This window comes from Enoplosus armatus, chromosome 2, assembly GCF_043641665.1.
Source record: "Enoplosus armatus isolate fEnoArm2 chromosome 2, fEnoArm2.hap1, whole genome shotgun sequence".
NCBI lineage: Eukaryota > Metazoa > Chordata > Actinopteri > Centrarchiformes > Enoplosidae > Enoplosus > Enoplosus armatus.
In genome coordinates this window covers 1,025,426-1,169,604 of record NC_092181.1, presented here as the reverse complement: position 1 = coordinate 1,169,604, position 144,179 = coordinate 1,025,426, and the positions used below count along the sequence as shown (strand labels likewise).

The following is a 144,179-nucleotide window of genomic DNA, read 5'->3' as shown; positions in this document are numbered from 1 at the left end:
ACTAGCTTCCAGTCCCGCCCGGCTCCTCATGGCTGGGAGACGTCTGCCTGCCTCGTCCCCTTTCATCAGTGCCAGAGGTACTTCATGATAACAGGCTTTAACTCCGTCACTGATTGAATTCAGGTAGAAGGGCTCATTTCCTGGGCATTGATCGCTTCCTTAATGAACAGACACCGCGGAGCCTCACCTATCAAGACTCCTAGCTTTTGCGTTTATAGCAGTAAAGCTCAGACAAACAAAGGACAGAGATAACCTGGTTCAGAATATATCTGCCTCCACTTGTATTAAAGAAGGAATCGTAGCAAAATGCTCCATCAGTAGCAGCGGTAGATTAAATAGCCATTAGCGTGCGTCGGTGGCTTGACTTTCAGGAGGCAGGAAATTACCTTTTGATCTTTTATTTTACCTTTTTACCAGGCAAATTGATTTTTACAACATGAAAACAAACACAGGATGATGATTTGCTCGCTGCCTGAGCGGCCGGTTGAACGGAAAAACAAATTATCCCAAGCAACAATTTGTCAGTAATTCATGGGTCACAGCTGACCACTCTGTTGATGCTGCAGTCGCCATTGAGATGCTCTTAACTGATGCAGCTGACAATATGTGACTCAGAATGAGACACTTTTCTCATTCAGACCTTCACGTGATGTCATTATAAAGTGTGTGTCAGAGGGAGATGGGATGGGAAAAGGAAAAAGGAGGTAAACTAATGTAACAAGTGGACTTCTGCTTTGTGTTGATTAGTTAGGGAAGAAGACACCAGGATATCTTTATGGCTGACCACCACATTTGTTTTGGTTTGGAGGTACTCTAAGTCAAAGGTAAACTGTAACCTGATTTAGTGTAACTATAACAAGAAATAAGGCACATTGTTACACTAACACAACTGGATATTCCCTGAAAAAGGAAGCAACGTTCCCAGTAATAATAAAAGGAAAAACATGTCTTTGGATGCTCTCATATTAGTCATCATCATCGTTGGCATGTTCCAGGAGAATGTTTTTGATAAAGTGTTGGAAGTTTCTTTTTCTTGTCAACTTGAAATCTTATTCTACTTCTGTCAGTGATTTTTATACCTCACCCAAAATGAGAATCAAAAACTCTGAGAGAACATGCCTGGATTTGTTCGGACTGTGTAGGTAAAGAGGCAAGTAGTGAAGGCATCAAAACAGCAAGACTTTGCTTGAAAACTGAGAAAGGGAAACGTGTTATTTATCATAGTCAATAGAGGCTTCAGAAAGATTGTAAAAGTAACATTTCTGCCTTTTATCATCTTTCTGCTTTTAAAGTTGGATGTTTCTGCAAAATGGCGACTCTAAGCCGGATCCTTGTTTTGTAATCCTGCAGGGCCGACACCAAACATTCACCTCAAGCCAAGAATCTGGACAAAGAATTTAGAGGTGCATCAACAAGAGCAGCTTTTTTTAACAGTGTCATTGTGCATATAGATGGACTTTTACCTCCACATCTGACCTCTTTGTGCTGCTGGTCCCTTCTGCCTTCTTCAGTACCAAAGGCAGCCATCTGCCCGGCGTGCTTCTGTAGAAACGGAAATGACTGTGCAAGGGTATTCCCTGAAGATGTTTCTGTCTGATTCTCTGCTGCTTTAATGTGTTTCTCCTTTCCGTAGCCCGTGATGTGATCATCTCTTTCTCAATGACTCAGGTGTGAGATTGTCACCATGGCTGACTCATCCAGGGCGTTTTGATCACCATCTCAATAACTGTCACAAACTATTGGTCGAAAGAAAAGTTAGTTCTTTCTGACATTCACACTTTATATGTTTCTGCTCTTTCTCTCTCTCATCCTTTCGTCAGTGTACTGGTTAATCCAAAGAGGTAGCGGTGGACAAAGAAGATAAATTACCTATTGATAATTGTGAACAGGTCAATTGTGGTGGATCGATGGATTGGTCAATTGTTTCTTTAATGTTGATTGAGAACAACTGTGTCCTATGTATTCATTCTAACTGTCTTTTGAGTATTTAGAGCAGTCACCTGGAAAAATGAAAACTGCTACAATGCACTAATATCACTCATTTTTGAGTGTGTTGTTGATGGACACTATTATCAATGCAACACACAACAGACTTGAAGAGCTACTCAGAGCTGATAATGAAATTTGTGTTTTAAAGTTTGATATCTTGTTTCATATCTTGTTCCATACACTTACATCAACCAATTAGCCATTTAGAGAAAATGGATATAAAGAATCGGAGCACCAACAATGATTCTCCTTGGAAAACCATTTCCCCCCCTAATAAACACATACATGCACATTAAAAGTTAGTTAAACCAACCATAACAAAGACATTACACATAAGGAGGAGGTTGGGGTGGTGGAGGGAGCAGTGGCAGCAAACAGATGAACACGTTGTACACCTGCATGAATATGATTGGATGTTATTAGTCAGCTGGTAGCCAATCAGCTGATGAATAAGCCTGTGATTATGAAGCATGAATGAAGCAGTTGATGCCAACAAGCTAATGCAAGCTTGACTGCAGGATTCTGCCTGTATACCAACTTCCAAAATTCATTCATTTTTCGTATATTGTACACTTTGAATAGTACATATAGTCTTTAAACTACACACACACACACACACACACACACACACACACACACACACATAGCCTGTGCTCCTTCAGATTCAGCATCTCTGACCCACATGTCTGCCCTCTTCTGCCCCTGCAGGATTTTGGAGGATTAATGTCTTTTTCTCACTGATGACGGCACAGCAGCTTAATGTCAATCTGCCTCTGCACTCACAAACACACACATATCTCCGTACTCCCCGGTCCCCTTCTCACCTAGTTTAACAAATCAGTGAGTCATTACTGGGGGCTGCTTGCATGAGTACAGATGGCAATGGTACCAGTCAGTCCTTTTGAGGTTTGTTTATATCACAAAGCTTTAAAACACAAAAATGTACTTCCTGGTGGTGCAAAGTAACCGTCACATGTAAATATAATTATTATATTTGCTGTGACTGAAGGCACATTGGTCAATACATGTGACTCACACAAAAACAGATCTCTTGGTTTCAAAACTCACTTTCTAGAACATCCTGGAACAAAAAAAATCCCACTGACATTTCAAGACACTCCCAACACTCTGATGTTTTAATTGGACGTGGTGTGTCATTGAGATTAGCACGTACAAACCTCTCACCACAGTTTCATGATATTGGGCCAACACTTGCAGTATCTGTTGGTGCACATCAGCCCATATGTGGTTTAGTTAGGCACCTCTGCCCACATAGCCTGCTCCGTCACCTGTGATTCAGCCATTCGTGAGCATTACTGAAGTGTGCATCATATCAGACTACACCATGTTGCCTCTGGTTTTGGGGTTATATGCAGCAAAGTTCAATGTGTCATTCTGTGAAATCTAAACAAGAAATTAAGACACACATTAACATGGCCTTGTTAGCAGCCGTAAACGGACACATTTTCCTTACTGTCGACTTTAAAGTAACAAAGGTAGATCACATAAGGTTGCGTGGCCATTAACAGCATTTTTCAACATGCATATTGTGTACTGTACATCCATCATGTTACTACCTTTCCTCTTGAAGCTGGATTGATAGTTGTGCATGAAGGCGTCCTGCTATAGTTACAGAGCCTACGCAGCAGCCACTGTATTGAATGGCCAGAGGAACACAGATCAGAAAGTCTTCCGCCTTTTGTTTTGTCAGTGAAATCCGACTCACCGGATGTGGGCTGTTGGGATAAGTCTGCCATTGGTCGACTATTTCAGTCAGCATTCTCCTCCCCTTCCGCTATCTACGTGTTACTGTTTTGAAAGGGCACCGTCGCAGCATAATGGGTTTAGCGCCGCCCAAGACGATTGTGATTTAGTGATGTTAAACTCGCGAACGAATTGTTCTTTTTGAGCAACTTTTATGAGGAATGAGTTAACTCGAGTTACAAGTGGGAGTGAATCAATAATTAGAAAAGAAAATAAAGAAGCTAAGGAGTCATTAATGAGTCTGTTCGCTAGTGGCTTGTGAGTGACACGAACTGGGTTACTTCAAAGAACCGGTCTTCCCGTCATTACTGTGAACAAGCCAGAGTGTTTTTTTCCCTATCCCAGAATGATAATGGCTCGAGCCAGACCTTTCTCCGCAGTGTGGAGATATGTCTGGCTATGCGAGACTAGTGAAATCATAACAACATGTCGTGTTTCTCACCAAGTCCAGAACTGACAGTCTGGATGCTGGATACTGGATACTTTCTGTTCTGTTACGTGTCTTTCCTCCTCTGCCCCTCCCTACGCCACTCCAACCCCCCACTCCACCCACAGACCGCAGAGCCTTATCAAGAAGCAACGGCTCCTCGTAATCAAGGCAGTGGGTTATCCAGATAAAATTAGTCCCTCATTCAATCTGATAGCTCTGTGGGAAGGAAGGGAGCGGTGAGAGGGAGAAAGGGGGGAGGAATGCTTCAAGCAATAAGGGATGTGTAACCTTCGTGCCCTCTCAAATAACCAAACTCTTCCCTGAGTCAGTTGGTTGTGGTGGCAACCTGGGGAGTCACAGCCAATATGAGGAGGGGGGGGGGGCAAGAAATTGAGAGTCAAACCTCCCACATCCTTCCCTCCCTCTGTCACTGATTGGGGGAAGTTAGATGGAGACAGACAGCGTATGAGTCACCAGCCCAGCCCCTACCTCAGCTCCTCTGAGAGACGGTTAAAGAATTAGAAAGAGGAAACGTTAAAACCCAGCTGACTGCCTGCGTACCTGCTAAACCCTCCACTGCATCACATCAGCTTAAACACAACCATCACTATTACAGACTTACTAACACTACAACAGTGGCCTGCATGATAAATATACAGTATGTGTGTGTGCAGGGGCATGGTCCACCTTGACCATGAAAGTACACAGTGCCAAACTACTCACACTCATACTGTCATTGTGTATTATGTAATATGACGCCTGATCAGTGAAATGTGGTTTCTCAGTTCAGTGTGATTGTCCACTCTATTCACAAAAACAATGTGTGAATACTTTCTTAATGATATCATATGACTCAAACGCAGTAGGTTGTATGAGTTGTAATCAGCTCAGAGAGCCTTTTTAAGGCAGATGCCAATATTATGTGTCACAACAATGTTGACACAAAATATTGTGATTGACTGATTTTACCATTAACTTTTTAAAGCCCAGTAGGGGGTGTTTTCTTTAAGATTGTAATGTTGTCATGGTGTCACTTTGGTCACGTTTATTTACAGGCTGTCCTTAACCTTCTAGGAACATTCACCTTAAAGGAAAAACAGCTTGAGGTAATGTACCTTACCCTGTCTCCTAGATAGATAGAATACACTAATGATTAAGATACGTTTTGGTGGAAATGTAAAGCCTCCCTGATTCCATTTCTTATTAAAAGTGGACTCCATAAATTTAGCATTTCACTCTGTCTTTAACAATGTTGGATTCAAGATGGACAGCAAAAAAAAATGAGCAGAACCACAGATATGGTCTTTTTTATTCCACATATTCTTCTTCCTATTAAAAACCTGGCACCTACTTTACCCACATGCAAGTAGGCTAATGTAGCCCCCAACAACTAGCCTCAAGCAGAGATGAGGAGCGGGCTGCAGAGGTCTGGTAACATCACTGCTTTCTAACTTCTCACCAGCAGCATTTTCAAACTGGTAGTCTTCAGACACAACCTAGGAGACAAGGTTACATTTCACACTGATGATCAATAATCAAACGTGGAGAAATTCATTTTAGAAAGATCAATGAAGCCAGTTATCTGACTCAGCCTCAGCATGCGAATGTAATCACAACACATCGTACACAATCACAGACACTACCTAGCGTTTTTAAACAACTTGGCTAGCTTTTAGGATTCATATGACTACACCCTCACCACTGATTGGAACAATAAGCTTCCAACTAATATCTGGGTTGTCAAAAGACATCCTGGGAAATGTAGGAAAACACTGAAAACTGATAAAAGTAGATGGAGCAAGTTGATAAAAAAAAAAAGTGCACAAAACCAAAATGATTTGGTGACAAAATAAATCATATTAGTTGCTGAACATAAAAGGTGAAGGTTTCCTTTCGACAGTCGAGCCACAGCTGCCACCAACAGGGAAATGATGCTATCATCTCCGCATATCCAGAATCACTACAACCCCTGCTGCAAATGTTTTTTCTCTTTTTCTCCGACACACTGGCACCTGCCTCCAATGATAACATTTGTGTGTGTGTGTGTATTTATACTCTCTATACTGCGCGTATATACGTGTGTGTGACAGTAACGTCTATACCTACTTCCTATGACGTGGGCTCTCCCCAGTCGCCACCAGCTCCCAGCCCTCCTATCTATTACATCTTTCCATCCCTGCCTCAGTCTTTCCATCCGCTGAGTGGGAGAGCGTCTGTGCCAGTGTGTGGTCGTATGTGTTTATGCGCAGGTGTGTGTTGTGTGTGATTAAAGCGGAGCAGAGCAATCTGTAAAGTCCCAGTGAGTTTAATTCCAGCTGAGTGGATTTGGCTTTGTGCCTCCCACACAGGTGATGAGAGGGGTTGATGGAGAGGATGGGGAAGGGTGGGGGTGCTGGACAGCAGGGGATGAGAGAAGAGGGTGGAAGTAAAACAGAGAAAGAGGCAGAGGGCGAGTGGGAGACAGACAGACAGACAGACAGACAGACAGACAGACAAAAAACAAACCTTTATCTCAGTGCTTCTGCGTCGGGGAGGATTTCTGACATGGCTTCCCCTGAAGGTCACATACTGTTTTTTCCATGATGAGCCGCAGTTCTATTCCCAACTCTATTGTGTTTAGAACCCCAGCTGGTTTGCAGGAATGTCAGAGGAATAAAGTCCACATGCCTGCAGACACTTTTCTTATTTTTAAGATGTAGCATATTTATCTATTTGCTGTTTTGTGTTAAGTGTTGTATTTGTTGGATTATATTCTCTACATTCTTCTCTTCATTATATCTTATGCTTTACTACTACTCCCCTCGCTGATATTCATCTAAAACATCATTTAAAACAGTTTACTTCTACAGTTTACTGTCTAAAATACAAACACGTCAGTCTTGTTTACAGTAAACTGTCATGAGCTCGTGGCACTGATATGACATTTATTGTTCTGTACTTGCTGAGTCAAGTGAGTCAGTTTCATTCATTGTGAAAACCGCAACATGCTTTGTAACTGATCACGAGCCAAATGATTTAGCATCAAGAACTGACTGTGCAACTGAATGTATGATGTTGTTTCAGTCCTAGGCCTCACTGCTTGCACACTTTCACCTTTGAAACACACACACACACACACACACACAGCTGCAGACACAAATATTCAATTGTCTACAGGAATGTTTTTGAGCTTGCAAGACAGCGTACTTCCTTGAACAACAAAGGCCGGTTTGCTGCAGGCATCGGGAAATGCTCAGTTGAAGCTGAAGGCTGTTTTGCCTGTAAACCAGTTTGATTTTTCCTGGGGTTTTCTCAGGTGACAATTACTACAAAGATGTGGAAGAAGGAAGTAATGCAGCCAAATACTGACTTGTACTCTTTCTGAAAACTTTACAAAGCTTCTTGAAACTTGCTCTCCGACCTTGTGGCTTAGGGAAAGTCCGGGGAACTTTTGCAAATGTAACTCTTCCAGCTATACAATATTCGTATATTCAACAACTGTGTAGCTCATAGTTTTATGCACAAACAAAGGAACTGAGACAAGTTCACAGCCTCTGTGACTGAAATGAGTTCACACTGATCATGATATTAACAGCCTTTAGTCTCCGACAGGCTTTCTGCATTCTTACAACCTGGATTATTTTGTTGTTTATGCAGAAAGCTTGATGTACACACCCATGATGAGTTCATGTCAGGATTTATTCTGCAGGGCTCTGAAGTTGATGATCCATTGGCTGACTCACAGCCGAAGGCTTAAAGTGATATTTATTGCCTTCTCAAAGTAACATTAACACCCTCAGAGAGGCAAACAGCAGCTACATTTTCAGTGCGGCCCCTTCGTGTATACATATATATATATATCTCCTCTCGTCTTCTGTCTTCCTTCCTCGTTCTCTTCTGTGACCCACTGTACTCAGTGGAAGTGAAGACGGATAACATTATAGTGTCGTAAATGTATATTTATAGACGCTGAAGTGAGTTAGCGAGCATAACCGTAGAGGAAGGCACAGCTTTGCAGACACATAGTTATATATAATGCTGAGGATGCGCTAGCATAATGCAGAGCAGGCGGACAGAAGCACCCAAACACTATGAGCTTGTTCATACTCTCGACTTGATTAATTACTGAGGCCATGAGGCTGTTTTCAATTTGCATTTCTGCACAAATTTCACACGCCCTACAGAGACAGGAAGAGGCTATGTGAACCAATTTATCACATAAAAGACTACATCTGTAGCTTTCCCATAACATGTAATGTCCGATAACAGTGCTGGGCACCATAGTTTTTAGCAAATGTACCCAAATAGCATTTATTGGGGACTATTTTCAGCTGCAGAATAATACACATTCAGCGCTCTTGAGAATATTTATGGCACCAGGAGTAGGGCTGACTTAAAATGAACTACAGTGCCCATGTTCATGGTAATGAAGGAATGTGACCCAGTGCAGCAACGTCTCACTCATGTGTTTTTAATCGTTTTCAGACAACAGTGAAGGTTTATGGCACAGAGAAAAAGGTGATAGCAGGCTTTAGAAAAAGTATAGTTGTTTAATTTATTGTGGGTTTTGGTCCTTTCATTCGATTTGTTGACAATAAAAAAAAATTTGAATATCACCAGCATTATCCATTAACTCTCCTGGCTGCTTGTATTGTCTCGGAACAAAAACTACACATTGATTGGTATTTGAAGACACTTTCTGTAACCCTGCTCTCAATGGGAATAGAGCTCAGTGCTGCCAACAAAGTCTCAGTATTGCAACACATTCGAGGTGCGAAAAGCCAAATAGCCTCGTTGACAAGCCAAAACAGGAAATTACTACACCATTTTGTGTGGTCATGTATTACTTCTTCACCACTTTTCAGTTCAGATCACTGCTGTAAATAACTTATATAGGGCATCGCCTATCTAATGCAGTGATACACTGGGTTTATGAGCACTTCTGATTGGAAAGAGCACACTGTGCAGCTATGTGGATGTGTGTAAGTGTAGTCAGCTTTCCTGAACTGTCATCTCTCCTGGTAGCGTTCACAGATCTGCATGCGCACTTGTGTTATTTTAAGAGATGCGATAAACGTGGGCTCTTCTATAAAACTCCTCTTCGAGAACCAGGTCATGCTGTGATTCACACTACAATGCAGTACAGAATGTAAGGCAGGAGCTACAGCGTCTTGTCAGCTGGAAATGCTGTCTGTTTTGTGGAACATCTGGACACAAACTGACAACAGGGGTAAAAGAAATAATCAGGTGTGTTTGCTTTTCTTTGTAGTTTACACGTCACAGAGCAGCACGACAACACCTCGATCTGCACAGTGAATTCCCACAGCACTCTAACCTCTGCAGTATAAACAGGGCAAGCCAAATTCATCACCACCTGAGGTCTCAACTATTTTTACACGATGGAAATTTCCCCCTGAGACCCAGAGTGACTTTTCTTTGGAACAATAACTGGGGGCAGGGAATGGATGAATTACCTTAATCTGCCAAAAACACACACACTCTCTCTCTCTGTCCTTCACTGTCTTGCCTAAGAGTTTGAGTTTCCTCGAAGAGTCATGACATGACGGTGAGCAGTGGGTGGATATGGGGGGGGTGAGTCAAGCCTTTGAAGCGCGTGTGTGTGTGTGTGTGTGTGTGTATGCGTCTGGGGGTGTTCAGCATGTGTCATCTGGGCCATCATATCATGACTTGAACTCAGGAATGCCAAACATTCCTGTTTCATATTGAATTGGCTTGACTGGTACATTGGATGGGATGTGATTTGAGTGTGCGCTTACTCACAACGCTGACGTGAGTTGTTGCTGTCTCTCATCTTTCTCTGCACAGACAAGAACTAGCATGTGACTACAAGCCATCAGCATTCCCTGAAGCACTTAGTAATAGTATTATTGAGAAACTTTGCTAACAACTCTTTTGACACTATGACACAGTTATGACACTTAATATTTACTTAATTTGTATTTCATTTACTTAACTTTGTACTTCTTTTTCTCTACACTGTTATTCTGTGACTGCTACTTTTATCTGTCCTGTACCAGTGTTGCCAAATTGGGCAATTTTCTGGCCAGTTGAGCTACTGTTTGTACTTTGTACTTGGACAGTTTCCACCAACAAAATGTTCAGAGTAACATGATTGAGACTGACGACTATGTTACAACTAATTCTAAACTTTTCTTTCTAATTCCAATTATCATTCTGTCATAGCTCTGTGATAAAAGACTAAACGCTCTGATCTTAAAACAGCAACTTTTAACTTTAAATGTAACATCTGAAAAAATTGTATTTTATTTTACTCCCATTGATTATCAATATAATTAGTTTGGCTAATTGTACTGAAGACTGACGCGATGGGACTGGTTATTTTTCTTCTTACATGTATTCAGCTACACACTTTATATTCTTTAACATTCATTCAGTAACATTTCCACCGCTCCAACTTTCATTCTACGTCCCCAAATTATTTTGACTTAAAATTCCCAGTTTCCATTACAATGCACTGACTTAGCTTTGAATTGTAGATTTTATTTTGTTGAATTATTTACATTACAGCAAACGTTGAAGAAGCTAAGTGAGCTCATAATGTAAGACACACATTATGATAACATTCAACATACCAATAAAACATCATATAAATAAAACATTCAAGTACACAAAATACCATAAATATACAAGATAAGCTAAAAACAAAATGTACCTTTATAAATTGCAATGGAGCTGGGATTTTTTGGATCTCATTGCCTGCCAAAAACAGTGACTTAGATTATGCATTCACAACCAGAGAACATACACATTTAGTTGTCATAATGTCCAGTAATGGCCAGGATGTGATGGGATGCTGCTACTCATTAAAAGCCACCCTGTTAACACACTTAAACATGTTATACTTATTGTGATGGTTTTCTTTTTAACTCTGTGGGGGACTTTACCAGAAATGACTGCTGTTATTATGATAAATAGATTGCAAACTATTAATTGTAGTTCTACACTGAAACTCCCTCCTTGAGTCATTTTGGTACCCGAGTCGAATTCCAGCCTGCTGTACTCAGTGGTCAGCTGAGGTGAGATGAGTAATGTGGGCCTTATTGGGAAACAGCATCATCATCTGGATGCTCTGTCAGCAAACCAGGAAGCACCTGTGCGGCTGAGGGTGGGGGGGGGGGGTCCATGTCCCAGCAAAGGCGACCTATTGTGTTTTGGTGCTTTTTATAAGTCACATGGAAAAAGGGACATTCTGGACAGGAAGTGACTTGACGCACTCACATACCGTACTAATGCTGTCTGGCCAACAGTTATTGCCTGGTGTAAATAAAAAGTGTTGTGACAAGAGTTACATGCAGCTCAAAAACAGACACAAAAAGATGGCTGCAGTATAAACTATTCTGTTAATGAATAATGTAAACAAGAAACAAAAGAAATGTCTTTGCTTTTTTGAGTCAGCCTCTTCTTTTATACAATACATCAACAGTTTAACACCCTCAACAAGATGCATGGACACTACACAAATGTGTGTGTATGACTTGATATCAAAATAAAGTTAAGGTGAAGTTCGATAGCAGGAAATATTTATACTTTGTACATAACACACAATAGCAGTAAACCTAACGGTTGGATTTATCCCGCAGAATAAAAGACAGAGTGGTTCTTTATAGATCCACCATTTTCGATCAGTGTTCAACAATGAAACAGCAAGAAATCAATCTTAGATGAGGCAGAAAAACAGATTTTTCCACTGGCAGGAGCCTTAATTGTTCAACAGTCCTATTGAAATGCTGAGGAAGTTTTTATGACAGTCTCACATGTGCATGACAGAGGATGGAGGCTGACATTGGATTCAATCTTTCTGTGCAGCTGCACATTAAGGACCAACTGGCAGCTGACGCCTCTTGTCAGTCACACATTTCACAATATTTTCTCCCCTTTAGGGCTGCAGCTGACGATTACTTTCATTATGGATTAATCTACCGATTGTTTTCTTGATTAATCGTTAGGTCTATGGAATGGCAGCAAAAATGACTGTCATTCGCATAAGTTCCCAGAGTGCAGAGCAACGACTTAATATGTCTTGTTTTGTCTGACCAAGATTTTCAGTTTATTCATAGAGATCTAAGAAAAACAGAAAATATCCACATTTGAGAGGCTGGATTTTTTTGCCATTTCTTTCATATTGTTGTGGTTCTCTTATAACCTTATGTATTTTCCATCTTTTTTTGCGTGTTTATTCAGCTTTGGTTGACGATAATATAATATATATAACAATATGATACGACAGGCGCATGACACTGCGATTCCCATCTTCAATCCCTTCTTCATTGAACAAAATATCCCCAGAAATTGACCTGTGGCATTCGTGACCCGATGACATCACCACACAGATGACACACTTTGTGAAAATACTGCGTTAGACACGGTCACGGCCGACACAACAGAGTCCTAATAGCCGGCCAGCTGACTACAGGGCTCTGTGCGGGCAGGATTGTGGCTGGCTTAGAAATGGCCTGCCTGCTTCCTAAATATATTAGCTATACTGCGGAGCCACTGATATACTGAAGCAATCCTGTTAGAGAGACGTGTACGGGCTCAAACCATTGATGTGAGAGGGAGGGAAGGAAAGGAAGAGAGACAACGAGAGAAAGAAAAAGAGGAAAAGAGGACAGATATTATGGAGGAAACAGAAATAAAAGACTGGAGTGAAAAGCCAGTTGAACACACACATTGTTTATCTGGCTCGCCTGGGTCTACTGTTGTTACTTACAGCTGACACTAACAAACCCCTTAATGAAATGAGGGCTCGGAAGTGGATGGTGGGCCTCCCCGCTCATCAGCCATGATGTCACAAGCCCAGATTAGACTGGACCATATGGCACTCTGCCTGCTGTCCCTCTAATCCTCAGCCGCCATCCAGGCGTCTCTCCACCCAACCCCTACCCATCCCATTCATCTTACAGTCCATTCATTCATCAGGCTATCTTACAATACATCTATCTACCTATCTATCTATCTATCTGTCTGTCTATCTGTCTGTCTGTCTGTCTGTCTATTCTACCACCATCCATCCATTCAACTGCCTCTTTTTTTTCATCCAATCACAGACAGGCAGCTGCCAGGCACAACGCCACATGCAGAGTCCTTTCTCCACTATTGAATGAGACCGTCATGGCTGCAAGTGTTATCTATTGTTTTGTTGGATTTTTTGTTGTTGTTTTTTTTTTTTTCTTTTTGTCCAGTGCCTGTCACTGCGTCTGTCTTGCTGTCTGTCCATTTGTCACATTTCGGTTGTTCAGTGCACCTCTCTTTCTCTCTCCCACGTGTTCATACAGCAGACACAACATGATGTAACACATATTTGTTGGATTAATTTGACCAAAGAGGCTTTCAGTGCCTCTTGTTTACACTACGTATAGGCTGCAGCGTGGCTCGGCCCTTGAACCATAAAACTTTGGTCACAATTAGGAACTTTGTCATTGTCATTTAAATATATTAAAGCAATAATTCAACATTTTGGGAAATACGTGTAAAAATAGAAATTATGCGTTCATTTCAAGGTCAGGACCAGTATCTCTGCTGACTGTCTTGTCTTTTGTCTTTTATGTGCTTTTTGGTTGAGAACCTATGAAATGAAGAAGAACTGCTGTGTACACAACAGTAGATCATGACTGTGCTCTTGCTCCATTGGGTAGCATTCTTCTCCAAGTACGGCATACTGTGACGTCAAAATGGTTTCAGTTGGACAGTTGGATTAAGGGCTACAGTTACACATTTAAATCCAAATACACACACGTATGCAAATGAAACCCAAACACAGACCTGAGCTGCATGTTAGGATTGATTGCATGTCATGTGAGTGCATGCAGTGTGACGTTTAAACCTGTTAATTCATTTGGGGGATTAGGCTTACATGCTGAAGGATATAAGGCAGGTTCACTGGGCAATACATGGGACCAAGCGGAAGTCAGAGGTTGCTTTTGTCAGCGACTTGTCGTCCAGCTACTGAGCTCTCCTTTAAATTCCCCACATTACTGAGTACAACATGGAAGATTATTCATAAGTGGCCTTAACAAAAGAAAAACATTTGACCCTGCAGTCCTGCAGTGTGTCATGTCATGCTACTAAGTTCCTGTAATATCACTTTAATATTTTTCTGTGTGTATTTATAGCTGTTTGTGTATTGGTGTACAGTGTGTTTGTGTGTGTGGTACACAATATTGAGTTTATGTATACAGCATGTGACCATACCCACCTACATGTATTAGGGCCTAAACAATTAGTTGATTCACTGATTGGTTGACTGACAGAAAATGAATCAGCAACTACTCTAATAATAATTAATTCATTGTTTAGGTCTTTTATTAAAGCAAAAATACCAACCATGCCTGTTACCAGCTGCTTAATTGGGACTATTTGCAGCTTTTCTCTGTTTAATATCATTGAAAACTGGTTATTTTGGGGTTTTGGACTGTTGTTTGGACAAAACAAGACATTTGAAGATGTCACTGTGGGGTCTGAAAAATTGTGATTGGCATCTTTCACTATCCTCTGACATCTTTCAGAGCAAATGAATAATCAATTAGGCTACTTTAATTGAGAATCAGATCAATCAATAATAAAAAACATTGTTGTAGCCCTATTTCATAAATTGCATTTTCCTATAGAGATCTGTATGTTTGATAGCATCTTTACAAGACATTGCATCCTTGTTTTGAGATTTACAGTATTGTTGAATTTTTTTCAATTAGCTGTTGTCATTCTTCTTCTTCTTCTAAAAAAAAACAAACCCTCTTAGAGCTTTATGTCCACCGTTGCTCGCTGAACTCGAAGCGGAACCTGAAAATGAAAGGACAGGTGTGTGTGCCGGTAGAGGACACACGCTGAGTAACATCCAGCACACTGCAGCAGCAGCAGGGCTTTTATCCACCAGGGCCGGGGGCGGAGTCACAGGCCAGTCATAGATGTGGGCGTGGTTGTTGCCGCGATCACACCTCGCCGGTCTCCATATATGGTTCGTGACGTCACGCACCGGAGGTCCCATTCACATAAAACTGATCGGCCGGAATCCCCTTGGAGGACATGTAGGCACAGACGCGCACGGGACTCCTCTCTCGCCGTATCCAGCTGAATTCTTCAGGCAATAACAACAGCTCCTAGGCGTCACAATGAAGGTCACCAGCATAGACGGCCGGCGTCTGAGGAAAATCATCAGGAAGGAGAGCGGGAGCTGCCTTATTGTGGATTGCCGACCTTATTTCTCCTTCACGAACTCCAACATCAGAGGCTCTGTCAATGTCAATCTCAACTCAGTGGTGGTCCGGAGGTCTCGAGGAGGGCCGGTGCCTCTGCAGTTTGTCATCCCGGATGAGAGAGCCCTGTTTCGGCTTCGGGAGGGGAGCGTATCGGCAATCGTAGCTCTGGATGACCGGACGTCCCACTGGCAGAAACTGAAAAAGGACAGCGTAGCACAAATAGTAATAAACACTCTGTCACATCTAGCGAGCGGGGCAAACATCTGCTTCCTGAAAGGTGAGAGCTTTGGGAGTTTAAACTGAGTTTTAATCCACTTTGCCTTGTTGTAATGTCTGAAAGAGACTATGCACACTTTTAAAACGCGGCCATTTGAAGCCTCACTATTTAATAAGAGTGCCTTTTAATCAAACAGTCTGGTCCTGGGATTAAACTTCAATTAGCTGGTGTCTTGTCTGTATTTTCTGTCCCACACATTTTAATAGTACGCTGCTCTAGTAGAATATTAATACTGTATTCATGTAAATCTTCATGAAATGTGAGGTATAAAGAAATGATTGTTCACTTTTCTGTCCTCAGTCCCTATTTTTAATGACTGACCCATGGGCCTATGTTTTTCATACATCTTATTTTACTTCTCCCACCAACCCATAATCTTTATGTCATTATCCCCCTCGCCTGTGTTGAGAGCAGCCTACATTTCTCTCACTTCTCTTAGTGAGAGAAATGTCGTGCGTGCGTCAATGGAGCGGGTGAGTCAGTGCGGGAAACGCAGGCAAATTGGTGGTGCAATGAGTTTCATTGATTAAAAACCCCAAAAACAAAACAAAAAGAAAATTGATTCCGCTCCGAACCATTTCTTCTGGCTGAATAACTCCATCGGGGCTGTGATAATGTGTTGAAAGACATCAATTTCCGTCTGTCACCTCTGCGTCCTCAGGATGTTGCCCTAAAAGGATTACAGCTCCTTCAACTCCGGGCTCCTGTAATTAATTACGTGCTTATAATCAGGTTATAAAGGTTATAATCCGGTGCTGAGACTGTTTCATAAACGCTGCCATTTCACAAGACGTGTGTGTGTGTGTGTTGGGGGATAGAGGTAGAATTATTCTAAGCTTATTTATGTGTTGGTGTTTCTGCCCTCTCTCTCAGGAGGATACGAGAACTTCCACTCTCAATACCCTGAACTTTGCACTGAGGTGAAAACCATCGACCAGAGCGGAACCGAAACCGAGAAAAGAGTCAACAGCCACAGCGAGAAGCTTTCTCACCACAAACCAGATTACGATCAGGTATGGAAACACCCTTTACAGTAGTACTTCCCACTCTCCCACGCAGGACTGACATCCACTGTCAGTTTTTATTTTTAACCTTATCCAAAAACACACCCAAGCCCTGCTGTCATCAGAGAGACTTATATTTGGCATCAGCCCATCAAAACATTTTCTCAACGTACATATGATATTCTCTGACCTTCACTGCTCCCCAGCCATCTCATATTTGGCTCATAAAAAGCGAGAGACCAGGCAATGATGCCCAGCTGACATTGGGACACCTCATAGAGTCTTTCATCTCTGACCTTTCCTCTACCTCCTCCACTGCCCAGATAGAAAGCATGTGGCTGCTTCACATCTCAAAGGACACTCTATTGTGTCTGTGGTGGACATATTGTGGGTTATTTCGCTTAATGGTTTACAGAATAGGGGAAGTCCATACCTGCAGCTGCACACACTCGTGTGTGTTTTGTCTGCAGTTGAACGTAATGTTCTGCTCTGCAGCTTATTGGGCTGGGTGGGTTAAAGCAGATGCATCACGATCCGGGGTTCACTGTTATGTCTTTTTAGGTGGCTGTGAAGTCACGCTGTGTTGTATATGATAGTCCTTATCTACATGGACTCACGTCTCCTTTTCTCCCCCAACCCCTCTCCCTTTCAGGGTAAACCTGTAGAGATCCTGCCTTTCCTCTACCTCGGTAGTGCCTACCACGCCTCCAGACAGGACTATCTCAGCGACCTACACATCACGGCCTTGCTCAACGTGTCGCGCAGGGACCTGCAGCCGGCCAAGGGCCACTACGACTACAAGTGGATCCCAGTGGAGGACAGCCACATGGCCGACATCAGCTCCCACTTCCAGGAGGCCATAGAGTTTATTGGTGAGTTGAAGGGACTGAACGTCTGGCTCTCCTTTTATGGGGAGCAGCTCTTTAACTATTTTCTGATTCACAGGGGTCGCACTCAAAGGTTTGTGTCTGAATCTGAACATCAGAAGATAGCTGAGTCACCTCAACTTGTTAGGAAGGGAAATAGATACATCACTACCAAGATGGAGTCCTTTCCTAGAATAACATCAGCTTCTGTATATTTATAGGAGTTTCAAAACTACTCAAGCTGAGTTAGAGAGCCACCTATACATAGGTGTGTTTATTTTCGTGTGTCTTCAAATAAGCCCCCTCTCACCTACTACCATTCACAAATAGAGGGCTGTAAGAAACCCAGCTGTAATCAGTTTAACTTGATCGCCTGCCTTCAATCCCCCACCAGCATATCCAGCCAGCCAGCTTTCATTCAGGATTTGCTCACTGCCCCCGTCCCCTTCCGACCTCCCTCCCTCCATTCCTCCTCCCCCCCGTCTTAACTTGAAAAAGACGCTCCCATGCCGTCATCGCCTCCCAGGCCTAATCTCAGTGTGACAACTGGGTGAGCTGTCCGTGTTTAGTAATGGTCGGGTGGAGGAGGTTGAGGGCTGACTGACACACACACACACACAAACACAGTTGTTTATGATGGTTGGTTGGAGGATAAATGCTAGCTGACTGACACACAATGAGAAAGCACAGTTGTTGGTTGCGCGCAGGTGGGAATCATTGATGGACTCAAGGGCAGCAGGTAGGCTAATGTGCTACAGAGGAAGACAGAGTGTGTGTGGGAGAAGAGAGAGGTGCTGGATAATAGCAGCAGCAGCAGCAGCAAAAGATGTACACAATGTGCTGGTGGCTATTTATAGGCAGGTAGAACCAAGGACAAAGCTCACCCACAAGCAGCTTGGCTGACCGGTATTGGGTGGCTGCTATTGTTGGTATTGTGCATTGTTTGAGGATGCAGCCTACATTTAGGGTGTCTTTCTGTAAGCCCGTCTGTTATTACATAAGGCCTGAAAATTGTTCCAGGGGCAGGTTTAGCCTACATTCAGAGAGGGCCTCCAAAATTCATCAACCATGCCAAGTGATTAGAAATGTGGTGCACACAAATCCTAACAGAGCTGCAGCCGGTCCCCAAAACAAAAGTCAATCGCCAATCAGAAACGCTTCTGATCTGGTGATGGATGCACAGTCAGGGAGGAGATTATAGAAATGATTGACCTCCTGGATGAAATCAGCGGCTGAAGCGTGCCATGACTTCTCCCGCCAACGAGGGCACATCACTCGAGGACGCTCAGCACCCACTGCTGCTGTCGCTCACTTTTTTTCCACCCCTCTTCCCTCTCTTGTTGCATCCTCCACTCCAGATGGGAAGTTCATGGTTCATTCATGCGGTTTATTGAGGATCAGAGCTGTCAGAAATCACTGTTGTTCCCCCTGCAGTGGCTCTCAAGACAGAAGTGGCCCTCGATGTTTCTATTTCATAGAAAGGGAGAGACATACATATGTGTAGGTGTCTGTAGGTAGATCAAACTCCAATGAGACAGGCAGAAAAGGAGACATGTAGGTGTTTGCAGTAGTTCTAAGAATTAACTAAATCTTGAAATGTGTCATGAGCGACACTTATACAGATGACAGAAAGTAGATTTGTGTGTAGGCATCCGAACATACAGATAAGTGTGTAGGAATGCTGCAGCTCTAAATTAGACCACACATATCGGTACCACAGCGGACTCTGCAGCAGCATCCAGCGCCCCCACAGCAGTGTAGGAGAAAGAGAGTCTCATGTACAGCTGCACGCGCTCTGTGACTCACGCAAGCGTCTGCCTGTGCACAACTGAAACTGGTATACGATGTGTACATTCTTCTGTCCCTATAAATGAGGTGCACTGACAAGGTTGATGTTCATGTTTGTCCATATGTCCTGCTGTGTGTGTGAGATAGAGAAACTAGATGGATGAGCAGAAAAGTGTTCACATAGTGAGTGGGAGTAAGGAGTAGGCAATGATTACACAGTTCAATTTTATTTTGGTATTATTCACTGTTTAAACCTCTTTACCACACAACTTGACTTTAAAAATATCAATTACAGACACACACACACACACAAATGAAACAAAAAATAAAAGCCTACACAACACCATGGCCTATATTTTGAAATGGACAAATTATTTTTTTAATAATTAAATTGATGCCAGGTTTGATTCTGTGCAACAATTTTGCTGATGATCACAGAAAGAAATAAAAATTGCGCCCCCCATCTCACCACAGATCATTAACATCGACTTGTCCTTTTCTTCTTCTCCTTACAGATCACGTGAAGCAATCAGGGGGAAGGGTCCTGGTCCACTGCGAGGCAGGCATCTCACGCTCACCTACCATCTGCATGGCGTACATCATGAGGACGCAGCAGCTGCGGCTGGATGCGGCCTTTGACATCATCAAGCAGCGCCGGGCGGTCATCTCACCCAATTTCAGTTTCATGGGTCAGCTGCTGCAGTTTGAGTCAGAGGTCCTCTCCACGGCCCCGGCTCATGCCGCCACACCTGAACCGGCTACGCCCTGTGCCCCAGAGTCCGCCTCTTTTTTTGCCAATGACTTCACCACCACCTTCAACACCAAAAACTTTGAGCCATCTGTGTTCACCCTCCCTACCTCTTGCCTGCAGTCCCCAGTCCACCACCAGTTCAAACTGAGCCCAATAACTGCACTGCCTTAAAATGAACTGACTGCTTGTAGTCTTACTTGAAAAAAATAAAAATTAATGCTCTCTGTGTGCCTGTTGTTGAAACCAGCAGAGCAGATAGACTGGAAATCAGAAAAAGAGAAGAGTCAAGATAATAGTATCCTGTTCATGGGACTTGAGGTCTATGAAGGCCACAAGGCTACAGACACAGATGCTGTTTTCCTGTCTTCTGAACTGCAGTGATGAAACAACACAGCACAGTGATAAACTGCAATATACATGCCTTAGGTTGATATTGTGATTTATTTGCCTATTCACAAATACAGTCAGGCATTTAAACCTAATTTATTTGAAAATTACAGTCTGTCTGATTTTTTCAATAATGTGGATGTTAATGTGTTTAATAAATGTTTTCACCACAAAAATAAAGTTGTTGTCATGAAATCATTGTAGCATTGTGTTTGTAGTGGTAGTTGATGGGTCTAAAATTTAGAAGTCAAGTGGGCTTTTTCAAGTAAGTTAGTGCAGGTCTGTTCCCACAAACAGCAAGGCTGAGGAGAAATCAATACTTCTTTTCAGAGTATACATTCAGCACAGGCCCAAATACAGCAGGAGAGGCAACAGTGACACCTGCAGTGACTGAGTTGGCCTCTATGAGCAGATGTAGATAAGATGTTTGTAACTTTTATAGACAAACTACTTGTGTCTAGATTCTTGGTCATCAAGTTAGTGTAATGTAACCCAGTCCAACGTAAGCAAACTATCAATGAAAACGTGCACGTTGCATTAGATTTGGGAAAACCAGCCACAGGTAGAGACTTTCAGTCGAAATTCCCATTAGAAACGAGTGGCGTTGTGTTTCCTAAAGATAGAATAAAGTATATCGACTGGCAATTATTAATAAACAACAGTCTTTGTCGATAACAAATCGGGTTTCGACTTGACTTCGCTTTGAACTCCGTGCTACCGACTCTTTTCTGTCTTTGGCGCCTAGAAGACAGCCAGCTAGACTGTGCCAACTGCACAAGTAGGAGGGTAATTATATAGCAAACGCGTTAAACTTGTTGTTTTGTTTACATAGTAACCAAACATTGAACATATTGGACTTAAATAGAGTATATTTCCACCATGAATTATGTCTAATCTATTTCACTACCACACATTATTTAGTGTATGTTTATTGCTACAACCTTGTTTTCACATAGTGGTATGGTCCATTCAATCCCGCCCCCGCCGCCATTTTCCATGTTATTCTCTTTTGCCACACAGTGTTTCACCAATTTTGAATGCGTCAATTTTTAATACTTTGTTAAGTTCGGGTTATTAAATTCCCTTCCCTTCTCCAGTTTAGTGGAGTGGGGAGCTTATCTCCGAATTCAGCAAAGGAGACGTCCTGCTTAGACAGCCATGTACATCAAACAGGTAAGCTAACGACACAGGACTTGAACGTGTTGCCGCTATTACTAGCCTAATTAAGCTATCTTAACGTTATTCCGCTGAATGACTGTACTCGGAACACCGAGGTTTCCCACTCCGTCTTGCGTTGATTGGAGTGCAGAGCTAAGCAAAATCACACCAAAGGCATCCATACGTTGAACAGCCAGCGTGCTAATGCTAGCTATGGCTACCTGGATTAATCTTGAATTGAATTGCCCGTCCCCCTTCTCAGGATGCTAAGCTAACGCAACAAGGCTAACGCTAGGTTAGCGGATTTGTCGTTTTCTATCAATGCTGCACGATACGATATTGCAGTCGATTTCATCATATGTAAATATGAGCTTTGATAGCAGTTTGGTTGTCTAATATATGGGTTATCTTGTTAGCAAGCATGTAAACCCGTTACCGTCCTGAATGAAAACTTGCCCATAACATTACAGTGGCCGACAGCCGAGGCCCTGTTGGAAATCGTGCTTATGGTACACTTGACGCTGCGCCCAGCACACAAGTTATTCACTTGTATCTGAGGGATTCAGTAATAGTTCCTGGCTTGCAGCTGAAGTCCCCTCACATAACCTCGTCTAGCTACCGTATGTGGTTACTTTTATTTTAAATAGGAGGGTGTTGTGACTTTGTGCTCACGGTGTTCTCTGGGTTCTTGTGCAGGTCATCATCCAGGGGTTCCGAAGTTACCGGGACCAAACTGTGGTAGACCCGTTTAGCCCAAAGCACAATGTCATCGGTGAGTATGTGCTCACCTCATGCTTTTGCATTGTACTGTATTTTTGTGTGTGTATTTGGGTGTAAGGGGATGTACTTGGGAGATAATGGTGTCTATATAAGTTGCCAGATCAAAGTTGGTGTGCCATGGACTCTCTGGTGGGTGGCTGTAGACAAATGTCACCATGTCCTCATTTTGTGTGTTTTTTCCTGATTATAGTTGGCAGAAATGGATCAGGAAAAAGTAACTTTTTCTACGGTATGTCAGCCTCAATTACTTTTACCCCACAGTGGTCAAACATTTTTCCCTACTGTGTAGTTATTTCTTGTTGTCTAAAACTGTGGCTCCACTCTGTTTTCTTAGCCATCCAGTTTGTGCTCAGTGATGAGTTCAGTCACCTGCGACCTGAACAGCGCCTGGCCCTGCTGCATGTAAGTACTGGCAGATGTCAGACACGCTACAGATCCCAGCGACTGTTTTGAAAATGGCCACACACTGTGTGTGTAGCAATGTCTTGTTAGACATCCTTACACTGACAAAAACTTCCAAATAACTAATGTTGGATTGCAAAAGTCTATATATGATTAGATGCATTTCTATTAAAATACAATGTGTTGTTGGAGATTGAAACACAATGGCACACATTAGTAATAAATGTAAACATGGAATGATTGTTTTAAATATGTATTTTCTCCCCTGTCACTGTAGGAGGGAACTGGTCCTCGTGTCATTTCAGCTTTTGTGGAGATTATATTTGACAACTCTGACAACCGGCTCCCGGTATGAATGGCAAACATTTCATATTGATCCTTTTACTTTAATCACAGACACACTGATTGATCCTGTCCAACTTTCAAATGTATTTGTCATAAAAACGTGGTTGTTTTGATTGTTGTAGACATTATAAGCTAAAGCTAGAGATGTACTGGTATATTGGCATGTGGTCTGGATTTGCCAATATTGTTGTATGTCCAATGTAATTGTTTACTGCTGTTTGGCTGATAGTGGAATTGGCACTTGTGTGTACAACACTTGTGCCAAATTAACCATAGCATAATAAAGTATAGCACTTAACTTCCAAATTAGGCACAGGATTTAAATAAAGCTTTCAAGATGGGCAATGTAACCCATTTTACACCTGCATTTGTACAGAGACTCAAAACAATCAAATGTGGCAAAGCACCAGATATGGCATCGTCTTTAAAACAACTTTCCTCAACATCCTTAGTCCAGGCTACCAGTGGAAGTGGTACAATATCGTCGCTGTATTATGTTGTTCCGTTCATATTGAACTGTCTCCCTAAATTGCTGATGGCTGCTATGACCACTGATTGTAGTCACACTTCCTCCAGTACACACAGTGCTTATTATTCTGACAATGAAGGCCGGATGTTTACGCCACTCTAGAAATCCAAAGAAGGTTTTTAACTGGGTATGAAACTGTAATCATGCAGCTGGGTAATACTGTGACATAACCAGCCAATTCTGCTGCTGTGTGTGATTCTCTGCTTGACCAGTGATAAATGTCTCTCCCTCCAGATCGACAAAGAGGAAGTCTCCCTTCGCCGTGTCATTGGCGCAAAGAAGGACCAGTACTTCTTGGACAAGAAGATGGTGACGTAAGTATTGCTGCGGTGATGTAATCACAGGAAATAACTCATGTAATAATAATGAATGTAATCACTTGTTTGATGGTGTCTATGATTGTTGCAGTAAGAATGATGTCATGAACCTTCTGGAGAGTGCCGGCTTCTCCCGCAGTAACCCCTACTACATCGTCAAGCAGGGAAAGGTGCCGACCTCACACTTGTTTAACACATAATAGTTTATTTTCCAGCACCTTCTAATGCATTACAGTATTTAAGCAGGGCTGCAAAAAGAATGCTAACTGTCCTTAGCTAGATGTCTTGGCTTGCCATGTCAAAATCATAACGTGTACAATATCAGCTGATTCAAGGATTAATTTGTAAAATCAGAAATTATGACTGTACGTAAAATGTCAAAATTTTCAGGGAGGAATATCTTACACTACATTGAACAGCAAGGTACACCATCTCATGCATCATTTCAATGTTTCATATAGATCAACCAAATGGCCACAGCACCCGACTCCCAGCGTCTGAAGCTGCTGAGAGAGGTGGCAGGGACGCGGGTGTACGATGAGCGCAAAGAGGAGAGTATTTCTCTCATGAAGGAGACGGGTAAAAGCTTCTTCTTGTTTTATAGGCTGCCATGAATTATTATTATTATTATTATTAATATTATTGTTGTGCTTTTGTTCATGTTTAAGGGGTTGGGTCCCAAAATTATGTTTTGTCTACTTATGTCAGGATTAAACTAAAATATTTTTGAGGTTTCACAATGCTCTTCAATATCTACTTAGTATGTTTCATTATGACATTTGAAGTTTGATAGTTATGCAATATAACATACCAATATTCCTCTTCTTCCTATTATTGTTATTGTTATTATTATTATTGTTATTCCAGAAGCCATTTTGTATGACCATGACATGTACATGATGGTGAACAACATATAATTCCTACTACATAGCAGTTGCCATTAATTTATCACTTGTATAAAAAAATACTAGTCCCACTAATACAAAGTGTGGAGTTATTAGTGATTCACATTTAAAAAAAAAAACAACCTGATATGCGTGTTCCTCAGAGGGCAAGCGAGAGAAGATCAATGAGCTGTTGAAGTATATTGAGGAGCGTCTGCACACCCTGGAGGATGAGAAGGAAGAGCTGGCTCAGTACCAAAAGTGGGACAAAATGAGAAGAGCCCTGGAGTACACCATCTACAACCAGGAGCTGAATGAAACCCGTGCCAAATTGGATGAGGTAACAAACTCAAGAAGACGAAAATGATGTACTGTGTATATGCAGAGTAAAAGACTACATCATCCAGAAAATTACATATACTCAATATGATACAGATTATTGATCTTAATGTGGCTAATGTGTTAAACAGCATGTTTGATTGCAGGTTTATGCCCGTTGGTCCTGGTTAAAATACAACTCATTGCAAGAATCGACCAGTCACTGTGGCATGTGCATCAAAATGTTGTTTCCTCCTCTGTTGTGTACAGCTTCAGTACCAAGACTTTTGTGTTCTGTTTTTTTCCAGCTGTCCTCCAAGAGAGAGACCTGTGGAGACAAATCCAGACAGCTGCGTGATGCTCAGCAAGATGCCCGAGACAAAGTAGAGGTAAAGAATTCCACCTTGCAGAAGAAATACTGATATCTGGCATCAGGGATGGGTGAAAATAAATATCGTCGTCGTCACCACCACCACAACATTATTAAGGAGTTACAATATTTAGTGAATTATTCAAAATGACATGGTAAAATTTCAAGTGTTTATTGTTTGTGTTTATCAAATCGTTTAAATTATGTATTTATTTATTTTAAGTCCAGAATTGTCTAATTTTTAAAACAAGATTACTCTAACAATTTCGCACAGTAAGAGGTTTTTAAGATTAAACTTAACTCATTAAGCATGATTTATGAATCACAGTGTCGCTAAAGGAGTTTTGTCAGGATGTGGTTGTAAGGAGAGCTGATAAATTATGTTATTGAACTTTAATCCAAAAGCATTAGAAACAGCAGAAATAGAATACAGAAACTACTTTAGCTTTTCATCACATGTCATCAGTGGTTTATATGTCTTATTGTAAGCTGGCTGGCTGCTTCTGTCTGTCCACATACTTGAGAACGCATGAAAATAAATACATTCATAATTCATTGAACATTTTTAGAGTGCTCATGTATCCAACTCTCCTGACAGTATGTGGCCTTGGTAAATAAATGGACAGTCGATTAATCACTGAAGAGGAAGTAAGTTGTTGTATTAACACTCCTGTGAATTAAATCTCACAGCCTGCTTCTTTATGTTGGCTCCCTTTCTGTAGGAGACGGAGCGTGTTGTGCGAGAGCTGAAGTCCAAGATCTCTGCCATGAAGGAGGAGAAAGAGCAGCTATCGGCCGAGCGCCAGGAGCAGATCAAACAGAGGACCAAGCTCGAGCTGAAGGCCAAGGACCTGCAGGATGAGCTGGCAGGCAACAGTGAACAGAGGGTACGGAAGCCTCCCATCTGCGTCACTCTGCACATGTGATGCTGCACCAGCGACACTCCCCCCCTCTCCCTTCCCCTGCACCATCAATGTATACCGAGAAGGATGGTAGTTTTCTCTTTTGAGGCACTCTACTCACCCCTGCTACCAGTTGGAAATAGGGATACTTGTGCATAACTGCTTTTGTTATGCTATAGTAGTGACCTTTTTGTGACTCTCACAACTTTAATGTGTGGATAAAAAATAAAAAAAAGATCAATTATGTAGTTTATGAAATGTTTAAAAAAAATAATAATAATAAATGATTAATTTACACAATTGTCACTGATGAATTACCTGTCTTTTCATCAGTCCATCAACTAATCCAAAATCACTGATTTTAAATAGCACTGTGTTTTAGTTTTATCCCCCACTAAAACAAGAAGTGTGGCCTAATGTATAAAGTTGGCAGTTTTAGTTCTGAATCTTTCAGTCGAACGTTTGCTGGTCTAGTCGTGGGATGAATTGAGAACCAAAACAGAGGAAGCACCAGCCTGTGTATCAGACTCTTTGCCATCAGCTCCACTATACATCATTCCTGGCACGAGGTTGTGTGTACAGAGCTGGCACGGATCACTCTCCGTATGGCCTTGTGTTCAGTGTGTGTTTGTGTGCACGTGTGAGTATGAGGACGGTAATCATACACAAAGACTTTATTGGCTCAGTCTGTGAGTGAAACATGCTGGGTCCCAAGCAGCATGCTGTCTGTTGGTTGGATTAAGCCCACCTGGCTACGGCTGGCACAGCACCAGCCAAAAGTTATTGGAGCAAAATGAAAAGCAAGGGGAGCAGAACTGCGTCACTAGCTGCTGATGGTTCTGATTTGAGTTGGCCTTGACACGAGGGGGGAAAGTAGAGGTCTTCATACCTGTGGGGTGACAACCCACCTTCATCCACCCACACAGAAAAATCTGTCAAAATCAGTAGTCACTGGGCTGGTCTGTTGTCAGGGAGATCCAGGTGAAATTGCATATGGTGCATGTTCCCTGAATGCCCAAGTGTTGCCTGTGTCCAAATTAGGTTGTAGTTTCCCAGTTTTGTTTTTCTTTTTAAAATCATATTTCTTTCACAACCAGTTTCCCATATTCAACTTTCTCTTCTTTTCTTCCCCTCCTCGTCTCAAAGTTCTACATTTTGAAAATTCTTTTGTAAAATTTCCTGTTCTTGCTCCTCCAGAAACGCCTGCTGAAGGAGCGTCAGAAGCTGTTAGAGAAAATTGAAGAGAAGCAAAAAGAGCTGCAGGAGACTGAACCCAAATTCAACATGGTGAAGGAAAAAGAGGAGCGCGGCATATCCAGGTAGCGATGACTCATTCTCAGCCACAGTCCCTCGAGCCTCTGGTGACCAGGCATAACTCGATGAGTCAGTCATCACAATTTGAATACATTTTGATAGCGAGAAATCAAGAGGTGGCTGCACCTATGAGATATCTGTGGATTTAGTTTGATGCAGGTGTGCTACAAACATTTGGAATCGTAAATTGCAGGATGGTGACCTTGAGAAAACCACACCTGTTCTTTCTTTCAAAACTCTGCTGCTCATTTGTTAAAGACGTCGTATTACATGGCTGATGATCAAAGCTACAGACACGTGTACAGGGAGTAACAGAGAAATTAGGAATTGTGAATATATAACTGTGGCTGAGGTTATCTGTGCACATGTCTACAGTTTGTTGGGAAATGAATCGAATCAAGATGGTTCATTGACGTGGCTTCCTGTGTGAAAATGTTGTAACTCCTTCTGTGGCTGCGCTTCCTTCCAGGCTGGCCCAGGCTACACAGGAGAGGACAGACCTGTACGCCAAGCAGGGCCGAGGCAGTCAGTTCACCTCCAAAGAGGAGAGGGACAAGTGGATTAAGAAGGAACTGAAGTCTCTGGACCAGGCCATCAATGATAAAAAGAGGCAGATTGCAGCCATCCACAAAGACCTGGAGGATACAGAGACCAACAAGGAGAAGAACCTCGAGCAGTACAATGTAAGACAACTCAGAACTGTTATACTACTGCTCCAGTTCTCCAAGAAGATTTGTAGTTCAGTGGGGAGTCTGGGTTTAAGACCCATTTCCAAGATCAGTTTCAGAGGGAGTTACAGTTTAAGAACAGTATCTTTTTGCAGCTGAGGTGGAAAATCACTAGTTGAGGGGTACAATTGAAGCTGAATGAATGAAAATGCCTCTGTTACTATTATTACTACTATATTGTATAATACTTTATTATGATATAATTTTGTTTAAAGGTAATTCCAAAATACTAACCTATTCAGCTCCCTTTCAAAATGACATCAGGTTGCTGTTGTGGTTTATAATCTCGATAATTAACGAAAGTTAATTCACATTGTAGCCGGTGGAAGTGTTAATACTTGTTTTTTTAAAGGCTACTATATGTTTCTGTATCATTTCTGTAAAAGCTTTGTGCAGTTTTAATCTAACTTCTTGACAGGTGAGTGTATCTGACCCACTTTCAACTTGTCTCTTTAGAAACTTGATCAAGATCTAAATGAGGTCAAGACCCGTGTTGAGGAACTGGACAAAAAGTATTATGAAGTGAAGAACAGGAAAGATGAGCTGCAGAGCGAAAGAAAGTAAGAACCTTATCTTTCCCTCTGACCTTCTCTTTGACCTCACGTCTTCGACTTTATTTTAAAGTTCAGTCTTGGCTTGTGCTCTTTTTTTTTATTTATTTATGTTGTGTGTAGTTTCAGGCAGTAAAGCATCACTTTATTTTGACAAATCTTTACATGAGTCATGCCTGCATCTTGCATTAAGCTGAAAGGTCGAATTGTTCACGTGTCTTTTAAGCCAATATGCTGCTTCCGCTTGGCAACCTTTAGTTACATACCGGAGTATTGTCTGCTGTGAATGTCACCAGGCCTTCTCTGGCCACTTAAACAATGAGGTTTATTTATATAACACAGAGGATGATGCCTTGGGCCTCTGCTGCCAGACACCTTTTTGCTTTTAAAAGGTCCTCCTGGGTGGATGAATTGTGTTGTGGGTTAGTAGCGAACAAGACAGCTGCTTCCCTGCTGCTAGAAACACGACAAACGGAGAATTTCCATTCTGTCCAACTGTTTATTGAGATGACAGGCTCAAGGCAAAATGTGTTTTCTCATTAAAAATTGAATTCCATTAAATTCGGTAACAGGCCCTCATCACTAAATGCAACAGATTTCATGAATATGTTCGTGTTTGTCTGATATTGAATCTGTTATGCACCCTCCAGTTCACTGTGATCCATTGTTTAGGTGTAGTGGGTGAAAAGGCAGCATAATGACAGCTTTGATAGAAGGAACACAGCATCCAGAGCAGACCCCACAGCTGCAAGCTATTAGTAGTGTGTGATCCAAAAAATATGAAAAAATTACAAGAAATACCCTAATGGAAACAAGAGGAAGACTGTTTTGGCAGTGTTATTGTTGTAATTATTTCATTATTTAACAAGAATTAAGCAAATATATGTTTCACTTGAGGATGACAGCAAATAGTCTCAATCTGGGACAAAAAATAATAACATAAAATACATAAAATAATGTAAAAGTCTAGGGGATTAACCTTTTTTTAATAATCCACTTAATATTGCATGCGTGCATATAGTGAATCAGCAGTCATGGACAAGGAATCATGTTAAAGTTACTGTGTTTTTCCTTATTTTTGTGAAGAGGACAACCTCTGAAATACAAAATCGTCTTTTTCTTTCTAGTAAGATGTTTTTATTTATTCATAAATTATTTACATCAAAAAGATTCCTAAGAGACATAATAACCATTTTAGTGTGTTTAGTGTCCTAGTTTTGGGGTGTTTTTTTTTTTATTTTTTATCACTGACTTCTTTTTCTGTGAGTATCATGGCTTCAGCTTGGTTTTGGTCTTTCTGGTGACATAAGTGTAACATTGTGTGACTGCCTGTGTTCGTCCAGCTACCTGTGGCGTGAGGAGAACGCAGAGCAGCAGGCCCTGGCAGCCAAACGAGAGGACCTGGAGAAGAAACAGCAGCTCCTTCGAGCGGCCACCGGCAAGGTCTGTGTCACTGTGTATGACTGCGTAATTATTGACTTGCATAACGCAGCTACAGGATACCTAATTTTGTCTGGACAAGTGAAAGATGTGTCTGTGTTTCTGTGAGCAAAGAAAAAGTAAATTGAAAATGTAAGCTAGACAGTAAGCTGACATTTGTAAGCTAGAGGTAGACCTGCAATGCCACACATGTATTAAACCTTCACACATGCACTTGCTGAAGTACTGTGAGAGGGGAAATGGGCTAGTGAAGATAAATCAAACCCCAAGTGAAAAAGTGCCTTTTTCTCCAAATGAGCCCACCTGAATACTGCAAAGGACTCACTTTGTGACTCAGCCAGTTGTCAGGATAGCTATATCAAATGGAATCATTCATCTGCCTCGCTACTGGCACCTTATCATAGCCAGCTAAATTTACATATGACTCACTCCTCTCTGCCCCATCCAGTAACTGCCAGTCGTTTCTTCTGGAAAGATACATCAATCAAATATCACTCCTGAATAATGTCTGCTGAGATGAAAGGCGGCTGTTTGTGGCTTCATGGGCAAATGTCCTGCATTTATTTTTCTTTCATGAGTCCAGGCTGACTCATCCTGCTTCCAGCCTTTGATGGACTCTTATCTGTCCTCTCTCACATTTTATATTTATAGTGTACAGTTCATAATGTTGAACAGTATTGACAAAATACAAAATGTACTTTCTGTTTTTGGCTATACCTCACAACATGAGCTGCAGTATATTCGGAGGTGGCTCATAGAAACACATTTTTCTGCGGGATTTTCTCCAGCATACAACACAAACTCTTCACAGCACAGGATTTCATCTGTGAAGAAATCCTTCTGTGACAATGTTCTACGTTAGAGATAACGGCTACTTTAGTTATATTGACAACATTATAATAATGATTTGATATGTTTTAGGTCTGTTATGCTGTGTTAATTGTTGTATTAATATTATAATTATTTTATATATTAGTTTAAAGTTATTTTCCAATCTTATGTGCTAAAATGATTGATTTTAGGTCTTTTTTTTCTTTTGATTTTGTAATTTAAGTGAGAGTCATTCCTCTTCTTTCTCTTGTGGTCCTCCAGGCTATCCTGAACGGCATTGATAGCATCAACAAAGTCCTTGAGCATTTCCGTCGGAAGGGGATCAACCAGCATGTTATCAATGGTTACCACGGCATCGTCATGAACAACTTTGAGTGTGAGCCGGCTTTTTACACCTGTGTGGAGGTGACTGCTGGTACCAGGTGAGGGCTGCTTCATACATTTTCACTGCTAGCTCCTTGTGTTGTTTTCAATGAAAATGTCGCTACCAAACATTTGTGACGGGTATGAAAGCTTGGCGACAAAACTCGTGCAAAAAAACAGTTGCTCCACTTGCTGCATGCTGATACAAATGTGTCCTGTGGATATAAGGAGCAGGGTGTTGCTCTATGCTGCATGGGACGCCAACAGACTAGTTAAAATATTCAGAGTGCTTGAAATATTGTATAGTGTTAAGTTGTTTCTCTTTCTACACCATCGGTATACTATATGCCTGTATCTGTACCTTCATGTCCACTAATTATAGGAACAGATGTTGTATATATTTTGTATAATGTTTTCACAGATGTAAAGATATTTGTCAACTATTTGATTTGTATGACAATATTGCAAACCTGTCCACTCATATGTCTTTATTTTTCTCTTGTGCTCTCATGTTTGCCAGACTGTTCTACCACATTGTGGAGACTGACGAAGTCAGCACCAAAATACTAATGGAGTTCAACAAAATGAACCTGCCTGGAGAAGTCACATTCCTGCCCCTGACTAAGCTGGACGTCAGGGACACCGCCTACCCAGAGACCAATGTAAGGAACATGCATACATTGCCATCTGGGACTTTGTAGGTAGTAAATTTAGACCCTGACAGCAAATGAATGTAACTAAATCTGGGACAGTTAAGATTAAAGAAACTGTATTCATGTATGTTAAAACATATTTGATTTTGCTTATTTCGATTTTTACCTAGAAGTGTACAACCATGTACTTTTACTTATAATTTTCCCAGTTACCCCAAGCATATATTCCACTGTTAACCATTTTGCGACGATCAGTTTTTGTTTGATGACGAGGTGTGCAGTTTTTACCACTGTGTTCATACCAATGTGTGTTTGTCCCGTAAGGATGCTATTCCCATGATCAGCAAGCTGCGCTACAGCAACAACTTTGACAAGGCCTTCAAGCACGTGTTTGGAAAGACCCTGATTTGTCGCAGCATGGAAGTGTCCACCCAGCTGGCCAGAGCTTTCACCATGGACTGTATAACTCTGGAGGGTAAGCTGACATGTGATACACATGAAATCAGGCTCTTTGACTTCCGTTTGTAACACTGAACTGCATCCTTGTTTAGTTTTTATATAGCATAAATTAAATATTTAGGACTTTGTTATTGTAATTCCAGTAGAAACCTTTTATCTCTTATATGCAGTACATTGTGTTGTGACCTCCTAGGTGACCAGGTGAGCCACCGTGGAGCTCTGACAGGAGGCTACTACGATACCAGGAAGTCTCGTCTGGAGCTGCAGAAAGACATGAGGAAGGCTGAGGAGGAGCTGGGCGAGCTGGAGGCCAAGCTCAATGAGAACCTGCGCAGGAACATTGAACATATCCTTTCTATTAAAATATATAATGGAATATTTTGATCCATATGCCCCCTCTGGGGAAGTCAGAACACATAATTGAAATTATCTACTTAATGGGATTTGTATTACAGTTTTAAAAAGAGCCTGTATGGCTAGCGGTGCTGCAGACATCTTTGCCGTATTACTGACAATGAAAATCTGTGGACGTTTCAATGTAGATTAGAAGGGTCTTACTCTTTCTCTTTCTGTCGGATGATTGGCTGAATTAGGGCCTATTTTACTCAAAAGTGAGTCATGCAGTTTCTGTAAAAGCTTCACCAAATGATCACTTCATCAAAGGGACAGAACCCCCCCATTGAGATATATTGATGTGTGAAATGTGTTGAGTCACATATGAATACCAAACAGTTATTATGTCTTATACAGGAAGGACCGCTTGACATTAGATAAGATGTTTGAAAATGAGTTATTTACCTTTCAACTAAACAGACTTCACCCCCTTTAAAATATTGTTATGATATTTATAAACATTGGATATAGTTTGTCAGAAATTCGCTTCTCATCTTGTAACAAGTTGAGGAACTGACTTTCAGGATAGAATCGCCGATTTTTCTGAAATGTTGAGTTTCAGTTCGAACTAGTTTTTCCAAATTAGATTTCCTGTTAACATATTTTTCGGTTTTCATAAAATGGCATATTTAATGTCTATTTTAAGGACAGCAGGCAGCACAAGGCTGGAGTTACTGAAATAAAACGTGTGATAAACTGTAGGCATATGATATTGACATTCTGCACCTGGCCTTGGAGAAACGGAGGAGGAAACAGTCATGGCAATTATTATTCTGTTACCAAGTGTGTTGGAAATTGATCCGTCTAAATACGACGACCTTCGCACCGCCGTCTCCTGTTGAAATATTTTAATTAGTATGCCACCGTGCAGTGTATAGGAGACTTTCCTCTATCTTGGAACTCTATTGAAAGAAGTTATAACACCCTTAAGTGCAGCCCTCACTCAATTACAGTGTGATGTCACATGGCTGAGCCTGTATTTTAAATATGGATTAAATCCATCTGGGTTATGTAGCTGACTCAGATGCAATGAGAGGGTCTAATCAGGTCAAGGCGGATTAGTGTATGTTAGGTCATATCGGCCAGAGCCATGACTCACTGCTGGACAGCCCATGAAGGCAAAACAGGCGGATCAGAGAGGATTTGAGTTTGCGTGTACGGTATGTTTATGGATATGGTGACTTCCGTCCAGGTATGATTATCTGTGTGTTTGCACACCTGTGTGATTGTGTGTGGCTTCTCACTCGCAGTCAGTGTCTGCAGGTTAATGTGTGCACCTGGCGATTACGTATATGTGTGAGTAGGCAGGGGAAACGGATGACTGAGCCGATGACATGGCGCTCATCCTTCACTCCTGCAGAGGTGAGTCAGAGAACAGATCAATTATTTAAACACCCCTTGTTGTTCACTCTCCACCTCTGTCCTGTCGATAAGCATGAGATTAGTCTGATGCGCCTCACCCATCCTTTCTGTTTCAAGTTGCCACCTTTATTTTGCCACCAGCGCCACATTGCAGTGGAAGCATAGAGGTAATGCAATAAGTGCGTTGTGACTGCTCATAACTGCTACAACTCTTATCAACTTGAAAAGCACCCGACTTATATTTTATTCACAAGAGTGGAAGTGGTCATCACAGAGATTAATGCAGGTTTCTTTTTTTTCTTTTTTATAATTTTAGAAAATACCATTCAGGGCAGTTAGAATCAGAATCAGAATCAGAAGTTAGTGGCCTGATGTCAGCTGTTCCCATTTAAGAAAATGATCAGGTGGTCTTAAACCATCTATTTTCTCCATCTGCTCCGGGCTACAGGCAGGGCAGTCCTCTGACTTTCAGTAGCCCTTTTTAAATCAGCTGACTGGCTTCAGTGTTTATTGAGTCCTGTTGAACCTCAAAGGCCCAGAGGACTGTTGTAGTTCTGGAAGATCAATAAGCCTGTCTGTTAAATTAGCTTGATGATGAGTATGTGCAGCCCTCCTTAATCCTCCGCCTTGATATCAATAATGATGACACAGTCTTCCCTTTGAGGCCCAATCACATGATTGAAGCACTCTAAGTTGCACTAAAAGGCCTACAAGCTGTCCACTGACCTTTTTTATTTGCTAATGGGAACAGCCTCAACAAAGGATCTCTGTTGCTTCTGTCTTTTGTTCATTTGTGTATAATGCTTTTTTGTTCTTCTCTGTACTGAGGGGAAGGACAGTATGCAGTTTCAGCAGTGCAAGTCTTGCATAAGGTGAATGCAGTATGCACTCACACTACTAGGCAGACCAACAGAGGTAATGTGGACAGCTGTAGACACTGGGTCACATCAATTTGGGAAAACTATGAGAAGATCAAGTCTGACGAGCCATCTCAACTTAAAAATTCTTTAATAAATGAGTACTGAGAGAAAATCGAAAATCTGTAATAAAGATTGGCTTATTCTTCCTTAATCGCTGCCTCCACGTATCAACAATGAGATCGACCAACTGATGAACCAGATGCAGCAGATTGAGACACAACAGAGGAAGTTTAAGGCATCCAGAGACAGTATTTTGTCAGAGATGAAGATGCTGAAGGAGAAGAGGCAGCAGTCAGAGAAGACGTTCATGCCCAAGGTAATCATAAAGTAATGTCACAATGTCATAATTTAAACTTCTATATAAGCTCAGAGTTCAAGGTCGCCAAGACCTGACTGAATTGAAAATTCTTCATGGTTTTGCAGGATCAATGCCTGTGTTGTCCACTGACATCTGACTCTTTCTCCCTCTTCTTCCTCTCAAGCAACGCAGTCTCCAAAGTCTGGAGGCCAGCCTCCACGCCATGGAGTCCACCAGGGAGTCCCTGAAGGCCGAGCTGGGCACAGATCTGCTCTCTCAGCTGAGCCTGGAGGACCAGAGGCGTGTCGATGACCTCAACGATGAGATCCGTCAACTCCAACAGGTCAGCAGGAGGATTGGACAGAGATTTATGATCTGTGTCTGTTTTTCATACACAGAATCTGTGCCGCAGTTTTGTCACACCATGACATAACTGACAGTCACAGTGGTTTCTGTCCCTGGTATGGATTTCTGTTAAATTGAGAAAAATTAAATGTTTTGTAGCCAGGTGGCCTGACCAAGCTCAAAAAGGCTTCCTGTGAGTAGGACAGTCAGATCAGTGCTTTCACCTGCTGCTTTATAAATTTATACTATTTATTTGTTTATTTCTGAGAGAAAGTATCCACCGTGTTAAAACATTGTAGTATTTTCTAATAAATATTCACAGTACAAATTCAAAATGGACAAACACACACACATTTGTTTTTTGACAGACCTCAATTACTTTTTTTAAATCACTTTCAAAAAAAATGTTTCCAACTGTTTACGATTTTGGTAAAATGTAGTTATTCATCTAGATTTGTTTTATTTGATTTTGAAATCAGCCCATTGAAGGATGGATCTGTCTTTTCTGTTTGTTCCCCCACAGATTTGATAAAAGCACAAACCTTTTAGAATAGCCCTGTTACACTGAAATAGTGGTTGCATACACATCCCTCCACCTGCTTATATGTAGTTCAGAGAATACGCCTGTTGCCAACATTTTGTTGTTTCTCTGTTTCCCCTCCCTCTCTGCCTGCTGCTAGTGTATTCAAATGACCTGACTGAGGTGAGAGTAGCCGGCAGCAGCTGTGTGTGGGATGTTCCTGTGATGCAGCGTCCTCCTCTTTCTCTTTCACTGCCAGCTGCTCTCAGCTCTCACCTGAATGAACTCTCAGCCACTTCCTGATATCGTTGCGCAACACGGAGCCCCCGCAACACGGAGCCTTTCATTTATGGTTCTGCAGTGTTGTCAAATTTAATTGCTTGCGACATAACGCTTTGTTAGGAGGTATTGTTAATGTGGCATATATATATATATAACAGATGTAACAGATATTAATCAGAGACTGCTTATACATAGTGCAGAAGTGGATATTGTTGTCCCGGTAGAGCAATCTGGGTAAGATGCCAAACAAAGATATTCAAAATAGATTTTTAGATATATTATTGCTAACAATATTATTTCTAGCACTCGTGCTATAAGGCAGATTTCTATCATCTGATATACAGAGCAAGAGAAGCTTTATTTGTTAACTTTTAGATCTGGTGTTGCTGGGAACGTACTAATGTCTTGTTTGTCTGCACTTGGTAAAGACCTAACAGGAGTAACTGATTGTGTTTTGTGTGTTGAATCCTCTATCCACCCACAGGACAACAGACAGTTGTTGAATGAGAGGATCAAGCTGGAGGGCATCATGACCAGAGTGGAAACATATCTCAACGAGAACTTACGGAAACGTCTCGACCAAGTGGAGCAGGTACACTGTCCCTTTTTAACTCCATAGAAACATGTCATAAGTCTCATAGTATGGCTCTGCATAGAGAATATTTGACGTAATGTTTTAAGATTTTGTATAACAGCTGCTTTGTTCTTCTTTGTTATTCACAAAGTAAATTATACATCATTACTTGCATAACCAGCAAGGTTTTGTTTGCAGCTGTTAGATGATTCAATAAATGTAATGTGTTAAATTGTGTGCTGTTGGAGAGTCTTGGATTCAATACTTTCATTCTTACAAGTCAGAAAAGGGGTGTTTGAATTAGCTTGACCTTTTTTTGATGTGACCTAATTTGCATCAACACAGGAGCTAAATGAGCTGCGAGAGACTGAGGGAGGCACAGTGCTCACAGCCACAACATCTGAGCTGGATGGCATCAACAAACGTGTCAAAGACACACTGGCTCGATCAGAAGGTACGCATTGTACCAAAGACACAACACTGGGATGGTGGTGGTAGCCCAATGTTTACAAAAGCCAGCTTTTAACCACAAGGTGAACCATTAAAATCTACACAAGCTGGAAAGTGGTTAAATATACACACATCTTACCAGGACCCTCAAACAAGACATAGACCCCAGTTCTTCCAGCAGAGCCGATCAGAAACCAGCACTGGTTTATTGTTGGTGACGGTTCCCAGTCGAGATTGTATGCCTTGATTAAATGTGACTACTATCTTCGGGACATCTTTAGTTGAATTAGTGCACTAATCAACTAATAGCTAAAACAGAGGGTGTGTTGGCACGAAACATATTTGGAGTTGTTCATTTAAACTGTAACAAAATTTGCTGTCTGGAAACTAAATTGAGAAACTGTAGACTGCCCTCAATGGGCTAGTACCACCAGCGGATGGTGAGAATTGCTGGGACAATTTGGATAATATGTTGTTCCAGAGGCAGCTGTACAGACAACATTATTGGCACCCCTGGATTTGAAGTACATCATGTACAGTATCTCCTGAAATAAAAGTGTGTAGTGAACCAGCTTTGGTCTATAGACACAGAACAGAAAAGGATAAAACAAAGATTTCAAAAAAGAAATTGGAAGATGGCTCTCATTGTTGCCAAAGGGGTGCAACCAAATATTAGGGAAGGGTGCCTTTTTAATGCTGTCCAGATCATGTTTTATATTTCTTCTATTAAAATCACTACATGTAAGTTGAAAAGAAATGTTTTTGTTGAATATCTTTTGACATCATATTAAATTATAATATTCTTAAGTAGGCATTATATCTAATCCTTTGTTCTAAACTCTTTGCATGTCAATTTTCCATTTATAATTTAGTGAACAGTCTGATTTTCTTCTGTCCTTTTTCTTTTAACAAAGTGGAAGAAATAGCCTCCACATGAGTAGGTTGTTGATGAAGCCTGTCAAGCTAAATGGAGTAATTGTGGCTCCTGAATGAAGGTGAAACTCATACATAGTGCTGGCTTCTTTTTGCTGTCTGTTTTTGAAAAGTTAATTTCCGAAAAACCAGAGAACCCAGCCTGTGACTGAATATTTATCCTTTTCTGAGCTTCTATGTGAATGCACTAATGTCTCATCTGGAATGAAACCCATCACTTCTCCTGCACCACCCTTACCATGTCCTCCCATGTCTTTCCCAGATCTGGATTCTCTGGTTGACAAGACAGAGGGGGAGATCAAGGACCACATAAGGAGCATGGAGCGCTGGAAGAACATTGAAAAGGAGCAGAATGACGCCATCAATCACGACACCAAGGAGCTGGAGAAGATGACCAACAGGCAGGGCATGCTGCTGAAAAAGAAAGAGGAGTGTATGAAGAAGATCAGAGAGCTCGGCTCCCTTCCTCAGGAGGCTTTTGAGAAGTACCAGACCCTCACACTCAAACAGGTACACACACATACATACACAAAGTGCTTAATGATGATACATGATGGTTTGTGGCAAAAATACATTCCACAGTTTTCTGAAGTTAATGAGGCTTCAGCAGTCTAAGTTAGACAAGTCAAGTGGATATCTTCGTTACCTTTTAGTACATTTTCCCTCTTATGAAACTGATTGAACTGACCAACATTAACATCCGTTTGGAGTCGAGCGTCTGTCTGCTTGATGAATTTGGGTCCAATATTTGCTTTACTTTTTGCTCTGGTCTGCTCTCCACCAACTCCTGCAGGAAATATCTGGCTGTTTAACTACCAAATGCTGCATTATGTTCACCAGTTTCTGCAGCTGCAGCTGAAAATGAAGTTGAAGAGAGCAGTGAGACTTAACTAAAACAGTAAATTTGGGAGCCATAGAACCAGATCAATGAGCTGAAAGATGTTGAAATGCTCCCTAGAGCTGAGGGGAACTGCAGACCTCTTGTTACCACAGCAACATAACCTTTAGATAAACTGTTTGATTTCACATTGACACTGAAGACATAACAGCAGCACTAACAATAACTAAGTAGGTCTACTGAAGGTCTATTTTTCTGTGCATCCTATCTGACTACGTGAGTCAAACTTATGAGTGTGCGCATACACACACACACAGAGACCCAGGTCTCCTAAGGAATAAGACCTGAGGCCATCACATCCCACCTACTCACCAGTGACTCAGACACTAGTTAGTGCTCTGTGTCTGATTTTTTTTTTCTTCAGCCAGCTGCCTCTGGGAGCACAGACTGTTGAGTGGACTGGGCTGCATCTTTCATAAGTGTGTGTGTGTCTGTGTGTGTGTGATCTCCCCTCCTTGACGGTGCTGAAAATAGTCTCACACTTTCTCATAAACACTCCACATAGTTAATCTTTCTCCACGGGACGCTGCTCGGGGGCAAGATGGTGCCATTGATTGCAGAAGTGGATGAGGGGGCCAAGTAATAATGGCACTTGCTCATGTTCCCTCGGTCATTAGTGATTCAGACGGATGAATTTATAGTTGGAGAGTTTGGAGAGTGCGTGTCACTTTTGAGCCAGACTAAGCTGGTTCTTAATTAATCAGGTAATATCTTCAGCTATGAATAGAATCTGGCAAAGCACTTTTAGATAGTTTCTGAATTGCGTAATGGATCTGAATTTATGTCCCTTAAGTCCCTTTAAGTCAACAAGTGGTATCAATGCACACTCAATACTAACAGGATACAGCTCATGTTCTGTCAAGATGATGATACACGGGTTTGTTGGCAGCGTGCATATTTTGATGGAAAATGAATCTTAAAACATTATATAGTTTACGATGATGATCTTAGTTTTATATAATATATTTAAAAACCTTTCTACCAGAACAAAAAAAGGACAAATGATGTAGAGCAACCTTTTAAAACAAATACAAAACATGCTCACTAATATGGATAAGAATGGAATAAATACAACTTTAATCATCATTAATGTAATGCCGCATTATAGACGAGGCTCTGAAAACAAGCGTGTTGTGAGAAATATTTTTAAAGATACTGACTGACAGACTGCCCGCCTGACTTCACCCGGACCTAATGGGGATTTAACATTTGTCTCTCTCCAACAGTTGTTCCGAAAACTGGAGCAGTGCAACACAGAGCTGAAGAAGTACAGTCACGTCAACAAGAAAGCTCTGGACCAGTTTGTCAACTTCTCTGAGCAGAAGGAAAAGCTGATCAAGCGTCAGGATGAGTTGGACCGTGGCTACAAGTCCATCATGGAGCTCATGAATGTCCTGGAGCTGCGCAAGTATGAGGCCATCCAGCTCACCTTCAAACAGGTACGTGGCTTGTCGGACCCTGTTCAAAGAGTCCAGACATACAGGCATACATCCAGTGACGTCACTGGAATATATCGGTCTGCTAATTGGTTACTCATTGCTTAACAAGACAAGCCTGGTTTTGTCACAGCACTTTCTCAGACTTTCGGTGTATGTAGACATGTATGTATGTATGTAGGTTCCTGAAGGTGCCTTATTGAATATTTCTTACAAGTGAAAGTCTTTTAATCCCCTTGGCTGTTCCCTGTGGACTGCAGTGGTGCTCTGGCATAAGATATAAGAGTCAGTGTAATCCTGTATTTGTGTCATGCAAAATATTATGATACAGTCGATATTTAGGGTCCCTTCTATAGCTTGAAAACATGAAAATATGGCCCCTAGAGTTAAAATTGGGCAATATCATTCCAGTGTGAAAGAGAATTAGTGGCGGTCAGTTTTCAATAATCCAATTTTCACTTAATATTTATTCTCCTTGTTGTACCTTTTTATGAACCGGTAATATTTATCTTGTGACCAATATTCACTTTCTGCCTCTTCTTGTCACATTTTCTCCCCTTCAGGTGTCGAAGAACTTCAGTGAGGTTTTCCAGAAGCTGGTGCCGGGTGGCAAAGCTACGTTGGTGATGAAGAAGGGTGATGCTGAAGGCAGCCAGTCTCAGGATGAGGGTGAGGGCGGTGCAGACAGTGAGAGGGGCTCCGGTTCACAGAGCAGCGTTCCTTCGGTGGACCAGTTCACTGGAGTCGGCATCAGGGTAAGAGTCTTTTTCAATAGTTCACTTTTTTCATTTTGACTGAGACTGAAAATGCTTTCCCTTTTTCAATTGTTGAAGAATGTAATTTCTTAAGGGTGTGTTATTATATATTTTTTCAATCAGAGTCTAAGGTGTTGTAATGACAATCAGTCTTTAAACTTTCTTTTGTTTGTTTTTCATATCGTCCAATCATGGTTACCTGATCTGATCACCAGGGGGCATCGGGAGTAGGAGGGGGTGGGGGAAGTTGCGTCTCAGCAGGATATTACACAGCCCGTCTGCAAGCTATGTCAAAGATGTGTGCCAGTGAAGGACATGCAGACCACACAGATAAAAAAAGATATTATATATTATTTATTTAGCAATGTCTTCTCTATTCAAACACTGGCTCCCTTTTTAAAAGTCTGGGTGTCTGCGACAATATCGCAGCCCCATGTTCCATTTAACATTATTATCATATCTTTAATATCACAATCCAAATCATATCCATAACGTTAACTAGTCTTATGGTGCCCAGAGCAAATTTTTGGTGAGCAGGCATGTGGAGAACGGAGATGCAGTGTGTCGAATGCATGGAAAAGAGACGGCAAACTGGTTTGTAATTAAGGATTTCAAATTCAGTCGTCACTTGTGCTGATTAACGGGGCTCAGCGGCCAGTCTGCAAAAGCCTTCCATTTACCTACAAACCATTGTACCATCCTTGGATACCTGATCCTGCCTCACAAAGCAGAACCAAGGTGAAGGTGGTCATGTGACGAGTAATACCTGATTCTCTTCCCTCTAAATGTATCTGTATCATTATCAAAGCTGTCACAAAAGCACCGATGCATTCTGGTCATCTGTTGGATCGTCTGTTTTCTCACCTGAGAATCTAATAATAATCAACCATTAAGTGAAAATAATGTGTGTTTCTGCGTGGGGTGTAATAACAACCTCCTCTGTCCCGTGTAGGTGTCGTTCACAGGGAAGCAGGGTGAGATGAGAGAGATGCAGCAGCTGTCTGGAGGTCAGAAGTCTCTGGTGGCTCTGGCCCTGATATTTGCCATCCAAAAGTGCGACCCCGCACCTTTCTACCTGTTTGATGAGATCGACCAGGCCCTCGACGCGCAGCACAGGAAGGCTGTCTCAGGTAAAGTGCTACTATAAATACATGTAGAGAAGGAAGTCAGCGAATCTCATACATGAATTAATTTCAGTGGGTAGAAGAGAAATGGAAACTTCCGTACAGTTTTATACAGCCCATACCGCAGGCCGACAGTCTATCTAAAGGATCAGAGTTGTTGTCAGTGTGTCAGACAGAAGCAGATTTGAAACGTAAGGCTGCAGTTTGTGGTGGAGTTGTATTTTGTTTGAATAAATCACCAGTGATCGTAAGAGGAAATCGTGGTTTCCATTCTTTGTGAGAAAATTATGACTCATCCTTCAATCTTTGAGCCTTAGCAAATGTAAGAAAGTCATAATTCCCATCTTTGTGCTACGTGTCCATTTCAGACATGATCGTCGAGCTGGCAGGCCACGCCCAGTTCATCACCACCACCTTCAGGCCTGAGCTGCTCGAGTCCGCCGACAAGTTCTACGGCGTCAAATTCAGAAACAAGGTGAGTCTTCTGCCAAAGGGCAGGATTTGTCCGCAAGTGTCATTCAAGTTTAATCTCAACAAGCAAAATAAGTGTAATAGTGCATGTGCAGCAGAAAATATCCAACTGAGCATGAAAATCTCTCAAGGATTTGTAACTGCAAAATGTAAATATCACATTATCCTGTATAACGCTATGGACTTTTTGGGTCAGACGGGTAGTAGTAGGAGAGACTGCCCTTAAAGTTAAGAACCTGGATTCACACTTCCAACTTGCTGAAGTGTCCTTGAGCAAGACGATAAATAAATGTCCATTAGCTGTTCTCATGCAAACAGCGAAAGGTCATTTACTTACAGCATATTATTTGTAAGGTGTCAATTCAGTTTTTGTCATGATCCTTTGCTACCTCCTGGTTTAAAGGAAGAAGCTGCCGTTATTTGATTATTATTATTTTTTTTTATTATATCAACACTTTTCCTGAAGAGACCAAAACCAGCAATGAATTGAACCGTGTTAAAAACCATGTTGTTGCACTACATGACATAATCGAGATCGAACATGCGGCTGCACAGTTGCTTTCTGTTTTCTCCTACACAGTTTCCCCCCGTAGACCAGGTTCGTTTTCTGTTGAGCTGCCTGAGTGAAAAGAAAATATTTTATGCTCTTGATTTTATTGAGAATTCATAACAAATGATTACTGCTTAGTCAGAGCGGCTAAAATGGAGGCATTGATTGGTCATTAACTGCGTGTGTGTGTGTGTTTTTAGGTGAGTCACATCGATGTGATCACAGCGGAGCAGGCCAAAGACTTTGTGGAGGATGACACCACCCATGGTTAATAGTCTTCTGCTCTTCATCATCCTCCTCGCCCCCTCCTCCTCCACCTCTACAGTGCACTGCGTAGCTCGAAGTTCTCCACAACAGGGCTCAAAGACAGAAATATCTCACTCAATCCGCCAGCCTTTTTCTGTTAAAGATAAACAACGCAGCAAGTCGAGGCTTCTCAGACCATCTCTGAAGTTGGAAGTTTAATTGGCTATGTTGTTTTGACACACATTTACATTTACGTTTGACTTTCAGGCTGATAAAACTACAGAGTTTAGAATAATGTGGTTTTAAGCAGAGGAGCCTCTGTGTGTATCGACCGCACTGGATCTGACGGCTAAACGGAGTGTAGTTCTTTTACACTGAAAGAAAAATCCTCATTTTGTCTGAAGAGAGCACTTGTTACCTTTTGTGTTACTGTGTTGAATTTTTCCAACAAGCAACAGTTTTGAGCTGAGTGCTGGTAATCTGTCATTTGAAATGGGAAGTGCCAGAGACGCTCTTAAAGGTAACGCGCCTTCAGACCCCTTTGACAAAGCAAATCATCTTGTGTACATTTGAGACTGTTTTGGTATGACTTTGATGCGGATTGTTAAACTGAAACCTTTAAAGCTCAGTGGAGATGGGAGCGTCTTAAAATGATCTGGAGTTTTGTTTTTGTTGCCGCCCTTGAATAAAGAGTTTTTGTTCTCTCTGAGGTTTCAGTAATGTATACTCTTCGTACTCATGAAACAATACTAACTTGTATCTGTCATAACCCGCCACATGGCTTAAAATGTTTAAAGGTTGTGGTTCATTTTTATGGTTGTTACTGTACTGTGTCATTTCCTTTTTGTTTTTTTAAGGTAATTTAAATATATGAAAAGTTTAATTCCAAAACACCAGTTTCTGTTTTGGAAATCAACACGCCTCCTTGAATTTGATTACTTGATATTAACACAAGTGGTTCAGCGGTGGATAGCCATATCTATTTGGGTCCTGAAATGACTCATAACTTCATTAGTAAGCCAAGTTGCGCTTTCCTGGAATGACAAGTTGTATTGTTTATCTTTTGTTTATTTCCTTACTGGATGTGTTGTTTGGGATTAAGCTCCTCATATGTTGTTCCTAGTTTCAAGTCTGCTTTTTAAATGTTTTGGTTCCTTTTTATGTAATTAGAAAACTTACAAAAATAATAAAAGATTTGAAATTAAATGTGTGTTACGCTGTCAGTGTTTCGTCCCCCTTGATAAGACCACTAGGTGGTGCTGTGTCACTGATACCAGACATCCTCACACGGCTGTACTGAAGGGCAGTGTTGTGATTCATGATTGAGTTACTGTTACCGTAACATTTTCTCAAAAATACTGCCATTTGTGATAATATTTACAAATATAAACAAATTCACAGCATTATTTTGTTGATTGAAAGTTGATCTAAGATTGTCACTTTTTTTAAACATACATAGCGAATATGTTTTGAATTGATCATACTTGTATTCACTTAACATTTATGAAAAACATACTTTTGGAAAAATCTTTGTAATTCACATATTTACTAAATAATGTGGAATATCAACATGTCATATTCTATGATTGTATTTTATCATATTGTTTTTCTATGATTTCTTTTACATCATATGAATACCTGTATTTAATCCTTCAATGTCACCACCAAATGAACTCATTGGATGAATTAGAATTCATCTTGAAACATCCAGGGAAGGAGACTCCATCATCCAGCTTCAGATTTGGAGTCGAGTCACAGCAGACATGAGGTCAGCGGCCGTCTCGCATCAAGGTCACAATCTGGCGCTCGGTACACAGCCCTCACACCTGTATTATATTTTGTTTTTGGTATAGATGGTCCTGTTGAATTACAGTGTGCCAGGGGAGATCCCACATGTCACACATAGCCTGGCCGTCACTCTAGTGTAACATCACCTTGCACTGGCAGCGTATCTGAAAGGTCGTGACCTCCTGATATGGATTCGTAGACCCCTGTTGTAATACCGCAAACCTCCAGAGCATCTCGGTCTGGTGCGTTTGCCAGGACTCACATGATACCTTACGTAACCTTTGACAGAAGAGTACCCACAACTGGATTCACGATTTATTACACCGGATTCATTGTTCCCTAAAGCAGAAACACATTTCTGGCCTGCTGCTGGAGGGAGATAACTGGTGAGACTGAGGTCAGCTTCTTCAAGAGGAAGCAGAACAATCAGATATTTTGCTTATTAAAACCTGGGTCTTATGTTGGTAACCACTGCTTCGCTTCCCGCTCTCTCTGCTGTACTGCTCTCCTACACCTTCCTCCACAACTAATTCACACTTCTGAAGTGAAAAATTGAAATAACAACCCCCCATCTCACTCCTTAGCTGTTATCCCTCTGCCATGTTCTCTACCATACACATTATTCTGGTATATAACCTTTATTTATCACCCTGACCCTTTCATTGAGAGTGAAGGGAGAAAGGAAAGACGGAAAGAGAAGCAAGGAAAGTTTATTTGTACTGGACATTTCAACAAATAGAGTACATAATACATGAAACAGCAGTGAGGCAAGATGTAAAACAAACACAAGATGATGTAAAAAAGACATAAAAATAAGAGGTGACAGAGGTCCTCTGGGTAACAACACAAACCCAGGTCAATATATCGTTGTTACATGTTGTCACTGCCACCATATAAAGGTCTTCAGATATAAAACAGAGATATAAAAGTTATGCATTGATGTATTGTACAGAGTGATGTGAAGCTCACCACTATATACAAAATAACAAGATCATTTACATACAGCAGAGTGGTGGTTATACCAAACATATGTCAGAAACTAAGTAATGTAAAGCAGATTTAGTTGTTGTAGTTAGTGACCCTTTCTGTAACTTGTAAAAAAGAAACTATTGACACAAAAACAAGAATTCAAGAAGGGAGATAATGATATCCATTATGTACCATATGACTGAACATAAAGTTATCACCCACGTTATCTGCAGTTGATGTTTTTCTGATTCCTTTATAAGTGAACTGCGCTGACCTCAAAGTCTGTTGGTTTTTTAAAAAAACCCCACAGGTGCCAACACGGCAGTGAGCCTGCTGCGATCCTGACAGCACACCTCATCCCTCTGTGCCTGAGCCTGCCAGCAGAGAGCAGATCTGTTGCTCCGACTGCCAGATATTAACAACCCTGCACGCTGTCCGTCGCCAAGTCAGCTGACAAATGATGAGGATCAGGAAGACCCACGCCTCATCTGTTCCCCGTATTCCCAAAACTCATCTCCTGCAGATTTCAGTTTCCTTCCACACATCTATATCAGACTGTCTCCTCTCGTCTGCTAACCTCACCTCTCTCTCGCTGGTGTAAAATGTGTACACAAAAGTAAAAGCTCATATTTATTTCTTGCAGTTTTTATTATTTGAATAGACAGGAAAGCCATTTTCTATGTGGGGTGGACATAAAATCAACAGCTCTCCCCATAGGCTTTGATCACAGCATCTTGACTTGGAATGACTATAGAAAGCACAGGTGTTACTAATAACATTAATGTTCTATTCAAGTGTCCCAGTGAGCCAGCACGCACAATACCAGGACCCTGAAACTGAAGCAGCTAAATGGAATTCAGCCATCATTAATGTTATTATTTACACCTGGGATTTCCCTGTGATGTCAAAATGTCTTCTGGCCAATTGAAGGTCATTCAGAGACAAGTGGGTCTTGTCACATTACAGCTAGTTAGCCAAACTGGCTATAACCTTCTTGGTAAACTACTTGACCTCATGACCTTCCAAGATTGCTCTATAGCTTTCAGTTAGAGGTCACATTTAGAGGAAGTGAAGGTGTCTTTGTCCCACTGCAGCTATGCCATGGCAGTAACTAGCTGCTGTAGAGGTTGAAAGCTAAGTTGATAACCAATCAGCAGTTTTACCTATCAGATGGCAAAGTTAGCGTAAAATCAAAAAGTTCCTATTTTATTTAAAGCAGGAGAGCATGCAGGACTACATTTCCTTTATACTTGTAGTTCGACTAATAATTATAATTTGATTGTAATTTGTAATTCATCAGTCATTGCTCAGTCATCTATCAATGTAAGTGGGTTTGTAAGGTTTGTTTTTTAATGATGACACCTTCTCTTCCTGCCCGTATAGTGTTTCCTCCACTACCTAGCCCACCCCTCCCACCTTGGCATCCCCTCTTCCCTCCATTCTCAGACAATAAACACCATATCTTTTCAACCGTCTGCCCGCCCCCCTGCCCTCCGGTATCAGAACAGTAATGAACAGATAATACCAGCTCCCATTATCAAGCTCATTATCATAAAAACAGGCATAAAGCTGTCCTGGTTTTTACAGTCAACAAGTTAATTTGTTGTCTAACAGGTGCTTATTAACTGCGGTGGAGAGGAGGAGGAGGAGGAGGAGGAGGAGGAGGAGGGTGCCCTGTGAACAGATTGGCTCTGTCCTTGCACTTCATGGTGGTCCATCTGCCAGCAGGCCTGACGGGCTGACTGACTGACTGACTATCCCTCTCTGCTGCTGCATGTCCGTCTGTTTTATCTGCGTGTCAGATGATCAGTCGGTCTGTCATCTGTCTGCTCGTCTCTCTGCCTATCGCAGACAAGTGATTCTGGCCCGTGTTAAAGTTCCTATATAAACATGTTACTGTCCCAAATCCTCAGCTGGAGCCTGAAGGTGGTGGTGAGGGATGAGTTACAGGCTGCCAAGCAAGGGATCACTGGTGAGAGTTGAGGTTTTATGGGCATGTTTTGCTCTGGGAAAAAATTATCTCATCATTATTCATCTCATTCATTAAATTAGATCTCAGCAAACGGAGCCAAAGACCCACAGTTCTTTCTGAAAGATAGAGTTAAAACTTGGTGGTATGTGTATGTATGTTCAGCAGTAATATATACGGCATAAGATAATCCAGATCCAGATAATATGACGTAGACATAGTGTGTCTTAACTAACATTATTTTCTGAGCAAACTGCTCAAAATCTTACATTGTCATGTCTGATTGCTCTCAAGGTAACAAATGGAACCCTCCAGTTATCATATTTAAATCACTGTAGTGAGAATTTGTCAACCACCCAACTTTGTTCTGATCTCCTAAGTGATTTAAGCTCCATTTGTATTCATGGCACCTCTGCTAGCTAACGTTACCTTAATAGATGTTAAGGTTGCCTGTTGTAACGGTCATAACTGCAGTAACGCTAACTCGCCAATGCTAATGTCAAGCTAGAACAAATTAAAATGGATAGAAATACAGAGTAGGATTTTAATTGAAAAATAATATTAGTTTGTACTCCGGGGATCTTCTCAGAGTAATGTTTATTTAGCTGACATGAATCTGGGGACAGGCAGACAGACATTGACCCCTGTTGTCCTGCTGTTGAGCTGTTGGAGCCCTGCAGGAGGCCCTGGCTTAGACTCTGTGGAACCAAAGGTCACCAGCCGATCCGGCCCATGATTTCACTACATGATGCTGATAGCCTGAGGTAAAGCGCGATACGCTCCAGATAGATCATTGTTGTTTTAATAGCTTATCCCGTGATTTGCATGACTTTTCAATCTTTTGTAATTTAGCCTGATTTGCTGTGAAATGATCAAAAAAGTAACTGAATGTATTACAGGAATGTTTTGAAGTCTTAATCCTTAAGATTCAGTTGTTCATTTCCATTATTATTTAGTTCTAAGTCGTCATTGTTTTTTTTGCACTTCACTTCCCAGAGGACGCTCGTCAATCAAATAACATGAGCAGCATTGGGCCGATGGAGCATCTCTGAATTAGTGAGGGACGGCTGACAGGGCCGATACTGAAATGATTACAGTCAGGATTCAACTTTGTGATTTCATAGAAATCGCATGTAACTAAGTAACTGAAAGCAGCCTTCAACAGAGCTACTTTCTTAACATAATAGCTTTTGACTCCTTAGTTTTAATTGAATTCTGCTTGAGAAATATTTACTTAATGTTCTCATACTCTTTTCATCCCTGACAGGAACCTCGACTGAGTAAACAGTTTTTACTTGTTTTTGAGTGAGTGAAGTTTCGAGTGAAGTTGTAAATTCACACTTTAATTAGCATTAACCCGGAGAAGTCAGACTATTGAATTAATTATAAGAATCAGTACAATCTTTCCAAGACTTGCCACATAGTTATTTGCAAGTCTGTGTAGGTGCTGTTCAAGTCTATAAAATGTGAACGTGTTAACAAACTCTCTCCTAATCTCAGCTGTTTAAAGCTTCTCAGGTATGGGACTAAATCTCTTCACACAGGATCTGATGCAGGCTCCACTGCTGCTGTTAGTGTCGTTCAGGTCTATAAAACGTTAACTGTTTATAAACTTGCTTCTATTTTCGGTTGTTTAAAAGGCTTTTTTTCTGTTTGTCCTCCATAAAGACAGCAACATGATTGGATGATAGTGATTTTGTATGCTGTGGCACAGCTGTGTGTCACTGTGTAATTTTAGTTCAACAATAAAAAAATGCAACTGCTGTCATGAACAATGGAATTTACAAGCTGTTGTTGTCAGTGATTGCTGGTGCCTCATTCCTTTTTTAAGCTCGCTTTATGAGGTCATATGTTCTCCGGATGGTTGGCCAAATGCTGTTAGCTGGTCATAACTTCTCTGAAGTCTGGGTTAGCCACAAGGGCATAAATGCATCAATACTGCAAATGACATCTGAGACTGAGTCTCATTTTGTCGTGATTTACATATGACTTTTGAACAATTTGTGTCTATGTCTTCCTGGTTGTGCGTGTGTGCGTGTATGTGCTCGGGTTAGACAGATGTGTAAGTTGATCAGTTGGCCCGCTTGTGATATGGGAGAAGTCATAAAACCTGCAGTGAAATCTGCAGGAATTTACTTTAATGAGATAGCAAGAAACCTAAGAACTTTCCTGGCGTGGGATTAATGGCGAGTCTTTGTTTTCTGTGATTGTGTAAATGCTGTCAGAGGCTTTTCCACCCTGCAGAGTATACACTTCTGGGAGAAATTAATAATACATCCATTAAATGTTTTGTTCTTTTTGACATAAAAATGAATTGTGTAAAAAGATGCTATTATCTCGAACAGCTTCAGCTCAAAAACAAATAAAAACTGTTGTATGTTTGTTTATGTCACTGGTGCTAGCTGGTGTGCACACAACAAAAGAGGCCTGCTGAAACAGATACCTTCTTCACATGCTATGGCCATAACCACATTTGACCTTCAGTGTGTATGTGTGTGTATGTAAGTGTCACACGTGTGTGTGCGTGTGTGTGAATGAATTTGCGAGCTTTGGCTTGTCACATATTGTAGCCTGCAAAGTTCTCAACATAGAGGTCTCACTCTAATGAGGCTAAAGGTAGAATATTAGAATGGTTTAATTAACAGACTAAGCCTGCTTAATGGCTTCACGCATCAGCTTAGATCCTCTGCAAAATAAACATTCCCCTCTTCATGGGAATGCTCAGCTCCAGAGTGGCATTCTCAGCTGCAGCGGGAGCATTTTCTGGAAAACTGATCGCCTGGAAAGGGAGCTGCTTCTTACTTAGCACAGTCTTACTTCGGCATTTGGCAAATGGTATGGACTGTTATGGTTGTCTTTGTTTCACTGAATTATGGTGTCACACAACATAATGGTGATACTGATACAGAGAAGTTATAGTGTCATTACATTTTTCACCCAACTAGATTAGCACAAGGGACAAACCATCCCCCTGTTTTCTTTATCCCTGTAAAACTAGAGACACTCTAAATAGCTCTTCATGTCCTAATAATGACTGCATGCATGGCAAGATATACTGAAATGCTTTCAAATCCACACATACCATTCTTTGCACAGACATACTGTAAGCGTAAGCACACACACATCAATTCTGGCCTCATATCTTTAAAGTTTGACATGGTTATTTGCCAAAATAATTTCTTATATAATTTCTTTCACACAATATTCAGACAATATTTCAGGCAGTCAAATTTAATCATATATTTTCAGATGACGGAGCCAACTTCTCCCGTCATATAAAACCTGCAGGTCTAGCTACTGAGGCTGTACATTCCTATTTTTAGTATGTATCAGCAGTGCCAGAGAGGTTGGATGTTTTGTAGCATACACAAATATATTCTTTAACACTGACATAAAATCTTTGAAAAATCAGATTTCTTCAAAATATTTATTCTCATGGCAAAAAGATTTGATAATTTCAACTGTAAAAGACAGACGTACACTTTTTTTTCTCGCATTAATAAGTAAAAGATTGAAACAACTTATTAACAAACAAATATTGTTGAGTAATAAATATAAATATAAAAGTAGTAAAGGACAATCACTAAATTGCTTCAGGTAAATCTTTTTGCAGCTGTGCTGAGAAGTCGTGCACACTTGGTCACTGGTTACTTCTTTGCTGCCACTCTCAATCATCAAAAATGACTTTTCAAACATAGCTGGCCACACTGAATATGACAGATCACTTCTCAACGTTGTCTCAGTTCACACGACTGCGCTAACGATAGCTGGTGAGGCTGCATTGGTGAACTGTGGGAAGTGTGGTTCGATGGCACACTTTTAGAGTGGAGAGAAGGCTTTACTTACTTACTGACTACAAATACCATAATAATTAGGACTAGACAGCCTCACTCAGACGCATGTGAAGTTCTTCACAGGGGTGTCACTGTGATAATTTTCTACGGTTGGATTAGCAGCAGTAATGTCTGATGTGTATATGTGGGTGTTAGTTTTCAAATAGATTTTACATTCCCTACATTGCTGTGGCTGCAGCATTGTGGCTCATATTGTTTCATTTCAAAGAGGAAGGTGTACAGTAACTGACCACATGACTGCTTGAAGCACCTTTTCTATCAACATGAATTCTTAAATGAAGTCCCTTCCGTTGTTAAGTCCTGCCACAACATCCTATTTAAAGTGGGTACATTTCAGACCAAGGAAAGAGATTCGAATCCATGGTTTTATTTGTAGATTGGTGCCCTGTTCTCTGGAAAGCCCTTGAGATAAAATCGGTTTGATAAAGCATTTTCTGAATGAATTAAAGAGAAGGGAACTGTCATACTGTATGTACAGTATAACAAACATCCTCTCAGAACATTTGTGATGGTAACTTTTGTATTGTGGTTGTGGAGTTTGATGGTTTTGAGAGATTGCAGGAGAGTCACTGGACAAACAGTTTAGCCTAATTGTAATTCAACTCAGTTACTGCCATGCGCCACTCTGAGTCATACAGGCATGCACCATTATAGAAACCACTTCATGCTACAGTGGTATCTGCTTTCTCACAGGGCCAAAAATAAGTGGGGGGATTGTTATGTAGAGTTGTCACATGAATATATGCACGGGCTTGCACACACGCAATGCGTAGTGAGAGTTGGTGGTTGTCAGCAAGGAATCAGTCAGATACTCTTTGAATTTTGCCATTCGTCATTCAAGCAGACAATGTGAAGATGGAGAGAAAGCCCCCTCTCTTGGTTGATTAGGAAAATGCCCTACGTTTTACCGTGATTTATAAACCAGGTCCCTTTGCACTGCTGGGAGGGAGGCAGCATGCAACACACTTACATTTGGGAAAGACAATAAACGTGTGTTCAGACAGAATGCATAGCAAATTTCTGCCTTGCTTCGTTTGCTCGAATTTGACCGCTGGACTGTTTATTCAACAGTGCATCAACAGATGTTAGCTGTTAGCTGACTAGCAACGTATGCACCAACCATGTGTGTGTGTTTGTGTGACAGCGTAGACTCTGACTGATCTCAGATCTCACCAGGAACTCCACTTCTTTTCCTCTCATCTCTGTACATTCATGAAGTAGATTCATCAAGTGTCTGATTCCACCATGAGAGTTTGGGTTATGTGAACTAAGGCCACTTGTCACTTGTCGTGTTCTCTTCACATTTTAACATTCATTCAAAAGCCATTCATTGATTTTACACCACTTCTCTAAGTTAAAGCAAAGCGGCCAAATGTATTTTTGTTTTGTGAACCACTGGATGTATACAATCTATCCTTGCTATTATTTATCTATTTTGTTTATGATCAAGTCTAATAACAGTTAAAATGCATCACAAGTTGTTGTGAATCTTAAATCAAGCTATCCTTTTTAAGCAAATGCAAGTTTCAAATGTTTCTTTTGACATGGAGGCAGAGTTTAGGTTTCTTTAATATTCTACCAATCTGAAAAGGACATTCAAACTCAGATTTTCCGACTGGTCCTTTGGAAATAGTCTAGGTTCCCCCTGCTAATTCCTGTCCAACCAAAATAAACGATAAAAAAAATCCAACCAGGCAACGCTTGAAGCCAGACCCAGTGTCTTCCTTTTGAGGTGTGGTGCACCCTTCAAGGATTGCTGATGTGCTCTCACTCAGTGCTATTCTTCCCCTAATCATGATTTATTACCAAACACGCCCTACCTTTTGGCTCACAGATGTGAAATCTCAGACTGCCAGACCATTACAAAATGTGAATAATCTGACACTGTGTTCCAGGGCTGGAGACTGGACCCCTTCAATGATTCAGCAGCTAAATTGATCCCGACACCTACTGAGTGACTGATGGCATTCCCAGAACCCCAGTGCATTCCTTCATTGGCCAGACTATGTGAGGGTGCGTGTGTCTGTGGTTACGTGTTTGTGTGGGACTGTAGAGGTGATAATCAGCAGTGGCAGGAGGGACTTTCTTGTCCCTGTTGTTGTGCCGCGTGGAGCTGTCCCGGGCAGGGACTCCCAGTTGGTCCCTTTCAACTCACCCCCCTTCTGCCGTCCCCTGAGCCCACCTCTTCTGTTATTCCCTCTTAAAATTCACTCAGTCAACCTCCCGTTTCCCTTTGAAGAGGCTCTGCTCTGATTTCCTCATTTTTTGACACTGGAGAGAAGAGGGGAAGTGAAGGAAGGGTGTATATCGTAGTTTATAGGGAAAGAGAGTTGGAGAGAAGAGGCTAAAGGGCGCTTTGCTGCCTTTGCTGCTGTCGATCAGGAGTAGCTGAGTGGAAGAGCCCCTGCTGAAGTGCTCAGCAGCCGGTCTTTTCCCGCCTGCTGGCCTTTCTGTCATCTGTCCATGCAGTAAGGGGAGAGAAAAACATAGCAGGCTAGAGAAAGTTGACTCATCAGGGTTTGCTGTCTTTGGACTGTGGTAGTTATTTTTGAGAGGGGTGTTAGGGGAGGTTAGGGGTGTTAAGGCGGCAGGTGGTGCTAGGGAGTTTGTTTGGCCTTGCAGCGAGCGTGGGATCGGACGAGTAGCACTGAGAGTGTCAAGACAGGCCATACAAAAATGCTGGGAAAAGGACAAAGTGGCGGATACCCCCCCGAGACAACGAGTGAACTCTTGCAGAGGTAAGAGGAAATTATGTCCACCAGAAAAATCAGAAAGTATATTCAGTCTAGGCACATGCCTGGAGCTCACATGGCTGTGTGAGAAAATCTTTTGCTCCACGGGGACTTGGGTGATGGCATTCATGAACACAATGTAATTTACAGAAGTAGCTGTGTTGGTGGGAAGTATTCCTGGAAGATGAATTTTATCTGTGCTGGAATGTCCGCCCACATGAAATCTCCCGCAGTGTGTCTGGTCTGAATTTGATGTCAATAAAACTTCTGCTTCTTAAGTCTGTCTCAAAACGTTAGGGTTAATCAAACCATAGAAGACAACAGACATTTGTTTTTACATTTTTAACAAGGCGTTGACTTTGAATGCTCGTCCACCCTCTGAAAGAGACTCAGAGATGCTCTAAAAAAATAATAATGACAATAATAAAGCATAGCTTTCACTTCACTCCATTAACCTGTAATTTCTGTTATCTAATATTTAATGGTGTCGTCTTTTTCAAGTAGTGTGTCTATTTTTAAAAAGGAAAAGAAAATTAAATAAATGTCAAGTTATACATAACATACAGATGTTTGTGTACCAGTAAAGACTGGCCTGAGTACTCCTCTATACTCTTTGGTTGTTTTTACAAAGAGAAGAATTTGGGACAGGTTTTTTACAATTACTGCATTCATTGTGTACATCAAGGAGAAAAACATGTAATTAGTATTTTTTAAAAGGCATGTAAATACAAAAAATGTACAAGCAAATCTTTAGGAACAATTCCTCATTATAAAAGGGTTTAATAATGTCTGTATGATGGCTGTATATTAAATAGAATAAACTGAACTACTTCATGCTATCTTATCTATCTTAAATTTGCGTCTTTACCCACAAGGGAATAAATAGTATTTTCTCAGTACATAAATGTACATTATTGAATTTGTGTAGCTTAGTTAAACACAGGCAACCTTTTAAGTGAATGTGGTTATCAATACAAGTCTATTTCTGTTAGTTCAATTAAAATGATTGTACAAAATAAGATGTTTTTCACTATGTACTGTATACACAAGACCACCAAATTCACGTTGAACATACATGTTGTCTATAAGACTTTTAGATTTTGCCGACACTTTTTAAAATGTGTCAATTCGGAATTGGGAAAGAAAGACGTAATGTCTCTAAAACAAAGATGCATCTGGTGAAGTAATTAAAGTCAGACCTCTTGCTGTGAAAACACGTCAAAGCCCCACATTCAGTCTGTCAACTTCGCTATGTAGCTGTATCGCAGCATTGGGTGAGGTTATAAGACACTTATCCCGCAGCTAAACCGCAGTCCAGTGCTTTGCAGCATTGTGTATTAAGTGAGGACTGAATGTTTTTTTTTCTTTATTAGTTAGTATCGTTGTCCACATGAGCAAACAATGATTGGGACAAACATGTTATTTGTCTTGAAAATTGAACATCAGATTGTCACCATCTAAGATGGTGTCGTCCCTTGCAGCCTTACTGTGCAGTATACTGTATACTGGGTGCTACTGGGTGCTACTGGACGCTACTGGAAGCTGGCTTTATTGGTCAAACATTTGTCACGGACCCAGGAGTGATAATGATTACGAGCAAATTGTGATATGTTGTGTTATTTTGTGGGAATGTATTGGTCGCAACATTTAATTTGAGAGCTTGCTAAGCGACGCAGTAAAAGCGTGCAGCAGTCCATACATGGATTTTCAGTCTGCTGCTTATTTTAGATCATCCGTGAATTAAGGATGTGCGGCTCCACCTGATATCCAGCAGGGTCGCTTTGTGTTAGCCAATCAGATTTCTTAGGAGAAATAATTACTTTAAATGTAAATTACTTTACAGTACTCTAATTAATTGATTGGCTTTATATTGCAAATACTTAAGATGTGCAATATAGTTAGTTAAGTCAAATTAAGTCCATTTAATTTATATATCCCACACTTTGCCTCAGGGGGGTTTTAAATCTGAACGGCACACGATACCCTCTGTCCTCTGACCTTGGTTGTTTTCAAGATTTTCTAAACTAAACAAGTGTTCGTAGCTCCAAATCCAAAATGAATAGCTTAAAATGCAGCTGAAACAGATTTGAATGATTCTAGTGTGAAATAGATTGTAGATGTTTTTTTCACTCTCTTGTTAAGTCAAATTTATTTGTATAGCCTGATATTATTAGGCCCACGTTAACAATGGTTCCTGACCCAGCCCAAGCTTTTTAAGCAAAACCCCCTAAAAAAGCCTACGAAAAAAGAAAAATGGGAGACACTTTGGTCGAGGCTATTCAAAGACAGATCCCCCTCCTTGGACAATCCAGGGTGTAATAGGTTTTATGGGTAAAAAAGGGCAATTACAAAGAGACTAACAAACAACATGAAGCAGACAGTCGTAACCCTAATATAAACACGGTCAAACAGCAGGAATGTAGTAAGTAATAAGTCCAAGAGGGGTAAAATATGAGGGTGGGGTCGGGTAAAGGGGTATAAGTGGATGGAGCAGGATGGAGGGACCAGCTTTCTATATCTTTATATTTCATAATATAATCTCTTTCTTGAATCCTCTCTAAATCTCCTATTTTTTTAAAGAAAAATCAAGACTCATAAAATATATATTTCATAAATTTTAAGTGAATAACAAGGACTTGTTGTGTGTGTTGTGAGTCAGACTTGTGATGTAGTCGTAGCTGCCATCTCAACACCTGTCAGGGTCTTCTCAGTCATACTGTTACTGGATAAAGTTTGTGGTTTTAGGCTGTTCTGTTCTGCTCTGAAGTAATATTGAATCCTATCAAATATTAAAACCAAGGTGTCCGTTGCATTTTATTTCTGTACGTATATAATTGTAGAAAGGAACTGAGTTGCAGTAAAGTAGAAATCCATAGTACAAAGCAGAATATGAGATGTATAATTTTCACCTTTCAATACTTTTTCAAATATTACTTTACCCAGGTTAGAATGCAGATAATCTAAGGCCAGAGTCAAATACAAGGCAGTCTTAATATATTAATAGTATCTTTCTTATTGAAGGTATGATGCATTGGCCATTGCATGTCAGTGCATACACTTGGCTGACTTTCTGTGAATGTTAAGAACCACTGTGAAAGTTGTAAGGTCAAGGCTGGACATAAAACTAAATCCTTCACTTGTATCATTACAGGTCAGTCCACTGGCCTTATAATGCAGGTCCTTATAGTGGACCGGTGTAAGCCAGATCTAAAAAGTAGTCAAGAGACAAATGGTATGATGAATAATGATGGGAGGGAAGGATCCACATGGCTGGAGTTATGGTTGAGGATGCCCTGGCTTTGTTTTGGTTTGGTGATGGATTGCACCGGTCAAAGAGATTAGTTAAACATGGTTAATCATCAATCATCAATCATTTTTCATCATTAGCATTAATCCCTTCCCTCTTTTTCCTATTTCACTTTCCTTGTCTTTCGCTCTCTCCCACCTGCTGGCTCTATATCACTCTGGCCGCATGACACAAAAGGGAAAGTTGTCTAAGCAAATCTTTACCTTGTACCACAGTCCTGGCAGCTCTTCATCAGTACACTGCCACAGGAAAGGTAAATCCCACAGAGTTGTGCTTTTCTGTCATTCACCCTGCTTTATTGGGGGTCATGCTTTATGTGTTTACGGCCTTGATTTTTTTTCAAAGCTGCAGCTACATTTCATGACAACCTGAAGGCACCAAATGTTGTTTTATTGCTTTTCTGACACTCAACATTGTAAAGGGTGCCTTTTGCTGCAAAGCAGTATGAAAGAAATCCTTTAGATGCTATGTGGCTAGTTGTAAAAACTGGTAATTATTTCACATCAATCCTGTTGTCAATTTCAACAGCATTAGGGCAGATGGAAACATGCAATTCATTTTGGGCAGTTGCAATAATATCTGTTAGTTGAATCTTGCCCCTCTGACTCGGTAGGTGGTTCAATCTCAAACCACGAAGGTCATTAAGGAGAGCTAATCTGGCGGGCTTTCCCACACCTCATGTGGTTCTGCCCAAAATGCTTGTCTGGACTTGGATGTGACGATTGATTAGTGAGCTGGCTTTACAGCTCTGTGACATTGGAGGACTCTGTTGAAGTCGATGGCATTTGTTTGAACAAGACTGAGCAAAATAAATGCTGTATTTTGAGTATTTTATTTTGTTGTTTCAGAGAAGGACACAGATGTATGTTTCCTTTAATCCTGCAACTCAACAGTAGTTGATGCTTTAACCATACAGGCTAAGTGCTCGTAGGAAAAGGAAAGGCAGTGTATAAACAATAGTCAGTGTGTCTGTTGCCTTCTACAAAATGTATTCTGCAATACCATTAGGAGGTTGTGATATCAACATAAAATCCTCACTGCAGCAGGGACTAGGTGTTATCTCTTCAGCAACAGTTCTTATCAGTACAGCTAACCGCGGTTATGTCCTGGTGAGATTCTTCTCTCTCTTTGCTTACAGGAATTGTATATTTATTGTGTCACCTCCTGTAGTCTTACGACCACCTCCCTCCCCCACCACCACCTTAAGCATGTGTTCATTGCTGTGTTGACACATAGCAGCAACTGTGGCTAATCTTGATGTTAAATGGCTGACAGTTGCATGGCACCAGTCAGGGGCCTCTGAGGCCTCATAGTTACCGTGACCACGTTGCCGTCTTCTTTTGTGGTGACATAAGTCAAGTCAAGGTGCATTCTGTAATTATATCATCAAATCAGCATAAGGTTGTCATGTAAAAACACCCATGATATCAGCTTGAATCACAATGTGGTGGAACGTACCATTCCCTCTTAATTGTCCAAAGGAAATTCTAGCGGCAGGTTCATGAACCTCTCTGTGTATAATTCAAAGGGACAAAGCATAACAGCAACCTGCAATACAGCTCTCTAACAGGCTTTTATTTAGGAGGGTTTTACTTCTAATTTTGATGACATCTTCTTTTGAGTTTGAATGCACGTGCTGTACGTAGCTTTGGAGAACAGCGCCAGATGAATGTAATGTAATTTGAGAAAGCACTCCGTCTAGGAAAGCTGAGTTAACATGTTACCCATTTTGATTCGTCACTCCCAAAATTTAATTTGCACAAAAAGTGCACATGTATGGCGTTATAGTTATAGTACGCAGTGATTTTCTTAAGCTCTGAGACGTCTCACTTGATTCAGCACACATTTTTCCACACCATGATTCCATTGCCAAAACTATTAAATGCACATTCTTAAACTATTTTAGCGTACAGTCTGTAAAATGTTTATTAAAAACACCGTTATAGCCAAGAGTTGTGGATGGAGACACCCCTCACACGCTGAGAGAAAATACAAGAGAAGGTTCAGCTTTCGATTGAAATCTTTGCTTCAAACGTGCTTTAACTCTTCTGTTTAGACTGTTTGGTTGGTTTCAGTTGGTTTGCTGTATTATTGCATACATCAAAGAACAGTTTGAAGTCAATTTTGTAGTTTTCATTTGGCTGTCTTTATACTGTTGTACCGGAGATTGTGCAACCTTGTGATGTCAGTAAACTTATCACCAAATATCAACCAGTGCTGTAGCTCTTTCTCTGTGGTCCTCACCCTGCAGCGTACAGCATTATGTCCGAGTGGAAAAGGGTTTACAGGTGTTGAGTTGGTAGACTTAGCAGGGTTCACTATCTGGAACAACTGGAATGGACAGAGTTAAAGAGGCTTAAATGTCTTTATGCACTGTATCAACATTAAAAGATAGCAATGAGAAAAGAGTGTTGTCAAATATTTCCATCTGTATATATTTACCAACGAGATTTGCACATAACTTGGACAGGCTTCAGTGGGATACACCAGTTAATCCTGAAATCATCACAGTTTCAGGGTTTTATTCTGGGACAGCGATAAATGAAGCTGTGATGTGACTCAAGCGGCGTAATGGTCTTCAGATGGGATACAGAAGAAATGTTGGCTTGTACAATATTAATAAAATGAGAAGCTGTGTTATAATCTGGTCAGCTATCTATTAATGCTGGTGACCTCTGTCATATTCTATCAGCGTCACATTACTGTGTGTCCTGCGCACTTTAATTCTGTAATTCTACAGTACTGTCCTCTGCTCCGTGACTGCTACCACCCAACCGATGAAGATTAGCAGGATTATTACATTTCTCTATTCAGACTGTTACAGTTTTGTCAGTGCAGGGCTCCAAATAGCTAATAGCTTCAATGTCTTTGCATAGTGAGTTTAACTTCATTGCACTGAAATCATTTGTCAGTGCTGCTGTGATATTTTTAGGTGGAAAATAAAATGAATGACTTTAAACATTTTCTTTCTATCTGCTTTTAAGCTGAAAAAGGACAGTTACAGCTACGGGGACAAAGAGTTCACATTATGACATTTTGACTCTCTGGCACATGAAGCAGGAGTTGACCTCAGCTCAAACTAAAGGAGACAATGAATCAAGTCCTTCGGGATCAGCTCGTCATCACTACCTTCCCAGTCCTTAATGCTTATGAGCTGGCAGAGTTTAAAGGTCTCGGTGTAAACACAATCTAAATTTAAAGGGTTGTTCATATGAAACTAATGAAGTGCTCTGACCCTGGGGAAATACAAGGCGCAGGCTGCAAGATTCGTATTAACATATGAATATGGCAAATATGCAAGTACTATTTCTTTATTTTAGATTAGATTAAAGATCTTAAATGAATGCGTGTCACCTATCTATTCTCAGGGACATTGGTTATATTTTATAAAACCTTTTTGGACAACTTATTGTACAATTAACCATCTCAATCTCATATTTTTTCTGCATTTGTCATTGCAAGGCCATCCCCTTGGACTCTAACAGTGCCAAGGTCAGAAGCATAATACAAGATCTTGGCATGGCATGGCAGACTATTTTTCACACATCCAAACCATATGGCCAAGATATTCCTCTCACAGCACGCACGACTTTACGCATTGTCGGATTAACAGAAACCAGAAGTCGTTCGTTCTATAACAGAGTGAATGACAGACAGTAACAGACTAGTGTCCCCTTGTGGCTGTCGCATCTTGGATCCGGTGGATTATTAACTAATTATGGTTTATACTTGTCAACCTATGACAACAGTCCTTGCTGTACCTCTTAACAGCAAGAACTAGGCTTTCCTCCATGTTTGTTTTCTGTCCAGTTCTGTCACGCAAAGAGCTCTGCTGTGCTGCACCTGGCGCGGGGATTGCATCCACAAAATAGCGGCGCAAGTTCTGGTGACAGTTATCACATGGCTAGAGTGTAACACTGTATATTCTTGTATGAATATGGTTATGTACCTGAAATCAAAACTGAGTCCAAGGTTTGTATATGAAATTCTCACGTCCAGTTGTTTCATTCTTCACCAGAAACCCTCTTTTCTTTCTTCTTTTCTTTCATGTTAATCCTGTATCCTTACTCTCAAACTGGAAAGGACAAGTCTGTTAGTGAGACTTGAAAACATAATGTACACAGATGTTGGTAGCTGGCAGTAAAGTATAAGGTTAACTATGTAGGAGAAAAAAATGCTCTCTTAAAAAATGTCCACTGAAGTTTTTCACCATTTTTGTAATCAGGTACTGTAGGTACTAGGTAGGCTGGGGTACGTGGGCACCTTTGGATGCATGAGTCATTTGTGAGTCACATACTGTTTTAAGATCTTGTCAATACTGCCACTGCTGTGCTATTTTCCTCTGACAAGGCTAACATGAGTAGGAGGCCTCTGCTCCTTGTTGTCAATCAGATGCTTATTGTTTTTTGTTCAAGACATAGTAAAGGGAGGGAAGAGGGAGGATCAAACACTGCTGCTACTTTGCATGCCACATACAAAGTTCCTTTTTTGACACTTCAGACGGTACAAAAGCCCATACTGACAGTTATATCGCTTTCTAAAACCAGTTGTCATAAAGGTCACTCCTGGAGCTGCGTCACTGTAAAATCCTTTCACCTCTTTAGGCTTGTAACCAAATTTTTTTTGGCTGCTTTGTTGTTGTCTAAGTTGAGGGCAAAATATTGACTTTTTTTTCACATTTTCTATGTCATACGCCAAAAACACATGGGGCTGCTATGAAGAGAGCAGCCTGCTACTTCAGCCTGGAGCCTCGCCGTGCAGAGCCAGTTATTTTTCTAAGCAGAGAGAAGTTTTCTGTGCACGAGGACGTGTTCCACACATTTTTGGGCGGCGCACAGAAGTCCACAAGGGGTTCCACATGAGTATATGCAGATGACAAAATGTCCGTCACTTGACCCCCTCAGATGGGGAAAGAGGGACCAAATAAACTTGGACAACTTTAGATGGGTTTTTTTGGTCTGCTTATTCTGAGCCTATCACTTGTTATGTAGTAGTGCACAAAGTGTTGGAGTTAACATGTTGATGGTTGGCTACGTTTGACCTGGAAGTAAGTAAGATATCTTTTTAAACAAGACAATTTTGGTCACCCATCGGCGCAAGGTCACACATCACATGCAGAGTTCTCTGAGAATGTACTGAAAGCATGTTGCCCTCCAGGTTTAACAGTAGGAGAGAAGGGGTGTCTAAGTGACACATAAACCCACCTCCTGTTTTAAGTCCCACGCAGCCACGCTGCTCTGCTCTGTTAGGCCGGCACCAACAGCTGAGGCCCGGGGAGATTGTAGCACGTGTGCTCACCCCAAAGGCATTTTGCTTTCGTCCACACGGTGAGAGGAAATCAAATTTACTGTACCTCCGCCACACACAGGTGCAGCACACACACACACACACACAGGGGTCAGATATTATAGTGTCTAGTGACACATTGAAGGACCTTACCATTATAAGATAGGAGATTGATTTGTCTACCTTCCAAGGAGAGATTTGTTTCTATCCATTTCAGTTCTGTATGAACATCAACTTTAAATAGACAATCCACCACAGCAAGTAACTCATGGCCCTAAATGTTTTGTCACTTTAGCACACATTCCTGCTGCTGCAGCTGGGAGAAGAAGTGTGCCCTTTGTCCTCATTATGACTGCCCCCCAGCCCAAGATTATTTTTGTATGTAATCTGTGTGTTTGCCAACACTGTCTTCATGCTGTACATTTAAGCCCTCCATGAATCATCTGCGTTGGCTCAGAGGGAACAATAGTCACATTCACATAGTAATTAATGATAATTCAGTGAAACTAATTTTAACAAAAAAGCACTCCTTTGCCACTCTCATTTTTTACATTTCATGTGTATTTTATAAATCTCAGTAGCATTTTTATTTGGGCTTCCCCCTAAAAGTCAACGATTCAAGTCATCAGTTGAGACACCGAGTCGACTGGCATTTTATCGACGAATCACTGCACTTTTCTTTTTCTTTTCTGCGTCATTGTGCACAGAGCATCGCGGGAGGAATAGCATGGCAGGCTGTAAACTTTACAAACCAAGTCTTAGTCTCATATTGACGCGTTGATGCATCGGTTTGAAGTGCCGCCTCCGAGTCGTCTCTGAAAGTCCTGATTCGTGGATTGTTTGGGTAGTAAAGCAACATGTATAGGTTCTAAAACAAGCTTGTATGTGTTTCATCTCGCTTGTCTTACAGATCCAGATTTATGAGTCTGGGGTCAGTAGTGTCCCACGAGGACATGGATCTTCTTTTCCATCAAAGGAAAGGCCATCACCAGCATTAGTGTTACTCAATCAAATTAACTGCCTCTGTGTTTTCACCAAATTATAACACTATATGTTTGACACTCTCATTAACATGTAGCAGATGAAGGCCACATCGGCACTGTTCACACTTCTATACACTTTACCACATATGGCAATGAGTGGCAGCTTGAAGAAGCGTGGTGATTTGTGGTGGTATTAAGATACAGTTAGACATGTAATAGGTTTGGCTCATGTTGCTTTTTGACCCGTTCCTATTTGTTTTCCCCCTTCTGAGGCTAAAGGAAAAGTTAGACTGAGGTAGTTGATGATAGAGGCTGTTTTCAGTCTGGCACATTCTGAACATAAGCTGTCTGGAGGGCACCAGGTGGGCGGTGCATAAATTATCAGACATGCCACATCCCCAACCTACCCTCCAGCCCTCCCCACCTTCATTCACCAGCAGGTGTATTTGGAATAATAAATAATCAAGGGTTAAGATATAACGGTACAACTCAGCAATTGTAACTGTAAATCCAACCTACACCCTTGTTAATGGAAAGAAATGTCTGATATTCACTGTGGAGTCTGAGACCAGCCTCTGCCAATAGAGGAAGCAGGTGAACAGGACCGCTGACATATAGGGTCGCTGACAGTCGAGAACAGGCCACCTTGTGTCCTGTGTCAAGATAAATGAAGCTTGTTGCTACTTTGTGGTGATGACACGGCAGAATGAGTTGGGTTTTTCTTTTTAATAAATATAGTTCTTTACATGCGGCCCAGTCAGAAAGTATTAGGACATGAAGGTTGAAGGTTTTAATTTTTGGAACTACTCCAACACATTGCATTTTAAATGAAACAATGATGTTTGAGCTTTAAGGAAGTTTGTGGGTGTTCACACGCACATCGCAACATCAGATGTCTGCTTCTTCACATAGAGTCATTATGTCTTTAATTAGGATTTACTTCCACTATAAGATTAACTACATTTTACCTTTGCTAAGTTGCAGGTAAATGTACACAGTTTCTTGACTGTTACACTGTGAACATTGCTGACTAAGATGATCAAAAGACTTAGTTTAGTTAATTGCTTGAGATAGGTTGTTCTGGTCAGATTTGTTTGATATTTGTGTCTCCTGGGTCCTGTAAAGAGTGCAACTTTTGCAATAAAGGAACTCTATTTTGCAGAAACACTGCAGTTATAGTTACACATTAGCCTAACCACTCTTCCCTTAGCTAATTCACACTTTAGCCGCAGATTTTACACCAGAGGGACCCCACAGAACTTTGGAACAGATTTATATTCAGGGATTAGATTTAAATGGGCTGAGCAGGATGGCAATAGGAAGAGTGGCTCTCATGAGACCACATTGCCACCAGTGAGAACCACTCAATCTGTCACCAAGCCCACTTTGTATTATCTTTCCTGTAATCAAAACCCATGGCACTTTGCCAAACTCTCTGCACCATAATAGTTTATGAGTTATTGGCAGTTATGAATATGTTTTACAAACTCAGAAACAGAGGAAATTTCACAATGCATCCCTGTTACAATAGCTTAGCACTTTGCGTGTTGAATTTTTCATCCATTTCTCTTACATCAACAAAAACATTCCATGTTATTGGCAAAAATTGGGGTACAGTAAATAAAAATTAGAGAATGCGTTAATGTACTGTGCAATAACATGGTTATAACATGCATTTAAATGCAACTGGTCAATTATCAACAATGCCCCCTAAACCTACCAGACTGGTATATTTAAAGTGAATTAAAAGTAATGTTCTATAAATGACCTATAGTGATATATGACTCTGCTACTTGAAGATTTTTGTTTTTGGTCGGAGCATTTAGAATGACGGGGTTTTTTATATTGTCTTTAGATTGTACTAATAGCTTACTCTCTCTTGGCTGTTCGCATATATGGGAATTTACTTGTTAAGATGTACTACAAGAAATCAGCTTTCTCCAACAGAAGTCTAGCTAAAATCTTTCAATCCCATAACCTGATGAAGGACACTATGTTTATCAACACATGGTTTCCCCATAACACAGGTAGATTTCTAAAGAGGTGAATGTCGGTTCCAGCAGCATTACCTTGGGGGTTACGTACCTTTGCACCCCGATGCAGAAGCATAAATCTACCTTTAGTCTACAGTCCCCCTCAATTACAAGAGTCTGATCTAACCTGCTCTCAAATTTAAGTGCCATTGAGTGTCTCAAAGCGTGGAGCAGCAGGGGTTCAAAATGTAGTATATTTTGGGTTTAGTGGTGAGTCATGTAAAGGTTTGTGGGTCTGGAGTGAGTCACTGTCTCTCAGCACAAACCTTACATAACATTAAAAGAGTTACTTTGGAAACTAGGTCAAGTCATGCATCAGCATTGTGTTGATGTAACAACAAGTTCGAAGCTCAAAGTAAATCAGATTTTCTTTTCTGCTTTTGTTGGGGGTAGTGATTGTTGAAGATGCTTTGAGCTCTTCAGCTGGAATAGCAATGTTATAATTGTTCTTGCAGTTTATTGGTCATGTAGGTTAATGAGCAAATCTTCATTTTATCATTACACTTGGCTCATCGGTGTTATGTGACTCTTTTTCTCTAATTTTCTCTTCCGGCATGCATGCACATTTGTGTGCACATGCACATACTCACCCATACTGGGTTAGATGACCGCACAGAGACGTGATCACACCTGTTCTTTGGTCCAACTCATGTCGCAAAAGTTTACAGAATGCTATTGCATATTTGCTTTTGGTTTGAGATTTTGGTGGAGGATGTAGTCCAAACAAATCTGATTCCAGTCCATTAAACTTTAGTCAGGCATGAAGTAGTTCACCCTCTCTAGTGTTCATACCGGACAAGACAGGTACGTGATCACCTGGTGATGTGGCAAGAGGTAGAGCTACAGCTGAAACTGTCAAGGTAAACAAACGAGTGCACTAGTTTTGCTGCAAGAAGCTGACAGTCTGTACTGTATTTGAGACTAGATGATGAACAACAATAAGAACAACAGAAATAACTCCTCTATATCATAAAGACAATGTTGCATTCTTAAACTCCCCATTTTCATTCCTGACTCCAAGGGAGGAACAATGTTACGTCAACCTCCGTTCCTGGCTTCTGCTATCAGCCCCACTACTACCGCTATCAGTGAGTGCCAGGGACGGATGAAGAGATGTCTGTGTATGTGTCTGGGGAGGCATGGCTAAAGAGTGGGAAGGCAGAGACGGTGACACAGGAAAAGCTTTTAGCAGGAGGAGAGACAGTGAGAGAGGGGTGTAGATGCATACACAGACAGAAAGAGAAAATGATAGAGCTGCACTGTCATGCCTGCCAGTTTGAGGAACAGATTAGAAATCAGGCGTGCTAATGGGCCTCCTAAAATACCCAGTGTGATGAGGGAGGGGCCTAGGGGGTCTCTGTTTGTCAGCACAAGGTCAAAACCCTTACCAAAGAGCTTCCTGTTGATTAACCTCCCAGGTAATTAACTGCACCTCGGGGAGGTGGGAGGGCACAGGTGGTAGCTTCTGATTTCCCCTTTGAGATAGCTGCTATTAAGTAACTGACTATAATTTATATGAATCTGTTCTCTCCCTTCCACGCCGTCTTTGAGTATCATGAACTGCTTTAGCTAAAACCTGTGGAGTGAGTGTGTACAGTGCACACAAAATAAATAAAATTGCATTCATTCATTGGTTGTCATGTGTGGGTCTGGAACAGCTCAGATACAGCTGTCAGGGGCTCATCACTGTGGAGATAGCGGGGCAGTGGCCTTCCTGCCTCCCTGCAGTGTGTGGATTTGCCGGTCTCCCCTTGCAGACAGTAAACTGAAGATAAAACTTCTCTTTCTCAGATTGGCTTTGTAAAAGTGTATTGTCTTGCGCAGGCATTCACAATGTCCCCTCATGGAATGCATCAGCACTTTCTGAACAAATATGTCAAATCCTACCATGTCATTTTTCTTCAGATCTGACACGCTTGCCCCTCTTTCTGGCAGCTCTGGCCCCCCCAGTCTCAGGTGCTTGTGTGGAAAAGTGTTAATTCATTCTTGGTTTAGTTTAGAATTATAGCTATATATATGATACTGTATATTTGTTGCCATAAAATGATAGTCTTATTTTATAGTTTACATTTTATGAGTGTGTATGATTTCAATGAGCAGGCTCTGCAGAGTAATCCCTTGGTGGTCATTACTCCAGGGCATAGCCAACCCATTCTGTCCACCGGCTTTGAGGGGGATTTCTCACTTACACTGGGGTTTTGCTGGACGACTTTCTCTTTTTCCCTTTCCCCCGCTTTTGTTCATTTGTCATTTTGGGGGTCCTGCAGAGCAGCTGTTGGAAAAGTTGCTGAGCTCACTTGCTTTCATTGTTTGTGTAATTTGTACTAATGGCTATTTGAGCAGTCTGTGATGCCAGCAGCTTCCTGGGATGAGACATGTTGAGCCATATGGCCGCAGTGCAGCCCTGTCACTGTCAGACCTGTGGTCAGTCCACCATGTGTGTGCATGCCTGCATGGCTGGCTGCTTTCTCCTAAATGTTTCACACATCTGTTGTCTTCACTTTGAACAAGTAGTATTCATCGCTTTACCTTGTGGGGTGCCTGATTTATCATGATAATGTGATAGCAAAATACTGTATTTCAACATTTCAAGACACTTGAGACAACCATATTCATCCATTTTCAATGTTAATTAAGGATAACTAAACTATACTCAACACATTTCGGGGGAAATCCATCTTAACTGAACAGTTGTCAGTTTTGGAATTCAGCTGAAAAGGACCTCGGAAGCATAAACTTATTTATGGGACTCAACAATAAGCCATACTATCATTCATCATATGTCTTACTCTTTTTCTGTCTGCCTTTAGACCTCTTTGCATAGTATCAATGTTACCAAGGAACAGAAATAGTGTCATATAACATACTTAATATGATATTTACATTTGTAAAATGTACATATATAGTATTATTATGTCAGTATAAAAATAGTAGAGATAGTCCACTATGTCTGTCATTTTCAGCGTAGACGTTCAGTTACAATCACTATATTTTGATGAACTTGAGGTCCCCTAATAATCCCATGCAAATGTATATTTATAATAGTTTTAGTTTTTCTTGATATCTGACTTTGCACCAGTGATTTCACAAAATTAAATAAATATTGACCGTTTTTTTTTTTGTTTCTTGATCCCTTGCAAATATGTTTTTAATTTCAAATAAAGGCTGGACATAATTGTTTAGTGGGGGAAGCTCCACACTGAATTCTGCTTTCAGTCTTTTCCCCCTCACTTTGAATTCAGCCTATTCCTCCTTCTAATTGCTTTTTAGCAATCCAGTAATTATGTTACTGGATTACTATACCTGGATTTAAAAAAATAATCATATGTATTAAATATATATCTTTCACCGCCTCTTCTCTCTTTATCTTTTGCTTCCATCTCTGTGTGATCTGTGCGGGGAATCCTGTGCATGCTTGCCTTGGTTCGCTATCATTTTCAGTCACATGCTTGACGTAAAAAGAGAATTGCTAGGGGTGAGTGAGTCTATGCCACCCTGAAAGTCATACCACAGATCTTACACTATAGCTCAGGCACATGGACATACTATGAAGTCATTTACAATGTTAGGGAATGGGAATACGTAAGTGGAAGTTGGGGGTAATTTTTAAAAAATTCTTTGAACGACTTACATTTTATAAGATATCACTCTTATTTGGTGTATATTACACTGAGTGAACAGGAAAGCGGGCATCGATCGCTGCTGCAGCAATTTTATTGGTGATCTCTCGTTTCCTGAACAGTCTCTTGAACCACAGGGCTTCCCTTGGCAATCGTGTTCATCCACCTGTCGCAGTGGTGCTGGGCTTGAACTGTTTGTTTAGTCTCAATATGTTTTGTGGATCAACAATGCTATATTTTGATTTGCTTTGAAAATATGCAGTTTTACTGATTCCCCATAAATACGCGGTATTCTAAAAATGGGGCAGGGAACCCTAAAGCCAGTCTAAGTACTGCTCAAGGGCAATTAAGTCATTTTAAAACATGATGGGAGGCAAGAAGCAAGCTGTACTGCCATTGGCTAGGGAGTCAGCGAGTGGGACGACGCAACTGGGTTTGATTGGTATTTGTAGGCACGACAGCAGTGACAGATGGTAAAATGCAATGCTTGCTTTGGAGAGAGATGGAGGAGAGAGGGAATGAGGTAAGAGCGGAGAGAGAGGGTGATATGAAAGGAAGTAGGGAGAGAAGGGCTGAAGGAGGGGTTGTGGGAATCATCGCTACGTCACCTTGTACACCAATATAGCTCCGATGTTGCTGACCACTGTTGGGGAAGACTCCACTTGGGTGTCCCTTACTGTTTCCTGCAGCAACTCATGAATAGAACGATTTAGTAAGCCTGTGGAAAATGTAACGGTCCATTTTATATGTTTATATTTGTAACTGCAGAATTTCATGAAAAAACATATAGACTTTTAATGTGTCAGGCCAGCAGCAGCCAGTGAAAACGGTCTATGCCTGGGCAGCAGCTATAAATAACCATTTCAGAGCAGCAGGAAAAATGGCTGGTCGGGCTCAGTTGTCAAAGCCAACCCAATCCTCCCCCACTCCTCATATTACCTCACCTCTGAGTCTTGTGATGCTTCCTGCGCTTCAGTACCTGACAAATATCTCTCTAATCCAACGTAAACAACAGTGACTTGCTAAGAAAATTCTTACATTCTTTGTTTGTTTTTTTACCTGATTTAGGCTCACCATTTTCCTGTAACCCCCCCTTTATGTAGCTCAGTCAGTTTTTTGACTGGAAGATGTTTTTTGTCAAACTAGCTGGTGTAAAGTTAGACTTTCCCTTCAGCCTGTGCGGTCTCCATCCTTCTTTTTGCCGGCAGCAACTTTGACAAGCCAGATGGATCTCTGTCACTCTGTCCGAAGTCCAAGAAAGCCATTCGGAGACTCAGTCACCTGGCCCCCAGCTCTCAGCACCCAGTTTTACACTCAATGTCAGCGGATCCCAGGTAACCGGAGGGCTTTTCTTAGCTCTTGTCAGCACTCTGACATCAAAACTGACCACGGAACACCTGATAGGCCAGAAAAGAGCGACAAGTGTTGAAAATCTGTCAGAAAAACGGTGGTGTTGGAATTTATGGTTTACATTTGAAAGCTTTGCTGGTTTACTTATGAAAAATGCACAGTGAGCACATTTGTAGTCCAGGCAAGAAACCCCTAAATTGTGTGTTTTATGGCATTGTAAAACTTTCTTCTTGAGTCTTGTTTCTTTTCATTGTTAGAGGTTTGTCATCAAGCCTTCAGTGATATTTTATTTCTTAGCTCCAGGTGTCACACTGAAGTCCTCAAGTAGTCCCTATGTCAGCAGAACTCTGAAGACTAATTGCAGTTTTCCTGCTAGGGGACACATTTGTAGGAATGCTCTTAAAGTCCCCCAGTTGGGAGGCAGCTGTCAAGTCAAGAGGTTCCTTTTGACCTGTATGTTTCTTTGTGACCCCAATATCCTGTGTTACACTGTCCTAATGGTTGAAACAAGATCACCTACAACTACCATGTGCATGCGAGAGAGAAGTGGAGAAAAATGTTTCTCCAGCGTAAGCCTCTCAGGGTAGAGTTGCATGTCCCTGGGTCTAACGTGTGTTTGTGTGTGACTCAGTCAGTGACTTAATGTCAGGCATGCAAACTTATAGGTTTATTTGACAGTCAAAGGCAGAGGCCGGGGTCATGCGATTCTGGTTACCTCACAAACTTAAGTTTACCTTTTTATATTACTTCATAAAACCCTGCGACTGATCTGAGACATTAGTCTAACCGTTTTACAAGGTTCATCAGAGGATCATGGTATGAATCAAAGTGATGCCTCACTGCGGACGCGATGGCCTTATGGTGGTCGTGAGGGGCCAGACCCTATGTCTCTGCGGCCAAGATACCTCACCCATCGCTAGAGTGCCATAAATCAGGAACCACCCCCATTTGCAGCTGTGCCAAATGTGGAGCAAGGCAAGCTGACCCTGCTTCCTCACCCATACCTCGCCCCATGAAACCGTCTCTCATGGCATGATGGTGGCTATGTGTTGACTATGCAGGCCCGGGGCTACGTGTCTGATTTGTTGAAAAGTTAAATTAAGGCTCTGGAATGTCAGGAACTGTTTATGCCATATTGGGAAGAGTAACGGTTGCATGGTCTCTTGATTAGTGTCTTGAGTCACATGTTCTGAAGCTCATGTGTATCTGTATGTATCTGTCCATGTGTCTCTGTCTATGAATTAAGATGTCCACATTTGCCTGTGTGTGTTTTTTTTGTCTGCAATGAGCAATGTGTCTACATGGCCGTCAAGCAAAGTTTCAGCCAACTATGTGTGAGGGATTGGAAAAAAGTATATCTTAAGCACTTTCATCCTATTCAGTGGGCGACTAACCAAAGTGACATTACCTTATGAGTCACAGTATGTAAATCAAACCTGCAAATGTAAACATCGTGACTCCCATTCTAGCAGGCTGGATTGGAGCTGCTGATCAAAATGAGTACAGTGCCCTCATATGGCAGGCTGACACATCCCTGCCAGACCTCCTGGGGCCAGTTATGGCGATACATGGCACCACCTAGTGGGCCACAAAAAAAGTGTTTTATAAGACGCCTATGCTGTGTGTGTGTGTGTGTGTGTGTGTGTAGTAGTTGAAAGGTTTTAGGTAAATACCAGTGACTTCTCTGTGTCTAAGATTTCTGGGTGTCAAAGTTATGTTTCCACCTGTAGTTCTGGATCAAACGTCCCACACACACCCACCAACGCCTACTACATCTACAGCTGCTCACCAAAAGCTACACAACACAAACTAAAACACATATGACAAAACGGTATTATCATCATCTCAGCTCTAGTAAGATATCTTACTGGTCTCAATTTCAGAAATGTAGCTATGAAAATATGTCTGGGCTCACATAATGATGTATTAATTATAATCACACATAGGTCATAGAAGTTCATACATTTGAGTTGCCAGTATGAGTGTTAGGGCTGGACAGACCACGTCATTGCCAGAGTAACAAGTCTGCATTAAAAATGATGGACTTATCTGTATGGTAGCATGAAACCTGGCCGGGCCTGATTGCTGTTGTTATGGATGAAACTCTAGCCCCTTCTCCATGATTAAATTGGTCGCCGTATTAATGATAATATACGTAGGTGATATCCCTTTAGATTATCGTGTAGCACGTATGGTGTTGGCACAGGATAAAAAGCAGCTTGTTCTCTCTTTGCCGTCTGGGTGTGATGCTAACAGATGGAGTGACTGTAAATCTGTCGGGGTGATACCTCTCGGGGAGTTGAATGCTTGTGTGCTTAGATAAAGTGCTCATTTACAACTCTATAGAAGAAGGCAGAAAAGAAAACCAATGTATTCAGGAGATGAAATTGGAGGCTTACATGTATTTTGCTATAATAATAATAATAATTTTTTCGTGGGATACCTGTCCGTTTCACAGTGTGTGCTTGTTGTTGTGTTTTTGTCTCCAACAAACTGCATTGTGTAGTTAGAAAAAGATAATTAAAGGAAAAAAGTACTTTGCATTTTTATTTTGTTGCCATCTTTAATTGTGGAGTGATAAAACATAAAAAGTGAAATCCAAACAGCACTTTTATAAAATGGTATGCATGTAAAATATTATTATACTATTGTAATTTTATTATATTGAATGGGAAATAATTGGTATTCATCTGAAAAGTACTGAGCTTCATGTTATTTTCGTGACATAACAAACTCAAAAATAAGATTTAGAATAGCACTCTGGTTGCAGAGTGTTTCAAGCTCGCCGCGCTCCCTCCTAAAGAGAAAGCAGAGATTAGGGATGTATCATTCACAATGAATGTGTGTGTCTGGCTTTATCTACCTATCAATGTTACAGCCTCAGCTCGCCTAAAAATCATTTTCCTCCCATTGGCCTAAACTACCATTTACAATTTTGCTCAACATTCATGTGAACATAGGAATATCTTGGAAGAGGCACCAGTTGGCTTATTGATTGCCTTTACTGTAAATAATTTATCTTAAAATTACCCTTAAAAAATACCCTTTTTATTTGAGGGTATTTGCATCTTTTCTGGTTCATCAAACAATCAGTTTGAATCAGTTTTATTTGATAAATGTTGAAAAGAAAAATTACTTCTACATACAGTTAAATGGAGGGCAGCTTCTTGATACAAAAAACGTTGGTTAGAAATTTTACGAGCGCAGCAACGTCCATCTTAACTTGTGAAGAAATACACAATAAAATCGATTCAAGCACTTCATGTTTCACAAGTCGATATATTTTTACATTAACTTTTTATTGTAGTTGTTTCAACCTGAAGAGTAACGCCAGTTTATCTTGATAAATTTGTGTCAGTCATCTAGGAACTCTTCTCCTTTACATTTTTCCTTTTGGAGTAGTTGGTGAAAACCATTTTGTCTCACAAACTAAACGGGCTTTATCTGTAAGTGGCATATTGTTTGGTGTTCCTTAAAGAATATGCAATTTATACAGCTTTGAGAGGAGGGGTGGAATATTTGACTTAATATATGTCATATGTTACGACAAAAGACGGTGGTAGTGGATCAGTAGTAATCACACATTTAGCTGACTCTCCATTAAACTTTATGTGGGCCAAACTGCTGCCACTTTGGAAGCAGCAGCTTCAGGGTTGCACAGCATTACCCCAAGGCCTCCTCTGTGAATACTTTCCTCCCTGTGTGTTGGTCTGCTCCCGTCCTCACACACACACACACACACTGACCACTTGTGACTTTTCATCACATGCGTCTCCTCTGTCTGTCCAGCGATCAGTAACACAGGGAAGCAGCGTCACTCACATAGGGTGAAGGCCACTAGCAGTGATGTTATGCTAATGTACATGTGCTAGCATTAGTCGTCATGCTAGAGGGTAGAGACGTACGTCAGTCTCAGCTGCTGGGCAGAGGTCAGGCTATAGAGAAGCAGTGCAGAGTTTAGTGTCAGAGGTGTAACTTGGACCTCCGCTGTCTGTCCTTTCAAGGTTGGTGTGTTTCTTTACCCCTCCAGGTGTGCTTTTCAGTAGAAGCCTCTTGTAGTGAAGTGTGTGTGGGGGTAAGTCTTGTCAGCTGTACTGTGCTGGGGATCCACATAGAGGCAAGGATTTATAGCTGTCTGTGGTGCAGCTGCGGTTTGTTTGGACGTTGTGGGATATTATTTTGGATGTTTCACTGGATTTTTGTTTCACTGGCTATTCTGTAGCTGACTGGACTTGAATCCTTCCTCTAATTTGTTACTTCCTCCGATGAGACTGTGGACTGATTGGGGCCCTTGTGGCGTTTTGTTATGGCTACGAAGCTGTCTTTGATCTTTGTGAAAGTGCGTGTGTTGGACAATGTGACTTAGATTTAGACATTCAATACAGAATGTGTTCCCCAAAGCTGTCCTGAAAAATATACACATTTGATGTATTTTGCTAAAATGGTCATCATAACTTATATATTGTTATTAGGCCACTGGGCATACATTTGTTGAGATGTGTACAGAGAGATGTTGAAAGTTGGGGATGTATCCTAAAAGCTTTTAATACATGATAAGAAACGATTCACCCGACCTCCCATCCATCAATATCTGTTGATGTTGATGTCAGCTGTTCATCGCTGGTATTTAGCTATTTAGGATTGAATCCCTGATGATTTCCTTGTTTGCAAACTGAATGAAGCAGCAGTGAATCACGCTTCTCTGTAATAATTGTCAATTGTTGCCAGTAAATGTTCACATTTAATTACTTTTTGTTCATTGTGAAGTTGTTTTTCTTAATGTAAACATTTTAAACACTTCACTCATGGCATTGTTTAGTTTTGTATTATCTCGTATTGTATTGTAGAGCTGCTAATCATTAATCAGTAATATGTAGACATAGCTGTACATCATGATGTGATGTTATGCTTGTAGGATACTTTGCTGGGCAGGAAAAGAAGGCATGTGAACACGTGTTAGGACTATCACATTTTCTTCTCAGGCTTTGTACCTGAGGCTCGGCACTGGTTGAGAAAGGACTCAGGAGCAGACAGGAATTAAAAGTAATTTCAATTATTGCAGCCATTTCTCCATAATGTATGACTGTTAACAAATTCTGAAAAGTAAATTATAGGTGTGTTTTCACAAATTGATCTGTAGACCTACACCTAACAGAGTTCTACACATATCACTTAAAAGCAGGGTAAAGGTTTACACTTCCCATTGTTCTCAGATTCTGGTCAAAGTAAGAACAATTCAGGGTAGGCAGAAATAGTAACAACAGAAGTCACATTGCTGAGCCAGAATGGGTACCATAAAGTGGGACCAATCAGAAAGAATACAATTTGACTGAGGTCTCAGGGTTCAGTCATATTATAAGTCAGCTGTCACCTTTACCTTACTTTATACACCTGAAGCTTTGTTTTTAAATATGCTCTACAAATAATGTGACTTGACTTGACCTATAGTATTTTTCTCTCTAAGCCAATTGAACTGCAGGTTAAAGCACTGTGTGTTGTCAAAGTACACTACAGATGACTTTCAACTCACACAAATTCTACCTCTTCCTGTTTTGATTTTGATGTTGTACATTCACTACAAAATAATAAATATTGCATGATTTTTTTTTTCATTTAACCTTTTCATGTTTTTTGTACTTTCTTACTTTTTAATTGTGAAACAAAACAGAAATACCTTGAGGCATGTAAATTTGCAAATTTGTTTATGTGCATGAGTTTTTAAATGACCACATGAGGCTATTCTTAAGACTGAGCTAATACTGTTTGTTGGCAAAGAAGATCTGCTATGTCACGGCTTTGATGTAAGAGGCTTTTTTCAGCCATCAAAGCTACAGTCCTGAAGAGCATAGCAACAGCAACACATGAAAATCACAAAACAAGGTCTGAATATTATATTCTGATCTCAAACATGTTAAATATTTGCAACAGTTGTCTCTTTGGGATGCAACAATACAAGTGTGAGGCGAGATTGAAAATAATAGGAACATGAACACTTAAACAGACCTCGATCCAAGCTCTCTGGTATAGTAATATTGACATTTGATATTTGGTATCTTCCACAAAGAGTTTTAAGACAATTCTTAACATACAGAAGAAAAGATATGTATTACACAAAGTGAATTTGTCACTACTGACAACAGCCCTGGTTCTCTGCATTTAAGATAAGCAAATATTCTTGAAATTAATTAATTTACATTAACATGTCAGTAATAACATTTTTAAAAAGCCATATGTATTCTCAGTTGAAGTGTAGGGTTAAAAAGAGTAAATGTATAATTAACATGTGGCTATCCGGATTCAACAGATTGCTGTTCTGTCAAAAGAAGAATCCGTTTATCCAATTTCTGAATCTTGTTATCAATTTATCATTAGCCACAAAGAGCAAGAAAGTATGTACTGGAATATTATCTAATTAATTATTTGTGTTATTTACTACATATGTTAGAGGTACTACTCTAACTGGTACTCTCTGATAGTGCATATATAACGCCTTTAAACTTGCATTTTCTAATTTTATTAGAAATTATAAATACAGAATGAAATGTAAATAATGTTAATATGTTCTTTCAAAGAGGTAAGTTTCACTGCAGTTGTAGTGGGGACGTGTCCTGGTGGTGTGGCTGTGTGGACTGTTTCAAAATAAGAGCATTAAATCCCAGTGAGACATCGTGGGACAGATTTTCTTCATAATTTCATTGGCAAGCTTTTCTCTCTTGTCATCCTTATCTTACACCCTGTGTTACTCTTTTAAACTCTTCCCTTCCACACCTGGTTGCAGTTTATTTGATGCCTATATTCCCTATCTTCATCACAAGATTGGTCTGAAGTGTCTAGCACACTGTGTCAGCTGCCCAAGAGTCCATATTAGTCTATTAAGGACACTGTGTGTTGGGATAGCAGAGGGCAGTATCCAGTATTTATAGCTTTGAGTCATAAGCTGGAATGGTGTAAGTGTATCTCTCCATCAGCATGCTTGCTCACTTAAGAGTGTGTACAATCGGCAGTAAAACTGGGGACAGTCAATTGTCATAATTACATGTGTAAGTCCTGACACTGTGGTATGTGATTTTGCATGAGAACTACATGAAACCTTGGAAATACATGAAACCTAAACCATGAAAATACACCTATATGATCCTTTAACTTAATGCCCATAATTTAGGCAGCAATTTTGGTTTTAGCTTTGTTCTAATAATAAATAATAATAAAGCTTTTTGTTTTTTCTGATCAAAGTTATAAAATGCTTTACAGGGACAAACATAGCAAAACGATTTTTAGTCTAAAACGTCTCTTAGATGTTTGGGGGACGTATCTATATCTATTCCCAGGGTTCTATGGTACCAGGGTCCTATGTTCCCCAGCTCAATATCCTCTTAATATGACAAGAAGACCTTTCAAAGGGTTTCATGTTCCCAGCAATGATTTTTCTCTAGGTCAAATGTATGTTTCCCAGGGTCAATATGTTTAAATCACGCACCTACAGCTCATAGCCTACTGATGTTATACTCCTTGAAAACTATGTCCTCAAATTTACGGGCAAAGTGATTTTCTTGGCTTTAGACATTGATATCTCCATAGTGGCTGCACTGATTTTTACCATTCAAACATTTGAAATGTCCTTCTCCCTTCCTTCTTTTGCAATGTGAAGTGTGAAGATAGGCATTGCCAATCTCTTACAATGTTAGTTATATCAAGACACACATGCTGGGAACATAGGGATGAGTCTAGATGTTGCTTCTAAAACGCCTTTTACAGTCCGGTTTGTCTTACTGACTAAAGTTGCCCTAAATCAGGTTGCCATAAAATCTGTTTATCTACTATGAACATTTTTATATAAAAACAGCGGCTTCAGTGGATTTAACATCCACTATTGCCCTAAAATGTTTTTATTTTTGTTTTTAGTGTTTTGTCCAGCAAAATTATTCAAAATGATCTTGTTACTTTCTGCCAAGTCTTGGAACTTAGGGTCTTAACTGGTGAGTAGCCTGACGCCCAGTCTCTCTCTCTGTCACAGTTGAATGGATGAATATTATTATGGTAATAAGCCATAATATAGTATGAGCATGACTAGTAAATGGCAGAAGTGTGCTGAAAGCAAGGTTGTATTGATGTAATGAAGTCATTGTGATGTTTAAACTGTTATCGGTTATCTTTTCTGATATCGGTCTCGGTTGGTTCTGTTAAGGTTTTAGAATAGCTAAGCCGTTATGTACAACCTTAAAAACCTATGAAAAAATGCAGTATTTTAACATTAAGTCTTAGTCAGTTACAGTATTTAGGTATTTCAGTCATCTCAAAATGCTAAACAAACTTACATTGTTTCCATGAGTTTTCTTTCTTTTCTATCTCAGATTTCAGGACCATATGTCTACAGCAGGATAGTTTATAGCTCAGTAGGAGTATGAGTGATGGTTGTGATATGGTGAGTTTATGATGTGGCAATGTAACCGCAAGACCACATCACAACTATGGAAGCCAGTAGAAAGACAGACCTGGAGGTGATAATCTTCCACAAGATTCGGTTGCATAAATTCATATTTGAAAATGTCTCTTGAACTTTTTTATATTTAAGAAGGACCACCACAACCCGTTTTATAATCCATCTCTCCACATGTGCTGTACAACCTTTAAAGAAGGATCGCAAATAACCATAATTACGTTTAATGGTTGTGTACGCAGTTCCTCTGCGTACGCATCTTTGTCTAGAACAATTTGGGATTTTTCACCGCGTCTAATCTGATTGGCCTATTACCTTCCGCAGGGTTGGTAGGAGCAGGGGCTGGATAGGGCAGTGTCAGGTGCTTAACATAGATGATGTGATGAATAGTTGAGTAGACTAAGTTTAGACAGCATGTGAGAGCATTCATCAGAAATTGAAAGGACAGACCAGTCAAACAGGGTCACTGCACCAGTGGGCAATGTGGTTCTGAGAGGTTCTATTACAGAAGTATAGCAGTAGGGAAATAGACCCTTGGGCCGCTAATTTCTTGATATTTGAACTGTGTTCTATACAGTTGTCACTCTTTTACTCAAGTGCTCTCTTTTTATTTAAGAAATCAAAGTGATGTTACGTGGTGGGTTAGGGTTAGCTGTGACCTCTCTGTGGAAGATGAAATCCATAGTTTTCTATATGTTGGTGAGAAGTAACATGATGAAATAATGTTTAAACTACAAAAGATGGCAGAGCTTCTAAAATTTCTCGTTATTATCATCTCACGATGTTGTGTGTGAACAGCTATCCAGCTGGCTGAATGTCCTCGACCTTCCAGGTAGCTGTTATAGTAAAAAATTACACACTAGCAAGAGCTGTCGTAGATTTTGCTAGTTATTTCCCACTAACTTAGATTTGCATAGTTGGTCTAGGGAGGCTGCTGTCTACTTATCTCTATGGTCTTAGGAATAGTGAATCCTAGGGCTCTCAGCCCAGGTCTGTCTACTGGTTTCACATGTATGATTGTCCAGTTTACTGACAAGAAAAAGAGAGACAATTCATCCTGAAGTTCTTCTCTGAGTGCACAACTTTTGCGACATCATATTCAACTGATTCCCAGTTTAGTCTACCTAAACCATTGTCCCAGGTTCTACTGCTTGCGTACATTAGAGAGTTGCCATGGATAGCCTTCTCACTGTCACTCTGTAGTTCACACTATACAATCTAACGTACTGTAGCTCATGGGCAGTGGTTGATAGTGACTTAGCATAGCATGTGTACAAAAAAGGAACTCTGACATTATAAAATGTATTCTGGGCGCATTGGAAGTTATACTTTCATCAGACATACAACCAGGAGAGGAAAATGCTTTTTCTGACCATAAACAAAGACATTGTTAGGTTAGAGAACTACTTAATCAGTTGCAAACTGCTGTGTGATACTGCTTGGCACTGATTATTTCCTTTGGTTTTTCCCAAACCCAGCAGCACTGACAGACAGCTGATGGCTGTGCCCAACTGCTGGCCATCTGCTGGTTGATCACTTGTCCGCCTTGTGAGGAATACAGTTGTGTGAAAATGGGGAGCTGAAACTTTCTAACAGCTAATGTCAACACGAATAGTAAAGCAGTGGAGTACTAAGTAAATGTCTCTTTGTACTGTAGCTGCAGCTTCACATAGCTACATTTTGAGTATATAAAACTTGTATAAAGCATAAACACTTGCTCCAGCCAACACATCTGCGTAAAATGTATGTAACAGTTGTTACATTAGCAGTCAATAATGGTATCGTAATAATTATTGAAAACGAAGTGTAAGCATAACAATGTTCTTTTCTTTTCTGTTGGATATTACGATAAAACGCGCTGCTTTGCATACAGGTAACATTTGAAATTGACACACTATTCACCATTATGACAATGCATTGCTCTTCCATGCCAATTTTCTTTCCTAGTAATTGAAAATTGAAAAACAGTCCCAATGAACTTGAGACTCTAGAACTCTAATAGTCTTTGTAAACAGTATTAAGTGTATGTAATCTGCATTTAAGATATCTTATAAACATTTGCTCTTCTTCCACAATTCAACCAGCCATACGTCCATATCCTGTTCAACCAGTAGTTGTCTTGAAAAACAAATGTCTGTAACATTAATTGCTGAGTTCCAAGACAAACCTGCATGGCTTGTATTGTATGGCTGGCACTACCCAGCCTCAGCCCCCTGTTGTTCCTGCTGGCATTGTATCTGCATTCATGTTTCCTCCAGTTGGCTGGATTCATGCAACTTGTTGCTGTGTATCAAACTTGAAGGTGCCTAGTCTGAACCCCACTTCAGGGGCATGCTTGATCATAGACACAAACATTAGCTATTGACTTCCCAGCTACTGTGATGTACATGTATTCGTTCTTTCAGATTCCTGATGTGATGTATGTGATATTTTTCTCCTATAGCATCAGTGCGGTGCCTGTGGACAGTGCCAATAAGAAGGGCCTCCAGGTTGGGGGCCAGCTGCTAGGCGGTGTGCAGGCGGGGCTCCAGCAGCACAACCAGCAGCTCCACCTGACCCCAGCCAGCCTCCAGCTCGCTCAGCTCCAGGCCCAGCTTACCCTCCATCGCCTCAAACTGGCTCAGGGGGGCAATACAGCCACTGCAGCCACTGTTCTCAATCAGGTTCTTTCCAATGTCGCCATGTCCCAACCCCTGTTCAATCAGCTACGGACTTCGACTATGGTTGGGAACCCTCAAGGTGCCTTCCCCACGGGGGTGCTAGGTTTCCCCTCTTCAAATACAGCCTTGGGGGCCTTGGTGGGCGGGGGGTTCAACCAAAACACAGGGAATGTGAGACTGAACCATCCTGGCGGAGGGGGCACAGTGGGCCAACAAGGTGCAGAGTATGGTAAAAAGTCAGGGTCAAGTTACCCTTCTGATACTGACAGACGTCTTCAATACAATTTAGTTGGGGGTACATCTGCGGCATCAGCCACTGCTGGTGATGGACAGTACTCAGTGATTAACACTCAGGCAAAAAACAACAATGTTGGTTTTCAGAGAGATTTCTATGGGCATGATATGCTGGGGCAACAAGCTGGGTTTAGTGTCAATGAGCAGAACATGAATGTTTATAACTCCACTGGGCTTAAGGAGCAGTGGAAAGGCCCCGCTAACTTGACTCACACTGGAAAGGTGGATATGGTTTCTAATGCTGCCAACGTGTGGACAGCAGCTGGGCAGCCAATTCGGTCCAGAACGGAGCTGTATAACCCAGAGGAGCCGACCCCTGACCCAAAGTTCAATCCCAGCAGTGGGATTTCCTCTTTTGGTTCAAGTGGCACGCAGGGATTTGGGGGCTATCAGCCCCTGCATGGAAGTGAGGAAACCCTATCTTCAGGTGCCAGGACACTTCAGCCTTACCAAGTCAATGATTATCATGCCGTCACACCCACTCAACTGCCACACCAGTGTAGCATCTGTGACAAGAAGGTCTACAACCTCAAGGTCAGTGAACTGATCAGTCAAAACGTAATGTATGGAATTCAAATGGCTTGTTTTGTAAACGTAACTATAGCTGTAGAGTTACACCTGACGCTCATCTAAATCATTCACCTGCAGCTGTAACATTTGTCTGCTCACACCTTGATTAGCAATAGACAATGCAGACCTGAACAAGCAGCAATCCAAGTTGTTTGTCTTCAAATAAAAGTGGTCATGTGATGCTCATAAGATTTTCCAAACCCTGCAATTTGTTAATGTCCTGGCTTTGGATGACAAAATGAGGATTTCAGCCTGAACATAGCTGATATACTGTCGCTAAATGTTTTGATTTGAGAGGCAGTCACCAACTAACTAACTGATCCAAGATGTCGTGTCTTTAATTGCTCTCAGCCATGAGCTTATGCATGGGGTATGTAAGAGTTACCAGGGGAGGGCAAGCAGTGAGCTTCCAGTGTGTCCAAACTGTTTGAGTCTATGTTTGGATGGTGTGTGTGTGTGTGTTTATGTGTATGTGTGTGTTTTCAGGACTGGGACCAGCATGTGAAGGGAAAGCTACACCTGCAGAACCGAACGTTGTATACAAACGAAAGGTGAGTTATTTGCAATTTTAAAATTAGTTTGAGTTTAAAGTAGGTTGTAATTGCTAAATGTGCTCTCCCATGCACAACATTTTACTACTGTGTGACAATTTAATTTATTATATTCACATAGCTAGTGGCTTCACATGGTACTGTCCTTATTTTTTGTGGATTTTCAAACAATTATGAGTAAAAATGTTTGCTCTTTATTATTATCCTTGACCTTAGTTTTGTACTTTCCCCACTAGTTTACCAGCTGTGTTTAAATGTGAATTATTATTCTTTTTTTAGCTTTAGCACTATACTGATCAGTTCAAAGCAAATATCGCTCTTGAGTGTTGGAAGCATTTTATTTTCCTTTTCCTTGCTCTACATACAGCTGTCTTAATGTTTCTATGAATATGAGCTCTGTCACAAGATATGAGTGAGCAAGGCAGGGGAGAGGCAGCTAAAATCAGCCTTCTATGATTGTTGCAGCTCCGCAGTGGTATCAGCTGGAGCTGTCCACTACACTGTCGGCAGGCCTTCTGATGGAGGTCTGAACACCGGAGCGACAAACTCCATGGTCTACTCTGCTGCAAGTCAAGGTAGGATAACCCATTAGTCACAAGTGTCCCTGTTTGCTAGCGATGTTGCAGTGATGTTTTTCTGATCGCTGGATTATGTGAAACAGAGTGATAGATGGAGTTCAGGGAGTATTTTTAGAGTTACGTGAGGGTATGAGGCAACATGTTTTTATAACTTGACACAAATCCAAACTATGGTGGACCACAACCCTAACCCAAACCTTAATTTGTACGTGTTAGGGGCTTATGACTTTTGGTGTACATATTATAACTGCAAAACCATGCGAGTGTAGTGCTTGTCTACACCAAAACTGAGCACCTGTTCTCTTCAGATTGATAATATCTGTCCACCCTATATCTATATCACTTATGTATGGAGTGTTGCAGGAATGAGTCCTAAAACCCAGCAATGAGTTACCATTTTTGCTTTGCTTTCAAAGTCAATTGTGTTTATGAATGGGTTTTTGGTTAGATGCCTGAAATAAGGTCTGTGATTAACACAAGCTGAAGAGATTTTAACATTTTGTTTTATGATATAGAATGCGTCGGTAAATACCCCACTGTGAATTTTGAAGTTTTTACGTGTCTTAAAAAAAGCAGTTGCTAACTAGTGGCTAAATGAGACTAGAGAGGTTATCGGGGACATTAACCACCATCACGCCGAACACATGAAGTTTAGATGAAACTCATCTACTCACTAGTCCGCCTCCATCCTTGTCGTGTTTATACTCACGGCCTCACGGCCTTGCAAACTATTCTAGCTCAAACTTTCCAATTGACACAGCCATGACGACTAGCTAGATCAGGCCACGCTGGAGAGATAGTCTCTTCATTCAGAGAACCATGGTAACACATGTAACCTTTTGTTGATTCTTCTTCTTTCAGTTAAGTATTCAGTGTTTAGAAAGGTTGGTGAACAATAGCTGTAAATAAAAAGGGAAAATTGTGTCTTCTTTTGAGACACAGCCGTTGTAATAATCCAGAGCCATAGAAAAATCCTGAAGCCACATCATTATTTAACACATTTAACTTATTGTAAGTTTAGAAAATTTTGTCTTTAGACCTTGATTTAACATTTGGATGTACAGTATATTATAAAGGTACCCCCAAACCATTTAAAAGGAGTTTTCAAACTGTCGTTGTAAACACCAACCCATTTCTGGAAAACAAATAAAAAGCGAAAAAGCTAATAATGCTTTTAAATTGTTAAATAGGAATTATACACTTCATAGTTACTATTTATAACATTGAGCCATGAAGTCAACAAATTCAACTTTTTTCCACACTTGGTCTGGATGAGGACAATTTTAAATCCAAATTTCAAATTCTTTCCACAGATGTATCCTCAGGAGCCAATTCATCATACTTGCCAGCTGCAGCCATGAAGACTTATCCCATGTCAGACACAGGATTTGCCTCACACCAGCCAGAGTCAAAGGTCAGACAAATGTATGGGTTCCTTTTCTCAGGATTGTTAGACTTTGGCATATAAATCAAATTTTATGACAGGCTATAAAGAATCCTTGTGATAAGGGAACAGCTGTAATGTTAAAACATGAATCTGGGTATATCTTGATTATATATGGTTTGATAAAAAAGTGATTAATAATTAATATTTGCCTCTTATAAATTACTCCTACAATAATAGACTCAGAGGGAACTGACATGGGTGTTATTTAGTGCAGAGTAAGAGTGTAAGACCAATAGAATTATATGTTATAATATTTTATCTCTATAAGCTTTAAACACTGCATTTCATCTATATACTGCATTTCTTTCACATATCTTTAAAGATTATGTAGCTCAGCAGCAGGTAAAATGTAAAGGGTGTATGATGAATGGATCCCGAGTGTGTTCTGCTTGATGAATGGATGCAGATCCCCTTGCTGACAGCTGCTGGGGAACCAACAACAAGCTGTTTCTGGGCTTGAGAACTCGTTTTTACTCTGTGTCATTACAATTTTGGCTAGAAACAATGTGTTGAGATTTTTCATATATCCTTATTCTACCACTTGATGATTATCAAGCCCCTGGATCCAATTTAAGCGGTGAAATAGGGATAAATAGCTTCTGTGTCAAGGAAGATGTCGTATAGCAGTGTACACTTGTGAAATGATTCATATATTTTAGTGTGTGTTCTATGCTGCCTTACTTTTTGTTGCTAATTACATGAACTGATGAATTAGTCCTGTTTTAGGCAGGGGACACACTTTTCACATTTTTAAGTGCGTCCTGCTGTAAAAATGTGTTTAGACTGGACACAATTCAGCCATGCTGCACACCATGACATTGTAAAAACAAATGGATGAAAATGAGCACTCAGTCCAGCAACAACAAATTATGGTGACTTTACAATTAACAAGCTTTAGTCCAGAATGTTTTATCATATTGTATAGACAGAAGCTTATTTAACAACTATTACTCTCTTTTTAGTTCTGTTAATTTTATTGCGAGGCCTTACAATCTGCAAACATACTTGCTGCCGTACGGTCAGTTGGCCTGCCCGGAAGTGTTGGCTCGTGACAAGGTTTGAAAAACAGCACCTGTTAATAGGCGTCCATCGCCAAGGCAGGTCTCTTGAAAAGCACATTGCAGATGATGAGCGAGGTGAAAATTAGCCTGAGCAAAGCTGAGGAAAGCCTACTCTGGTGTCCAGCACCCAGCTTTCAACAGTTAGCGGGCAGCAACACGCACATAGTGCTGGAGCACATACCTTTACACAGACACCTCCTGTACACACTGTGCAGACACACTACAGTGTGTTCATTATGTATTTTCACTGCAGTTTTCATAACTTCTTGAAACTTAACCTAACAAGCCAAAAAGAACATTGCATAATGTGTATCTGTATTTACTAGTACCAGCTCTTTAACGAAGCCACAGTCAAACTAATTACATTACTATTAAAAGATGCCATTTTTAATGTTGCATGAATGTTGTATTAATTGAAAAACCTTAAATGTTTCATTAATCAATTTACAAAGATTTTTGTCGGTATTTCAGTTTGATGTATTTGGTATCTTTGGACATTTTGGTAGTTCCATAGAAATGCTATATAAAATGATTGCAGTTAAAGAGAAATAGATATTATACACATTTATACAGATAAAAAAATAATAAAAGGAAAAACAAAACATAACGGTATAGTAATAAAAAAAAATAGTATGAGTTAGATTAAAATAAAGAAATGTGTTTAAGATCTGAGAACAAAACATCGTACAATCGACGCTCTGAGGCCATGTTATTTAAATTACATCACTTCCACTGTAAAACCAGCGTCCGTGACTCTGCTTTATTGTATCAGCCATTTGTTCTTTTCTTCATTGCCAGAGGAGCCTATTTAACAGGAGGCTGAACCCACTGATGTGAAAGTCATATGCTTCATTGGTTGGTTATTGACAAAGGGTTTTATTGTATCAGTGGGAAAATATTTATAGGCTGTGCTACACGAGCTAATGTTAGTTGCTATAAACACACACCTGTCTGAGCAGAACAGGTGGGATTTATTGTTTTTACAGCCCTGTGTTGAATAGAGAGCACTCACACAAACGCACACGCACAACTACATGCAATGATAATTTGTGAACTTGTTTTTTGATGTGTTAAGTTTTATTTGTGTAATTTGTGTACAAATTAAATGGTACACACATTTAACATAACATTTGTAGAAATATACTGTGAGAATGAACATACATTTAACTGAAATTGATTTTGTCATCAAAATAAAGAAAATCAACAACTACTACAATCTACTATGTAGATGCTCACACACACGTGTATAAGCACATACACACACGCATGCTTGCACATTCACAGCAATCCTTAGTTTGGACCGCAGTGTCCCAGCTTTAAGTAACACAGTAGCTTCATGTGATAACAGAACTCAAACTGAGATAAACACAGGATTACAGCTAACTGCTGTTAGGAGCACAGACCTTAAGACCCCCGGGTCACACCCCCAGGCAGCGGTGTAAAGTTTCAGACTAGTGAGAGACTGGTAAAGCGATCTGAGGGATCGGCGTGCGAGCGCTCTGTGTAGGAACGTGGGAAGAAACTGTGAAACCAGACTGACCATCTCCTTGGATCCTCCAACATGGATCCTGCTCTGCACAAATAAACAGACATGTCCTTAGGACAGACTCCAGCTAATGTCAGTCAGCATGCTGTCAGTGAAAACAGGAAAGCACAGTGTGAAATGGTTGTTATCCTTTACACCATTTGGCCCTAGTTCATTATGTGATAGTGTTGAGAGTGTGAAGCAACAGAACATGTGGCTAAACACAGTGTGGCAGGTAAAGCCATTACCTCTGTTGACTGTAGTCTGTAGTGTCGGGTGCAAATTGTTTGATCAGGTGATTTATGGAAGAATTCATTAAAGGGGAGAATTGCACTATTTTTTCACAACAGTTTTCTTTAGAACTAAACATAACTAGATGTGTGATCAAGGCTACATTATAGAGAAGCTTGAATGAACTCACAGAGGGTTTTATTACACAAGGTATATTTCAATCATAGTTAATTCCTGTTTTTAATTAAAATATTTTTTTTACATGTATCTGGTGCTGACCAGGCAAATTGACTTCAATATGTATTGTACTGTATTTCTTCCTCTAGTTATGTTTTTAAATTTTTAGATCAAGCCACAGTGGATGTTAGTGCCTAACCTGTTTTGCGTGGGAACGTGTGTTTTTCCAAAAGTTTTTGTTTTGTTGTTCCCATCTGCAGCCAGTTAAGGAGGCCCTGTCAGTGTGTTTAGTGCCTCCTTATGAGTAGGCAATGACATGGCATAACTCTGCGCTTCTGGTTTGCGGTTAACAGAAACAGCTACTGTTCAAAGCCTGAGCCAACCTTGACAGTGATATCAATGTGGTCCAACTGTCTGGACTTTCAAACACATACGACATTTTACAGGTCAGACATTAGTGAGCAAGACTCCGGCCCTCTCTGATATTCCAAGGACATAAACAGCTTATTCCTGGATCTGTTTATTGAGCCTGTCCTGCATTGACCTTTATGTATTCTGGTGGTGGCAGTGGCATGGGCACAGAGCTGTTAATAGAATTATCACTCATGCATCTGAAGCTGTTGATTACTGGCCAGAAACCATTCAATTGTGGCGTAGAAATTCAGTAATCCGTCTCATCCAGATTGTCTTTTGATTGGGGTTGTGTGAATAGTAATATGGCCTGAAATAACAAGGTAGAGTATCCTATCTGTAAAAGAGTTTTGTCAGTAGCCTACTTTTTAAACCTTTTAAAAGAAAATATGAGTCCTGAGTTTATTTACTACTTCACCCTTTTTGTCTAAAGTTATCAATCAGGTTTTTGTGAGATATAATCACATGTTATTTATGGAACATTTGTGATCAGTGCTTCGTGTTTTGAATACTGATACACTTGCCTCTGATTATGTTTCGACATGCATAGTAAACTGACTGACTTTGAGATTGTAAAAGTGTCCTCCTGCCTCATTACACGTTCTACACTGCCCGGCTATTGGACCCAGTGTGAAGTGTGTGTTAGTGTAGGGTTTTCCCTGAACAAATTCCCTGTAAAAACAGAGACCCTGGCTGCTGGTCAGAGGTGGAATTAGGACCCCAGTCTGTACCACACATGGGACTGTCTGTCACGTCTGTCAGCCAGAGAAGCAGGAAGAGGAGGAGGGGCACTGGAAAAACTGCAGTTGCAGCACAATGGCTGCAGAAATAAGACTCCGTGAAATGGCATGCTGAATTTACAACTGCTTTCTGCAATGATGTTAAAGGCACATGAGGTGTCAAACGGTATGTCCACCGGCTAGTTTGATGATGAGTGGTACTTGCCTTTGCCTTTTTAAAGTTGTGATATGTAGTAAGTAAATTGTTCAGGGGAACTAATGGGAAAGGTGAAACAACCACTAAAATGATATTGATAAATAATAATAAACTTTATTTCTATAGCACTTCCCAAAACAAATGCTTTACATGGTTGATCCAGGATTGAAACATTTCAGGGCCGCAAAGAGGAAAATAAAATCAGACAATTAAAAGAATACAAAAATATTATGGAATAAGATACCCATCTATAATATAAGATAAAAACAATAATAATAATTATAATGAAATATTTTGGAAATAAAACAGTGTTCTAGCATTAATAAGATGCTTTTTTAAAAAGAAGTTTTGATAAGTTATTCGAAAGATGTCACTAATTCTGCAGCCTCAGATCTTCAGACTGGAAGTTCAGATCTGAGGGGTCCTGAATGCAAAAGCCCCGTCACCTTAAACAGTAAAGAGGGTGCGTGAGATGCATGATGGGTGCTAGTCTTCTTCTGCACGTGCCTCTGAACCACAAGAGTCCTTGCTGTGGTAGCTTCTCAGCATGTCCATTCACTAAACTGTGCTTTGGACAGAGATAGAGGTTAAAAAAACTTCAGTCAAAAGAGGGAAGATGGAGGTAAAGACAGATTTGAGGATAAATAGTTCGACAGGGAGTTGGAAAAGAGGGGGAAATAATAAGAAAGTCAATAATAACAATAAGAAGAAGAAGAAGAAGAAGAAAGAAAATGATTGCCAGAAATAGTGATTACTTCTCTGCACTCTCTCTCTAGCCTACCGTGTGTCTCCAAATATAATGTACTGCTCCTTTACTCACACTCCTTTAAATTAAAAGGGGGAAGGACAAAGGGGTGTTGAGCAATGCAGGTCGCTATACTTGGCAGCATAGAGGGATTTGTGTTAAATGTGTGAAGTGTCTGGGACCAGTCAGCTGATAAGTCTCCAAATCCAAACAAGAAAACTTTGATTATCACTGTTACACTGCTGCCAAAGAACTATTAATAGATGCAGTGAGGTGGGCTGCATCAAGGAGGGAAAATGACATGACATCCTGTGTGATAGTGTTACATTGATGTTAGGCAGACTACTTTCCTACAGTATGCTGACTCTGATGTGCCACACAGATTGTTAATGAATTGCACAGATCCTTTTGGAAGTATGCTTTATTGTTGTCAAACCTGTAGTTAGATGAGAACATCAATTTAATCTGTTTCATCTCTGTGTATCCAGTCGAGAGTTACTGGGGGGAAACTGCTAGCCTAGCTTTGTCAAAAGGGAAAAAAAATACAACTCCCCAACTGTCGTACATATTACATATTATATCTTATATATTTACCCAGAAATAGAGAAGGAGACACTGTGGTTGGAGCAGATTGCTTACGCATTGCAGCTAGATTCCTTATATATATGCTGGCCATGGTGTTAATGGCATTGTAAGCAGGATGAAGTTACTTTGATTCTGGTTTGGCGCAAGTTTGATTGTTTCAGTACTGATATATCAGTATGAAGGTTGTTGTCAGATCAAAGAATGTAATTTTATTTGATTATTTGCAGCCATTTCCACCGAGGAAGGCCACAGCAGGGCGTGTCGTTCACATCTGCAACCTCCCTGAAGGCAGCTGCACAGAGAATGATGTCATCAACCTGGGACTACCCTTTGGCAAAGTCACCAACTACATCCTCATGCGCTCTACTCATCAGGTACAATACCATTATTACTTATCAATTATTTGTTCTTCATGTTTATCAATAAATATTTTCATTGATTTCCTTGGTTGTACATCATTATAAAAGCCGTATTACATTTTTGATACTTGGCTGACACATCGGGCGACATATTAAGTGCATTAGTACAAGAAGGTTAACAACCAATTCTAGAATAAGCACCATATAGCATCCAGTATCACAGTCATCTTCTTTATTTTGCCATTTGTGCATGTGTTATCAAAGTACAGACTTACAGTAGCTCTGTGGGCTTCTTATAACCAATGGCAGCATTTTTAATTACATATTACCTTGTTTCAAACTCTAAATCATCTTAAAAGTCTTGCTTGCTGGGCGTGTCGGCACAGATTTCTGTCCTGATGAGCTCTAAAAAGGTGTTGATTCTGTGAAGATCTTTGCTTGGAAGGAATGAGTCAAAATGCAAATCAGCAAATTATCTATGTGCATTTTTGTGATCATCAACAGCCTTTTTCTGCTGCAGCTGTTACGTGTTATTCTGTACTTTGTAATAACTTACTGGCTGTTAACTACCAGTACATGACAGCTCACTCAGGTTCCCAGGTTTCAGAGAAATTGAACTGCAACATTAATATCAACCCTATCAAATTTAAAGCATTCACACTAAAATCATGGTATTGGTTACAGGGACTAAAGTGACTCTTCTGGTGATTTATTATGGTAATGAAATGTGATACCTTGTGATGATGATTTTCAAAGATTGGCTTGCGTCCAGTCTGACATCTGAGATGTGAAATATGTTTGTGCAAAAGACCATATAACTGTCAGAAGGGGATTATTGTTTACAGCTATTTTCTGTTCTCCCAAAAGGCATTTCTAGAGATGGCGTATGTCGAAGCAGCTCAGGCCATGGTCCAATACTACCAACTCACTCCAGCTATGATTAACAATCAGAAACTTCTCATACGAATGTCTAAGAGGTACAAGGAGCTGCAGCTCAAGGTAAGACTGAAAAACAGAGTAAACAGCAGGTTATATGCTGTATTAGCCGACAGCCAAATACTAAACTTGAATTTCTTTTCTGTATAGAAACCAGGTAAAGATGTTCAATCGATCATCCAAGATATCAGCTCTCAGCGGGGGAGGGGTGAGATGCAAGAACTTGAACAGTAAGGCAACTTTTCATTCTCCTTTCACTCTCGAATGCTTGTTTTTGTGTAGCCGAGTCACTTATCGAGGGAAGCAAAATTGAAATTCAGTGAGATGCAAATGTCATTAATGATCATCACTTTGTTGAAGTTGAATCAGTGTTCTTATCTCAAAAATAACAACACAAAGTACAGCTTTAGATTTCTCCATGTAATCTACATATCATCATAATCACCCTCCAGCTACATGCCAGAAAGAGCACGATCCCGCAGCCCTATCAGCCGCTCTCTGAGCCCTCATTCCCACAGCCCCAGTTTTACATCATGCAGCTCAGCCCACAGCCCCCAGGGGACACAATGCAGGGGTCCAGAGAGAAGCAGCAATGGACTGGGCCCCCGCCGAGGCTCTTGGGATTGGTCATCACACTTAAGAAGGGGTGAGGACGAAAGGGAGAGGGATGATCCATGGAGGAACGGGGGCAGCGTTGACGAGGATCGGTCTAATGGACGGACAGCCGACCGTCGGAAGGCTTACCAGAAACCTTTGGATCATATCGGCTTGAGATCTGCAGATGAGCGAGGAGGAGGAGGAGGAGGAGGAGGAGGAGGTGAAGGGATGAGGGGCAACAGAGACTGGCACCCACGAGGCAGCCCTCAAGGCGTGTCCTTCATCTCTTACAGGAACATGGAGGACGACTTCTACATGAAGGAACAAATGTACAAGTCAGACAAGCCGCCCAGGCCTCCTTACCAAAGGCATGATACAAAGTCAAAGAGGAGGGATGGTGGCGACTACCACAGTAGATCGAGGCATTCTGAGTTTGAGATGACTGATGAGCAACTTCACAGAACACTAGAAGACAAGAGGCAGAGTTCACCAGACAGGGGCAGGAGCAAAAGGACAAGCCGGAGGTACACCACTGTGGAAAAACACGAGAGAGAAAATGCTACTGAAAACACTGTGAGTAACTTTTGTAAAGTACATTATTGTTGTATACTTGTTGTACGTGGCACATCCTTCTAGCTGCTAAGTCATTTCTTTTCCCAGGATCGCCAGTCAAAAGAGAAGTCTGTGTCACCTCTGCGAAGCAATAAGCCAAAAGAGGCTACTGAAAGTAATAAAGATGGAGACACTGTAAGTAGGCATGTGGATCTTTATTACACATTTAACCCCACCTGTAGTTGGAGTAGAGTATTAACAGCTGTTTTCTTGATCCTTTCTCTAAGGCGAAGGAGTGGGAAAGTGGAGATGACACTGATGAAGAGTGTTGGTATCCGAAGAACATGGAGGAACTGGTCACTGTAGATGAAGTGGGCGGAGAAGATGATTCCATTATTGAGCCAGATCTTCCGGAGCTGGAAAAGTGTGCGTCCTGCCCCAAAGAGTCTGCAGAGGAGGAAGCAGTGGAGGAGCATGTATTACCACCTCCCTCCTCCTCCTTGGAGGCACAGGAGACATCTAACGAAAAGCCTAACCAGGAAAGGTTATGTGAGGATGCTGGAGACCAGGCAGAAACATCTGTGACTGAGAAACCAGGGAATGTTTTAACTGCTACCAGTCCTGAAGACCAGCAACTCAGTCCAATGGCTCCTGAGCCACCAATCACTAATCTTAGTGACTTCCCCAGTGAGGAGTTCAAGGCTGCACTGGAGGAGACATGTTTAGAGGATAAATTAACCAAAAGCGGGCCTTCAGAAGAGCCAAAAGAAAATCACATTCATGTATCAGAGGACAGCAAAACCCTGGAAATAGGACAGGCCTCAGAAACAATCAACAATGGGGTTCAACACAAGGATGGCAGTCTTAAAAAAGGTACTTTCCAAAAGAGAAGTCAAATGTCTGCTGTCGAACCACATGAGATCAGTGTTCAGTTACATTAAGCATCCGAAGTCATAGGTTTAGATTTGTTCAGGTCTGTCTCAGTAGGATAATTAATCAATTAGTAGAATGTCCAAAAAACTAATTTGCTAATCTAATCTATTAAGCATTTAAACATTCTGAAGTTCAGCCTGAGTTACAAAGAGTGGATATTTTTCACAGTTAAGTTCTTTTCCCCGGTTGTGATTCCTTGTTGAGCTGTGGTGGAGGAACAATAAGAAAGAGAGTTATTGACTGAGGGATTAATTAACTGCCTCATAATAGCTTCAGCTGAACTTTAGAAAGTATCTCTACTCAGAACGAGGGCCGTGGATTTTGTCCCCCATCTCTTCTCATTGAAATCTCTCCCCAGTACGGACGATTACAGCAGACATAACATCCGTTATATGTAAATCCTCAGCTTTTCTTTGTAAAATTGTTATTTCTTTCTGTCTTCTCTCACTTATTAAGGTTTACCCTTTGTTGAATTTAAGTGATGATTAATTGTAAGTTAATCATTAGCTACACTCATAGTTTAAACTCTGAACTCAAACATAAACAAGGTAAGGGTTACACAACAAAATGGTCTGTAGTTGACACACTCGGCTGTGGGAATTATTACAACTACAGAATATAAACATTGCTTGCAGGAATGAGTGTTGCAAACAACTTAGTATTTTTTTCTACCCTAAGGAAATAGTTTCAGATATTTCCTGCAAATCTGTTGTGTAATGTCCTAAAAAAACTTTTAAAAGTGTCTATATTGTTGAGGAAAAGGCGATGCATTGTGGTTAAACTGCCTTTCTCATATTTGATATACCTTTTGCAGAGATTGAGGCCCCCTCGCCATCTCACGAGCAAGACAAAGCTATCAGTGAGCACAGCATCTCTTTGGGTGAGCATAACAAGTGTTATCGTCTCTCCGATTCTATGGATTGAATGTTTTAAAATACTCTGAGAATAAATTAAATCATTGAGGGCCTCAAATATAGTCCATATAGTTCTCATGTTGTCAGCAAACATCAGGTTATGTAAAAAAAAGATTCAGCAGAAGCAATAACGATGAAAACTGTATCTGACTTCTCTGGCTGGATTAAACCCAGTCCAAGAGCACTTGAACTGGTCTATATTTAATCCTTGTCACGGACACAAGTTCATGGAGTCTTGAGCCTCTGGTCTTAGCCCTAAAGATAAAGTGTTATCATGGACACCATTAATAAGTGCACTGACAACCTGTTGCATTAGCACTCTAATTGGCTGGAATTGCTTGGCCACTTGCTGACCTATTTCTGTGAGCAGGTTGTGAAATGCACCCCTGAGAGACGAGTATTTATATTATCATTAGGGCTAGAATGACACGGCCAAGCACATGGCCTGTGTCAGGCCTGCTGCATGGAGACTTACATAAGCCCTGGTGCAGTGCAACAACAATAGACCACAGTACAGACACAAGAGTGTGGCTATTTCTGATGTATGATGCCCTGGGAATGTGTGTGTGTGTGTGTGTGTCCATTGATTGCACGTCTGAGACAAATTTAACGCTGATGAGTCATCTGGTTGTTGTTGTTGTTGTTGCCATTTTGTTCATTTTTTATTGTCACATTTATCTGAAATGTGTTGTTGTTATTGTCTAATTTCATATAATCAAGGTATAATACAATATACTTTTAAATCTCTCTTATAAACACACTTTCTTTCTTTTTTTCCTGAATAGCTTGTCATTAGTATTGAAATCTAATTGTTGTGTTCGCTGTCTAACAGGAGTGGAGTTCATTGTGCCAAAGACCGGCTTCTACTGTAAACTCTGCGGACTGTTCTACACCAGTGAGGAGACCGCAAAGACCACTCACTGCCGCAGCACTGTACACTACAGGAACCTACAGGTACACACTGCACACTGGTGACACACCCGCCCTTCAGGGGACGACGACAATGATGATGATGATGATGATGATGATGATGAGAAGGAATAAGATGATAACCTGGAATTACACATTGCTCTCTTTCTTCCGTGAATTATACCAGCATGCTAACCCTGGCTGAGGTATATCTGACAGTAAATGTGTTTGTGTGTGTTTGTACTGTATGCACATATACAACTTGTCTGCCTGGGCATTTGCCTTCACTCCGTTTATACCAGCAAATGTAGTATTAAAAATTCAAACAGTCAGTGTGGTCTGGTAGCAAAATTCACGAGATGACACCACCTGTTGCCGGGTTGGTGAGTGATCTCTTCACACTCATACGTTCATGCATGTTATATTCATTTTCTTTGCCTTTTGGGGATCAATCTTACTTTAAATGTTTAAAATGGTGTTTTCTAAACAGGACTAACCTACCTGTTAGTTTACATGAGGATCAAATTAGTGTGACCGTCAGTAATATACAGTGCTGAACCGTATAAACTGTACGAGTTTTTTTGCACTAAGCATACTATTCCATCTATGTGTATTGTGGTTGTGTTTGATTTTTTATTTCTTATCTAAACTCTTTTATTGCTAGATTGTAATTTGGCAATATGCACAATAGTGCTAAAACAATTAGTTAAATAATCGATAATGAGCAGAAAATTAATATTATTATTTATATATATATTAATTTTGATTAATGTATGAACTGTTTTAGTCCTTTATGACGGACAAAAACTTGCTGGTTCCAGTTTCTTAAATTTAAAGATTTATATTACTTTAAATTGTACAAAGACATTTGTACTTTGTGCCGTTTGTTGGACAAAACAATGTCACCTCGGGCTCTGGGAACTTTTGATAGCCATTTTGTTTTTCTGACGTTTTTATTGACTAAATTGATTATTATGATTGAAAAAAGAATCAACAGATTAATAAAAATGAAAACGCACGAATGCAGTCAGATGGGAAAACATCTGACTGCAATATATACTGACACATCATAGCACACACACACACACACCAACATACACTTGTATGTAAACTCGCAACTGTATTAGGTTTCTGATTATTGGCCATTCAGCACCAAGCCGTCTTGCATTTCTCTCGTCCCTGGCAGCACAGCTGAGGCGAGCCGGAGGAGCGGCGATTCCTTCACATTTGATGGATTACATTCCAAAAGGAAAAAAACTTCTAACAGTTGTGCTGTCTGTCAAAGCGCTGCGTGTTTCTTCTGGTGTTTAATAGTTTTAGATTAGTGTTTTTTTTAACCAGAGATTTCTGTTTTACTTTCCTTACTCATCTACATAGTTTACATTAACTTCAAAATTCAACATTTTTGGTTAATTTAATTTAACATTTTAAGAGCAGTACAGTATATATTGATTTACAGATATTTGTTAGCTTGGATATTGTCAGTTGTGTTTAGTTTCAGTCTGAACCAACACAGCATCAGCAAAAACAAAGAAGAAGAAGAAGAAGAAGAAGAAGAAGAAGAAGAAGAAGAAGAAGAAAAAGACGTTTTGATTGAGCGAGACTCCTGGTCTCAGATATTTGAGTCAAGCTAAAAGGATGCAGTTTTTCCAACATGGCTTTTTGTGGACTAATGCTGATATTTTCGGGTTGATTGCTGATATTATATGCAGATACATAAAACCTTAATTTCACAGATTATGATGTGTCACTTCATAATTGTATTTGTGGAAAATCCTTTAATTTGGACTACTGGTGACTGCCGTTTTTATGACTAACACTAACTCAACTGAAGAACATTTTTATACATTTTTAAGAAGCCCTAAAATATTTCTTTTTTAGTGAAATCATACAGTTACCTCCTACATGCTGCTGGTGGGAAAAACTGGTCAGGTGATTGTTTGACTACAATCAAGATGCTGCTTTCTTGTCCTGATATATTTTGGATTGTAAACATTTTGCTTTTTCCTTTTCTTCCGCTCGTCCACAGAAATACCTGTCCCAGCTGGCAGAGGAGAGTCTGTCGGGCTCTCTTGCTGAGCCCTCAGCTGCACAGTGATGTCAGCTTGATCTCTCACATCTTGTGCAACGAACAGCAGAGGAAAGATTCATGAGTGTGTGCTGTTGGTGCAAGGCTATGGACAACTACAGCATGGATAATGTGACACATGGGAGCTAGAGTATGTGGACGTTTGCACTGGTTTTGATATTTTTCAGGGGAGGGATGCTAGGATGTCTTGAATGGCACTGACAATCACAGCCAGAGATGCTCTTATTTTTGTACATACCTGAAGTGTAATGTATAGTGAGGCTACAATATTTAATTGCAATTTTTTGGTTTATCAATTTTCTTACAGTCTGTGTTATTGGATTGTGTGATAAAATGTGTTTGTTCTGTTATTTGCCATAATGTGTAATTACGGAGAAGACAGGCTATTAGAGAATGAGCTTGTGTTAGAGTTTAAATCAGTTATACTCATCAAAAAAACAATGATACATTTACAGCTGCAAAATGACTTGAAATATGTGCCAAAGAATGTTTTTACTCAGTTCAAAAACTGAGGCAGATTCTCAGGTTTGTTCTATTTGTTAAACAGAGTGCAATGTATATCTCAGCACACAACATTTACATTTTTATTTATATCTGGGGCTTGAAAGGCTCTTGCTGTTTTTCTTTCACATTTTGCCAGTTTGGGCACCACAATATCTGTCTGTCAGGTAAAAATGTACATCATCTGGATTGATAATAATGCAACTATGCAAAGGATATTTATTTGTTTATTTAAGTGTTATGTTGGATTTAAGTCATAAAACAATCCCAGTCACATTTGCAAACATATGTAATGCCTTAATTATTAAAGACCTTACACTGGACCATGTGTTTAATTTATCAGAGTTAAACATGCAATATTTAATCTTACAGTAATTTGTTCAGAGGGATTATTAAGCCAGAATTTGTTTTTGTATACTGTGAATACTGATCCTGTGATATTAATGATAGTGTTGTTTTCTTTGACAAACTTTTCATATGATTTTCAATGCAAAAAAACTTGAATAAACATTTTGAACTTGTTTCAACAGGCTTCTTTTCTTAAATGAACTTTGTGCAGAGTCTACCATATTGTGTACACTATGTGGTATTATGGTAATACAGTCATGAACAGACAGGGTACAGTGCACCATCCATCCATCCATTTTCTACACCAGTTTATGGTAGGACTTTAGTGTTGTTGAAGAGCTCCCCCAAGTGTTGTGGCAAAAAACACATCTGGGTGCCGCAACTAAACGTGTTGGTCTAAATAGAAGCGTTAAACTCAGTTTGGATATTTTAGCTTGTTTGGATATTTAACATTGATCTGATCCAGAATCAATGTCCTTTTAATTAAAATTTTCACTGTCACACATTTAGTCTGCTTACTCACACAGTAGGTTTACACAACGTAATAATATTCAACATATATAACTGTTCACTATGGTTAACATGCTTTGGCCAAAATAATAAATTATGATTATTTAGACAGGGTCAAACAATTATTATCATCAATAACATCATCATTAATGAACCAGAGTGTTGAAGCTGGTGTGATAAACAAGCAAAAAGAAGGAGCTGTTCTACAGCACCACCGATAGGGGGCAGCACTTGATTAACTACACAGACCCCACAGAACGTGCGAGAAGAAAATCCCGTGTTGCATTTTCATTGGTTCTTTGTTTTAAAAACCCACATACCTCCAGCCAATCGCATGAGGAAAATACGGATCTACGTGCTTGCGTTGCTGGGTAGATAAAACAAAAACAACAGTGTTTGTGTCAGAGTTTGAAGCTTGGACACAGCAGACGGTCAGAGATTTTACTGTGAGTTATTTAATCGACAGAACAAGGGAGATATAAATGCACATTTTACATGTCAGTGTTGTGAAGATTTTAACGATTTTATCGATGTAGCTAGCTAAAAGATGTCCACCGAGCTAACGGACTGCAGTTAGATTTGATCTTTTATTGACGCTTGGGCTTCCACAACAGATAAACGGCGAGTCAGCGACGTATAAGAAGGGCTTAACGTCAACTAACCGTAAACTGCACATTTCGCTTTTGTCATTTTATATTCGTAGTCGTTTTATATGTGCAGTTAGCTACTCTGGAGTTTGGTCCTTTGACTCAGCTCTTTCCTTTGACAGCGAACATTCAAGCTAACGCAACGTTAGCCATTGTTTATCAACAGTGTGACTTTGAATGAAGGGGGGGAGGGGAGGCTGTTGCGTAGCAGCATGTCTGGGCATGTTATTAACGCGCGTCTGCATTAAACATTTCTGTTTTCTCTTCAACATTGCAGGTCATCATTTGAAATAATTTTTTTGCTCGCTGTTCTGTTGCAAAATCTCTGTAAAACATGGCAACTGACTGCGAGGCCTGGCTGAACGCAAACCCCGTTGGTAAGTGTGAGCCAGTCACAACGATTTAAATGCTCCATCAGCTGTGTCTGATGTGGGGAGCAGGGACTTTTTCATGCGGAAGTGGTTTGATTGCGTATTTTCTTGCACTGCCTGCAGGTTTAGTGATGTTGAATTTGGCATTGTTTTCATTCTGCCGCTCGTCCTCCACTTGGTGTGTGACTGCAGATAGAAATTATAGTATAATTCAGTCTGACCTAAAGCAATGTTTCCTGAGTTTATTGTATTTGTACAAAGACAATGTATGTATGTTTCCCTGATCTGTTTTGCACAGAAAGGCTACTTACTCATAGTTTGTCAACTTAAACATAAACTCTTCCCCATTTTCCTTGTAAACCAACAGAGGCAGAGGACCTGAGTGACTCCTTTGTATCTGGAGACGAAGACAATGGAAGATCAGTCATTGTCAACAAACAAATAAACAATGAGATCAACGGCAACTGGCTGTCCTCGTCTAGCAACAGCATCCATGAAGCACGCCTCAAGGCGAAGGCCAAGCGGAGGCTGAGAAAGAACTCCTCCAGGGACTCCGGCAGGGGGGACTCTCTCAGTGATAACGGGGATGTGGTGAAGGGAACCTCAGTGGCACCCACCAGCCCCAAGAGCAAGCTGCTGGACAGAAAATCCCGACTGGGCAAGGGCAGAGGTCTGCCAAAGAAAGGTAAGAGGAATGAATCTGTCAGTCCAGTTTATTTAGATATGACAGTATGATGTCAATGTTATGTTATCATGTAACACTGTGATATCAAAGAGATCAAATGTGATCAAATCGGTTTCTCAAAACATAACCTTTTGCTGGTAGTTACCACAGGCGAGTAAAAGTTGATCAAAGACCCACTGGTGTTTCAGTGCCCAGTGCTACAAAGGGAAAGCCTTCATCACTGTGTGACCTACTGTTGTCGTCACCTGGGGGGGGTTCTGTCTAGGAGCCATAAACCAATTGATATGCACAAATGGCTCGGTGATCTAGAGCAGGTCACACCCATTTTAAAGTACTCTTTTCTTTTCTTGCCATCTGCCCAGCCAAGCATTTCTGGAAATGTCCATTAGAGGTTCATTAATACTCTTGGCAACATTTGTGTACTAGTACTGTGGTATTCTATCGATGCATAGGTGGCACCTTTTGAACTGCCAAGAGTGCCCAATTTATAAATCAAATCAAAAAGGGCTCCTCTGACTTGCCTTCTCCTCGCCCCTAACTGTATTTTAGTAAGTAACACTGGCACATTACAAACGTACAAGTAGATCAGTATTTAGCAAGTGCCAACATCTTCTGATAGTGCAGCTGTCTCTCACTGTGGGTCCTCATTCAGTGATGCAAGCATTCAATGTCTACATATATGTCCCAGCAGACTGCAGTATAAGCAGTCAGTCACTTTTCTCTTCCCATGGGCAGTGGAGCAAGTGCAGTTTCTCTTGGCACAGCGTCTGTCTGTTTTTCTGGTTGTGTAACAGAACAGCCATGCCGGTAGAGCCCTGTTATTTGAGCTCTCCTGCATTAAAAGTTCATGCATTGCAGTTTTGAAAGACAAATGCTGCGGATGTGCTGAATGTCTGCCCAGAGCAAACTAGCGTGCGCAATGTTTTAACGCTAAAGTGGGACAGGTTCGCACAACCAATGTGAGCTAAATATAGTGGCAAGTCATATGCTACATACAGAGTGGGGCTAACGCAGGTTTCAAAGCATGTCACACAAGCTGCTTTGTATTGGGCTTCTTAAACTGTCTGCAATCTGTTAGTGCTGACCTCAGACCCAGCAGATGTTTGTTTGTGTAATACATATTAAGGCGTCACCTCCTCAGATAGAGGGATTATACCTCTTAGTATGTTTGGTCCTTGGTACAAATCAGGTAATGATCCATATAATATTAGTAATATTATAACAGCTGTACTTTTTTTTGTACCACTGGACAAGACCTTCCTGAAGACTAACTACAGCTGAGAGATGTGCTGTGTGAGATAAGGGTTAGGGTTTTTTCGGCTACAGAGATCACACAGTAAATTGAGTATCACCGGTTAAAATCTATTGTGTGGTTCCGAGTAAAACACTGAGCACCTGCCTGCACTCTGAATGTAAAGTTAAAGGCCTACTGGTTTACCTTTTGTCAACATGCCTCTCACTTTTCTTGACTGTTATTTCCCTCTTGACGTTAAAACTGTAGCTGCATGAATCAGTGAGGCTTGACATTACGAGGCATTTAATGGAAATATCACGCATATTTGAAAACAATCTGCATGTCTCAGATGTTGTTTGAGGCTCAGGACAATAAAATAACTGGTTGACCCTCTCATAGCAGGGGGCAGGTCAGGCTCTCAATGAGCAACTTCTGAAAAATGATCTGGGATTTGTCTGGAAGTAGTCCCATTTTAAAGTGAATGTTTGACCTTAAATTGCTTATAAGATTTAAGACTAATGTTACCTGATATAGATCAGCATTACCTTTCTGTTTCTGTGTCTCAACATTATATACATGACACCACGCTCTGTAACCCTCACCACCCCACCTTCTTATTATATCTGCTTTGAAATGGGTTTGAAGGTGTTTTTCAGGGGTTATATTTCAGGGACATCATGTTAAGAGACCCTAATGCGCTCAAAAGTGGCTACTTAACTTTCTTTCCATAGTAACTATTCGATAGAAGTAAAAGCTGCTCTCATGTTTCCGGTAACCAAGATATGTGTGCCACTAAATCTTTTGAAAATGGCTTGCATGTTTTCTTAACATGAGCGATGGTGAAGTTGTCAGATAGCGTGTCTGACATTGTCACTGACCTTTGTCTGCAGGTGGGGCTGGAGGGAAAGGTGTATGGGGCCGATCTGGTGAAGTTTATGAACAGGAGGAGGTAGATGAGAAAGACCCCAACTATGACGAAGCTCAGGTACTGACTGTGGTGTTGATATTGTAATGTTCATTGTACATGGAGTGTTTGGAATATTGCTGTACTTTATTTTCCTACTATTTGTCTGTACGGTGGATAAAATAACAAAGATGTCTTATTAACCTGTCATATAAATACCAAAAACTGTAAATGTGACTGTTTCAACAGGAAAACTGTGTGTATGAGACTGTGGTTCCCCCGCTGGATGAGGGGAACTTTGAGAAGACAGTCACCCCCATCGTGCAGGAGTATTTTGAACATGGAGACACAAATGAAGTAGCGGTAAGTGTGCAGGAAACAACTTGCGCAACAGAAGCTACATCGAACACGTGCTTTGCAAAGAGCGCTAAAAATAACAAGACCGGAAAACAATCATAAAGCCAGTGCCAAGTTAACATTTCTCTCCACATCCAGGAGCTGCTTGCAGGACTGAACCTGGGACCCATGCGGAGCGAGGTGCCCTCGCTGGCTGTGTCGCTGGCCCTGGAGGCCAAAGCCAGCCACCGAGAGCTCACCTCCAGGCTGCTGGCTGACCTGTGTGGACCTGTTCTGTCCCACAGCGACATGGAAAACTCCTTCGACAAACTGCTCCGAGAGCTGCCCGATCTGGTCCTGGACACACCAGGAGCCCCGCAGGTGAGTCTCCTGAGATATGTGTGTGGACACCTGTAGCTCAAGTAGCAACTTATTGAATGTGTGTGTGTGAGTTATAGTGCTGCATAAAAATCCTAAAATTACCAAATTCAAATAGATAAATTGTAGTGAATTCAGGATGAGTATATACTTAAAAATCCACTGTGATACTGAATGAATTGACTACCACTCAGGTTTGTGAGAGGATAAGGGTCAGTTGCACTGGTAGACACATTTCCATATTTAATGCAAACAATAAAGCAAGCCCCTGGAGCAACAGTGAATCCACGTCATACATTTCTTTTTCTCATTTATGTTTTAGGATATTTTAACGTTAAACACACAAGACTCATCGGCCTTGTGTGTGTGTTCTGTTTGAGTTGTTACACAGTCTGTGGTGGAGCACGGGAACAACACTGTCGTTCGATGTATGAGAGATAGCTTGTGTGTGGTGTGGGTATTTGAGCTCTTTCCTTTTCAGCCTGCACAGACATGAGATCTCTGGCCATTGTCTGTCTGCGCTTGCAAAATGCAAGCTCAGCGAAGAACGCTCAAAGGGTTATTGGTCACCCCCCTTCCACCCCCCACCCCCCTCCTTTCACTGTCTCATTTGGGCTCACTAGTAATTTCTGTCCCACTCTCACAGCTCTATGTGGGTTTAAAGGGGTGTAATGACTCCGCCCTGCCCTCCACCTCCTTCCCTCTACCCCTTTCACCCTCTCTTTGTCAGCTTCTCACACACACACACACACACACACACACACACTGCTGTCTTTCTCCTCATGTGCCTGCCAGTCTAGCCACAGCCATGGGTCAGATGAGACGGAGCTGCCTCTCGTCTGAACAGGAACAATGATCAGTGATGAGCGTAGGCTTTGTGGAGGCCAGAAGAGCAAAGCCAGCTCTTTCGTTTCCCTAAATCATGTGCTCACACTACTGTAAACAAACACACACACACACACACACACACACACTGAGGCCACTGTCAGTCATCTGTAATGTCAGTGTTTGTGTCGGGCCTCCAGTTCTTCAAAGTGAAAAAGAAAATGTAATTGTGACCTAGCAGTGTTTAACAGCATTGTTGCAGGTCTTTGCTAGTTCACTTTATGTATTTTTTTTATAGCAAATGTTTCGTTTGTTTCACTTAAACTTAAAAGGAGTGGATTAGATTAATAGTGTATATGTATTCTCATATAACTGAACATTATTGAAGTAATGGAATAAAAAAAACTCTTTATTATTAATTTTTAAATATGACTTTGGCCTGTTTTCTCTCGAAAATACAAATAAATTCCCAGATTCAGTCAGTCATTCGTGAACACGAGGCCCTGGACTGTCTACAGTCAACATCTGTAACCTTTTTGGCTTCCTTACCTCAAACAACTGGACCTGCTTTATGATGCATAGACAGAATAACGGGTCTATCAAACTGTGCTATGTTCAATATGATGCTATTCAATTTATTTTGGTTTATTTACATTTTCCTCTCTTTTGTGTCTATTTTCCAGTTGGTGGGCCAATTCATCGCACGCGCTGTTAGCGACCAAATATTGTCCAAGAGCTACATCGAGGGCTACAAAGGCAGAGTTGACTGTGAATACACAAGGTATCTGATTGACGGCTGTGATTTTCGTTTCCTGTATTATGCTATTATCATGAAAAAAAGAATTTGTCAAGTGACTGATAAGAGGGTATTCAGTCCATAATCCTGTGTATATCATTAAATATAGCATCCAAAAAAACAGGTGGAACAATTATGTGCAACACAAGATGTTTTATTATTAGAGGAGAAGCAGTGTGATCACTTGCAGGTAGGGGAGACAGGGCAGTTATGAATGATAGTTTTGCAGTGTGACAACTTCGCCCCACAAACCTTGGCTGTTTTGTTTTTTATCTTCAGGGCGGCACTAGACAGGGCGACAGTGCTGCTGAAGATGAGTAGGGGTGGCCTACGCGTAGACAACCAGTGGGGGGCAGGCGGGGGCCAGAGACCTGTCACGCAGCTCATCAAAGAGGTAAATTACACAAAGCAGACTTGAGGACTCCAGCAGCAGACCTGTTCTTTGTGAACAATAGTTTAGTATCTTCTGTGTATTTATTAATTTTTTTTTGTTTTTCATTTCACCTTTACCAACCAAACTTTAGTAGTATTTCTTTTCTGAATTGTTATAAAGCTTTATCTAATTTAGTAAATTCACCTCCATGAAGCAGGCAACATAGAAAAGGAAGACATTTTGGTGGATGGGAAAATAAACATAGTATGCAGGTGAAAAGTGACATTTTCATGATTTATTTTAACAAAACTCTTAACTGAATAAGTAATTTCTGTGCAAACACTGCTCCAACTTTTATCAAGCACAGGAAAACAGTTCTGAACGGTTATTAATAACGGGTTAATAATTGTCATTTCCTACTCTTTGTCCTGTCAGGTGAACCTGCTGCTGAAGGAGTACATCCTGTCTGGAGACTGCAAGGAGGCTGAGAGATGCCTGAGAGATCTGGAGGTTCCCCATTTCCACCACGAGTTTGTCTATGAGGTAAACGCTTTGCTTCAGTTTGAACAGCCCAGTCTTTCCTTAAGTCATCACAAAAGCAGGTGTGTCGGAGGGGGAACGAGAGAAATGTTTATTCTATACCTGAACAGTATTGTGTGTGTAGATGGCAGGCTAATTCATCATCATTTGAAACATTTTATCTTGGTTTTAAGTTTTTATTTTTAACTCCCATTGAGGAGTGTAAACACCTCTTGGTCTTAACTAAAATATGTAGATAAAATAACTGCGTGTTTTGCACTGCAGTAAGTGCCTCTAGTAGATAGTTGCAAAGGTTTTTATTAATAGACGGCTGAATGTTTTTGCTTTGTCCCCCAGGCAATAGTGATGGTGTTGGAGTCCAAAGGAGAGAAAACATTCAAAATGGTTCTGCAGCTACTGAAGTCGCTCTCTGCCTCCTCCGTCATCACTGTGGACCAAATGAGAAGGGTAAGGTGCCACCTGGTGTTTGAATTATGCACTGCACATAATTATTTCACCAAGCACCAGCTCATTTGTTTGCTGGCCTTATAAGATGCTGTTTAATCTACAGTGTGTTTTTCCTTCAAAGGGCTATGAAAGAGTTTATATGGACATTGCTGAAATCAACATTGACGTCCCTCGTGCGTACTTCATCCTGGAGCAGTTTGTTGATAAGAGCTTCAGTATGGGAATCATTGATGTAAAATTAAGAGATCTTTGTCCCTGTCGGTAAGTGCTGCTTTTCTCAGACACGCACCTTACACTCATCTCTGAGGGGAGATGTGTTTCTGTTTCTGTTCATTATTACTGTTTGTTAATGTGGTCTGTCTCTTTGTCAGGGGCCGGAAGAGATTTGTCAGTGAGGGAGATGGTGGGATTGTCAAACTGGAAAGCTACTGAGGAGCCCTTTTTATGTGCCAGATTTCCTGAAAAGAAGAGGATAAAGCTACTTTTTTACTTGCATATTTTTCAAAATAGCAGGGTACAATTTTTTCCCTTCTAACAGTCAAAAGAATGTACATTTCTGAAATTGAGGTGGGGTAAAAAACAAAACAAAACAATTGCACTTTTGATTGAAACTGAAGTAGATCACTTTCTCCAAAGTGTTTCAATATAAACATTTGCATAAGCTAACCCTGAAAAGTGCCACACCTCTCAGTGTCAGTCATTCCATGTTGTTTTGTACAGTATTTTCTTGATTTCACTGCCACTCCTTTTGTGTTTTCTAGAAAACAGTGTTTGTACAGAGATGACTGGTTTGTGTCAAGAGCTTTATAAAAGGGTATAACAAAATAAATAAAGGGGAGCATGTTGGTTAAATGCAATACTCGCTCCTTAACTAGCTGCTGTTTCTATGCTGTGCTTGACTTTTGTTTTTTCTTTTTACCCTTTAAATTACACAAAGAGTCATTATTGAAGGTATTAAGATGAGTACAGTGCAAAAACAAATACCAGTCGGGTAACTTCATAAAATGGTGTTTAGAGTGTTTATTTTTATATCTGGGGAATACTGGTGTGTGAACTGTACCACGTATTGCTCCTTGTTTGTTCATTAAATCACTATTAAATAATCCATGACTGTTTTTGTGAATGTCACAATAGTAACACACAATCCCAACTACATGTTGCAACTTAACTGACCCATTAATCACGCTGCCTTACATTCACTAAATCAGGAAGCCATTAACTGACATTTTCTTTTGTGCAAATCAAATTACAGATGCAATAATACAAATAGCAAGCCCGAAGAAGTACACAGATCTATGTAGGTAACCACTCTGGAAAAACTGCCAAGCAACAGATGTAATCCTTACTAATGACATGCAGTAGATTATTCGTCAATGACTAGTTAATGGCAAGATTTTTGAGATGAACAGTGGTTAAGCTCAGGTGACTACTCTCCTACCACCTCCTTATCTTCTCTGCTCTATGAAGCTAAACGTCAGTAAGATCTTGACATTGCACTTCACTGTCAATACAAATGCTTGTTCTACCAGTGCTTGAAAATTCTGGGTTTTTGCCATCCATCTAAAGGGATTTTTTGAGTATTCCTGCTGTTATGAATCCTCCATTGGCTGTCTATTGCAACTGCTCCTTCATTGCCAGCTCCTGCTGTTTGACGGCCTCTTGAGCCTCCATCTGCATCTTCTCCAGTTTCTCTAAGGTGACTGATTTGAGTGGGAGCAGCTTTGGCTTACACAGAACCATGGTAGGAACATCTTCCATGGAAAGTTGTCCTGTGGATGTTGCCAAAACAGAAAACAAATAAACAAGAACAAGAAGTCACTCAACTCCAACATAAATTCTCACATTTCATTAACTAATCTTGGCTTAAATGCAAAGCTAATGAAAAGGTAACCTCTGGAACATTAGCAGTGAGAAATGTCCCACCTACAATTAAACTTTTAAATAAAGTTCTGCAGTTGTGAGAGCATCACTGTCAAGCAGGTCTGCAGTTTGAGTTGTGTCATTGTAGTAGCCTGCAACCCACAGGATTTTAAAGGGGGCCCAATGTTACATTGGTAGGCTTGTTATATCTGTAGGTTGTGAGTCATTATACAACTATGCTTTCAATTTCTGCTACGCCGATGGTCAGTTTTTAACAATGACTATCACTGCATGAAACATCTGGACATTTTACACATCTGGTGCTCAGTCCTTGAACAGCTTGTACACATTAGAAAGCATTACACCAGACATACATTGTTATCCAGCTATGGTACAGACCTAAATCATACAACTGTTTGTACTGCAACAATGTAAATGGTTGAGCTGTAAAAGAGACTGTAAAGAGGGAGGACACAGCACAGAGCACCCACTGACTAATTTTGCAAGCTTTTGCAAATTTCTAAACAGTTCACATGTTGTACTGCGCTCCACAAACAGTCTTTTGTTTGTAACTACTGCTGTCCAAATACCTAACGGCTGTGGTACAAACCTTGTTTAGGCAGAACTTCTCTGAAAATTGACTTGACTTCTGGCATTGTGTCTTCTGGGTGCCTGCTGAAAGGTAAACAGATTAGTTTATTACATTTCACATATTTTATCTGACATAGATTCATGAAACCAAAGTATTACAGGGGCAGTGTAATTAATATATGCAAGCAGGTCTGCCCAAGAACAGAAATATTTAAAAATGTTGACACTATGGGCTCGTCAAGATAGCTGCTAATGTTGCTGAGTCTTTCTCAGTTGATAATGAATGGTGACCTGGCTCATGACTCCGTTACAAGACAGTAGCAAATGTGAGAGAGATTGCATTCAGGCAAGGTTGTGGCACAAGCTTAGTTTGAACTTTAGCATATTAACATGTACATTGTACGTTTAGTAATACAGAAGATAGTGAGATACAATTTTAAATTTGGTTTGTAGTCTGGTGACGCAGACACAGATAACACCAGACCCAGGACAAAATAATTTGGCAACAATGCTATCAATGGTATATTTGTTGTTGAATGTTCACGTTTCTAATCTATTCGGCCTCAATTTCAACAAGATGGTTTTGATGTTGTATTAACGTTAGTTGGTTAATGTCCGAATATATTGCCATTATCATTAAAGCAAAGTGACTGACTGAGTCGTTGGGCTAATTTAAAGATTGTGAGTAAAAATCGGAACCTGTATCTTATAACGTTAAGCGCTAGCTCGCTAGCTAGGTTTAGCACGTAACGCTAACGACACAGCGTAGACCCAGCTAAAGTAATGGTAGCTTTGTTTTAGCGAACTACATGTCAAATATAGTTACTACTGCTGACAATACACTTCAGTACATCTCCGTTCTGTGAACATGTCAAAACAAAACCATTGCTTATAAAATTGAATTGTTGCCCACCTTCAGCACCAGGAACAGATTACAGCGGTTGTCAAGCCAACACTTCCGCGAGAATCACGTGACCTTCTTCTACGCTTTACTTCTCAGGCACAGTGCTTTACTGACATCTACAGGCGGCTCTCAGAACAACACAACTCAAAATCATGACTGGTGTTTGTTTTTTTATCGGTAATTTGTTTAATCAAGAGCTTTGCAATTGTTGTAGTGATTGTAGTTTGATATATATAGCGAATACAGTAGGCACCCAGTTAGGCAATCACATTTCCAGTGTTGTCCTTTTGCTTTAAAATTTTTTATTTGTTTCATACTTTTTTTTTTGCTGTTTCTCCTTGTGGGGTTTTAATTAGTAAGTTTAAACAGCGACTGATTACAGTCACATAAAACCTATAATTTCCTGTAAATTCACCTCTTTTTAAGTGCCTTTGTCAATGTTTTATACAATCATTCAGTGGTGTAAGTAATCACATTTACGCAAGTACTGTCCTTATGTGCAATTTTGAGGCACTTGTACTTTTATACTATACTAATACTCCATTGCATTGCACTACACAAAGTATTGTACTGTTGACTCCTATAAACATTTATTTGACAGCTACATTTAAATAGTTAAAATTTGCTCCAGCTCCACCAGCTGCTACATGAATATGCTACTTACATGTTAATGCATTAACAATGACAATCCAATAATATAATGTATAATAAACCTCTGAAAAGGACCATTCTGGATAATGAGTACTTTTGATACTTTAAGTATATTTTGCTGCTAGTACTAATGCACTTTTCCTTAAATCCCCTTCCACTCACAAATATGTTTTGCTTGTAGTTACTTGTTTAAGCTTCACTGTGCAGAATTATGTATGCACAGTGTTCGACACAAGAAGGCTGTTTTCACATTCATATACTTAAGGAGGAAAGTTTCTCTGTGCTCATCTTAAATCTGAGTTTAAGGTGTGTATATATGAGCACGATTTTGTGAAATCACAGCAAGTTTGGAAGCCAATCGTGGTGAAATATTCAATTTACTCAAGTGTGATGAGGAAACTTGAAACCCCTAGGTCACATACACTAAGGATGAACTATTCAGTGAAGTAGGAGACATCTTGTGTCCAGCAGGTATACTTTTAAAATGAAATATATAAATATATTCCGGATTTTTCAATGAGAGAGAAGGAGTAGATGTAAGAATTTAAAGGTAATTTAACTAACTACAATTAATTATAATTGTATAATTTCCCTCCGGGGATCAATAAAGTATTTCTGGTTCTGATTGAATGTAGGACTCTTGTTTGTAATGCGGTGTTATTACTATAATACAAAACTGAAATAAAACAAGTCATTTACTTGTGTAGGATATATATGTAAATAAAGCCAATGTTTATCCAGGACTATTTGATTGTATTTCAAAGTCTCGTGATAACATTGGTTAGGCGTGCGAATGACGCAGTTTGGTGGCAGGGGAGGGAGGGGAGCTGAGCAGCAGTGTAGGAAAAGAGGAGGAAGCAGCAAGGATGGCGGAGTCACACCTCTGAAGGTAAAACAGTTATATTATCGCATTAACAGTGGACGTTTTACCCCCCACAGCACGGTTACGCATCACTTCAGAGGTAATACCCTCGTCAGTCTCTTGTTATGGCGTGTTTAACGCTAAAGTGTCATTTTGCGGTGGTGAGTACGAACGCACTCTTTTGTTCAGCTTCGGAATGGCCGCTGTTTTTCAGAGTGTTTTCTTTTTTTCCTCGGCTAATATTCAATACGGGAACGGCGCTTAGATACTATGTTACAGTTAGTCCGCACCTTGTGTGCCTTCAGTGGCCGCTCTGCTGGGATATCAACTGCCTCCACCGGCTGTTCTCGTTGGGTGTCTGCTGCCCGATTGCGCCCAGCTGGCTGCAGCAGAGGTTTCCCCTCTCGGTCGAACTCACGGCGGACGGCTCGGTCCACGTCCGACAGCCGCTCTGCTCGGGCCTACACGCACAGTTAGCTCTGCTTGAGATAACGCTAACCACTCGGTGTGAGTAAATATGTCAGAGAAAACCTCGACACCATTTGCACCGTTTAATACGCGTAGCAGTAGACGTTTGTTTTATTATTTCATCTTCGCCGTGTTGTTACTCTGCCTCGTTTGACTGAGAGGATCGCTCGCTGAAACACTAGCTGGTAGGCTAACTTGCTCGCTAGCTGACGTTAGCAAGTTAGCAGTCTGGCATAACTGACGTTTGCTTTGCTGTTGACGTTTAGCTTAGCTGCTTTTATTTCCTGTCTTGTTGTCAGTCGTTTCACTAGGTTTAGCCAGTGTACTTTTCTCTTTTGGAAGATTGGTCGCTGGAGATATTTATTGTCGTGTTCAAGACTGGCTTCGCTAACATTAGACATTTTCAGCCTACGTGAGTTGGCTAGCGACAATTAGTTAGCTAGTTGATGTTAGGTTAACAGTCACTATGTAACATGTAGCATTTTTACTGTCCGCGTCAAGGTATTATCGTCACACTAATGACCATACAGTGGCACTAACGCTGGTATACTTTCTTTAGGTGTTCATATCATGTAAATTAATTAATCTCGAAAGGCGACTTGACTTCCGACCTGGTAGCGTTTTGTCGGTAATCTGTTTCCAAGGATTTGTCATTGGCACACGTAGCCATCAAGCTAGCTGCGTCCTGTGGAGTGCTGTGTGGTAGCAGTAGCTGATAGCTGCCACCTCATCTCTGTTTTGCCATTCCCCCCCAATATTTAACGGATAACCATTCAAACTGACATGCCATTCCTTGTAGTTGGGTAGTAGCATACTGTCAATCAATAACACAGGAGCTGGATTTGAGGTATTTCCTGAATCTGTGGTGCGTTTTGTCATATCATAGCACTTCAGTTTGTTACATTTGCTTCACATTTTATTTATTTTATTGTATTCTCTGATTAGCTAACATTGTTGCATTTCTTATTTGAGGCATTGTAATAGATAAATAAAAGCACAAGAACAGTCTGAACAGAAAGGACATTTCTGCTTAGGCCTAAATGCATTGGCATATCAGATGGGCCCAAGATATCCTTAATGGGAAATTCATTAGTGTCTATGTGGGTTGCAAGTGCCATAAAGTCCAAGTGGTATTGTGTTAGTGTTGATGGACATGCATTAGCTTTTCTTCGAAGCTGTACATGAGTTGAACCTCGCTTTTACATCTACTAAATGAGAAGTCCTAACTTCATGGAACTCACAAAATGCTAGAAAGTGTTTTCATAGCTGGATCACTTGCCTGTTGATTTAACATTATCCCATGGTTTTGTCCAACATATGTGACAAGGACATCTTTAAAATAATTCCTCCCACACTTGGATAGTAGACAGTTGTGAAGGCCGATGCAAAGGCTGTAAACAGATACATTCATCAATAGTGCAGTTTTCTGATAAAACATGTATAATTGTTTGGCCACCTATTGATTCAGCCAATGAGTTGTTTACATATCTGCTCATACTTTCCCTTATGTTCAGTCTGTTAAGGCTATCCAGGTATTACATTCATGCACAACAACTGGGCTCTGCCTTAAGCTTGTCAGGGATGGAAAAGTAACTGAATATCATGAACCCCTGGTTCTGTGGTTTTTAAACACAGCTATTACCCACTTTTTTTTCCATCATCCTTTCTTCTGAAGTCAGAGCTTCTTTAGTCACTTATCAAACTGTTGTTCTGTTTGCAGAAACCTCTGCCTGCATTTGAAAGATGCAACTAAGAGAATGTCTACTTTGGTTTGGTGAATATTTTGTTTTCGTGACCTGGGCAAAAAATGACAGAGGTCCTACATGGGCTACTAAACTTGTTTTCTTTATTTCAGTATTGAAATTATATGATAAAAGTCATTACTAATAGAAAAAAAATAACTAGGAAATGAACTTGCTCAACTGGATGTACCAGGGCAGGGACATAGAGAATACAACCATAAAAGGAAGTTGCTTGCACAGTTTGGTTTAGATGGCCCCAGCAATTGGGCTGGCCTGTCTGTTCTCATTTTATGTTAATAATTATTTTGTACACATGCATTACAGCCAGTGTTAGATGTTCACCCTCATATTTATGATGGGCTGAAAGAGCTGTGGATACCTTTTTTATTTACAGAACACACTGTCAAGCATTCTATCATGTAAGGGGTGCTGCTATTGACCCAACATTTCTTTTACCTAAAAGGTCATATGACCTGTTGTTGTGGGGGCTTCATGCTTTGAAGGCCACTTCTAAAGATTACTCTCAGCAGTCCTAACCTTTTCACTTAGCTCTGATCCTGAGCCAAACCTGCCTCTCTTTTTGCCACGGCTTAGCTTGTACTAGTGCAGGAGAGCTTTACACAGTCACAGAGGTACAACAGCAACAGAGACTAAACAGAGACAGGCCGCCAGAGACATTCTGGCTCAGTTTGTCATGTAAAGATCCAAAGGGTTGTGTGCTTCGTCTGGGTGTCTTTGAGATGTAAATAGTCAATGTGATTGTTGCGTTACAGTCTTTATAGAGGATGGCTAAATAGCTGAACGCATAGGTGGGGCTTAGGCTTACAGTAATGTCAATACCCGCTGGGCCATGTTTGTTTAGTAGGAGTAAGTTGGTGTGAAGTTATGGTGAGTGCATTCAACAGATTTACTTGGACTGGACACACACGTATCAAACGGTACTGACAACCCACCAAACTTGTTGAAGTGTCTCATCTATTAGGAAGAATATTGTCAGAGTACTAAGGCTCCTTTTTTATTGTATTAGTTTTTTTTCTATATTATGCAGCTTACATTGCTCACTTAGCCCACAGTAGGCCCACCTTAAAAGTAGTTTAAATGAAAGGTTATTTAAATGTATTGGTAATATTTTGTAAAGTCCTATGCTATTATGCATAATATCTGTTGAGAGAAGAGTGTCAGTGTGGTTTGTTGTTAGGAAGTCTTGGACAGGCTCTCTTTTTTTTTTTCCACATGAAAAAGTTTTTAACTAACAGCAGTTCTTCTAGGTGTGGTAAATTGCCAACACTGTGTCCCTGCAAGCATCGACTGTTGCCACACTTTGTTGGTCTTTCGTATTTGAAACTGCTTATTTTGATTTCACTCACTCATCGTCATCGCTGGGGAATTTCTGATCGCTGCCCACCAGAGCAGTCAAACACCGGATCGGAAACGGGGCTTAACGTAGCCAATATAATTCCATCAATATATGTTTGGATAGATTCAGCTTGTGATGTCCCTTGTTATGATGATGGTAGAGAGTCACACTCAGTGGCAAAAAGTCACTTTGTTCACCTAACATTTTGGACAGTGTCAAATCTATGCAGTATAGATGCCACCTAAATAACAGACACAGGTGAATCTATTTAAGACGGTATACATCACAACTAGCAAAACAATCAAACGTTTGCATAATAACGAATCATCATCTAGTGCGTGGGGCTGAAGACAGGCACACTGTAAAAATGTAAAAAAATAAAATGAAAAAATCTTGAAAGTTTCTTCCATTTGCCTAGTTGCATAGGTCTAGTTTGGAATATAGGACTCATTTTCATTTATTAAAATATGGGAAATAATCTGTTTATTTAAAGGAATCTGATGAAGTATAGGTAACTTATTTCTTCCCTATATACTTGTCACTTTCTAACAGTGGAAGCATATTCTGATCTGTGTTCGCCACAAGAAGTTTACTGTAAAGTGTAGTTAGCAGTGTCTTCTTTTACTAGGAAATGCAACAAGTTTTGGATGAATGAGGACAGAAAATCCATATGAAATTTAGTTTTGTTCCTTGTGTTACTTTCGGAACAGATCAGTTTATTTCTCTCCATAAATTGGCAGAAAACAAAAAGGATGGGCCTCAGGAATATATTATTAAGTGTCTGCATAGAGAAACAAGTGACAAATGCTAAGACCAGAAACCTTTTCAGGCATACCACAACTCCTGTTGAAATTAAAAATACTGAGAGTGTTTAATTGTCAAAATGAAACTGTACATGTGAACAAAATTTTCTTTTTCTTTTTCCCAACAGCAAAACTTTGAGAACTTTTGAAAAACCCTTGATGACCTTTGCAGCCTGAAAGAACTTCTATCCGAAGGTCCTGGGATTGTATGCAGTTCAAACACTTAAGCATGTGGCCCATGGGTGCCACGATCCAGCTACTTCAAAGGATTTTTTCTCCCATGGCATTTTGACAAAGGAACAAAGTATCAAAAGTATCCAAAAAACCTTTGGATCACAAGGCCTTTATTTCAAGGATAATCATAAATGTGTGGGCCTGAACAGGGATGTTTTCTTTAAAAGCCTCCTTGGCTGCCTGTGTCCCTTTTTTCCCAAATAAGTAACCTGACAAGAGACTCCCATGAGCAACTCTGCAGGAGGCCCGATAACGTCGACATGAGTAGTACTTTAGGCAAAGAAAAAGATTCGAAAGAAAAAGACCCCAAAGGTGGTCAAGCGGGGAAAGAAAGGGAAAAGGAGGCTAAGGCTTTAGCCAGCTTAGTCAAGGATGGTGGCAAAGAAACGAAGACCAAAGGGAAAGATGCCAAAGAAGGAAAGAAGGACACCAGCAGCTCAACACCGGGTGTTGCCTTCTCCGTTGACAATACGATAAAGCGGCCAAACCCGGCACCAGGTACGCGCAAGAAGTCCAGCAATGCCGAGGTGATCAAAGAGCTTAACAAGTGCCGGGAGGAGAACTCAATGAGACTGGACCTATCGAAACGGTCCATTCACATGCTGCCCACCTCCATTAAGGAGTTGACGCAGCTGGCTGAACTCTACTTATACAGCAACAAGCTGCAGAGCCTGCCAGCTGAGTTAGGTTGCCTATCGGGCCTGGTCACTTTGGCCCTGAGCGAGAACTCCCTGACCAGTTTGCCTGACTCCCTGGACTCCCTTAAGAAGCTTCGAATGCTCGACCTCCGGCACAACAAGCTGAGAGAGATCCCGGCTGTTGTCTACCGGCTGACATCTCTGACCACGCTGTACCTGCGTTTCAACCGCATCACAACAGTGGAGAAGGACATCCGAAACCTATCCAAGCTCACTATGCTCAGCATTCGGGAGAACAAGATTAAACAGCTGCCCGCAGAGATAGGTGAGAAAATCCTATGTGTAAAGGCAGGACACATTCCTCAAATTTATGCGGGGCAAGAAGCCAACCTTTTTGCCCTGTGGCCACGAGAAATCAAATAATTGTGGGAGGTAGTCGGCTGCCATTGGGTTTATAGCATTTAGCTAGTACTTATTACCATCCAGAGAGCAGCATCTTGTGCTCATAATGTATTTTACACATTCTGCTCAGTGCAGCATTCTTACACTATGCTTGGCCCAAGCACTAACGGTCATTGAGTATACACCCTTCTTCAGTTCCAGCAGTGATGCATATCTTTCTGTACAAAAACACATACGTATTACTGACTGTTGAAGTTATGCAGCTGAATCCAGCTGCCCATTGTATCTTGTGCATAGTCTAATTGTACTGTAAGAGAGAGTGGATGTCTTCAGTGGGGCAGTGGGTGGGTTACTTGAAGCGCTTTCATCGTGAATTAGCTAAATATCTGAATTTGGTGTGCATCTTTCTGCAGGGGAGCTATGCAACCTCATAACTCTGGATGTTGCCCATAACCAGTTGGAACACCTACCGAAGGAGATTGGGAATTGCACACAGATTACCAACCTCGACTTGCAGCACAATGAGCTCTTGGACCTCCCAGAGACCATAGGTAATAAGTATATTAAGTATATTTTAGGACTGAAAAGCAAAGTTATTATGTCTTTGTTTATTATACGATATATGCTATGCTTGGTTTATTTTGCCAGTCTCTGACTCCAACTAGATTTGATAAAAGTTGTAAAGGTAAAAACAAGTTTACTTTAGATACGTTTTTCTTTTGTTGTTGTAGGCAATCTGGCAAGCATAAATCGCTTAGGTCTGAGATACAACAGATTGTCAGCCATCCCCAGATCATTAGCCAAATGTCGAGAACTGGAGGAGCTAAACCTTGAAAATAACAACATTTCAGTGTTGCCAGAGGTAAGTAGAACCAACAAAAGGCTGTCATTTCAGATGTAATTGCTGCATAATAACAAATAATAATCATCAGTTGCAGTTGCAATTTCTAGTATGCTAATATTCCCTTCAAACAACAAATTCATATTAGAACCTCAAACCCTCTGTACCTGTGCTCTAAAATTCATACTTGACTAAAATACCTGTTGTTTGACTTGCATAGAGCTAATCCACTTCTTGTTTATGTCCGAGGGCTACTAGTGCATCCACAGTAAAAATCACAGCCTATAGTGGCTGGAGTCCTGAACCTTATCATATGGTTTCTGTCATGTCTCTGTTTCTGTTTCTGTGCTTGACCAGGGCCTACTGTCAAGTTTGGTCAACCTGACCAGTCTAACACTGGCGAGGAACTGCTTCCAGTCGTACCCTGTGGGTGGACCATCCCAGTTCTCCACCATCTACTCCCTCAACATGGAGCACAACCGCATCAATAAGATTCCCTTTGGTATCTTCTCCAGGGCCAAAGTGTTAAGCAAGCTTAACATGAAGGTATAAAAGCATGTTTGTCTGTGAAATGTGTGAGATAAATTGTTTAGAAATTTAGAATGTTGAAATTATCATGAATCACTACCTTTGCTGCGTTCTGCTTTTATTTTTGCCAACATCAGGCGTTATCACAGCATCATAAGATATTCAACTCTGTCATAATAGTCCTTTTTACCAGCAGTCATAATAGGAAAAGCATTAACGATGCCTCCGTTCTATTCAAGTGTCCCAGTAAGCCATGGCATTATGAAAGTGAGCCAGCATAAACAAAACCAGGACCCTGAAACAGGAGCAGCTAAATGGAATTCAGCCATCATTAATATTATTATTCACACCTGCTCTTTTCCTGCTGTGACAGGTCAAAATATCTTCAGTGAAAAAAAGTCTGTGGGAACATGTGAGATTGAATTGAACTTGTCATAGCTGAGCTGTACTGTGTCAAACACAAATGATGCACTCACATGAGTAATAAGTTTAAAATCTTAAACAAATCATATGTTGTGAATCTGAAATGGTAAATCCACTCTCTTGTAGGTCTTCAGTTTTAATACAACTGAGCTGGTACTATAGAAGGTGACATAATCGTACATGTAAACGGAGCAAGGACCGATGATGCATCTTTCATTATTTTAAAGAAGCTAAGTTGCGCATACTTTTTTTAAGCAAAGGTGTTGTTGTTTTTTTTAACTTTTTTTAAGTTAGAGTGAGAATCTCTCCATCATAGTGAGAAGAAGTAGTAGTAGTAGTAGTACGCAAGTAGCTGTATCTCCTGGTGTGTTTAATGCCAGTTGTGCCACTCTAGTTCTACTTCAGTAGAGTGGAACTGCAGATTTGCTCATATTTATCTCAAACATTATTCAGAACTAAGGCTGTACAGCACCTCTGTTGAAGTTAGTATTGGCCTTAAGCCAGGCATGTATAGGCAGGCATTAAACACCCTTGACTTGCTACATGTCCATACTGGATGTAGTTTGGATTTAAATCTCCATTGGAAACATTTTATCCTGGCACCAGGTAACATAGCTGGCATAGCGCACGGGTCTACTCAGCCTCTTCAACACTGTCCTCGTGTTGACCCTCTGAATTGTCACTTATTTTGCTAATAAAGGTATGCCATTGTCTTCTTCAGGACAACCAGTTAACGTCTCTGCCATTGGACTTTGGCACATGGACTAGCATGGTCGAGCTTAACCTGGCCACCAATCAGCTGACAAAGATCCCAGAGGACGTCTGTGGTTTAGTCTCTCTGGAGGTCAGTCTTGCACACACACATAGTATGAATTCAGCTTGCCAGTGCAGTATCGAGTGAGTTAATTGAAGAAGTAGAAAGTTTAATTACATAAATCATATATTTAGAGCAACCAATAATTAGGAATAGAAGTGATGGAGCCATTATGTCCATTACATTACAACTGTTATCTCGTTATAGTGAATCCTTAAGCCTAATGGCTAGTATTGCTATTGCTTGTGTCATGATGCCACATGTCACTTTATATCTGTGTCTTTTGTCTTCACAGGTGTTAATATTGTCCAATAATCTTCTCAAGAAGTTACCACATGGTATTGGGAATTTGAGAAAGCTACGGGAACTTGACTTGGAAGAAAACAAGTTGGAATGTCTACCTAATGAGATTGCTTATCTTAAAGATTTACAGGTAAGTTTTCCAAAAATGCAGTTCTCTCCATTATACTGAAGGCTGTTTGTCATTGGTTGTTACAAAATGTTGTCGTGGGAAACGACAACTATTAGAGATGGGACTCAATCTTAGCAGCTTCTTTTTACTTTTAAAGGCATTTGAAAAGGCTCATTTTCAGTTCACAGCGTAGGACTCCTGTGGTGTCATAAAAGATACTGCAGCCGATGGCGATGCATGCTTTCATTTTATTGTTGTAAATAAAGGTGGATTTTATTTCCTTGCCATAATAACTGTCTAGTGATTAGAACCAGGAACTAATGAGAACCCGAATCACAAGGCAGAATTGGTATGAATTTAAACAATAGCCAGTCCAAGGTTAGTGGGCTGAAAGATACTCAAACTGTTGTTGTGTCATTACAACAAACTAAAGAAATTGAGAGCCTAATCCTTTGCTGTATACAGATAATTTTATTTTTGAGGAACAGGTTACTGGACAGGCTGTCTACTCATAATCATCCACAGTTGGTCTCTGTGAAGCATGGACTGGTGTTTTATATAACTGGGTGATAAATGGTGTGATTGTATTGACAACCAGGGGGATATTTCCACAGTATGTTTGGTAATCTAAGGCAGAATTGGTATGAACACAATATATGATTGGCAAATGCAACCTTTACAGCACATTATAAACTTCCTGTGCGCTTACTCTCTCATTAGAAATTGGTGTTGACAAATAATCAGCTGACTACGTTACCCAGAGGCATCGGCCACCTCACCAACCTGACTCATCTTGGTTTGGGGGAGAACCTACTGCAACACCTTCCAGAGGAGATTGGTAAGTACTTAGATCAGTAACATGCTCCCTTCATCTGTTGGAAAAATGTTACCTTACTTCAGTGATGGTGGGGAACCAGAACTGATCCAGGGATGCATCACTGTGAGTGAACTGGATTGTGTGTGTCTGGGAGACGAGAGGAAATGGAAATTCTTACTACTTGGCTGATTGTCTAAAACACAAACTTGAATTTTGTTTGAGACCTGTCTCTGTTTCAGCAACACACACAGATATCGCTTCTCTCTGTTGGTGCTGAACTGTCTGTGAATTCAAAGTTAAAACGGAAAGAAAACTTAATACTACTATCATTGTTATTATTTAACTGTTTTCTTCCAAGTATTCACTACATATATTATGTGAGTCTGACATGGAGGTAAACTGCAACCTGACTGGTTGGTGGAGTCATACAACCACGATGGTAATTCTAGTTTGTGCTATCAGCAATATTTGAAGAGTTGGTGCCACATTTTACAAATGAATTGTAGCTTTAGCTAGTGTAACATAATTTCCTTGATAAATGCTAACCATTAGGATTTAAGAACTTAACAGACCCCAGTATGTCCCACCTCTGACCCTTCCTCTGAGTGTCCAACATGGCGAGGCTGGTTACTGCTGAGGTTAAGAGTTAAGCCAGAGATTAAAATGGGTGGAGAAGGAAGCTAAAGGTGGGTGTATTTTTAGAGTATTCAGACAGGACTCAGAATTTATTTATACCCGTGGCTTTGAGGTGTTTAGGTTGCCACGAGAAACAACTATTTATAAACATCATCACTAATAGTTTTAAAGTCATTAAAAAAAAAGTATCCTTAACCTAACCCTGTAACTGTGATATATACCAGAGCCTGGAGGAAGACCATGACAGTCTCTTCATCATCCGTTCAGGACCATTAATAATTTCCTCTTAGCTGGTGCCTTGGTTTAGCATTTTAAGAACTCATCCACACAACAATACGTGTGGTGGGATTTGAATTAAAGGACCACTACAGTGTTATTAACCATATCAAGTCTTTCCAGGGGGAGTAAAATAATTGATACAGCAATACAGTTCCATTAGAGCTGAAACAATTAGAGAATTAATCACCAACTGTTTTGATAATTGAATAACCGTTTTAGTCTTTTTCAAAGCCAAAATACCAAACATTCTGCTTTTCTCTGTCATGTGTGTGATAGTAAATTGAATTTCTGCATCTTTCTTGACATTTCGTAGACTAAACGTACGTAAAAAAAAATAAAAATAATAATCGCTAATGAAAATAATCATCACTAGTTGTCCCGAGTATCATGATTCATTGATTTATTGCTCGGAGGTTGTTGATTTCAGACCCTGTTTATCTGGATGACAGCATCAGCTACACTACCAGTTACTAACTGTGACTGACTTGTGTCCTCAGGTACACTGGAGAACCTGGAGGAACTGTACCTCAACGACAACCCCAACCTGCACAGCCTCCCGTTCGAGCTGGCCCTCTGCAGCAAGCTGTCCATCATGAGCATCGAGAACTGTCCCCTCAGCCACCTGCCGCCCCAGATTGTCGCGGGAGGCCCCTCCTTCATCATCCAGTTCCTCAAGATGCAGGGACCGTACCGTGCCATGGTCTGAGCCGAGAGCAGCTCAATCCTAGTCCTACTTAACTCCAAACCCTCCACTTGCTCTGCACCCTCTCGCCTGCCCGCCCCCATTACGTGTATCATACACTGTAAAGAAAACAGACTCGCCACAATCAGTGTCAGGGGCAACTATGAGGAGGAGGAGGAGGAGGAGGAGGAAGGAGACGAAGAAGAAAATGTTTCTTTCACCATCCTTGGTCAGAAACACGGAGAATCTTTGGAGACTTGACTTCTGTGTTACTCCAGAGTTTATCATGGTCATTTTAGGACCCCAGCCACCCCCCCGCTCATCTTTCATTCCGAATCATACTAGAGGAAAATATTTCCATCTCTTTGCCAAAACTGAAGATATATAAAGTTATATATATTGAGTAACTGTGAGCTAAGTGGCAAGTCTTTTAACCATATAAACCGTGCTCCCATTGCCAATGTATTTACAGTAATTACAAGCATCTATTATGTGAGCAAGGATACAATTGTATGCAAAAACAAACAAAAAAAGTCACATTTACTGCTGCTGCCGTAATTTTAACTTTGTCATTTTGTTATATTTTCTTTTGATATTCCCTTTTTTTTTACCTCACATTCACTCAAGATAACTTATGTTAACTGCTTCTTGACCATAGAGAACAAAGGTCTAACGATGGCGTCTTTTTAATTTCTTTTTGTAATTTCGTTTTGTTTGTTTTTTTTTAACCTTTTTATGTTGCTTTTTTTAAAAACTGTGCCTATGTTTAGAGTGATCCAGTGGTTCATTTCTAAACACAATTGTCCATGAGAATACAAAGATATAAATTATTTCAATAAGTCTTTTTTTTTTTTTTTATTACTGCTGTTTTTCCTTTTGTTTTTTCCTCTTTTTTTTGTGTCCCTTTTTGTTGTTGCATTAATCTGTTAAAGCGAGCGATATCAGTTGTAAAATAGGGCGATTGGAGATCTTTTTAACAAATAGCAGCAGTAGTTGTTAAACATCAAGCTAGTAATGTATACATATGAGAAATGCCAATCATACATGCTTGAGAGAAAAAAAAAAAAGAAGCAAGTTGGACACTTCTCAAAAACGGGCGGTGCTGTGACCCCCGTCTATATTGCTCGTGTGACAAAAAGGTATTGAAAAAAGTCAAACATACACAGGTGATGGGATAAATGATAGGAGATGTTTTTATATATGTATACAAATCCTGGTTGTTGCCTTGAGTGCAATTTTTAGTTTATGTTTACTTATTGGATATTATCTTCAGTGTTGGGCTGCATAGCTGTCATTTAGTTGATCATTGACCAACATATCAATCGTTTTTAAAAAGACGTTATCTGGGTGTCTGGAGCAAGTGGTGAGTGTGTTAGAGCTTCGAGAAAAGTTTGATAATAAAACGTTGACAGGTAACACTTCCTTTTTTTTTTGTTAATATCCTTTATTTTTCTGTTTCTTTTTTGTTTTTGGACAGATTCTCCTGAATCTTAGTTACGTGATGGAAAATTCTCCCTTGCTTTAGATTTATAATTTCTTTTAAATATCTTCTTTTGTCCCACACTGTCCCAGCAATGCTGCTGATTTAATGCACTTTTTTTAAAAACACATTGGCATCCTCTATATTAAGAAAAAACACAGTAGCCTCTCATTGGTTATTTTGAATGGGGGCATTTTGTTTCATAAATAAGTATTTTACCTGTTAAACAAACGGTTTATCATGTAAATTTGTATCAATTAAATATAAATGCTGAGTTTAGCGGGCTCAGAATATACTAGTAACTTTCTTTTGGGAAGTTTTATCCTGTCAATCTTCAAAGGAACTTGTTCTCTTGAACTGTAAAAGGGTCTGTGTGGCTATGAGATGGTTTAAGATTCCCATATCCGGCTTTCTCCATTGCAAGCGAAATGGCTTATTGCAGTTCAGATCAGGATTGTTTATTTTAAATCGATTTACATTAAGTGTTTTTCTTTTTTTTTTTTTCTAAATGATGATGTATATTCAGTTAGTATTATTTCAAGTGACTGTACATTAAAAATCCCAACAAAAGGTAATCAAACCAAACATTTTTTTTTCTTTATGAAAATGTGTTGCATCCCAGCTCTATATTCAATCATGATTCTGTTTTGTATTGAAATGTGTGGGCCTACTTTTTTTGCAGCAGCTTGGTGTGTTTTAGTGGGCTGTGGTTCGGCCTCCTACACAGGGAGGCCTGGGTGATGAGAGCGCCACAGCTCACCTGGGGCCGGGTCGGGGGAACGATGTACCGCTGCTTCTAATTTACCAGCAGAACCTGTTGCTGCTTTTCGTGAACTGAAACATATGCTGTACAAGACCGGGGGTGGTGGTGGTGGTGGGGGGGGGGTGATGGGGAGGGCAGGAGGCGGGAAACGATCCACTCCCAACACCAATACAGACTTCACTCGAAAAACCTGACGAGGGACAAATCCACTGGCCTTTTCGATTTGGTGTCAGGCCCGGTGGTTTTCTCACAGATCAAGTCGTTTGGACACAACGATGAGACAACACAACAAGGTGCATATTTGAGCTTAACGCAGTTACAGTACAAGACTGTCGGAAAAAGACAAAAAAAAAACAAATTGTAAAAAGGGCTTTCTGTGTTCACGCTCAACAACACACCGGAGGCATTGCATTCCTGGGTTTTATATAAAAGCTTTGGAAGTTTCTTTTTTTTCTGTATTTACTTTTAGCTGTAAACAATTGTGTGAAAAATGCCTTCAACGAGTACTCAAAAGTGAGATGTGCATTAGGTATGCAGCGAGAGTGCTGTGACCCATTTTTACATTCAGTCTCTCTTGTTTTTACTTTTTTCATGTGCCATTTTGCAAGGTTGAGAGTGCCAGTGTATGACGACGCAGGGGATGCTGGGAGGTTGGGTGGGAACTGAACTGGGCTGATGGACAGGAGAGCATTTATCAGATCCTGGAATGTAGTTTTAAAGTGCTGTGGGGGAGATGGAGGTCACCGACTGGCCCGGTCAGTTAAAGGTGCGACTTCGTTGGACGATGTATTTCGTGCTGGTGCATCCAAAATAATTGGAGTGTAGCTGGTGTTTATTTTTCTATTGTCTGTGATTTTAGGCCATGGAGAGCATCGCAGAATCAAAGTCATTTCACTCCTTTTGCTTTTCTTTTCTGGATCATACGACTTGTCTTTTTCTTGCCTGGTTATTTTGTACAGGAAACAAGCATGTTGAACACATATTTGACATGATTTCTGGGTCAGAATCTGGCGATTTTTGCATAGAGGACTTTGATTTAGTGGCTCTTTTGGTGTATCTGCAAATGCTCCCTTTTTGTATATTGCAAAGGGTATCGAAGCATTGTGTGGCAATGCTTATCCTACTTAATCTACATTGACAAGCAGCCTTAATGGTCTTTTTTATGTGTTTGTTTGGCTATTCCTTGTGTCTATGGCCACTGACTGTACTTGATGACAAGCAACTGGTCGTTACAATGTAAATTTGGGTCTAGTTTCTTTCTGTCTTATTTTTCCTTTACTCTGTACAGTAATCTGACGTTACGGTAGACTCAGTATTACAAAATCTGTAATGTGATGAGAGTTTTACAAAAAGACAAGAGTGCAATGGAAGATAATGCCATTATGCTACCAAGTGGATGTGCATTAGCTTGCTCTCACTTGTCTTTGGCATTAAAGGGGAATTCCACCAAAACTGACTTGGCATTTTTATTCTGCTGATTTCCAACAGAAATTACCAAGATTTATGTCTCTTTTTTTCCCCCACACGTTTTCTCACAAATCATATCAGGTTGAGTCATGAGATTATGAGATTATGAGATTGAGAGATCAATGAGAAAATAAATGTGACGGCTACTTTAATAGTCAGAGATTGTTGAAACTTGAATAGATATACTTTTTTTTTTTTTTTTTTACCACATCTATATGAAGAATCTGCAGTTTCCAACAGGAAGGAAAAATACTGAGAAAAGACAGAAAAGAAACGCGACTTGTCCTCTGTAGATGGTCCACATGGATGTTGTAGGATCACATATTCTTCATCTTGAAAGCACATAACTGCATAAATGTTTGTTTTTTGTAATTAAACCAAGTCAATTTAGGTGGAATGGCCCTTTAATGTGAAGCCGCCAGCTCTTACCTGGAACCCCTGAACCCCCCCCTCACACACACACACACACACACACACACTCTGCTTTAGTATCTCCTCCATACATTTACTTGACTGCCTTATGCGCACCAAGCAAAACCTTTATGACCGTTTGATTTAATCAACAAAGACAGATAATCACTTCTTTCTTTAATGTCAGTAAAGGGATCTGTGTCCACGGATTGAAACCGATGTTGAAAGCAAAGTTTTTTGGGTCAGTTGTCTCTTGACTGGGTGAGCAGATGCAGACATGACTACCTCTATGTGAGTCTTCATTGCTAACCACAGTGACCAAGATCCAGTGTGAGGTGTGTTTCTACCTGTGTCCATAACAAAGCCGCGTGTCGGCAGCAGGAACTTGGATTTGGACCAGCAATTCAACACCAGTTTGTTTTACTAGGCATCCCTCTTTTCTCTTATTTTGGTTAAATGCCTTTACTAAGTATTATTTGGCAAATGGAAAAGAGGAAAAACACATTGATTTGTGTGCTTGGTTGTAAATGACAAACTTAATCAATGCCGCCCCGTTGTAAGACAAGTTATCCTGAAACCAACTAGTTGCAGAGTGCTACTTTGCAAATGAGTGAAAATGACCATGTTTGGTGATGTTCTGTATGTACATACATCTTTTTAACTGTAATAAACCGATAAATATTTACAAATTTATGATGTGTTGCACGTGTGTATTTCAGTTGAGTGAAACTCTAAACGGATTTTGTGTTGTTGGAAGTTCTCAGGTGTTTTGCTGCCTCTCATCTTTTCATGCTCACTAAAAGAAAAGCAGGTTATGTTTTTGTTGTTCACATATGTATTAAGATGGAAACAACAGCATGGAAATGTTGACTGCTTGTTTCAAAGGGGATATTTTTGTAATGTAAAAAGAAAGTTATGTTTTGTTATTTAAAACAACAGGTTTTGTCATAATTCACAGAGGACATTCAAGTTCACAGTGAAATTATTTGCTTGCTTAACTTGCTTAAAGGTATATTAAAATGAAGTATAAAAACTAAATCAGGGTCAGGGACCAAAAACTCACAAAATTACAGAAGCTGAAAATCAAAATATTCTTCAAAAAGGTTTAAAATCAACAAATATATATGAGTTTGTCATCTCTGCATGTAACTGAAAATATAGCAACTTATTTCTGATTTAGGCGTTGCCACTGACCGTGTGTTAGAGCTGAACCTGCTCTTGGAAATATCGTTGTGATTCATTATTTTCCTGTTCAGTCACATAAATATGCTCCAGAGAATAAACCTGCAAACACACAATCATAGTGAACAGATTGCTCCTCTCCTGTCTGTATTTTATATCCAGCATTTCTCACATAGAAATAGACAACTAATGTCATATAATCACAACCCCGTGCTGATGTCTTATGTCACCCACGGATCCAGAATCTGTAGTGAAAGATGGTATAAAGCGCAGCAGTCCACAGGTATATTTGTTTATTCCTGTTGTCCTGTTATTTCAGCTGTGTGCCTCTTTCCAGTGCGACACCGCCCCCTGCTGGTGAGTCAAAGTCTTAATATTACTGAAGGTTGAAGCTGCCTGTTTTCCTCTGATACTGAGAGCTTTTCCCGCCATGCAGTGAGATGACCATTATAACACTAGCATCTGACAATCAGTCCTGTCCGGCACCTGGACTGAGTCCATCATGGTGTCGAGTTTCACTGAAGTTTCACTGTTTGTCTTCATCGTCAAAGTGCTCTTACCTGTAAAAACAAAAGTAGCTGACTTAAATTAGAAAACCCTTGAGCGCACTGACCATCAGGTCCTCATCCTCTGAATTGCCATGCCTCTGTAAACATCATGCCCCCCCTCGCAGTCGTCCTCCCGGCTCTTGCAGGAGACGACAGGTGTCACTGTATCCTTGCGCTTCGTCTGCGCCCTCATGCATCAACAAGCGCCACGGCAGAATGATGTTTACCCAAAAACAATCAGTCAGCCTGGAAAGACGGGATTATCAGGCTGATATGAGCTCTCCGTGTGTGTGTGTGTGTGTGTGTGTCACACAGGTGGGCGCTTTGAATATCCACACACTCCCAGTTAAAAGCCTTTCACACGTTCCTCAGATACTTTGTGGTTTATGACTTCAGCTGGCAAATAAATATCAAATAATCCATTACGCTATATTGTAAGTGTGTAAATGTATGTCAATTGCAGAGTTTTAAAGTCCATATCTTTCAACGGGGTCAGTTGACACGCCTCCGCTTCTGCGGGGACAGGTGTGAGTGACGTCACTCTGCCCGGGCACCCTCAGGTGCGTGTGCTGCTCACACACTCATTGTAAAGATTTGAAAGTTTGTCCTCAAACTTGAATTATTTCTTTTTAAGGTTCAAAAGAAATTATATGTATAAAAATTACAGGCGATGCTTTATTTTACCGGTTGTAGTTTCCTAATAATTTCTTAGGAAATCTTCTGGAAAGACAAATTATGGGAAGGACATGACTTTCCTTGAATTTATGACATTTTTATAATCATTAAAAGATATAAGAATAATGTTGTTTTTTTATTATTAATTAATATATTTCATGTTTATACTTACACATATCCCCACTGTAACTTCTCATAAACTGACACCTACCAAACACAAATCGGTCAGCTCAATAATCACAAATTATTAGCACTAGCTTGTGGTCATGGCAACATGGTCATTGACGGCTGAAGGCCAAAGTTTTCCAGGAGAGTGCAGTGAGATCTTCCGGCTTCCCAAGTTAGAAATTTGGCCAGGAAAACATCTGTGCAGGCTTATAGCAGCAAGGTGGATGTAGCTGAGGCAACATCAGTCCTAACTTCTATCTAAAGATTACCAAGTCACCTTTAAATCTAGCAGCAGTTGGACGCCACCAAATCGAGTGAACATCATTACAAAACTAGAGGGCATTTTGATCCCGTGGACACTGAGTCATTTACTGAATGTGAGCACGGACTGATGACGAGGAGTCCACGCTGTCTCCTCCCGCAGCTCCTTGGGAATTTCCTCCTCCGAGCAGTGATTTTAGATTTACCAGAGAAGTCCATGACGTTGTGTTACTGAGAGTCAGAGCTTTTGTGGTAAGAAGGGGCTCCAGTTCCAGGAAGACTCTGGGAAGCTGGCAAAATGATGAATCCCCCGATGGATGAAATCTGAAGAAATGTTGTTTCTTTTTTTTTTGTTGATTTGCTGAAAGGGTGCAAAATAACCACCAATGTACTCTGTCCATGAAAGAGAGGGGAACTAGTGTTAAACTAAGCCGTGTTGGCTACAGCAGGTACGTAACACACTGCTTTTTATCCTCCCTTACTGCTGGTTTATTTCTTATTGATTTAAAATGGGTCTAATATGAACTAATGAAAAAGACTGTTAATAAACTTGTTTTTAAGAGTGAACACAGGTGTGTCCACCATCACCTACCACTCCTTATTCATACGGAGAAAGTTAACAGGATGTTTTTCACACACATGATGTACATTTGACACCTTAATACAATCTAGTTAAACAGCACTGGGCAAACTAACGCAGTTGTCACTTAAGGTTAAATATTTGCCTTTTTACAACTGACTCCAATTGTTCCACTGAATTCAACACATCGTGTTATGCATCTTCACCTGTCTGTACGTAGAGATGATGGGCATTGCTTTGTGAAATGTAATTATAATTATCAAACTTCTACAGTAAAAACAATGGCTCCTTGCTCCTCTTTGGTCCGTTCAAACACCAGGCGGTCCTCTAACCTGCAGGTCCACGTTTTAAGGCCACGTGTTGATAAAACACACAGAGGGAAGGTCCAAGTCTCCCCAACAAGAGGTTTCAATTTTTATAAGATATAAACCTCAGTACAGTGAGGATGAGTAATAGCCTGCACCTGCCTGGATCACTGCTGTCAGCAGTCTGAGGCCGGCCCCTGACAAAGTTTGGGGACTCCCTCTTGTGTTGGACACGAAGTGCAAAAAGGTGGCTGAATAAATTAAGTTTGGACAAAGTAATAAAATGCCTCTGTTGATATCCACGTGCTGTGGCTCTGGCTGCTGCTTAGCAACGGAGTCTCGCAGCTGCACTGCAAAAAATGTCTTTCCCAACAGGTCTCGTAGTTTGCTCTTTAAATATTGTCAAGTTTTTAAGTCTGCTATAAAGCGGGTGCTTTGTTGTTTTCAGTTCAGTTTCAGGTATCTTCTACTATCTACTTAATTTGTTAATTTGTGTAGACACTACATCTCAGCGAATGAAATTGAAGGCGACGGTGTAAAGATACAAATTAAACCCACTTTCAGTGCGTGATAACAAAGTGAAGCACCTTCCAGGTATCACTGGATTATTATGATCAACCACAAGACGTACAGTGTTTTAACTACAAACTTGGTTCACTGCAAGCTAACGTCCTCTGTGTCACAAATACGCCCCAAATCTAAAATTAAAACCCTGCTTAACTGCACCTCTATCTCTCTCATTGAATTTAGGGGAACTTATTGCTGCACTATAACCGTGTAGCTGTCAGTTAGTATTTTATCTTATTGTTGATTTTATTTCTCCTTTTTTAAAATATGTTTTAAAATTCCTCACCTTCTGTGAAGCTCTGTGAAATGCGTCTGTGTTTGAAAGGTGTGAATAAACTGGCCTTGCCTTGATCGTCCCATTAGCTCTCCTTCTATTATTCACTCACTGAGGCTGAAGTATGAACAGGGACAAAACTAACAGAAACACTCTCATGCAAACCTCACATACCAGCTATAACCTCAGAAACAACCACTTTATTGAACATTATTACGAGGATAATTGCTTTATTACTTTCATTGAACTGCTTTTATTATCATGAGTGTGTCAGTGTTATACATGTTAAATATGTAGAGCATTGACACTTCCTGATAGTGTAGTTATTATAGCATATTTAATTTATAATTTGATATGGTTTTGGTCCAAATCATAGGCTGCATGTGCACCTATGATTTAGTCCAACAACTGTACCTGCATGTAGCCATATGTATGAATGAATAAATGAATAAATGAATGTATTTCTCCCCCCGGGGTGTGGTAATTCATTTCTGATGATGTTTTCTGCTGTACTTCCTGTGTATGCTGATGTTGTTGTCGGTGGTGTCACATGTTGTCAGACCCACATGTCTGTGGATGTTGACTCTCTGTGGACTCACAGTGACCCGGGGAGCGGGACACTTTTTGCAGCGTGCGGGCTATAAAGAGAGGGAGTGGCGCACTGGTTAACAGTGAGGAGAGAGACTCCGCACGCAGACAGCAGCACGGCAGCGCCCGGGATAACACGATTAGCGCTCTATTAGGTCCGCTGCCGAGCACAAGTACATGCAGCACAGGGACCATTGTGTGGGGAGAGAGAGGAGACACGGAGGGGAGACTTCGCGCTTCATCCGCCACATGGAGCTTCTCTGCTTCCTATTGATCTGCTCAAAGAAGTTACCCACTGACAGCTTCTTTAATGCCCGTGCGTCTCCGGCACCGGAGAGCTTGTGCCACCGCTTTTCGCCCCAGGTAAGATTATTTCGCACTTTCTTTTTATTTTTTTTTCTCAGTGTTATTCAGGGAAAAGAGCTGTTGTAATGCTTGAGCTAGTTATAACATTTAACAGATGTCATAATTGATTGAAAAAGAGAAAGTGTGAATAGCATTGAAGGTATCTGATTTTTCCTGATTTGTCATGTTTTCAGATGAACTGACAGCCTTATGAATAACAACAAGAGCTCATCCTTGAGGAGCCCGAACATGATGAAAGAGAAAAATCCGGGAAAGCCTCAGAGGAGTGATTCAGTTGCTTCCTTTCTCAGCCCTGCTGTGAGCTACTAGCTCTGTCCTTCCTGGTGATGATATTTGTCAACCTCAGGTGAACCTGCGTAGGAAGTGGGCCGATCCGCTCCGATGGGGTTTGACAACGAGACCAACCAGACTCTTCCAGACGTGGTCTCGTACAGCCTCCGGCTCTCCCTGCCTCTCACTGTGCTGGTGGGGATCATGATCCTGCTGACGGTGTTTGGCAACGTGCTGGTGGTCATAGCTGTGTTTACAAGCCGGGCCCTGAGGGCTCCGCAGAACTTATTCTTGGTGTCTCTGGCGTCGGCGGACATTTTGGTGGCTACCCTCGTGATGCCTTTCTCCTTGGCCAATGAGCTCATGGGATACTGGTACTTTGGCGAGGTGTGGTGTGAGATATATCTGGCACTTGACGTTCTTTTCTGCACCGCCTCCATTGCCCATCTCTGTGCCATCAGCTTAGACCGCTACTGGTCCATCACGCAGGCCATCGAGTACAACCTGAAGAGGACGCCACGACGCATCAAGTGCATCATCTTCATCGTGTGGGTCATCGCTGCGGTTATCTCCTTCCCACCTCTAATCACCATGGAGAAAGAAAACAGCGAGGAGGAACCCATGTGTAAGATCAATAACGTTAAGTGGTACGTCATCTCCTCCTGCATCGGCTCCTTCTTCCTCCCTTGCGTCATCATGGTCCTGGTCTACGTGCGGATCTACCAGATCGCCAAAAAGAGGACGCGGGCGCCTCCGGGAGACAGGAAGCGGAAGGAGATGTCGAAGATGGCCACCATCGCTGCCGCCGACCAGAAGGAGAACGGCGTGGGCGCAGGCGACGCTGAGGGCCGCCTCTGCCACGAGAAGCTGAACGGCGAGCGGGACATCGAACTGAAGGAGGGAGTGGGGGGAGGAGGAGGAGGAGCAGACGAGGAGAAGGGCGAGGTCAACGGGGTGGACCTTGAGGAGTCATCCTCCTCCGACCACAAAGTGAACAATCCCTGCTCGATCAAAAAAAAGTCAGCCAAGGGGAAAACCAAACTGAGCCAAATCAAACCCGGGGACAACGACGTCCAGAAGCGAGTGCCGAGCACAAAGGGCAGCCGCTGGAAGGGCCGCCAGAACCGGGAGAAACGCTTCACCTTCGTCCTGGCCGTGGTCATTGGAGTGTTTGTCATCTGCTGGTTTCCCTTTTTCTTTACATACATGCTGATGACGTTGTGCAAGTCCTGCACGGTGCCCGACACCCTGTTCAAGTTCTTCTTCTGGTTTGGCTATTGCAACAGCGCGCTGAACCCCATCATTTACACCATCTTCAACAACGACTTTAGGAGGTCGTTCAAAAAGATACTGTGCAGGAGGGACACGAGAAGATATGTATGATGAACTGTGGTCTTTATGTGCATACTTTTCTTTTGTACATAAGTTGTAAAGTATGTTGACCGTTGTGCATGGGTCAGTGGCTTGTGAACGCTCTAGGTGTAACTGCAGCATCTTCTCAAAACATCCACAGCTTCAACACAATCACACAGAACGCCACAGTGAAGCCATGTTTTTATTGTAAATGTCATTTTTATTTTTATAAATGAAACCAACATAGTGAAGTCATGATATGTGTTGTACTTTTACGACAGTATGTTGTACGAAACGACTTGTCTGAATATTTGTCTCTATTTGTTATGGATACAGTATTGTGCCATTTTGTATGAACGGTGGTTGGGATGACGATGATGATGATGATGGTGATGACAGAGTGTGGGAAAAATGCTGTCTCTTTAAAGAATAAAAACCCATTTCCTGAACTGGTCTCAAGGCTCCACAGCAAGTTAAAGCATCAGGTTGGTGACATTACCTGATTTTGAACGTTACACTCTGTCGACACACACATAGTCACATGCTCACACACACAATAGAGGCCAGGAAACACGGGGAGAGGCAGCTTATAAGAAAACATTTGCTCTCAGATCATGATCCGATATTAAGAGAGAGTTCCCTGAATGATAAAGCTGTCTGACCTGTGATCCGTGTGAAGGTGTGAACACTGGGAGCAGGAGGTCAAACCCACAAGTCCTCTCGTGCAGTGAATTGGAGACCAGAGCCGGCCCTTGGGCTGCACTCCAACAGAAAAGTGTAAATTCACCGGTCCGGTGAATCTGACCTTTGCAAGAGATTAACAAGGAGCTCAGCTCTTAATGAGCCTGAATGGAATATGTGCAAATGTTCTTTGGCCGTTGGATTAATGGTGTTTGTGATTAGATGGAGGTCTGTTGTCTGAGATGTCAGATTCCCAAAATTAAATTACGTTCATCTTTTTTTTCTCCTTCCAACTGTGTGTTTGCTTAAGCTTCGGATCTCACAGGCAGTTTACGAATCAGCTGTGGATGATGAATACAGTTGTAATGCGAAGCACGGGAAGTGGAGAAGTAACGGTTCATTTGCCGTTTTGTGTTACCGCGGTGTGCATCATTAAGTAAAGACGTGGAGCCTGTCAAACCAGAACCAGATTGACTGGTCTCTCGCTCACTCGCTCTCTTTGCTCTGCTCCCTCTATCAAGTCCAGGAGAATGGGTGATTAAAATAAAAGAGTGACTATCATCTGTGCGGTGAATACAAAGAGTATAGCTTTTCCCGGCGGAGGGAGTGTAAGTAAATGCATTCCTTTTGACAGTCAGGAGGGCGCTCGAGCAGCACTATCCTCAGAAAGCTAAATGGTTCTTCTGGGAGTTTCTCAGACAGTCGAGCAGAGCCTGGCATGTGCTCACTATTCAGCTGGTGGAGTGTTTCCCGGCACGCTTACGTGTGAGTCTGTGAGAAAGACGGGAGTGTGTGTGAGAATGTGCACGTGTTATTTGCAGCCCATGTAAACACGCCGGGTGATCTCCCACTGGACAGACGATGTTTGTGGTCATGCTGATGCTTCACGTTTAAAAACTTCAGAAAAATCCAAACATTAGGAGCCAACTTGAGAAAGAAAATTCAAAAAAGAGAGACCATCTCAGAAAACTAAACTTGAAAGTAAGGTGAATTAATTTAGGAGTAAAGGCCTTTAAATGTATTCTCACACTGACAAAGCTGCCATTTTTAAAGGACATGTTCACATGTATGTCGTAACACAATACTAGCAGTGCATTGGAAGAGTTATTGATTGCTGTGATCGTGCTTCCTTCCATACTTACAGTGACAACAAATCCAGTCTAAGAGATGGTCCTTGTTCTGTGTAAAAATACATACGTAAAGCAAGACTATGTAGCTTTTGAAAGAAATGACACATTCTTCCTCTTACAAATAAAAAGTTGAGTACATAAGCAATAAAACGCATCCTTTCCTCCGTTGAATAGACTCCTGGGGTTTGCAGATACAGCCTGGCATTGTCTGATATGACCAGTAGCTATATGTTAGCAAACGTTAGCAAACATTAGATACAGTTTTCATTACAGTTGCATTTACCATAATCAAGTAATTGCCCCACAGTGGTGAGGAACATTCACATAGGCTTGCTTTAACTAATAAAGCTAAATTTAGGCTTCTTGCTGTCTGAGTTGTTCAAATGATCCATCCTCCAGAGTTAGACTTTTCCTTTTTCACGGACGGTGATTCCTTCACACTAAAAGGACTAGCTTTGGAAGCTAGTCACTTGATTGGGATAACTAAGACTGTCGAAGCCCCATTTCAGCTTCTGCCAAACTTTTGACTGCATTTTTGCACCGAACAAGGATTGTGGATTTTGTCCACCATCACCTGTAATCTCGTCCAGGCCACAACTAGACAGGAGGAACAATTACAACGACCAATGACCCTTTCCATGTACATATGGACAGACTTGAAGAAATGGGAACCTATCCTTTAACATTGTAAAGCAACACAGGGGGTTTGTCAGTGGACATTCAGTGAAGTCGTTTTTTCTTTTCTGTCTGCCTCTCTGTGCCTCACACATCAACATGCAGCAGTGATATCATTAGGCGGATGTGCTTGCTGACAGCCTATTGGAAGAAGCCAGCTGTTGAAGTCAGCAGAGCCCTCTCCACACACACACACACTTAGCCTCTGGGAATCGGGGCATGGATCATCAGGTTAGAGTGCACATCCGTCTCCAAAAGGCTGAGCATGGTGGCTAAGTGCAGCTACCATTCAAAGAGACAGGGACAAAATGTCAGCAGCCACAAAAATCATACAGGACAAACAATCATTTGCAGTTGGAGGATGCATTTGGCGTCGGGGTGGATGAAGTTGCATTTGACTTGGCTGCTTCACATTTGAGATGACAGTCTGTGTTTGTTTCTGTGCAAGTGTTTGTGTGTGGGTGTTATAACATGTAGATGTGGGAGGAGGGGCGTGTCTGCACGTGTACTGTAGGTGGCCGGGGTGAAAAGGTCACGATGACGATGGATGTTGACTGAGGCACCCACATGCTACAACCTGTACATCTTTTTTGTTTTTTATTTTTTCAGTGTGACATCCGCCCATTCGAGGTGGCTGCAATATACATGATTATTCACAGTGTCACGGATGACTCACTGTTGTTTGCCCCGACTTTTATTTGCTCGTCTTAAATGTGGCAATTTCACAGGAGGTCTGTACTTGTCATCCAAATGATGCTTTACACCATCCAAGAACATATTATGGAAGTAGGATCATATTTTCTTACAGCCGGCTCATAGTTGGCTGTCAGCTCCTCTTAAAGAGTCTTTCAGAGGTATCATTTAAAATGGAGTCCCAGCATCATTAACGGCGGGCTGATTAGCTGTCAGGCCTCTGGGTCTGATTGGAGACACAAAACAACGCTGGGCAGCGGATATTTCCCTGGAAAATAATTTGTCTAGACAAATCTATTTTCCAGGAGCTCATTACGATCGAGAGCAATCAGCTCCTAACGTCCCAGAGACCACACAGCATTATGCGACATGATTATTAGGCCTGCGAGGTAATTCGCTTTGGCTGAACAAAGGAGACTGAGCAGTTTTTGACGTCGCAGTGCCCGGCATAAAAAAACAAAAAACATTTGGGAGTTGGAGCAGCAGGAGCTCAAATTCCAAAATGGGCAATTTTGGACATGAAAAGAACATCAAAAATAGTTTTAAATTGCAGACATTTAAACAACTTCCAGAGTTTGAAAGAAATATGTGGTACAAGTACAAAAAAACGCACAACAGTAATGATTAGAACAGTAATCACATATACAACGTCACACATACAGCTTTTCATACAATATGAATAGTGTGTGTCTCTATTCTCATGCCGATCAAGCTCACTTTTATAACAAGCAGCACTTTGAAGAATGTAGGATTGCATCTCATGATTATTTTCTGTTAATCTTCTTTTAATTAATTGATAAATCATTTGGTCTGTAAAATGTCATAAAACAGCGATAATGCCAATAAAATTTCTCAAAGCTGAAGATGTCTTAAAATGGCTTGTTTTTGACCGACCAAGACACATAAATATCTAATTTACAGTAATATAAATACGAGAAAATCCTGAGCAGCTGGGGCGTTGACGTTAATTACGCCTACAATTTAAGGGAAAATGTGTTAAAATGTAGTTTACTACTCACAGTTTGCCCACCAGAATCTAAAGAGTAAGTGGAGGCGTAGATTGATAAAACAGACTATTGTTTCATGTTTAACATCTCGGTTGACTTGTGTTACTCACTCTTGTTTCAAAAAAACCTCAGGTTTGATCAGATGAACAGCCCAACAGCTTTATTGTTGAAAGGTTGCTAACATGGAGGAGCTGCAATGCTTTACAAAATAGTCACAACTCAAGGTCCACCATGGTTGCATGTCCAGTTAACAGTTAACCCTAAATTGCTCCCGATGGAGACCAGTACCTTGCATGGCAGCATTGATGTGTGAATGGGTGAATGAGACCTTAACTATAAAGCGCTTTGGGAAGCGTGAAGGTTGAAAAGCGTGAAGGTATCAATGTGTAGATGTACATCGCTGTCCTGTGAAAACCATGTATGTCCAAAATGTAAACTTTTCATGAGCTAAGAAAAACATCTCTGCTTTCCGCTTTGTGACAACACATCTTTCTGATAATACAGTGGAGTTTTAATTGGTTTATTTAGCTGAAGAAGGTGAATTTTCTCAGCCTGTAAAGGAACACTTAATCCCGCAGTTTCTCTGAAAAATCACCAGATTTATGGTTTGCATTGGACAGCTATGATTATGCATACCAGTACATTGCCTCAACACATCAAATGAACAGAATAAACAACTAAATTATCAAAACAATTGAATAATTGATTAATTGATTAGTCCGTTTAGCGCTATATGCATGCATGCCGACTGTAAAGAACCAATTACCCTGATGGACACACAACACAGGCGGTAGTCACACATCAATCACCAAGTCAACCAGCTGATACATCCCAGGGGTGTTTTGGCACAACGATGATTAAAAGAGTATTATGAGAGACTGTTTAACAGAGGTGGAAGATTAAAAAAACAGCCAACACATTTCTAGCCCCTGGCACACTGTGTGGCTCTGTAATTATCCCAGATAAGAGCGACAAAGAGTCGCTCTCCCTCCCTCTCCATTATTCAGGCTCTTTGTGCTGGAACTTCCTGCCTCTCCACGAGTGATGGACAGCCGAGAAGAATATCTGTTCGCTGACACGGGAACATCGAAGTCAGAGTGAGGCAGAGAGGGCAGTTGAAGTGGGTTGCTGTAGTGTCTGTAATGACTGTCTAGTGTGTACTGATGGACAGGCCGGTGGGCGTTTGAAGGAGATTATACCTGAGCACTCTGCTGTTTCATCGCTGCAGCCCCTAATGACAGTGACTTAGTGAAAGCAGCTGCTTTGTGAACAGTAGCTCGTTGCGTTCGTCATGACAAGTGTTTGTGTTTTAAAGAGACAGACAGACAAAAATCATTTGTTTTTGATGTTTATCTTTGAATATTTCATACTGTTGCTCTGTAGTTTGTTTCTCTAATGCCAATTAGTGGCACCCTGGACAGAAGGTCAGAAGTTTCTGTTCATTGATTTAAAAAACTGATTGGTGCGTGTATGTAGTGACATCATCTTTTTCCATCTGAGGCCCAAGTGCACAGAGAAAAAACCTCAAACACAGAAGTCTCTCTTGTGAAAGAACCAACACTGTTCTAACTCTGGCAGAAATTGTCTATTTATGTCGCTCATAGTAAGAAAGTCATTGACAAGAAGGTTTCAGGGCCTTTAAGATGTGGCCTGATGGGACATACAAAACTTGCTTTGTTCAGCTGTAAAGAAGCATAAAAAACTGAGCGAGTTTAGAAAAAAAAAGTTGCCATAGCAACAATGAGATGTGTTTGGTTCAATTACTCTTCTCGTTCATTGTGAGTCTCCTGTTCGTTGTTAACCATACGAGCCGAGGTTGAGAAATTTTAACGACGCCATCTATACATAAAGAGTGCATTTCTACTGTGGCCCCTCAGCCTTACGATACTGTGGCGTCCATCCTCAGCCAAAAAGTGTGGTCAAGTCAAGGCAGAGTTAGAATAACAACAATATTAAGCAAACAAAGTATACTGGCTCAACAAGTGCGGTCATGCAAAAGTCTCTCCGTGTTCAGCTTTCAGTACATTTGTAGTCGCTGCGTAACCTAGTTTCTGTGGTTTGTTCCACTCCTACGTTCTTGTTCTTACTTTCATCTGACAGACAGGAGCCTCACTGTTTTCAGATCTGCTCTCCTGCACATGTACCTGAGCTGTAGTCTTAACTTGAGTGGCAATCTCCTGTAAGACGTCGCATTATAAGAATATAATTACAGCACACATTCAGTCATTTCATGTCATGGCAAGGTGGAATCCCCTCGTTATCTCAATGCCTCACCCACTGTCATCCATCCATGTGTCCATCCCTCGGGCCATGTTTCTGCATAGGTGCTCACTATAAACACAGCACGAGCACAATGGTAGTCACGTCAGCGCCTGGTAAATATGATTAATTCAGAGTGTATTTCGTGTACAGTTTAAACCTTTCGGTGGAACTAAGAGCAGGACTAGAAGCCTGCAAACCACAGAAAAGAAATGCATTATAGGTAATTATCAGTACCATGGAAAATTGTAGGGGGCGTGCTAGAGAGCATGAATCCAAACGACATAGATTATAATCTAATATGTGGGCGTTATCATGACATAGATCCCATTTGTTTCATGGGAGAGAAAATGTTGGTGGAAATGTAATAACGAGAGAAAGGAGACAGCGGGAAAGGAAGGAGAAAACAGAAAGACAGAGGCGGGGAGAGACACAAAAAGTAGCAGGTAAACTCCCGGAGATGATTTGATATTGTGAAAACAAACAGCTAATTGAGACCAGAGCCAAAGGTTCACGAGCAGCAGGTGTGTGTGTGTCGTGTGTCTGAGGCAGAGCGAGTGAAAGAGACAGACAGAGAAATTCAAAGAGAGTGAAGTGAGTACACAAGCCACTTTGGCGGGAACACAAAGTCCATCTCATCTATATGCTAAAGCCTTCTGCTCTATTTGCATGACAAGATCTGGAGACCTCTACAAGCTCTGCCCTGCTAATTCCTGTATATATTACATCCTACCCAAAACTGCATTCTGCCGTCTGTCATCTTCTCATGTAGCAATCCTCTTTTTTGTCAAAGCTGATGTGATTCTGCCTCTTCCCATCAATGACAATAATCCTATTTCCCTGAGACAAAAGGCTCATCTTTCATATCAATGCCAGTGGTAAATTAGTCTGGGGCCCAGGCATGGAAAATGGACATGATAGCCCATATTTATAGGTGAATTGGGTTATGTGGCTGGCAAACACAAATGGAAGAAAACCACCGGTATTCTCTCTGGAACGTTCCCAGCAAATCAAAAGGCAGCGTGTACAAGCAGTGTGTACATTAAACAGTGGAGCGTCTGGGAGAATATGGGTTTGGAACCCCTGGGATGTTGTGCACAATTGAAAAAGTCATTACAAAAACAGCTGCATATCGTAACGCGTCCAAATAGAGCGCGAGGAGATCTGTGCTTTCTCACTTCGACTGACTGCCTTCGTTCATTTGCTTCAGCGCAGAATCAGTGTGCCTCATGCTGCGTTTTTTTTTGGAAATTAAACAATGTCCTGCAGCACGGCCTCTCCCGAAGAGCGCTTACCCACAAATTGAGTTTAATGCTCCCCTGAGAGAGTGCATTTGTAAATATTTGAGCTGTGAAATGTGAATTGCTCAAGAGAAATCTGGTGGTGGACAAATATTCCTTTGTTGGTTCAAGGGGAAAAGTGGCGGCTCTGGCTGAACTTTGCCCCCATGTTGGCATTGTTCCTTCACATGAAGCGATAACACAGGCTTGTTGCAGCACATTAGACTTACACATTACGCTGTGTAAATACATTTTGTGAAAGAGAGCAACATGGAATTGTTTTCGAAAACCCAAGTAGTCCTGCTTTAAAAAGAGAGGCGCCTACTATTGCACAACAGTCTTCTATCCTCACTGAAAGCGTTCACAGAGCCACGTCTGAAGTATCTGCTCGCTGATCTCTGCTCAGGTTGCGTTTAGCAAAAACACTTTTTAACTATGCCAATGAATTCACAGCATCCCTTCCCAACAAAGGTCAGCCTTAAAATGGCTCTCTCTGCAGGGAGCCACATTATTTGCTCTCAGTTTCACAGGGCGCTGTTAATCAATACAGTGCAGCGTCTTGGTGTGTGTTTGTCCATCCATCCATGTGATTTCTA

General features: G+C 40.8%; 6 protein-coding genes across 6 annotated transcripts; all 6 read left to right on the top strand.

Annotated features, from left to right (window-relative positions):
• Positions 1 to 15,235: 15,235 nt before the first annotated feature.
• dusp5 (dual specificity phosphatase 5) lies at positions 15,236 to 20,634 on the top strand. The gene is made up of 4 exons (XM_070915109.1): positions 15,236 to 15,676; positions 16,550 to 16,689; positions 17,333 to 17,552; positions 19,850 to 20,634. The coding sequence occupies exons 1-4, from the start codon at positions 15,313 to 15,315 to the stop codon at positions 20,254 to 20,256; spliced, it is 1,131 nt and encodes a 376-aa protein (XP_070771210.1). The 5' UTR covers positions 15,236 to 15,312; the 3' UTR covers positions 20,257 to 20,634.
• Positions 20,635 to 21,508: 874 nt separating this feature from the next.
• Positions 21,509 to 45,079, top strand: smc3 (structural maintenance of chromosomes 3). Its single transcript, XM_070913492.1, has 29 exons — positions 21,509 to 21,645; positions 22,327 to 22,402; positions 22,601 to 22,639; positions 22,745 to 22,812; positions 23,090 to 23,161; positions 23,921 to 24,000; positions 24,095 to 24,173; positions 24,465 to 24,582; positions 25,052 to 25,227; positions 25,514 to 25,594; positions 26,298 to 26,462; positions 27,675 to 27,796; positions 28,261 to 28,474; positions 28,976 to 29,079; positions 30,414 to 30,513; positions 31,603 to 31,763; positions 32,225 to 32,366; positions 32,682 to 32,832; positions 33,010 to 33,162; positions 35,656 to 35,807; positions 35,974 to 36,132; positions 37,421 to 37,528; positions 37,856 to 37,964; positions 39,156 to 39,403; positions 41,018 to 41,230; positions 41,791 to 41,982; positions 42,935 to 43,112; positions 43,475 to 43,581; positions 44,328 to 45,079. The coding sequence occupies exons 1-29, from the start codon at positions 21,631 to 21,633 to the stop codon at positions 44,397 to 44,399; spliced, it is 3,654 nt and encodes a 1,217-aa protein (XP_070769593.1). The 5' UTR covers positions 21,509 to 21,630; the 3' UTR covers positions 44,400 to 45,079.
• Positions 45,080 to 55,629: 10,550 nt separating this feature from the next.
• On the top strand, positions 55,630 to 100,018 carry rbm20 (RNA binding motif protein 20). The gene is made up of 15 exons (XM_070925837.1): positions 55,630 to 55,691; positions 64,242 to 64,319; positions 83,145 to 84,189; positions 84,712 to 84,776; positions 85,242 to 85,351; positions 86,668 to 86,768; positions 92,700 to 92,846; positions 93,699 to 93,830; positions 93,918 to 93,997; positions 94,220 to 94,937; positions 95,025 to 95,111; positions 95,204 to 95,774; positions 96,664 to 96,729; positions 97,596 to 97,717; positions 99,702 to 100,018. Exons 1-15 carry the CDS (start codon positions 55,630 to 55,632, stop codon positions 99,768 to 99,770), a joined length of 3,453 nt encoding a protein of 1,150 aa, XP_070781938.1. The 3' UTR covers positions 99,771 to 100,018.
• Positions 100,019 to 101,522: 1,504 nt separating this feature from the next.
• On the top strand, positions 101,523 to 109,759 carry pdcd4b (programmed cell death 4b). The gene is made up of 12 exons (XM_070915401.1): positions 101,523 to 101,566; positions 102,045 to 102,144; positions 102,506 to 102,823; positions 104,948 to 105,042; positions 105,211 to 105,324; positions 105,457 to 105,678; positions 107,184 to 107,281; positions 107,576 to 107,690; positions 108,105 to 108,212; positions 108,546 to 108,656; positions 108,778 to 108,917; positions 109,028 to 109,759. Exons 2-12 carry the CDS (start codon positions 102,102 to 102,104, stop codon positions 109,086 to 109,088), a joined length of 1,425 nt encoding a protein of 474 aa, XP_070771502.1. The 5' UTR covers positions 101,523 to 101,566; positions 102,045 to 102,101; the 3' UTR covers positions 109,089 to 109,759.
• Positions 109,760 to 113,512: 3,753 nt separating this feature from the next.
• On the top strand, positions 113,513 to 125,052 carry shoc2 (SHOC2 leucine rich repeat scaffold protein). The gene is made up of 9 exons (XM_070920016.1): positions 113,513 to 113,551; positions 118,023 to 119,091; positions 119,582 to 119,719; positions 119,900 to 120,030; positions 120,367 to 120,555; positions 121,682 to 121,804; positions 122,070 to 122,207; positions 122,907 to 123,024; positions 124,416 to 125,052. The coding sequence occupies exons 2-9, from the start codon at positions 118,389 to 118,391 to the stop codon at positions 124,622 to 124,624; spliced, it is 1,749 nt and encodes a 582-aa protein (XP_070776117.1). The 5' UTR covers positions 113,513 to 113,551; positions 118,023 to 118,388; the 3' UTR covers positions 124,625 to 125,052.
• A 9,141-nt stretch (positions 125,053 to 134,193) lies between these two features.
• On the top strand, positions 134,194 to 136,307 carry adra2a (adrenoceptor alpha 2A). Its single transcript, XM_070917274.1, has 2 exons — positions 134,194 to 134,232; positions 134,409 to 136,307. The coding sequence occupies exon 2, from the start codon at positions 134,617 to 134,619 to the stop codon at positions 135,886 to 135,888; it is 1,272 nt and encodes a 423-aa protein (XP_070773375.1). The 5' UTR covers positions 134,194 to 134,232; positions 134,409 to 134,616; the 3' UTR covers positions 135,889 to 136,307.
• The last annotated feature ends 7,872 nt before the right edge of the window (positions 136,308 to 144,179 follow it).

What these genes read in the sequence shown, in the direction of transcription:
- shoc2 (XM_070920016.1), top strand. Translation starts at nt 118,389, where the DNA reads ATGAGTAGTACTTTAGGCAAAGAAAAAGATTCGAAAGAAAAAGACCCC. An exon ending in ACAGCTGCCCGCAGAGATAG is followed by an intron (nt 119,092 to 119,581) that starts GTGAGAAAATCC and finishes ATCTTTCTGCAG; the next exon opens with GGGAGCTATGCAACCTCATA. An exon ending in TAAGCAAGCTTAACATGAAG is followed by an intron (nt 120,556 to 121,681) that starts GTATAAAAGCAT and finishes TGTCTTCTTCAG; the next exon opens with GACAACCAGTTAACGTCTCT.
- dusp5 (XM_070915109.1), top strand. Translation starts at nt 15,313, where the DNA reads ATGAAGGTCACCAGCATAGACGGCCGGCGTCTGAGGAAAATCATCAGG. An exon ending in AAACATCTGCTTCCTGAAAG is followed by an intron (nt 15,677 to 16,549) that starts GTGAGAGCTTTG and finishes CCTCTCTCTCAG; the next exon opens with GAGGATACGAGAACTTCCAC. An exon ending in GGAGGCCATAGAGTTTATTG is followed by an intron (nt 17,553 to 19,849) that starts GTGAGTTGAAGG and finishes TTCTCCTTACAG; the next exon opens with ATCACGTGAAGCAATCAGGG.
- adra2a (XM_070917274.1), top strand. Translation starts at nt 134,617, where the DNA reads ATGGGGTTTGACAACGAGACCAACCAGACTCTTCCAGACGTGGTCTCG.
- smc3 (XM_070913492.1), top strand. An exon ending in ATGCCCGAGACAAAGTAGAG is followed by an intron (nt 25,595 to 26,297) that starts GTAAAGAATTCC and finishes CCCTTTCTGTAG; the next exon opens with GAGACGGAGCGTGTTGTGCG. An exon ending in GAGCTGCAGAGCGAAAGAAA is followed by an intron (nt 29,080 to 30,413) that starts GTAAGAACCTTA and finishes GTGTTCGTCCAG; the next exon opens with CTACCTGTGGCGTGAGGAGA.
- pdcd4b (XM_070915401.1), top strand. Translation starts at nt 102,102, where the DNA reads ATGGCAACTGACTGCGAGGCCTGGCTGAACGCAAACCCCGTTG. An exon ending in CAGAGGTCTGCCAAAGAAAG is followed by an intron (nt 102,824 to 104,947) that starts GTAAGAGGAATG and finishes CTTTGTCTGCAG; the next exon opens with GTGGGGCTGGAGGGAAAGGT. An exon ending in ACCACGAGTTTGTCTATGAG is followed by an intron (nt 108,213 to 108,545) that starts GTAAACGCTTTG and finishes TTTGTCCCCCAG; the next exon opens with GCAATAGTGATGGTGTTGGA.
- rbm20 (XM_070925837.1), top strand. Translation starts at nt 55,630, where the DNA reads ATGCTGGGAAAAGGACAAAGTGGCGGATACCCCCCCGAGACAACGAGT. An exon ending in ACGAGTGAACTCTTGCAGAG is followed by an intron (nt 55,692 to 64,241) that starts GTAAGAGGAAAT and finishes CTGCTCTGTTAG; the next exon opens with GCCGGCACCAACAGCTGAGG. An exon ending in CTACTCTGCTGCAAGTCAAG is followed by an intron (nt 85,352 to 86,667) that starts GTAGGATAACCC and finishes TTCTTTCCACAG; the next exon opens with ATGTATCCTCAGGAGCCAAT.